Here is a 141,592-nt window from a genome sequence, read left to right on the forward strand (position 1 = left end):
ACAAAAGTGGAAGAGGATGGAACAGAGCAGGCAGCCCTAATTTCTAATGGACTTCCCTCATGATAGGTTACAGGTTAATGATATGTAAATAAAACATACATTAAATGTAAATGTAAAATGATATCCTGAATTTGGGTGGGATTCCATAGTGTGCCATAAGTTTCCAAAGCATCTCTCGGTCTATACTGTGAAACGCCTTTTCAAAAATCAATCAAATTGACCTAGACAGGAGAGTTCCATTCTATGGATTAGGGTTTTTCATCCACCACTTCTTGGAGTCTCTCTAATCACCTTAGTAGTTGCTAATGAATGTAAACACACAGTACACTTCTGATCCTAAGTTGATCAAATGTTTGACCTTTCATCAAAATAAAACGAATTCCAACTGTAACTGTGTGCTAGGCAGTATGTGTTATACAATCCATTTTCCCTCAACAAAGTACTGAACATTTTCAGGGAAAGGCATCAAATCTGTTCTTATCTGTGTCCCTGGCTCTCCGTCTCAGTGAAGTAATCCCTGACGGTCAGAGTTGTTCGGGTTCACTTCCTTCTCATAGCTGCAGGACCACACGCACAGGGGTGTGACAAAGCCCCCAGATTGAGGGGACACTTATCAGGACTTCCAAACGCAGGGGACAACTCAAGGTCACTCTAAATTGGCTCACGAGAGATCTGCCCACCACCTCAAGGCAATCCTAGTCCTGCTGCTCCCTTCAATGATGTGTAACTCCCCTGGCCACTCTGTGGCGCAGAGAAGGCAGACCGCTGTCTTGCAAATGTGGCAAGAGCTAGGAGAATGGAGTGATTCTCCTCTGTGTCCTTGGAGAAGAGACTGACAAAGAGCTCAAAGTCAGGGAGCGTTTAACACCACCATACTGTTATGTTATATCAAGTTTGATGGTAGGTTTGGCCTTCATATTGACAGTCACTGTCACTGTTTCAAAGTCAAGTGCATGCAAAGGCTCTGCTGCACAAACGTCAAGCTAATTGCCTCCCAGTATCAGGGGGTTCCCTCCCTCCCTCTCAGAGCAGCGAGAAAAAGCAGAGCCGTGGGCTGTGGTGGTTACTGGGGTGCCATGCCTCCTCAGTGGAGCTCTGGGACAGTCCTGTTGTGCACAGCAGAGGGGAGCAAATGCCGATTTTCTCTTTCTCAGTTCCCTGTAGAGGAGTCATACTATTCTATAGACCTGGTCCTCTCAGAATGTTGATCCTTGTGGCATATTAGTCTACATAGTAAATATGGATTACACTCCCCTTCCCCCACTGCAACTCTGCCTAATTCTAGCTCCTGCTGTTGATATCTATATTTGAACATTTGTTAAATATGAAAAGGCATGGAGTAATTTACCCTTGCCTTGAACATACATGGATTGAATCATCCTCTTAATTTTGACCCTGCACACATACAATAATGATAACCAAAATTCCATCTTCATTGATGCTTGAAAAACTTTGCTTTCATTCAAATGCATTTTTAATCAATAACATCAGTAATTTGAGGCCAAACTGGGTTGTTTTGCAATTATGTGCTTGAGTGTTGCTTCAAGGTGGACGAGTGAGGTACATTTGCCTCCAGATTCAAGGAAAGAGAATATTAATGAATTAGCCAATATTAATGACAAAATGTTTGTGGAGGAAAGTTTGTTAAGGTTATTGGAGTTAGCTGAAAGGATTCATTAATGAGCACATGGCTCACAGAGAGTAAAAGCAGCCCCCCTGCTCTTCCCCCAGGACATTGTCCAATGGTTGTTATGCTAATCACTTAATTAATACCATGCATATCATTAGTGGAAAATGAAGATTCAAATGCCAGCAGACATTAATTACCGCTGAAGAATTTGTTGAGCATTTCTGCCATGAATGCTAACAATCTGCCAAGAGTCATTTATGAACATTCGTTTCATCTCTGTCATCTAGCAGACACAATGAGGTGCAGTGTTAAGATGCTTCGTATCACTAAACCACCTGTTATTCTGCGCTGACCTTACATGCTATGTATGTCTGAGAGCAGAGATTAATACAACTGTTGTTGAATATGTTACACAGTTACACATGTATTATACTGTGGTAATGTAGATACAGTGATGACTTCATAATGATCAAGCCAAAATAGGGACTCTAAATTGAGAAGGGACTAGCCTAATTATATTTTTCACTCATTAAAATCATCTTGCAAGAATAATAAGCCTACAGTGTTTCATTGGATCGTTCATTGCAGAAGCTTGGCAATGAACACATTTTTCTGTTGGGGAGGTTGAATATATAGGTGTTTTAAATTATAAATTGATCTCAATAACCTCCGTAACTCTGTGAACACAGAGTGACCTCTGTGTTCACTTAAGAACTGTTTAGCCAGGTAATTAATTTGCTAATATGTGCAGTTCACCGTTAAAACTAGCCCGAGACTCAGTACCAAACCTTCATTACATTTTAAAATATATATAAAGAAGAGGATGATGGCTATTGGGTCTGTGCCAACCTATAAACACCTTCTTAATTAAATTCCCTACACACATAATTAATTGATTTCCAATGGCCACGTTGAGCACCTCTTACAACAGTTACCTGCTGGGCAAGTTAATCGTCAGGTTAGATGCTTAGCCTGAGGTGGCTTTGTGCTGTGAATTATAATGATAGCTAGTCGTTTCAATTCCGTCAGAGTGAGCTGATAACAGTTTTCCCAATCATATTAATACCCATAATGCCACAACGTGGGCACTTCTTAATTTACAGTATGCCTACATATTACATATATTTCAATTATATCATTCATAACATAAGTGATCACTTAACATCCTTAAAGGCGGTGCTAAACCAGCTGATATTTGTTTAGTTTCATTACATCATGATATTTTCGTGTATTGAGTGATTTACAAGGACATTAAATGATTCAGGAATCCATCTTTAGAGAAGCAACCTTGTCCTCAATAAGCTGAAAGTCATTGTCCACTTCAGGCTAAAGAACAGGCACTGATGGACTCAATATTTTTATTTTGTTATAGCATTACCCAAGAGCGAGGGAGATTGGGCAGTGCATGACCATCTTAGCAAAAAGTGTGACCTAACCTTTTACATCACTCCTCAGAACTCTTAATTTGGGCTTAAATGAAACCTCATAAAGCATCCTAAAAAGTGTGAGAATGAACTGTCATTTACATTTTTATGGTAATCACCATACACAACAGATATGGAGAAACAGGCAATAACTGGCTAAAATACACCTTGAACCTAATGATGGACACATGCCAGAGTATTTTGAAAGACAGATAACATTGTCAGGATCAATATACTGTAGATTCTACTGGTCTCGTCTCTCTCCAGCTGGTTTTTACCTATGTTTACCGGTAAGTAGTGTATTACACTTCAGCATGGTTCTTAGCTCGCTCTCTGGACTGGAAACGCCATCCAAATAGAACAAGTACCTGCTTCAGTCCTGGCATAATAAGCTTGGTTTCACACCTGCCTCTTCAAAACTGTACCGTGGCACAAAGCATCTACCCAGGGCTGTCCCTGCCAAAAAAAGTCAAGAACAATCCAGTGCCAACATTACTAATGAGCCATGCTTTCAAAATGCTGGGAACCTATTTGTGGAATTTTGGCACAAACCGGATTCTTGTCATAGTTCCTTCTGTTTTTCAAGTTTAAAGATTACTTCCAAAAACACAAGTGAATGTTTTTAGTGTCTCTATTATCCCTCTCAACCAAATCTGGAATGATTCAAATTAAACACATTAGTTCATCAGTGAGGTCTGCGTTAATGTGTTGTCCTATAGTAGATTAGAGAAGGCAGGGGGATTTAAATGACGCTGGAACATTCTAATTAGAACTCAGTGGGAGCTGCCTGTTTAAATGGATGGAGTAATGAGATAAGTCATTCTCTCAGTGGTAACTTAATCACCATGCTCTGTTTTACCCTATAAAGGCCAGGCATTCACCTGAACCAGGGCTCATTGAAATGGATTAAATCATCTGTATCACTAAAACTGTGATTGCACTTTCTTCTCAGTCTTCTTTATGGAGTCTAATCGACCACTATAGCCTGAAGTTTGATACATCAAGACTGCCATCCTGAGGACAATGATGGAACTACAGATAAGATGACTCATGAATTGTCATAGGTCTTGAACGCAAGGATCAAACATTTATATATTCGATTGGTGAAGTGTACTATCACCCAATACGTACAAGAGTCAACTGCTTGGTCCTGTGTGCACCAAGTCAGTCAGTTCCAATTCCAAAATCATGTTACTAAAGTTAACATGAGGCAGATTTGGGAAAATACCCTACAGTAAGGACCTATTGAAGTACAAATTACACCAGCCATTCAAACAAGTATAAAAGTCATAAATCCACATACTCAAGTGAATGTATGGAGAAAAAAAACAAGGAGAATGGCACAAAGCACAGTGTCATTCAATATGGCAATTAACATAGTTAAGTTAATCATTCTACAAGTAATTGTGTTGTTTTATTTGAATGCCAGTATATTTTCTTGTGTTATATTCCCATAGTCCTTTGGTTAATCTCCTCTAACTGCTGTTGTTTAGTGATTATGCAGTTAACACTAATCCCCTGCTTGCCTATGAGGGTGCAATCTTTTGTAAACTACTTCATTTCTTTGTCCTATTCAACCGACTCCTCTTGCTGTTTGATCCCGTGTAAGATGTATGCCCTCTGTAGTGCCTGTTGGTGGAGTGTACATTAAAGACAAGTACAGTGTAACTTTCACCACACAATTTCTAATTACAATTCAAATGTCGATGTCTGGACTCTTTGCGATAGCCTGAAAGCCACCATATACAGCAAATGGTGGGGGAAGATTATGAGGCTATTTCCCGCGGAACTGTTCCTCATTAATCCAAAGAAGATGGATAACGGATTCTTAAAATGCTAATGTGCTATAAAAATGTCCCAAATGACATTTTACAGAGGAAGTTCATAAGGTGTAGAGGTAGTGTTTGCCATCATCTGTCTGTGGAATACGTTTTTTTTAAGCATTTCTCCCCATGCACTAAGAGAGGCCTCAGCTGCACTGACATTCAGAGGGCAACAGTGGAGGCTCCTCAAAGGAGGAAGGGGTTGACCATCCTCCTCAGTGAATTTCATAAAAATGTAAATTGTAAAACATCTAAAAAAGTTATCATTTTTAGATAAAACTATATTAAATATAATCACGTCACCAAATAACTGATTAAAACACATTATTTAGAAAGGTCTACATGGAAAAATGGCACCGGAAGAAATGGCAGCAGTTTTACAGGCGCCCAACCAAGTGCTATTATGTGGGGGTTTTTCGCGTTATTTGTAACTTATTTTGTACATAATATTTCTGCAACCATATCTTACGGCAAAAAAAGACATTCTGGATATCAGGACAGCGATCACTCACCTCGGATTAGACAAAGATTTTTTCTTCAACAAGCAAGATGCACAGGACATTCTGCAAACACCCAACAGCGCCAACATCCCCGTTATTTGCAAGAGGAAGAAATGCAGGTACAGGGGACACCGAGCGGGATGACTTGTGAGGACCCGCAGAAGGTGAGTGGGAAAGCTGCCGTTACCGTCAATATTACTCGCCAACGTGCCATCATTGGACAATAAATTAGACGAGGTACGATCACAAATTATCCCAGAAACCCTAGACCCACTCCAATTTGCATACCGCCCAAACAGATCCACAGATGAAGCAATCTCTATTGCACTCCACACTGCCCTTTCTCACCTGGACAAAAGGAACACTTATGTGAGGATGCTATTCATTGACTACAGCTAATGCTCATCACTAAGCTAAGGGTCCTGGGACTAAACACCTCAATCTGTAACTGGATCCTGGACCTCCTGACGGGCTGCCCCCAGGTGGTGAGGGTAGGTAGCAACACATCTGCCACGCTGATCCTCAACACTGGAGCCCCCCAGGGGTGCATGCTCAGTCCCCTCCTGTACTCCCTTTTCACCCACGATTGCATGGACAGGCACAACTCCAACACCATCATTAAATTTGCAGATGACACAACAGCCTGATCACCGACAATGATGAGACAGCCTATAGGGAGGAGGTCAGAGACCAGGCCTGGTGGTGCCAGAATAACAACCTATCCCTCAACGTAACCAAGACTAAGGAGATGATTGTGGACTACAGGAAAAAGAGGACCGAGTACGCCCCCATTCTCATCGACGGGGCTGTAGTGGAGCAGGTTGAGAGCTTCAAGTTCATTGGTGTCCACATCACCAACAAACTAGAATGGTCCAAACACACCAAGACAGTTGTGAAGAGGGCACGACAAAGCCTATTCCCCCTCAGGAAACTAAAAATATTTCGCATGGGTCCTGAGATCCTCAAAAGATTCTACAGTTGCAGCATTGAGAACATCCTGACTGGTTGCATCACTGCCTGGTACGGCAATTGCTCGGCCTCCGAAGCAAGGCACTACAGAGGGTAGTGCGTACGGCCCAGTACATCACTGGGGCTAAGCTGCAAGCCATCCAGGACCTCTACACAAGGCGGTGTCAGAGGAAGGCCCTAAAAACTGTCAAAGACCCCAGCCACCCCAGTCAGTGACTGTTCTTTCTACTACCGCATGGCAAGCTGTACCGGAGTGCCAAGTCTAGGACAAAAAGGCTTCTCAACAGTTTTCACCCCTAAGCCATAAGACTCCTGAACAGGTAATCAAATGGCTACCCGGACTATTTGCATCGTGCCCCCCCCCCCCCCCCCCCCCCTTTTACGCTGCTGCTACTCTCTGTTTATCATATATGCACAGTCACTTTAACTATACATTCATATACATATGTACATACTACCTCAATTGGCCTGACTAACCGGTGTCTGTATGTAGCCTCGCTACTTTTAGAGCCTCACTACTGTATATAGCCTCGCTACTGTTTTTCACTGTCTTTTTACTGTTGTTTTTTTTCTTTAATTACCTATTGTTCACCTAATACCTTTTTTGCACGATTGGTTAAAGCCTGTAAGTAAGCATTTCACTGTAAGGTCTAAACCTGTTGTATACTTTGATTTGACAGCCTCAACAGCACTCTGTAGGGTAGCACCATGGTGTAGCCGTAGGACAGCTAGCTTCCGTCTGGGTACACTGACTTCAATACACAACCTAGGAGACTCATGGTTCTCACCCCTTTCCATAGACTTACACAGTAATTATGACAACTTCCAGAGGATGTCCTCCAGCTTATCAAAGCTTTTGCAGCATGAACTGACATGTTGTCCACCCAATCAAAGACGCTGAGAATTAATATAGTACTGAAAGCATAAGATACAGCTAGCTAGCACTGCAGTGTATACAATGAGGTGAGTAGTTGACTGAAACGGAGAGAAAGACAGTAGTTGAACAGTTTTGAACAAATTAATTTCTTCCAAAATGATGGAGAAGCAAGAGATTTCGTAATTTATTTTCGCTTTCAGTTTCACTTACTTAGCTAGCAAATGCAGCTAGATAGTTTAGCCTACTGAAAGACCCTGCTCAAACAGAGGGACACTATGTTAGCTAGCTGGCTATGACTTTCCAATACAACACTGGAACTCTTCCAAGTCAAGGTCAGCTTTTGGTTTTCACTCATTTATTGCCACGGGGCCCGCCAGTGTAACTGCTTAATGACTGTACACTGTAACGTAACTGCATAATTATAGCGGGTTTACTAAGGCATTTGTTGTATTAGCTATGCTGACTATGATGTTACTTTAGCTAATACGGTGACAACGATGTCGGCTGTGTGTAGCGTTTATGGTTTCGCCTGGTCACATACAGCTGTTTGAAGTACACAAACGAAGGAAAGAGAAGGAATACAACGTGGCTGTTATGAGAGCGTACTCTGTTTACGCATGATCAGGGCTGAATTCTTTCTGCCGATTCTGTTGAAAAACATTTCTTAACCGGACGCAAACGGAATAAAACGAGGATAAACATTCCTGAATTTGACCAATAGAAACTCAGCTAGATGCAGGCAAGAGTGTACAATGCTGTATTGAATGTCACTGTCTGTCACCTCAAATCTGTCTCTCGACCTGTGTGCACCTACGTTGTAAACTTGAATTCATAGGCTAAGTTGTTGCAACCTCATGATGGGTATAGGGACAATTTGAGTATCATGTGGTTGTCTAAACATATCGCTGTTACATTGAACTGGGTGAATGGAATATGAATCAGAGTCATCCAATATGCTGTAATAGAAATAAGGCCAGGTTCATGAAAAAATAATTGTCCTTCCTCATCTTAAACGGGACTGACCGCCACTGCTGAGATTTGTCTCTATAGTGCCTTCAGAAAGTATTCACACAGCCTTTTCCACATTTGGTTGTGTTACAGCCCGAACAAAACATTTCTGAAATGTAGATTTTGTTGTCGCCTGGCCTACACACAATACCCCATAATGTCAAAGTGGAATAATGTTTTTAGACATTTTTACAAATGAATAAAAAATGTAAAGCTGAAATGTCTTGAGTCTATAAGTATTCAACCCCTTTGTTATGTTGCCCGGAGAGGAAGGAAACCGCTCAGGGATTTCACCATGAGGTCAATGGTGACTTTAAAACATTTACGGAGTTTAATGGCTGTGATAGAAGAAAACTGAGGATGTATCAACAACATTGTAGTTACTCCACAATATTAACCTAAATGACAGAGGGAAAAGAAGGAAGCCTGTACAGAATAAAAATATTTCCAAGCATCCTGTTTGCAGTAAGGCACTAAAGTAAAACTGCCAATAATATTGGCAAAGAAATTAACTTTATGTCCTGAATACAAAGCGTTATGTTTCAGGCAAATCCAACACAACACATCACTGATTACCACTCTTCATATGTTCAAGCATGGTGGTGGCTGCATCATGTTATTGGCATACTTGCCATTTGCAAGGACAAGGGAGTAATTAAAAAAAAAAAGAAAACTGGATAAAGCTAAGCACAGGCAAAACCCAAGAGGAACACCTGGTTCCGTCAGCTTTCCAACAGACACTGGAGATGCTTACCAAGATGACATTGAATGTTCTTATGTGCCCTAGTATAGTGTTGACTTAAATCGGCTTGAAAATCTATGTCAAGACTTAAATGACTGTCTTGCAATGATGAACATCCAACTTGACAGAGCTTGATTAATTTTCAAAAGACGGATGTGCAAATATTGTGTTATCCAAGTATGCGAAACTCTTATTTGAGATTTAGGGACAATTCGGGCTTAATCCAAAGATGTGGCCGGAGGCGCAGTATGGCTTGTGTGACACAATTGCGGAGGCAAAATCAATACTGAGGGCTCCGTTTAGCTCTGCATTTACATGATTGGTTGACAGTAGGTGAGGGCAGGAGGTCCTGTATAAACACAAACTCACTTCCTTGACAACAGCTCAGAGCTGCTCGGTGAAGCACAAGTATGAAATCCCTGATTCTGCAGAGTCCACATCACCATAAATTCTGCACGGCCAATGCAGATTGAACATGCAGCGTCTTTCACCCAGAAAGACTCACAGCTGTCATCGCTGGCAAAGGTCATTCTAATATGTATTGACTCAAAGGGTTAATAAATACATATGTAATATTTTATTTTTCATATTTTTACACATTTTAATCCTACTTTGTAACACAACAAAATGTGGAAAAAGTCAAAGGGTGTGTATACGTTCAGAAGGCACTGGATATGAAGGTCTTGAGAAGTAAACATCACTTGTCCAACTTGTTCAAGAAATGATTTGCTCATCTGATGGATGAAGGAATGATGCTAACATGGACTAATGCATGCTTTCATACCGTCTTCAGGGAATACTGTGTCTGTTTAATGTAAATTGGGTATTAACTGAGCACTTTGTAGAATTCGTTTTTGAAACGTCTTTGTCAATTCATAAATGCTAATGCAATAATAATCAAGGCTCAATATCATATTATTCATAATAATCAAATATTTATTTCAACTTAGTCAGTACAGTACAATAAAATCTTTTTACAGTGAACTCCCAGTTCAGTTACATGGCAGAGTAGAGGGGTGGACAGTCCCCCTTGGAAATCTGTCCCCACCTTTCAGTCTTGAAATAAGTTTTACAGGCATCATATTCCCTACATAAACACCAAACTTTGGAACCTCTAAAAGGATGACAAAAATAATATTTGGGCCACATTTATCAATGTCCAAAAGGAAACCTCTCCATCATATTCTTTAGTTATAGCATTAGAGTCCACAAAAGTGTGCCATAAAAACATATAATTTATTATATAATTTGATTTATTTAAATGACAGAGATAAAGACCTCTGAATATTTCCCTTCAGGAGGTAATTTCATACCATTTTTGACACAGTCATTCTGCTGAGGGCAGTGGTAGGTTGCCCAGCTTTCTGCAAGGATCCTCACAATAGCACCCATGGAAATTAAATTAAAATTCATTTGTGCATGTAATAACACATTAAAGGTTTGCGTAATACCGATCTCGGTTCTCAAAATCTCTGTAGGCAAAATTGGCATCCTTCTTGTCATGTGGGATGCGGCCAAAGGGGGCGTGGTCATTGAAGCAGGTATCGAATACCTCGTCCACCACTTTCTCTGCCTCCTCTCGGCTCACCTTCCTAACAGCAAGGATGGAGCGCAAGGCACGTCCCCGAACACATTCCTGATAGGTAGTAGTGTATGGGTTAGATAGGGAGTTCTTCATGTGAATATTGGCCATCATAAACACTTCTTGTTAATCGCTAAGCACTGAAAAAGGCAGTGCTATACTTGCCATTACATTCAACTACAGTTTCAACTAAACCAGTTGTCAATTAAGACATACCAATTCACACGATGGGAAAATCATGATATGCTATGCCATGAAGGATACTAGTTGACTGAAATACATACAAGAATGTAATTGTGTTTGCAGTGAATTCACATTATCTCCAGATATTACCTGATGGTGCTTCTTGAGGCCAAAGTTGAACCTGGATACTTCATTGTGGAAGGAGCAATCCCCACTGAGATTGGCTGCTCGAATCTGAAAAATAAGAGCCAAAACAATGAACATATCTTCCTTTAAAACACAATTAAAACTGAGCACAAACACAATGCCCATAACATGCACGTTTATCTCTTGGTCTCACCTCTGAGCAGGCCAAGTGCTTGAAGTTGTTAAACCAATCCACATGCGCCCGGCAGTGGTCAAAGGCATGGATGAGCTCATGTGTAACCACTCGGTTCATGTGGGACTGCTGGTGAATATTATTCTGACACAAAACAATCTAGAATTGAGAGTGGGGGGGGAAGAGAATGGTATCTTACAGATGTGATACAAAGTACACAGTGTAGCATGTGAACCTGTACACAAAGGTAACGGTTCTAGCTGTCTTACTTGTGATGATGTTGCATCAAAACCACCACTGACAGTCCCATCACAGTCTTCACAGGAGAAATGTCTATCTTTGTACACTGCACTGAAGAGACAGGATAATACTTCAAAGTGGTGGCATAATGTCAAATGTACATTAGCATGAAAAAAAAAAACTAACATTATAACGGCATGATATAGCTATTACATCACATGTCAAACTCATTCCACGGAGGGCCGAGTGTCTGTGGATTCCACTCAACCCCTGTACTTGACTGATGAATTAAGGTCAGTAATTAGTAAGGAACTCTCCTCACCTGATTGTCTAGATTTTAAATGAAAGGAAAAAAAACAGACACTCGGCACTCCATAGAATGAGTTTGACACCCGTGTTACATAGTGAGTACACAAAATATTAGGAACACCTGCTCTTTCCATTACAAATTGACCAAGTGAAAGCTATGATCCTTTTTTGATGTCACTTAAATCCACATCAGTGTAGATCAGTGGTATTCAAAGTTGGGGTCGCGACCCCACTAGGGAACTACAGTGTGGTCGCCAATTAAAAATGAATAAATAAATAATGAATACAAATATTAAGAGGACAGATTATTGTATGGGACAATTTACAAACATTTTGGAGAAAGATCATTTGAAAGATACAATTTTAGGTAAATGTATTTGTTGGTTTATTTTCATTTTGATAAGAGATGAAAATGCAATGAATTTAAGGTTATTTGTTCATCTGAATTTTCTTGGGGGGAAGAAATGGGGTCCTCAAAAATTCTGCCGAAAGAAATGCAGTCTCCATTGAAAACGTTTGAATACCACTGGTGTAAATGAATGGGAGGAGACAAGGATTGTGTACACAGGTGCACCTTGTGCTGGGGACAATGAAGGGCCACTAAAATGTGCAGTTTTGTCACACAACACAATGCAAGAGATGTCTTAAGTTGAGGCAGCGTGCAATTGGCGGTGTTGACCGCAGGAATGTCAACCAGTGCTGTTGCCAGAGAATAAAATGTTAATTTCTCCACCATAAACTGTCTTTTCAGAGAATTTGGCATTACGTCCAACTGGCCTCACAACCGCAGACCATGTGTAACCACGTTAGCCCAGGACCTCCACATCCGGCATCTTCACCTGCGGGAACGTCAGAGACCAGCCACCTGAACAGCTGACAAAACTGGGGTTTTGCACAACCAAAGAATTTCTGCACAAACTGTCAGAAACCATCTCAGGGAAACTCATCTGCCTGCAGATGGCAGACAGCGTGTATAGCGCCGTGTGGGCGAGCGGTTTGCTGATGTCAACGTTGTAAACAGAGTGCCCCATGGTGGTGATGGGGTTATGGTATGGGCAGAGAAACTACAGACAACGAACACAATTGCATTTTATCGATGGCAATTTGAATGCACAGAGATACCGTGACAAGATCCTGACACCCAATGTTATGCCATTTATCCGCTGCCATCACCTCATGTTTAAGCATGATAATGCATGGCCCCATGTCGCAAGGATCTATACACAATTCCTGGAAGCTGAAAATGTCCCAGTTCTTCCATGGCCTGTATACTCACCAAACATGACGCCCATTGAGCATGTTTGGATGCTCTGGATTGACGTGCACAACAGAGTGCTCCAGTTCTCGCAAATACCCAGCAACTTCGCACAGCCATTGAAGAGGAGTGGGACAACATTCCACAATCTGATCAACTCTATGCAAAGGAGATGTCGCGCTGCATGAGGAAAATGGTGGTCACACCAGATACTGACTAGTTTTTTGATCCACGCCCCTACTTTTTTAAAAATGTATTTTTAATGTATCTGTGACCAACAGATGCATGCATATCTGTATTCCCAGTCATGTGAAATTTATAGATTAGGGCCTAATGAATGCATTGACTGTGTTCCTTAAATGAACTGTAACTCAGTAAAATCGTTACATGTTGTGTTTATACACCGCTCAAAAAAATAAAGGGAACACTAAAATTGTTATTTTGTTTGTTTATTTCACCTTTATTTAACCAGGTAGGCAAGTTGAGAACAAGTTCTCATTTACAATTGTGACCTGGCCAAGATAAAGCAAAGCAGTTCGACAGATACAACGACACAGAGCTACACATGGAGTAAAACAAACATACAGTCAATAATACAGTATAAACAAGTCTATATACAATGTGAGCAAATGAGGTGAGAAGGGAGGTAAAGGCAAAAAAAGGCCATGGTGGCAAAGTAAATACAATATAGCAAGTAAAACACTGGAATGGTAGTTTTGCAATGGAAGAATGTGCAAAGTAGAAATAAAAATAAATGGGGTGCAAAGGAGCAAAATAAATAAATTAATTAAATACAGTTGGGAAAGAGGTAGTTGTTTGGGCTAAATTATAGGTGGGTTATGTACAGGTGCAGTAATCTGTGAGCTGCTCTGACAGTTGGTGCTTAAAGCTAGTGAGGGAGATAAGTGTTTCCAGTTCCAGAGATTTTTGTAGTTCGTTCCAGTCATTGGCAGCAGAGAACTGGAAGGAGAGGCGGCCAAAGAAAGAATTGGTTTTGGGGGTGACTAGAGAGATATACCTGCTGGAGCGTGTGCTACAGGTGGGAGATGCTATGGTGACCAGCGAGCTGAGATAAGGGGGGACTTTACCTAGCAGGGTCTTGTAGATGACATGGAGCCAGTGGGTTTGGCGACGAGTATGAAGCGAGGGCCAGCCAACGAGAGCGTACAGGTCGCAATGGTGGGTAGTATATGGGGCTTTGGTGACAAAACGGATTGCACTGTGATAGACTGCATCCAATTTGTTGAGTAGGGTATTTGAGGCTATTTTGTAAATGACATCGCCAAAGTCGAGGATTGGTAGGATGGTCAGTTTTACAAGGGTATGTTTGGCAGCATGAGTGAAGGATGCTTTGTTTGCGAAATAGGAAGCCAATTCTAGATTTAACTAAAATAACACATCCTAGATCTGAATTAATGAAATATTCTTATTAAATACTTTTTTCTTTACACAGTTGAATGTGCTGACAACAAAATCACACAAAAATTATCAATGGAAATCATAATGATCAACTCATGGAGTCTGTTTCTGACCGTTTGAGTTGACACATGCACATTTGTGGCCTGCTGGAGGTCATTTTGCAGGGCTCTGGCAGTGCTCCTCCTTGCACAAAGGCGGAGGTAGCGGTCCTGCTGCTGGGTTGTTGCCCTCCTACGGCCTCCTCCACGTCTCCTGATGTACTGGCCTGTCTCCTGGTAGCGCCTCCATGCTCTGGACACTACGCTGACAGACACAGCAAACCTTCTTGCCACAGCTCGCATTGATGTCCCATCCTGGATGAGCTGCACTACCTGAGCCACTTGTGTGGGTTGTAGACTCCGTCTCATGCTACCACTAGAGTGAAAGCACCGCCAGCATTCAAAAGTGACCAAAACATCAGCCAGGAAGCATAGGAACTGAGAAGTGGTCTGTGGTCTCCACCTGCAGAACCACTCCTTTATTGGGGGTGTCTTGCTAAATGCCTATAATTTCCACCTGTTGTCTATTCCATTTGCACAACAGCATGTGAAATGTATTGTCAATCAGTGTTGATTCCTAAGTGGACAGTTTGATTTCACAGAAGTGTGATTGACTTGGAGTTACATTGTGTTGTTTAAGTGTTCCCTTTATTTTTTTGAGCAGTGTATTTTTGTTCAGTGTACAATAAATCAGTGTCATGGCAGCTATCGAAGCATTATGGCAGTTACACCCGAACAATGTGTTTTTTACATTTTTACAATGAATGACCTGCGCCGGGTGATACAAGGAGGACACACAGCCCCAGGAATGGACGGGCTATGCTACGAGCAACTTAAACACCTGGATGATTTGGTACTGGAGGAGGTACTGGCATTAATGAATACAGTATGGGAAGAGGGGGCCTTAGCAGCAGTGTGGAAACATGCCATAGTGGTGCCAATTGTAAAACCGGGAAAAGAAGCATCACACCCGGGTTCATACAGACCCATAGCATTGACCTCTGTACTGTGTTAACTAAAGGAAAGAATGGTCACAGACAGATTAGTACATATGTTTGAGAGTACATTTATGTTTTCCTCATACCAGAGCAGATTTAGGTTAGGACAGTGTGCTATGGACTCAGTGCTAGCACTGGACTGTGATATAAAGAAGGTGCTGGCCAACAAGGAGGGAGAGGTGGCGGTGTTTCTGGACATTGAAAAGGCATACAACATGCTCTGGTAAGTGGGACTCCATGCAAATTATTTACCAAGCAATGATCCGCTCAGTGCTGGACTATGGGAGCATGGAATTTGGTTTGGCGGCAGCTACAACACTGCAGATGTTGGATGTGGTACAGGCAATTGCGCTGTGGTTGTGCTGTAGGGCATTTCAAACTACCTCTATCCCGGCATTGTTGATTGAAATGGGGGAGGTTGCAACAAGCTAAGCTGGCCATGTGCTATAGGATGAAAGTGCAGGGGCATGTATCATCTCACCCTGCAAGGTGTCTGTTAGGAGAGGCATGGGAACGGGGAGGAGATGGAACTGGAGTGAGAAGAGGTAGGCCAAGCTATGTGACCCAAGTGCAGGAATTGGGGGTGGAGTCGGGAATGGGAGGTCTGGAAGTGGGGGTCCCTGTCTGCTGGCAGTGTGTTCCTCTGTGGCTGTTGCCAGAGCCTGATGTTGACGTGACCATTCTTGATGTAATTAGGGATAAGGACTGTAGAGAGCCTTCTCTGGTGGTTGAGGCCCATCTGCCATTGGCCTGGGGTCCCTACTTGCACATCTTCACAGATGGATCAAAGGATCCAGGCAGTGGGAGAGCAGAGTTTGGGATACATGTTCCCCGGTTTCGGATACATCAGGGGAGGCGGCTGTCTGATGGAGTTTGTCTTCTCTGCTGAAATGCCTACACTAGTGCTAGCATTTCAGCAGAGATGGGTGGAAGAAGTGGGGTATAAACTGTAATTTTGTGTTCAGACTCTGCAGCTAGCCTGGTTGCACTGAGAGAAGGGAATTCAAAAGGCACGCCCAGAAATTATAATAGAGCTGATGATGGCACTTTATAAGGTGGGACAGAAAGGGTAGGTTTTCTGTGGGTCCCAACTCATGTTGTGGTAGGAGGAAATGAGGCAGCCAATATGGTGGCAAAGGCCGCTTTGAGGAGGGAGATGTGGTGGTCCCATTAGGGGGGATGGAATGTAGGAGCATCATGAGTGGGAGAGGAGAGGAGCAGGGTAGGCAGTTTTTCTCTATCCAGAATTATGTGAGGAAAGGCAGTAGGTATCTGGGGAGGGAAAGGAGGGATAGGGTTCTGTTGACGAGGCGGAGGTTGGGGCATTGTGGATTGGGAAGTGGGTTATTGTTAGTGGAGAAACACCAGATGGCAAGTGTGAGGAATGTGGGGAGGTAGAGACTGTACTACTGTGAAGCATGTTCTGTTATAGCAGACAGTATGCTGAGGATAGGGTGATATTTTTCTGTGAGCTGACTGAGTTAGGTGGAACCACATTTTCGCTTGTAATTATTTTGGCCTCAAATGACAGGCAGAGCAAAATAGCTGTTGTGGTTTCTTTATTCCACTGGCTTGTACCTAGGGTATTTAGATCATTGTGTTTTTCACACTCCAGCCTGAGAAAGGCAGCAATATGCATTACAGTGTCTATTCTGCCAAAACTGATAGGAGGAAGAAGAATTATGGCAGCTGACAGCTGTGTTGAGTTGTGATTGATGATGATTGTGGCTGGCTGACACTTACCATCCTGAGCTTTTCATGGCTCCAAGGAGAAGCTTTGCATATGGACCTGAAAGGGAGATCGAATGAGATTAGGCCTAATCGGTCCTGCACCATGACAGCAATCAGGTCATTCAACAGTTAGCGTATAGCTAACTAACTTACTCATGACAGTCTACTGTTCAACGATAGCTAGCTAAGCTTGCTAGAAACATGGCTATGACGTATATGACAAATGTAAACACGGCATCAATGGTTACACGGCAATCTAGCTAACTATTGCCATGCGATATATTTTGGAGGATGACAGACATATCAGCTTACTAGCCTGTTAGCTTACTTGTTTCCATTGCGAATTGTAGCATGACCTGACATTTGTGATTGAAAGTGAACAAGCTTTCTGCTATCGATCCCTTTTGGAACTTTCCCGAATTCCTCTCCGGGAATAGGTTATATCCATAGTCCTCTTCTTGCGGTTTATTTTGATCCATTGCATGGAAAGTGTTTCTAAAATAACCACTTTTGCTTCTAGGAACAAGCACAGCCTAGCTACGAGAGGTCATTCTTTGTTTTTCAAATCACGTGGTAAACCAGGTCGAGCTCAAATTAGTTTAATATTGGATATTCGTACTTCAATAGCTCTTACACAGTGTGCCATGACTATGATAATGATATACTGTATTTAAAAAAAAGCATATATATATATATATATATATATATATGGAGAAAAACCCACACCTTTTTTTATATCCACCCATGCCGATTCAGAATATACCATTTTCATAGTCACGGCATGCTTGATCAATAGCTATTGACAAGAGAAAACAGAATATCCAGTATAAAACTAATTTGACCTTGTAAGCCAGAGGTGAACGATTCAATTAATGTCTGCAACAACATTGCTGCTAGCTTCGCTTTTTGTAATATAATTACAAGGTTTATTGATGCACATTACTCCATGCATTGGCAAGTGACATTGAGTGTGTGCACGTTCGGTATAGAAGAAAACGCAATGGCTGCGGGGAGATGTTGTCAAAGGGGGAGTCGGATGAAGGGAGACTGTCGATGGTGTTTGGAAAAGCGCGCTCATTTGAAATGGAAAAGCGCCGCGGTAGCTTTTGATAAAGAAGAACATCAAGATGAAGCAGCTGCTTTATAAGATGAGCGCTACATCCCGAGGAGTTCGTGCTGATTGTATGGAGTTGTGACATTCGGTTAAATGGCTTCCTTTGTGAAGGCAAAAACAATATTGTAATGAAACAGACAGGGAGCAGGTCTCGAACCCTCGATCTTCGAGGCCGAAGTCCATCGTGCTATCGACTGTGCCGCAAAAACATACTCGAGTGGCAGAGTCGATAACTCGCTTAAAAACCAAGGGTCGTTACAATATGTACAGTGCCTTGCGAAAGTATTCGGCCCCCTTGAACTTTGCGACCTTTTGCCACATTTCAGGCTTCAAACATAAAGATATAAAACTGTATTTTTTTGTGAAGAATCAACAACAAGTGGGACACAATCATGAAGTGGAACGACATTTATTGGATATTTCAAACTTTTTTAACAAATCAAAAACTGAAAAAAATGGGTGTGCAAAATTATTCAGCCCCCTTAAGTTAATACTTTGTAGCGCCACCTTTTGCTGCGATTACAGCTGTAAGTTTGGGGTATGTCTCTATCAGTTTTGCACATCGAGAGACTGAAATTTTTTCCCATTCCTCGCAAAACAGCTCGAGCTCAGTGAGGTTGGATGGAGAGCATTTGTGAACAGCAGTTTTCAGTTCTTTCCACAGATTCTCGATTGGATTCAGGTCTGGACTTTGACTTGGCCATTCTAACACCTGGATATGTTTATTTTAGAACCATTCCATTTGCTTTATGTTTTGGATCATTGTCTTGTTGGAAGACAAATCTCTGTCCCAGTCTCAGGTCTTTTGCAGACTCCATCAGGTTTTCTTCCAGAATGGTCCTGTATTTGGCTCCATCCATCTTCCCATCAATTTTAACCATCTTCCCTGTCCCTGCTGAAGAAAAGCAGGCCCAAACCATGATGCTGCCACCACCATGTTTGACAGTGGGGATGGTGTGTTCAGGGTGATGAGCTGTGTTGCTTTTACGCCAAACATAACGTTTTGCATTGTTGCCAAAAAGTTCAATTTTGGGTTCATCTGACCAGAGCACCTTCTTCCACATGTTTGGTGTGTCTCCCAGGTGGCTTGTGGCAAACTTTAAACAACACTTTTTATGGATATCTTTAAGAAATGGCTTTCTTCTTGCCACTCTTCCATAAAGGCCAGATTTGTGCAATATACGACTGATTGTTGTCCTATGGACAGAGTCTCCCACCTCAGCTGTAGATCTCTGCAGTTCATCCAGAGTGATCATGGGCCTCTTGGCTGCATCTCTGATCAGTCTTCTCCTTGTATGAGCTGAAAGTTTAGAGGGACGGCCAGGTCTTGGTAGATTTGCAGTGGTCTGATACTCCTTCCATTTCAATATTATCGCTTGCACAGTGCTTCTTGGGATGTTTAAAGCTTGGGAAATCTTTTTGTATCCAAATCCGGCTTTAAACTTCTTCACAACAGTATCTCGGACCTGCCTGGTGTGTTCCTTGTTCTTCATGATGCTCTCTGCGCTTTTAACGGACCTCTGAGACTATCACAGTGCAGGTGCATTTATACGGAGACTTGATTACACACAGGTGGATTGTATTTATCATCATTAGTCATTTAGGTCAACATTGGATCATTCAGAGATCCTCACTGAACTTCTGGAGAGAGTTTGCTGCACTGAAAGTAAAGGGGCTGAATAATTTTGCACACGCAATTTTTCAGTTTTTGATTTGTTAAAAAAAGTTTGAAATATCCAATAAATGTCGTTCCACTTCATGATTGTGTCCCACTTGTTGATTCTTCACAAAAAAATACAGTTTTATATCTTTATGTTTGAAGCCTGAAATGTGGCAAAAGGTCGCAAAGTTCAAGGGGGCCGAATACTTTCGCAAGGCACTGTATGTCAGGAGAAGTGTAGTATAAGGAGATGTATACTTAGAGAAAGCTTGAGTCTGTTAAAAATGGTGGGGAAAAGGGAGATGGTTTGTTAAAGAAGAATGGTAGAAAGCGTAAGTTGAGGAGAAATGGAAGTGAATGACGTTGAAGTATTGGATGTGTTAGGTGTGGGGAAGTTCTCGGAGCCGAGGCTTAAAGATGAGTCTGACAGTAGGAGTGAAGTATTTGGCTGATCCATTTGTTATTTCAGGGTGGATGAAAACAGAGTTGGGTGCTGTGGAATCGGTGAAGGTAACCAGAAGTGGTCTTGTGATAATTGTTTGTTTCTGCTGGTATGAGGTTTCTGTGTTATGCACTATAGCCCGTTACCATATGTGATTGAATATTATCTGCTGTTGGCTTGTGTGGATGTATGTATGTGTTATGCAACATAGCTGACTTGAAACATTGTTAAAAGTGTCAGGGCCATGGGACTTTCTCATGATGGAAAAATACAGAATAACATAAAAACGGACACATACAGAACGTAGTGTAGCAAACCACAGACTGTTTTTGTTAAACTCAAACTTAACAATAACAGAAACCAGATATGTGATAACGGTATCTAGGGAATGAGCGCATAGATACTCGACACAGCAAGTTACATCTATCAACTGGAGCGCCCGGGGGCTGGTACCAGCTCATACGACAACAAATCAACGATAGGCTGGGTGAGTTTAAACCACGCTCAGTCTCTACTCTGACAGGCCGCTCGGAAGCAGGAACTACTACTGTCATCTGGGTATATTATAATATCTTTGTCAGGAACAAGTCAGTTCTCTGTTTTGCCCTGCGAGGTGGGACAGAGAGCCCGTATGTACGAAAATTGCATTTACCACTTATTGCTTAGCTAATAAAGAAAAAAATAGTATACAAATCGGTGACTCATTGTCATATTTATCCCGATACCAGATTCGAATTTACGAAACTCTAACACTGGTCAGAGGGAGAAGGCGCTCCGCTTTAAAACGAATTGGGGCAAGAAATGTAAATTGTTTTGCTCTCAAGAAAAGGGTGCCATTGAAAGGAGTGATTACTGGGGTAGCAGTAAATGTAAAAGTTGACCAACTGAAGTGGAAGATTCCCGGTGTTTGTGATGCTCGTCGTTTGGTGTGACGCATACAGGGCGGCGTGAGTGGTGAAACGGAGGAGTCATTGTCTGTTTTTTAAATTTTTGATGTTGAGTCTTTGCCCGACAAAGTGATGTTAGGATATATACAGTGGGGCAAAAAAGGTATTTAGTCAGCCACCAATTGTGCAAGTTCTCCCACTTAAAAAGATGAGAGGCCTGTAATTTATCATAGGTACACTTCAACTAGGACAGACAAAATTAGAAAAAAAAACAGAAAATCACATTGTAGGATATTTAATGAATTTATTTGCAAATGATGGTGGAAAATAAGTATTTGGTCAATAACAAAAGTTGATCTCAATACTTTGTTCTATACCCTTTGTTGGCAATGACAGAGGTCAAACGTTTTCTGTAAGTCTTCACACGGTTTTCACACACTGTTGCTGGTATTTTGGCCCATTCCTCCATCCAGATCTCCTCTAGAGCAGTGATGTTTTGGGGCTGTTGCTGGGCAACACGGACTTTCAACTCCCTCCAAAGATTTTCTATGGGGTTGAGATCTGGAGACTGGCTAGGCCACTCCAGGACCTTGAAATGCTTCTTACGAAGCCACTCCTTCGTTGCCCGGGCGGTGTGTTTGGGATCATTGTCATGCTGAAAGACCCAGCCACGTTTCATCTTCAATGCCCTTGCTGAGGGAAGGAGGTTTTCACTCAAAATCTCACGATACATGGCCCCATTCATTCTTTCCTTTACACGGATCAGTCGTCCTGGTCCCTTTGCAGAAAAACAGCCCCAAAGCATGATGTTTCCACCCCCCATGCTTCACAGTAGGTATGGTGTTCTTTGGATGCAACTCAGCATTCTTTGTCCTCCAAACACAACGAGTTGAGATTTTACCAAAAAGTTATATTTTGGTTTCATCTGACATTCTCCCAATCTTCTTCTGGATCATCCAAATGCTCTCTAGCAAACTTCAGACGGGCCTGGACATGTACTGGCTTAAGCAGGGGGACACGTCTGGCACTGCAGGATTTGAGTCCCTGGCGGCATAGTGTGTTACTGATGGTAGACTTTGTTACTTTGCTCCCAGCTCTCTGCAGGTCATTCACTAGGTCCCCCCGTGTGGTTCTGGGATTTTTGCTCACCGTTCTTGTGATCCTTTTGACCACACTGGGTGAGATCTTGCGTAGAGCCCCAGATCGAGGGAGATTATCAGTGGTCTTGTATGTCTTCCATTTCCTAATACCGTAATTTCTGGACTATTAAGCGCACCTGAATATAAACCGCACCCACTGAATTTTTTTAAAATATGTATTTTGTACATAAATAAGCCACACATGTCTATAAGCCGCAGGGGTCTACCGGTACATTGAAACAAATGAACTTTACACAGCCTTTAAACGAAACACGGCTTGTAAAAAATAAATGAAAAAATAGCAGTAAACAGTAGCCTACCAAGAAAGTCATTGGTCACTATCTTCCTCCTCCTGTGCACTGAAACCACTGAAGTCATCTCCTTCGGTGTCGGAGTTGAATAGCCTCAGAATTGCTTCATCCGATGTTGGATCGCTTCCCTCTTCAACACGCAGCAGTCCAGCCTTTCGAAACCCATTGATGATAGTGGATTTTTTTGACAATGCTCCACGCTGTCAGCAGCTCTATTTCCTTTTCCAACAGCCAGATCGATCGCCTTCAACTTGAAAGCTGCATCATATGCATTTCTCCGTGTCTTTGCCATGATGAGGGTGACAAAATGACTACCGTAATCAGAATGATGGGAAGTTTGAGCGTGCTCGATTTATGTCACATTATGTGACGGTGCTCAGTTTCTTTGGCGGCATGAATCTTATGAAAGCGGGAAAAATCCATAAATTAGCCGCGTCATTGTATAAACCGCGAGGTTCAAAGTGTGGGAAAAAATTAGCGGCTTATAGTCCGGATATTACGGTAATTGCTCCCACAGTTGATTTCTTCAAACCAAGCTGCTTACCTATTGTAGATTCAGTCTTCCCAGCCTGGTGCAGGTCTACAATTTTGTTTCTGGTGTCCTTTGACAGCTCTTTGGTCTTGGCCATAGTGGAGTTTGGAGTGTGACTGTTTGAGGTTGTGGACAGGTGTCTTTTATATTGATAACAAGTTCAAACAGGTGCCATTAATACAGGTAACGAGTGGAGGACAGAGGAGCCTCTTAAAGAAGAAGTTACAGGTCTGTGAGAGCCAGAAATCTTGCTTGTTTGTTATTGACCAAATACTTATTTTCCACCATAATTTGCAAATAAATTCATTAAAATTCCTACAATGTGATTTTCTGGATTGTTTTTTCTCATTTTATCTGTCATAGTTGAAGTTTACCTATGATGAAAATTAAAGGCCTCTCTCATCTTTTTAAGTGGGAGAACTTGCACAATTGGTGGCTGACTAAATACTTTTTTGCCCCACTGTAAGTTATCCTGTACTAGCTTCTGTGCCAAATACATTACGTTGTTACAGGTGTCAAGCTTATGGGCATGTTGCAGCAGTGTGTAGGAGGGAGGTTCCTATGTGTGAGAAGTGTGCAGAAGGGCATGAGACAAAGGAATGTGTAGCATTGGGAAAAGTAGTGGTATGTGTTAATTGTAAGGGTGCCCATGGGGCTGGGGATTAGAAATGTCCCTTGCGAGAAAGACAGGTTTAGGTTTACAGATTTAGGGTAGTGGAAAAGTTGTCATATGCTGAGGCAGTAAAGGGGGACAGATCCTGAGAGGAGTGATTTGAGTAGTAGATCTGTACCAGTACAGATGGATAGGCCAACAGGTGATATATTTTTCAGTAAGATTAGATTTTTTGCATATATAGCAATGGTTATCAACTGTACTGCAGGGATGGAATGTAAATTGCAGAAAATGGAGGTTGTGGTGGCAGCTGCAGAGAGGTATTTGGGTGTGCGAGACATCAGAAGAGTTACAGGGTGTGTTAAGTGGTGGTGTCCAATCCTTTCAGGTTTTTGACCTGAGGAAGGACTAAATATGTGTAAATAGTGGAGTAGTGTGGTTTTATTTTTTGTGAGTGTAGTGTTTTTGTTTATATATTTTTTTAAGGACAGTATGAGTACTCCAGTCTAGTACGTGGCAGTAATGTAACATTTATTGGATGCCAACCGCAGTTAAACCTCATCGACGAAGAAGTAGAAGACACGCTGTCATGGCACCGAACACAAACAGAAAACGACAGCATGGTGATAGTTTGTAGCTAATATTAAATGCTAGTAAGCCTCGTTTAAAATTCAACGGATAAATTACAATCAACTTGGGACGCAAGGGACAGGTACTCAAATATTATAATGTCATTAGCTCTTATTGGCAGGTCGAAACTCGTTAAACGCGTTGCGTTAGTTTAGGCCGCTAGCTAGTTAGCATTTATAAATGGCTGCTTTTGCGAGATAGCCGTGACTCGCTAACTAGCACATTTCTCAACTGTAGCCAGCTACTTGGTGTTATAGTAGTTAGTCAACAGTAGCGTAACGTTACTAGCGCCACCGTTTTTGAGTAACGTCAAATAACTGACTGTTAGTTAACTAAGTTAGTGTTTCTATTGAATATCTGTCCCCGTTGACTAGATAGTCAGCTAGCTATCTAACATCTTAAATTAAAGTGATCCTATCTCTTGTTTTGTCAACCTAGTCTATTCAATGTATTTGACAGGTAGGCATGTCTGAAAACAAAGCCATTGAACTCCAACTGCAAATGCGACAAAATGCAGAGGACCTGCATAACTTCATGAAAGATCTTAACAGCTGGGAAACTGACATAAAGAAGAAGGATGAACAACTAAGAAGTGGGAGTGTTGGCGAGTCTCAAGTATGTAACACTTGAAAATGTGTATGTTTTATGTTTAGCTATAGAGTTGAGATTTGCAATGTTAGAAAGATCCTGACCTATGTATTCCTGCCTTAGAAAAGCCTCCCACCAGTGCGAAACAAGGACTACAAAAAGAAGAGGGAGAAAAAGAAGGCATCAGACAACAATGCAAAGACTGAAACAAAACAAGCACCCAGGATAAAGTCTTATGACTATCAGTCATGGGACAAATTTGATGTGGTAATGGATTAGGTGGATCTTGCCTGTTTCTCCTTTGATTTCAATAGTGAGTTTAAACTAAGTCTATGGTTTTAAGCTGAATGGCAGCAGTGCACCCTGTTAAACAGTATGTACTGCTTGCTGTTACACTAAACATTTTTGGGATGTTTTTGTCTTCTGGTAGGACAAGGTTTTGGAGTCCATGGATAAAGAGGATAGCGCTGCTGAGTCCAATGACTCTGAATCTGAGGATTCTGGGGTTCCTGCTACTGACCAAGACACAGCTCTTGCTGAGAAGGAGAAAGTATGGCTTCACACTTATAGTATTGAAGTCAGACTCAGCGACATCAAACCTGACAGACATGCAGAAATATGAATTTGCACGTAAATGTTGTCATTTTAAAATATTACATATTATTATTATGATGACACAATGACCACCATTGAAGGGCATTTGTTTGCAGTATGCTGTGATTTCGATCCTAGACAATTACCCAAACAATATACCACCATCGGGGCCTCGTTAGCAACTATCACCAGTCATTGGTGGTAGTAGTTAATAATACTCTTGTCAGTAGTCACCTGTAGTCAGTAGATGTTACTACTTTCTTGTATGTATATATTGCTAAATCTTATATTTGCTGTACTGAATTTGACAATTGTTTTTCAGGGTAATCAGCTGTTTAAAGAAGGGAAGTATGATGATGCCATTGAGTGTTACACCAGAGGCATGGGCGCAGACCCTTATAACCCCGTTCTGCCTACAAACCGAGCTGCCTGCTTCTTCAGACTCAAAAAGTAAGCAACATGTAAGGAAATAAGCAACATATGTAACATTTTAATTGACAACATTAATGTGTGAACCTATGTCTGTGTCAGGTTTGCTGTTGCAGAGTCTGACTGCAACTTGTCCATCGCTCTGGACAGTAACTACTTCAAAGCATTTGCACGAAGAGGAGCGGCTCGATTCGCCCTGCAACATTATGAATCTGCCCTAGAAGGTGAGGAATAATAGTAACACAACAAAACACGTTTTCAAATGGGTAGAATGCCAGCAGAGTTAGTTTTTATATGCTGTATTATCTTAGAATAATTGGTCACTTAAAACAATTTCTGCTTCCTTCCTCTACATAACTAGATTATGTAATGGTGCTCAAGCTGGATCCTGGGAACCTGGAGGCACAGAATGAAGTGATGAAATGCAAAGAGGTGAGACATTATCTGGTGTTGGATCTATTACTGTACCTCTGTATCCCCTAACCTCTCCTCTATCGGTAGGTCATTGCTAAACTGGGTGGAAAGGCAGAAAGCCCAGAGGCTGCAGTGGTGACGCCACTTGTGGTGGACGTCAAGCAACAGCAGCTCATGGAGGAACAGCAGAGGAGACAGGAGGCGGTGGTGCAGAAAGACAGGGTAGAGCCACCAGCTACACTTATCTTTCGATGTTAGTATAGGCCCCTTACATATCGGGTACCAGTTTCCCAGTGACTCTTGAGACACTGCAGCGCTGAAGACCTACCACAGGTGTACTACAGCATGCTATTTGCCTGTGTTTAAGTGCATTGCTTTCTAAATGGTTACCATTGCACTAAACCTTGACTCTTTCAGGGGAACGCATACTTCAAAGAAGGGAAGTATGAGGCTGCAGTAGAGTACTACACCAAGGGCATGGAAGCAGACAGCACCAATGTCCTCCTGCCTGCCAACCGGGCCATGGCTTACTTAAAGCTGCAGAGGTAAGCAGCAGGGAAGGCAGGATAAGCGAGTATTGGATAAGTATAAATTCTTTCAAAGCTGTGCATTGATTAAGCTTGATTCTCTCCCTAGATATAAAGAGGCTGAGGAGGACTGCAGTAAAGCTATAGCCCTGGATGGCACCTACTCAAAGGCCTTTGCCCGCAGAGGGACAGCTAGGGCTGCTCTGGGACTGCTAAAACAAGCTATAGAAGGTACAGTAGGCAGGCATCCAAGAGGCTATATCTTATTAGTAGGTCACATGTCATTAGCAACCATTTTGTGTAGGCTAGGCATGTTTCTATGTAACTACCTTGAGCAGGTTGAAGTCTTTATGTGAATGGTAGCAGTAGTCATGGAACTATTTATTATGTCATGTTTTTTTTTTAAAGATTTTGAGGAGGTCCTGAAGCTAGAACCAGGAAACAAGCAGGCATTTCATGAGATGAAGAAGATTGCAATTGTACGTATGTGGTTCCGTGCTCACTAAGGTTTTTGTGTTAATGTTCTTAAACCTGTTGTCTTTGTTGACAAATCCTAGACATAGCATCTCTCTGCTCTTGTGTAGGACATGGGCACCAGTGGTCTGCTGGCAACAGAGGAGCATGCACAGCGGAGAACAGTACTGCCAGTTAACAAACCACCTCACCTGCAGTCAACCGTGAGTCTCTCAGATAAAAACAGGAAAAATACTCTCGGTAGGTTGTTTCTGAACTTTGCTTGAAAGATTCACACAACAATGTTCCTATTGGATTTCTTTGTATCTCAGAAACCATTGAGGAGAGTGGACATTGAGGAGGTTGGTGGAAAGATCCTTGTCCAGAAGGAGCCCTCTGCTGTGTTCACTTCAACCACAGCCCCCTGTTTTAGGCCCCAGAAGACCACCTCCATCGCAGACACTGTGAGAGAGGGTCAGGGTGAGGCCTCACCTCCCTCTACCTCCCCCAGTGCTAAGATCCTGAAGATTGAAGAAATATCAAACATCCCCTCACATTCCCCTGTCAAGTAAGAGATATTGTTTAATTGCTTAATCTCAAGCCGAACGGCTGGAGGATTTTGATACATGTTTTGAATATAACTTTTGTCAACAGTTAGGCTTTTGACAATAGCACCACTGAGGCTGTTTTCTTATTTCAGATGGCCTGGGGGGGGTGCTGTGAGAGCACAGACACAGAAGCACAGGGAGGCAACTGTCAGTGAACCAACAGAACTGCCTGCTACACCCTCAACTGAGGTCGTACCTCCTGCCCCCACCAACAGCTTCCAGCTAGAGGCAGACCTAAGGAAGATTGGAAATGGCCCTGAAGTTATCTACAAGTATTTGAAGGTGGGTGTGGAATTAAAATATGATGAAAAAATGCAATATTACACATCCAAAAGAATAAAGACATTTCAAATGTCATATTATCTGCAAATGAAGTACAAAGGGGAAAATAAGCAATATGGGTTGTGTTACTGTCTTTTTTTTTATGTAACCTTTTATTCATAGCCTATACAAAATGGGTGCTAATGACATGTGACCTACTAATAAGATATAGCCTATATTGGATGCCTGTCTTGTTGTGATCATCTATTCTTTAACAGAGACCTGATCTCTTGTTTGGGGTTCTATTTGTACACAAACAAATCACCATACAATGAGATTTGTCTTTTCTGCTGAGAAAAACATGTAGATGCCACCAAGGACGGATGTTTATTTGTTGTGTGTCTGTGTTCTGTTTTAGCAAATCCAGCCTCAGGCGTACGCAAAGATCTTCCAGAGCTCTCTTGAGCCAGACATACTCAATCAGATTTTGAGGACGTTACAAAGCTTCTACATCAAGTAAGTACTGTGAAAATACCATGCTATTACGAATGTTATAGCTCATACAAGAAATGTGACTGTTGTCACATTGTCCTTATCAAAATGAAGGAAGGAAGAGCCACCTGTCATACTGGAGATCCTCAGGAATCTGGCCGGTGTGAGGCGGTTCGACATGGCTGTCATGTTCATGTCCATCCCCGAGAAGAAAGGTACCGATTTGGTTGTTGATCTGGCACAGTTTGTGATACATTATTTAACCCCAATGCAAAATGATTAACAGATATTGATAACTGCAAACGTTTTTGTTGTAGTTCTACAAGAATTGTTTGACTTTCTTCGTCAAGCTGGACTTGAGGACGTTTCAGTAGGAGCCCTGCAGAAGAAGTATGGCGTGTGACGTGAGTGCAGAACCCTAAAAAATGGACATCGCCACGGAGAGCAAAATTGCTTTTTACTTCAGCAAGCAGTCGATTGAAGGAGTTTTTCAATGCTCTAGTACATGTTGCTAATCCAAACATTGCTATATGTACGCAACAAGGATTCACTTAACTTTGGCTGCCATATTGGAAGGTCTGTAACATTTGATGTAATGCTATACTGTTTTTTTTCTATAGCTCAAAACATGTATAAGTTTCATCCTCGTATGAGAACAGTAGTTACTATGCATGGCCAAAACAAGAATGTTCTATCTGACTGCGGCCCACAGAACCATAGGGTTAATAGTTCAAATATGCATCTGGCGCTCTCAGAAAGCCAATACATTTGTTATTTTCAATTATTCTGTCCAGGACTGTACATCTCATGTTCAATATGTTAATTGCAGTGAATGAGTGAATACCTAATAAATTGACAATCTTTATTGATGATCACTGAAAGTGCAGATACGGAGACGATACTTTTCAGCAAATAGCATTTTCACACGTTAACTGTCAAATATAGGTTTTGGTGTCCTCTACACATGGACTAAGGTTGGCACCAAAGTATAGACAATATGTGGAAAGTAAACCAATTACAGGAAGTCTGTCAAACTGCATTAACAAAGCACACATTTTCCAGACAGCAGCACAAGATAATAAAGAAACTGTTAGATTGCATGGTTGTCCCACCGCCATTGAATGGAATTCTTCTCTTGACTTTTCTCAACATCCACACCAGTGAGAATCTTTGGGAAAAAGGGAAGAAATGTTAATAGCTGGCTGAACTTTGTGGCATGTCTACTACACATTATGTAGGGCTGGCACAATAATTGTATTAGCGTTTAACTAACAATAATGGAGAATTACCGTGAACAAAAAAAAAAAGTGTCATAATTGTCTTAATACCTAGATTTTAGCATGGCTGGGATTCAACATTTTTCTGAAGGAATAGTTTACCCAATGGCAGTTTTTTATTTTTACATGAAGTGGGTGAAGGTTTACGGCTAGAACGGCACGGTGGGGAGAAGCTTCATTTCCAAAAGTTCCAAGGAGTCAACTATTAGTTATTGAGATGTGGGTTTCACCAAAGCTGTGTTGTATTCATTAGGTTTGTTGTAGCTCATTTTCAAACATGCATTATGATACATTACAAGCTCAACATTTTTCTACTAAAATAACAATTATGGCTGTAACTGGCCAGCTGCATGACAATTGTTACCCCAGATGCTGTCCCCAGTTGAACAGAGTAGTAGAAAGTGTTATAAGACCAACAATTAAATTGATGGATCAGAGTAGTTTGACCATACCTGTGACACTGAGTGTCTCATTGGCTGTTGCTGTCTTCCCGGTGATCGTGTTGTGTGCCTCGCAGCTGAAAGACTCAGTGGCCACGTAACGATTGACGGTTATATCAACCACACTGCCGTGCATGGTCCGACCATACACACTCCAGGTGTAGCTGCAAGAGGGAGAGCACTGGGCAATACACTTGAAGCTGGCCTTGACCCCTACCTCTAGGGCACCTGGTCCTGAGATGGTCACGTTAGATGGTCCATCTGAAAGAAAGGTCAACATTAGACCTAAACTCAGCAGATAACGAAACGTCCTCTCACTGTCCTAAACTGCGTTTATTTTAATCAAACTTAGCGTGTAAATATTTGTATGAACATAAGAATCAACAACTGAGACAAACTGAACATGAACTGACTAACAGACATGGAATAATGTGTCCCTGAACAAAGGGGGTCAAAATCAAAAGTAACAGCCAGTATCTGGTGTGGCAACCAGTTGCATTAAGTACTGTAGTGCATCTCCTCATGGACTGCACCAGATTTGCCCGTTCTTGCTGTGAGATGTTACCCCACTCTTCCACCAAGGCACCTGCAAGTTCCCTGACATTTCTGGGGGGAATGGCCAAAGCTCAGTCAGATGATGCTGTGACACCACAGACCATGACGGACCCTCCACCTCCAAATCGATCCCGCTCCAGAGTACAGGCCTCGATGTAACGCTCATCCCTTCGACGATAAACGTGAATCCGACCATCACCCCTGGTGAGACAAAACCGCAACTTGTCAGTGAAGAGCACTTTTTGCCAGTCCTGTCTGATCCAGCGATGGTGGGTTTGTGCCCATAGGTGACGTTGTTGCCGGTGATGTCTGGTGAGGACCTGCCTTACAACATGCCTACAAACCATCAGTCCAGCCTCAGCCTATTGCGGACAGTCTGAGCACCGATGGAGGGATTGTGCGTTCCTGGTATAACTCGGGCAGTTGTTGTTGCCATCCTGTACCTGTCCTGCAGATGTGAGGTTCAGATGTACCGATCCTGTGCAGGTGTTGTTACATGTGGTCTGCCACTGTGAGGACGATCAGCTGTCCGTCCTGTCTCCCTGTAGAGCTGTCTTAGGCGTCTCACAGTACGGACTATGCAATTTATTCCCCTGGCCACATCTGCAGTCCTCATGCCTCCTTGCAGCATGCCTAAGGCACGTTCACACAGATGAGCAGGGACCCTGGGCGTCTTTCTTTTGGTGTTTTTCAGAGACAGTAGAAATGTCTCTTTAGTGTCCTAAGCTTACATAACTAGCCTTAATTGCCTTACCGTCCGTAAGCTGTTAGTGTCTTAATGACCATTCCACAGGTGCACGTTCATTAATTGTTTATGGTTCATTGAACAAGCATGGGAAACAGTGTTTAAACCCTTTACAATTAAGATCTGTGAAGTAATTTGGATTTTTCCGAATTATCTTTGAAAGACAGGGTCCTGAAAACGGGGCTTTTTTTGCTGAGTTTAGAATGGCTCATTTGTTCTGCACTACCTCTTTTCATGCTTCATACAACAGTGACAAGACCACTCATTTTCAAGGTCTGAACAGAAATATTTTTTTGATAATACAATCTAACTGCTTCTCACCAATTAACACAACTGAGGTATTGGCAGTGCTGTTGTCATTGGTCACTGAGTTGTAAGCCACACAGCAGAGGGGTCCTCCGTCCATGTTGGTCTCAGGTGTGAGGGAGAAGGAGGCATTCATCTCTGCCAGCCTCCCCTTGTATATCCAGGTGTAGGTACAGGTGGGGTAGCACAGGGCCGAACACTGAAGGGCTGTCTTTGATCCAGGCAGGAGATACAAGACTTTACCTACTGGGCCTTTGCCAGATTGGATGATAACAGCTTGAAGTGGTCCATCTGGAAAATGTCATGAAATATCTTTATGATTAGCTTGTAAGCACACACACACACACACACACATATATATATATATATATATACACACACTGCTCAAAAAAATAAAGGGAACACTAAAATAATACATCCTAGATCTGAATTAATGAAATATTCTTATTAAATACTTTTTTCTTTACATAGTTGAATGTGCTGACAAAAAAAATTACGCAAAAATTATCAATGGAAATCAAATTTATCAACCCATGGAGGTCTGGATTTGGAGTCACACTCAAAATTAAAGTGGAAAACCACACTACAGGCTGATCCAACTTTGATGTAATGTCCTTAAAACAAGTAAAAATGAGGCTAAGTAGTGTGTGTGGCCTCCACGTGCCTGTATGACCTCCCTACAACGCCTGGGCATGCTCCTGATGAGGTGGCGGATGGTCTCCTGAGGGATCTCCTCCCAGACCTGGACTAAAGCATCCGCCAACTCCTGGACAGTCTGCGGTGCAACGTGGCGTTGGTGGATGGAGCGAGACATGATGTCCCAGATGTGCTCAATTGGATTCAGGTCTGGGGAACGGGCGGTCCATAGCATCAATGCCTTCCTCTTGCAGGAACTGCTGACACACTCCAGCCACATGAGGTCTAGCATTGTCTTGCATTAGGAGGAACCCAGGGCCAACCGCACCAGCATATGGTCTCACAAGGGTTCTGAGGATCTCATCTCGGTACCTAATGGCAGTCAGGCTACCTCTGGCGAGCACATGGAGGGCTGTGCGGCCCCCCCAAAGAAATGCCACCCCACACCATGACTGACCCACCGCCAAACCGGTCATGCTGGAGGATGTTGCTGGCAGCAGAACGTTCTCCACGGCGTCTCCAGACTCTGTCACGTGCTCAGTGTGAACCTGCTTTCATCTGTGAAGAGCACAGGGTGCCAGTGGCGAATTTGATTTGATCTGACACAGCAAACCTTCTTGCCACATCTCGCATTGATGTGCCATCCTGGATGAGCTGCACTACCTGAGCCACTTGTGTGGGTTGTAGACTCCGTCTCATGCTACCACTAGAGTGAAAGCACAGCCAACATTCAAAAGTGACCAAAACATCAGCCAAGAAGCATAGGAACTGAGAAGTGGTCTGTGGTTACCACCTGCAGAACCACTCCTTTATTGGGGGTGTCTTGCTAAATGCCTATAATTTCCACCTGTTGTCTATTCCATTTGCACAACAGCATGTGACATTTATTGTCAATCAGTGTTGCTTCCTAAGTGGATAGTTTGATTTCACAGAAGTGTGATTGACTTGGAGTTACATTGTGTTGTTTAAGTGTTTCCTTTATTTTTTTGAGCAGTGTATACACACACACACACACACACACACACACACACACACACACACACACACACACACACACACACACACACACACATAGGGGTGGCAGGTAGCCTAGGGGTTAACAATTATGTTGTGCCCTTGAGCAAAGCACTTAACCCCTAATTGCTCCTGTAAACAGTTACTGGATCTCTTTTATGATCTTTCTTGAAATACTGGTGTATGGTGAGCAAAAATGGCTGTATAAATATAATGTATCTCTGCATACTCATACTCACAATTTACATTCAGTTGGTACCCAACCCCTTTGATGGCTGCTCCCCCCTGAGAAACGATGCATTGGTACAGCCCACCATCCGACTGGAGCAGAGGACTAAAATACATAGTGATGTTGTTGGGGGAGAGACTGACCCTGCCGGACACAGCTATAGGGAGGCCATTTTTTAACCACAAAATGGAGGCTGGATTCTGAGAGCCCACACACTGCAGTGAGAAGGGCTGGTGTGCCAAGGGCTTGTCCTGGGACACCGGCTGTACAGAGATAGGATCTGGAAGACAGGGGAGTGGAAAAGAGGTGAAGAGGACAGAAGTTAAACAGAGAGATACCAAGTTAAATACTTTTGAGTTGGCTTTTACAAAATGGTGGGTTTCACCTTCAAACATCTGATTGTAAATATTGACTTGTGACAATTCTTTTGTCACAAAAACTCTGACTTACCAGTGACACTCAGGATCTTGGTGCTAACAGCAGTGACCCCTGAGGCAACATTCTCGGCCTCACATGTCAGTGCCTCATTGTGCCTGTACTCATCAACAGTAACCACCAGTTTACTGCTAACCACAGGCTTATGGCCCTTATGGAAGATGGGCAACTGGATCTCGTCGCCATTGAAGATCTTTCCATTGAATGTCCAGGTAAAGTTACAGGAGGGGGTGCAGTCAACAAAGCACACAAAGTTGTAAGTGTCTCCTAATGTCACCGAGCTGGCACCCGTGATGAAAATATCCACCGGTCCGCCTGGGAAGAGGTAGAAGTAAACACTTGATTGTGTATTTAATTGTAAACTCTTAGAACCTTCTAAAAATACAGTTTACACAGAATATATGACTAACATAATAAAGTAATAATTATCCAATGTGACTTCAATGGACCACTCCAAAGTTGAAAAGAATGACAAATTCCACTCACGGGCCACATAAGGTGTAACATAGGTTGAGATGTAGAGGAGTGAGACAGTGTCCTGAGCCTCACAGATCAATTCCTCTGCAATCTCCCAGGAGTCAGGTGTGACAGAGATGGTTTGACCGTATTTGGTGGTCACTGTGCTTTGTGCTTCAGAACTAATTATCCAGGTGTAGGAGCAGGACGGGTAGCAATCAGCAGAGCAGGAAAAGTTGGACGTCACTCCACTGGACAGTATATCAGGACCTGTGATCTTTATATTGGATGGTCCAGCTAGAAAATAAATCATTGTCGTGGGTTGAATTAGGTTGGAGAGTGTAGAACAGAGCTCCGCAAACTTTGCATGTGCAGTACAGAGGCTCAAAAGCATAACATCTGTTGGCATATTATGATTTCTAAATATTCGTTTAGATTGATAAAAACGGATTATAAGTAGCCTACCTGTCACATTGACTGTTTTGCTGACCGTCACTGACTTCCCAGTGGTGGGGTTTATAGCCATACAGATCAGGACCTGTGGAGGAACCTGCTCCTTCAGCTGGAGGTTGAGCTCTGGGCCCTGGGTAGTGAGCCCTCCTCTGGTCCAGGTGAAGGTGCAGGCTGGAAAGCAATTGGCTGAGCACTGGAAGCCATAGGGAACCTCCACCGTCACTGTGTTCACCCCACTGATCTCCACAGAGGACGGCCCATCTGACAGAATGGAAAACAAGCCCCTGGGTCATACACATAATGTGAAAAAAATTAAGACGAAGTGGATTTGAATGTTTTATTGTTGTTATAATGTTAGCGTAAGGATAAACAATGGGTGATGAATGCATATAGATTTTTGGCATACATTTATTTTGTATACTTCGGAATTATGCCAGAAAACTAATGTATCTTACATGGTGTGGTTTCCTCCGATGTCCTGCCCTGCTCTCTCTCACTGGCAAGTGTTCCTACAGAAACACAGAAAGAAAAAGAATCCCATGCCATCACAATGGTTCACTATACATGAACTATCTTAAAAAGCATTAGTAACACATTTAAATGGCCTAGACCCTAGATACACATTACATGCAGCCACTTCTCTGTTTAAAACATTTTGATTTTCATTACAAAACAATTTCTTATTGACTACTTTGACAATTCAGAAAAAAAATCTGAATTTGTTTTACAATAGAAATTGCATGAGCAAATGTCATTCCTGACTTGAAGAAGATTTGACCTCAACACTAACAGGTTCAGTTGAATGTGGTATCTTACCTGCCAGGCAGGTGAGCAGCAGAGGCAGACGAAATGTGCAGAGGAGAACCATGGTTCTGCTGCCGAGATCCTGGTGACTAAGTGGCTGAAATGTCCACACAACAGCTGTTCTACCCTTATACCTCAGGGAAAAAAAGTCTGACAATCTTATCAGGAACCAATTCAAAAACAAGACATTGTCCAACAGTGCCAGGAAAGCGCTTTCCAAACGCTAGCGTTTGGACCTTTATGTGGGTAATCAGCTCCACGGTATTGTGTTCTGGTTAGGGCGTGCGTGCTAGTTCCTTGTGTTCGTAGGCGTTGATCTACTGCGACGGAGCCTTTTGATAAGTGACATGTCTCTGAGCGAGGGAGCGTTCACTTTGTTTGCTTCTCGTCCATTCAGACAGGTGAAGGTTACAGACAAAAGAAAGTGTGCAAATATGTTTTAATCTGTTCATCCTATTATGTCGAATAGCTCTGATGTAGATGCAGAGGTTGTTGGTGTAATAATTATATTGATAAAGGATACTTGTTTTTCCATTTAAAATGCGTTCATTAACTTAACCAATTGAACTATAATTCAAGATGATAAAAGGGTTATGCATTAGAAAAGCTTGAAAAGATAGAGAGGGTGTGTGTGTAGGTGATACCATTGCCTCTCTGGAACATTGATTGTTCTTATGTACCATAAAAGAAACTCCTGATATATAATCAGTGATAATCAAAAGCGGACTAATCGCACTCCGTGATCAAGTGTGTTTTAATATTTACTCGTGTTGATTACATTCAAGAGCAAAATGTAGATGTAGATGCAGGGTGGGTCCCTCATCTGTTGTGAAGTTAATGCTACTCATCAGTCAGACCACATGTGAACATAGCACTTCAACTAACAATACGGAACTATTTCACATTTCAAATATTGAATTCACTATGATGGTAATTGATTTAAAGTACTTGTTTCAGAACTTATTTGAGAGAAAATACTAAGATTTTCAAAAACAGTTTGTCATGTAGTTTATTGCAGTAATGCAGTTTGTAGACAAATACTAGGAGTGTAAATTGTTTGGGCAAACAAGATCTACATAAATGTTTTATTTTTTTCCAAAGGCACAGACTTTGAAGTAATGTATTTTAAAGGGCGTGTTGAGCTGGACCTGCCCTGCCTTGAGCCTGTCCACCTCAACACGCCATTTAAAATACATCACTTCAAAGTCTGTGCTTTCCATGAAGATGGCATGCTTGCAGGTTTCAACTCCATCTCAAGTATGGAAACAGTTACACATTGCAAAAAAGACATGTTACTAAATTAATGTATATGCGTCTTTATTAAATATTTAATCCAAATAGGCTATACACGTGATGATACTTGCACAGACACACGTAGTGCTTTGATAGTGAAAGATTCAGCCAAGCCTTTCCACTTCACTTATCATCAGCAAATATCGTTAACATCCTGATATGAGAGGCACTGTTTGTTCTTTGTTCTTTACCAATAAACCACATGTTCCATCACTGTCTGTAATAATGATGACATGTTTTCAAATGATTCAGATATGCATGTGGAGAACAGATCACTTCCTTGTATAAAACCACCTTTTCCTGGATTATGTTGATATTACGGTGTAGAGTGAGAGTGTGAATGTGAACAGAAGCAGGTCTATAGTCTGTTCAGCCTGTGTGGCCATGGATTTTCCACCATCTGTAACACACACAAAAAAATACATTACAAAAGGAACACCAAAAAGCCAACTGACATTTACTCCTGAGGTGCTGTCCTGCTACACCCTCTACGACCACTGTGATTATTAACTTGCTGGTGATCTATGAACAAACATCTTGAAGAACAATCTAGCCTTAATGGCCATGTACTCTTATAATCTCCACCCGGCACAGCCAGAAGAGGACTGGCCGCCCCTCAGAGCCTGGTTCTTCCCTAGGTTTCTTCCTAGGTTCCTGCCTTTCGAGGGAGTTTTTCCTAGCCACTGTGCTTCTACATCTGCATTGCTTGTTGTTTGGGGTTTAAGGTTGGGTTTCTGTATAAACACTTTGTGACACTAATCCAGTAATCCAGACATAATGTCCATAAAAGGCATTGAATTATCACTCCATTCCAAATATCATAAAGACCATGCACCACTAACTTCAGGTTAAGTGTCATAAAAACAAACCAACAAACCCCCCACCCACCTAAAACCTGCAGTATCTTTGTTACTGTAGAGGACCTCCCAGAGTCATCATTCCTTGCGGTGCATGTGAGGTTTAGGGACTCTTCCCATTGGCGAGCTGTGAAGAACAGCTCGTTGCCTTGTCCAATCTGCCCGTCGATACTCATTCTGTAGCTACAGGAAGGAGAGCACTGAGCGGCACAGTCAAAACTGCATGGCACGCCCACAGTCACAAAGTCAGGTCCCACAATGGTTAGTTCCAAGGGACCATCTGAAAAATACAGTGCATAATCAGCTAATGTCGGCCTACCGGAATAATGCAGGGGCTTACCTGGGCCGAAGCCCCTGGGCCCAAGCCTCTATGGGGTTCGAGAGGATCCCCCCAAAAATCCTACCAGGGGCCTATTATAAACAAAGCCCCAGGGCCTATGATTTCTTAATCCGGCCCTGGATGTGGAGATGGACAACTGCATTACACTAACAACAAGAGGGAAACTACAATTGTTAGAGGAAGCTCTAAATCTCCCCAAAACCTACATGTCACAGGTATTGTCCTTGTTGCCATGTCATAGAGCCCAGACACACTGTTGATGGCCTTGCAGTTCAGGGTAACAGAGGTGGCCAATTCTTCGGGAGTTACGGTAATCTCGTTCCCCTGTCCCCCGAGCCATCGGCCATTTATCCCCCAGGTGTAGTTGCAGGACTGACGGCAGTCGGCGTGACACTGGAAGCTTTGTGGGGCCCCTGGGGTCATCAAGTCAGGGCCTGTGATCGATACGTTGGTTGGTCCAGCTAATTGGAGGAACACATACACATTTAGATAATAGTCTAGACCCTACGACCAATGTGAAAAACATGAGCAAAATAATTTAATCTAGCACTAATCCAGTACTCCAAACATCATGTCCGTAAATTATAAGGCATTGAATTATCACTCCATTCCAAAAACCACAAAGACCATGCACCACTAACTTCAGGTTAAGTGTCATAAAAACAAACCAACAAACCCCCCACCCACCTAAAACCTGCAGTATCTTAGATACTGTAGAGGACCTCCCAGAGTCATCATTCCTTGCGGTGCATGTAAGGTTTAGGGACTCCTCCCATTGGCGAGCTGTGAAGAACAGCTCGTTGCCTTGTCCAATCTGCCCATTGATACTCATTCTGTAGCTACAGGAAGGAGAGCACTGGGCGGCACAGTCAAAACTGCATGGCACGCCCACAGTCACAAAGTCAGGTCCCACAATGGTTAGTTCCAAGGGACCATCTGAAAATTACAGTGCACAATCAGGTAATGTAGGCCTACCGGATTTTCGGCACACAGGGTGTAAATTTACTTGTAATAGGGATAAATTACTACAAATAAAAAGTTATGGCATTTCAAATTGACCCCTCATTTCTGTACAGTAGTTAGCTGCTAGCTGCTAGCACCACCGCCCTACCACAGGTACAATCCAGAGGACCCAACATTCCAGATAATGATGTTGCCATACTGTAATGCGTTGACTAGTATGTGTCTGTGGTTTACTTACCGGTACTGTCCTTCCCTCCATCAGTGGTCACAGCTGATCCTGGAAGTTCATTAAAACAGCCGCACAGTCTATCATCAAGACGTTATAATGTATATGTAACACTAAAATTATCATTATGCTTAGACCCAAATATGTTAGCCCATTGTCCGAACAAAAGCTTAACCTCAGCAGACGCTGAACATATACACAGTTATAGAGCTTAACAGGCAATGTCAAGAACATGTAGACCTACTGACTGATGTCAAACCCGAGTTTGGCATCCTCAAAAATACATGATCTCAAAACAATGTTGTTTGTTCACATCATATTACCTGCTAGGTACACTAGCAGCAGAAGCAGATTGAGCAGGGTGTGTGTATCCTTCATTGTCTCGCAGCGATGGAGTGAATGGAATGGACACCAGGAAATATGGGACTGTTACAGAGTCAAGTGGTAGAGTGAGAAGGTAAACAAACACATCTTATCAGAGAGAACAGACTGAGAGCAAACCTGCCCTGCCTTGAGCCTGTCCACTTCAACACGCCATTTAAAATACATTATTTCTGTAGTGACCATTAAATAGGGCGCAACAGAACTGGCAGCTTTTACTGTGAACAAACATGTAGAGGGCAATGTACCGATTTATAAAATAAGTGGTCTCCAACTCTCCTTCCCTGATCCTTGGGAGCTGAGGTCAATTCATTCACTATTTGTAATAGACAGAACCAATTGGAGGAAAGATTAGAGACCATATGTGTAATACATGAGTGTATGACGAATATAGGAGTGTCGAGAACTTGGTTTCAGGGCGTGGCTTGTACCAGAATCTGTTAGTGAAAGTCAAATACAGTGCCATGATGTCATACTTTTGGTTCTTTTAATGTAATTGCACTTAACCTCACACAGTTGTGTATATAATAGACTTTGACTTGGTTGTGTCAACAGTGTCAGAAACTCTGATTTGAACCTAATTTCGCATAAACATTTCACATAACCATTTCTTGCAGTTGTATTCCATCATCCATGTCATGCTTTTCACATTGTAGAGCCCATCACAAGTTATACTAGTTGTCTAGTTGGAATTGGACTCTGGATATAAATAACCCTGAATCCTTGGAGCTCCACAGTATTCAAAAAAGGTAAATGTCAACGTGTCTTCATGCATCTACACTCGATGTCAACATATTTAATCACTAGACTCCTTTATTTTGTGTGTTTAAAACCATTGTATATGTTTACAAAAATGTCATTTTAATCCCAGTGCTAATGTTTTTGGGGTATCTGTACTTTACTTTACTATTTATATTTTGGACAACTTTTACTTTTAGTCCACTACATTTCCAAGTAAAATGATGTACTTTTTACTCCATTCATTTTCTCTGACACCCCGAAGTACTCGTTACATTTTGAATGCTAAGCCAGACAGGGAACTGGTCCAATTCATGCACTTATCAAGAGAAAATCCCTGGTCATCCCTAAAACAAGAAAATCGTGCAGCCTGGTTTGCTTAATGTAAGGAATTTGAAGTTATTTATACTTTTACTTTTGATACTAAAGGATATTTTAGCAAATACATTTACTTTCGATGCTTAAGCATATTAAAACCAGATGTTTAAGTAGTATTTTCCTGGGATACTTTCACTTTTTCTTGAGTCTTTTTCTATTAACGTAACTTTACTTTTCCTCAAGTATGAAAATGGAGTACTTTTTCCACCACTGTCCTTGAGGGAAATTTGTTCAGCGTAAGGAAAGACGCCTACATACAAAGTTTCAAGTCTCTAAGTCAAACGGCTGGTGGATATGAGGGTTTAAGTGGGACCACTTTTAACAACACCACCTATAGGCCAACATAGCTCCTGTGTGTCAAATTAGAAAAAAAGTTACCAATCTATGCTTGAGATATTTGAAAAAAATCTAGGAATAAAAATAGGTAGCTTGACTGTGAACCCCTAATAAGGAAACTATTAAGAATTGGGTGTGTGACATCACTCTGAGCTCTTACCAAAATACAGGACATAATAGTTTCTGTTACACTGGATTTGAACCAGTAGTAACCACTTACTTCAATTACATTTACCTCAGAATTAAAAGACTAATCCAACATTGCCGCATCCCAATAACATTGTTGCTGAGCAGGTCTTGCTAGCTAGCTACAGTGTCTGGGGGAATCATCTAACCCAAGGTCTTCAACCTTTTCATGCCCAGGGACCAGGCAAACCGGCGACCAAGGGAACCCCATCATCTGTTAGCAAAAATATGTTTTATTGTAAACCAGCTCAACTAGCTAGAAAATGCTAATTGCTAAATGCTAATTTGCGACACTAGCTCATTAGCTAGACTGCTTCTCGACTCGGGAACTCATGGGGGCTTCAGAAGCCAGCGGGTTAGATCAGGGGTATTCATCCTGGGTTGCTGCATCGGTGTCTGCGAAAATAGAAAAATATGTTATTATTTCAATGTTTTTATGAATATCGATAGAATAAACTAATTTGGATTCACATACCTACAGTAGAAAAGAGGAGAATATCTTATTTCTAATGATTTTTATTTTACTTTATTTCTGAACAAATTACACTAATTGGAGCTAATTAAACTCACTGGAGTATAGTGTATATTTACAAAAATATATATTTATGGGGGATTGGAAAGGATGCAGACATACATTTACATTTACAGACAATTACATTGATGGAAGCTTTCATATTTTACTAAACAATTTTTTGTTCTGTAATTTGTCTTTCAGCAGAAAGACCAGAGTGAACACTTTGTGAGAGATTTCTGGCGTGATGAAGGACAGCACTGTGACAGGGGTAGACCAATGAATTATATATACAGTCAATTCCATTCATTCCTATGGAGGACTGCTCCTACTGGGGAGTGCCAATATGGCCGACCGATGTCTTCATAGCCTCTCAATGGTCAATACATAGCATCAGCAATCCAGGGTTTATAGAAATCATTGGGGTCAACATCCCACAGCTGGTTGGACCGGAGGATGGTACAGTGAGGTACAATGCTGGTGGAAAGCAGTGGTGTAAAGTAGTTAAGTAAAAATACTTCAAAGTACTACTTCAAAGTAGTTTTGGGGGGTATCTGTACTTTACTTTACTATTCATATTTTGACAACTTTTACTTTTATTTTACTACATTCCTAATGAAAATGATGCTCTTTTAACTCCATACATTTTCCCTGACACCCAAAATCCCTCGTTACATTTTCAATGCTTAGCAAGACAGAAAATGGTCAAATTCGCACCCTTATCAAGAGAACATCCTTGGTCATCCCTACTGCCTCTGATCTGGCTGACTCACTAAACACAAATGCTTTGTTTTTAAATTATGTCTGAGTGTTGGAGTGTGACCCTGGCTATCCAATAAAAAAAATGAAAATTGTGCCGTTTGGTTTGCTTAATTATTCGTACTTTTACTTTTGATGCTTAAGTAGATTTGATCAACTACATTTACTTTTGATACTGAAGTATATTTAAACTTTTAGTCAAGTAGTATTTTACTGGGTGACTTTCACTTTTACTTGAGTCATTTTCTATTAAGGTTGTAAAGGTTTTCCTCCTCTTCCTCTGAAGAGGAGAGGCGAGAAGGATCGGAGGACCAATATGCGGCGTGGTAAGTGTCCATGGTTCTTTTAATAAGAAATCCTCAACATGAACACAACTGATACAAAAACAATAAATGTGAAACGAACAAAAACCAAAACAGTACCGTGTGGTGAAAAACACAGACACAGAAACAAACACCCACAAACATACAGTGAAACCCAGGCTACCTAAGTATGATTCTCAATCAGAGACAATTAATGACACCTGCCTCTGATTGAGAACCATACTAGGCCGAAACATAGAAAATCAAACATAGACTGCCCACCCCAACTCACCCCAGTAAATCTCTAAGAGCTTTCCACACCTTGACTGTGCAACAAAATTCTTCAAGCTCTGTCAAATTTGTTGTTGATCATTGCTAGACAACCCTTTTTAGGTCTTGCCATAGATTTTCAAGCAGATTTAACTCAGGAATATTCCATGTCTTCTTAGTAAGCAACGCTTGTTTAGATTTGTTTTAGGTTATTGTCGTGCTGAAAGGTGAATTCATCTCCCAGTGTCTGGTGGAAAGCAGACTGAACCAGGTTTTCCTCTAGGATTTTGCCTGTGTTTAGCTCCATTCCATGACTTTATTTAGCTGCAAAAACTCCACAGTCCTTGACGATTACATGCATACCCATAACATGATGCAGCCACCACTATGTTTGAAAATATGGAGAGTGGTACTCAGTAATGTGCTGTATTGGATTTGACCTGACGCAGATCCGTTTCGGATCGAAACGTTGTCAATAAAGCTATGAATTGGGAGCTTCAACAGTGTGTGGGCTGCCTTATTCATTACTTGTATTGGATTTTTCCCAACATAAGACGTTGTATTCAGGACAAAAAAAGTGAATTGCAGTATTACTGTAGTATTCCAGTATTCCTGTTTCAAACAGGATGCATGTTTTGGAATATTTTTTATTTTGTACAGGCATCCTTCTTTTCACTCTTTCAATTAGGTTAGTTTTGTTAATTACAATGTTGTTGATCCATCCTCAGTTTTTTCCTGTCACAGACATTCAACTCTGTAACTGTTTTAACGTCCCCATTGGCCTCATGGTGAAATCCCTGAGTGGTTTCCCTCCTCTCCATCAACTGAGTTAGAAAGGTCACATGTATCTTTGTAGTGACTGGGTGTATTGATACACCATCCAAAGTGTAATTAATAACTTCACCATGCTCAAAAGGGATATTCAATGCCTGCTTTTTTATTCATTTATACCCATCTACCAATAGGTGCCCTTCTTTGCAAGGCGTTGGAAAACCTTTGTGGTCTTTGTGGTTGAATCTTTGTTTGAAATGCTCTCCTGAGGGACCTTACAGATAATTGTATTTGTGAGGTAGTCATTCTAAAAGTCATGTTGTGACTTGTTACGCACATGTTTACTCCTGAACTTATTTAGGCTTGCCATAACAAAGGGTTTGAATACTTATTGACTCAATACTTCTAATATTTTCATTTTTAAATAATTAGTTAAAAGAAAAATACAAATAACCATAATTCCACATTGACATTATTGGGTAGTGTGTAGGCCAGTGACAAAACAATGTAAATGTATCAAATTTAAAATTCTGACTAACACAACAAAATGTGGAAAAGGTCAAGGGGTGTGAATACTTTCTGAAGGCACTGTAGCGGGTATGCAAGGTTATAATGTCTTGTCTATTTTCAGTCTGTTTTCCTGTTTTACAGCTTTAATGCTTTGGAGCCTGGTGTTGTTGTCAGCAAGGAGTGTTCGTACTCAATCGAGACCCGGTTTCAGCTGCTGTCCAATGCTGACGCTTCCTCCCAGAGATGGTCTGCTTGTACAAACACAACCTGGACACAGCTTGACAAGCATATTGTTTTGAGAGGATCATTTTTTTTGTCATTGTCTGTCACACGCACAAAAAAACATTCCAAAAGGAACACAAAAAACCATGATATTAGGTCAAATAATGTTTATGACAGCATCATAAAGACCATATACATCAGTTAAAGATATAGTCTCCTAAAATTAAGGTAGTGGCTAAAATGTATGATCATGAGATTTCTGTTGTACCTTCCACCCGTACGGTCTTGGTGACCACCTCAAAATGAGTTGAGATCGTATTCTGAGCGTGGCACATAATCTTCTCTGGCTTCACATGTTGCTCGACCGTCATCTCCATCTCACTGCCATAGACAGTGTGACCATCAATGGTCCAGCGGTAGTCACAAGCGGGAGTGCATTTGGCAATGCACTGAAACATGGACTTGAAGCCGACTGCAACAGATTCTGGGCCTATGATGTGGACCTCTGATGGACCAGCTGGTAGGAGACAACAATTAAAGGAAGAAACTGGTTCAAATATCACTTCCACCAAAGCACCAACATCACTCTTGAATCATCAAATATACACTGTATACTTTGTAAGGGAACGTGTGTATATTGATAGATGAAGCTATTGATGTGGAGATGGACAATTGCATTACACTAACAACAAGAGGGAAACTACAATTGTTAGAGGAAGCTCTAAATTAAATCTCCCAACAACCTACATGTCACAGGTATTTTCCTGGTTGCCATGGCATAGAACCCAGACACACTGTTGATGGCCTTGCAGTTCAGGATAACAGAGGTGGCCAACTCTTCGGGAGTTACGGTAATCTCGCTCCCCTGCCCCCCGAGCCATCGGCCCTTTATCTTCCAGGTGTAGTTGCAGGAGGGACGGCAGTCGGCGTTACACTGGAAGCTTTGAGGGGCCCCTGGGGTCATCAGGGCAGGGCCTGTGATCAATACGTTGGTTGGTCCAGCTAAAAGGAGGAACACATACACATTTAGATAATAGTCTAGATCCTACAACCAATGTGAATAGCGTGAGCAAAATAATTTAATCTAGTACTAATCATGTAATCCAGACATCTTGTCAGTAAATTACAACACATTGAATTATCGATCCATTCCTAATATCAGGTGAAGTGGCATAAAAACCAACAAACCACCTACCCACCTAAAACCTGGAGTATCTTAGATACTGTAGAGGACCTCCCAGAGTCATCATTCCTTGCAGTGCATGTAAGGTTTAGGGACTCTTCCCATTGGCGAGCTGTGAACAACAGCTTGTTGCCCTGCCAAATCTGTCCGTAGATACTCATTCTGTAGCTGCAGGAGGGAGAGCACTGGGCGGCACAGTCAAAGCTGCGTGGCACGCCCACTTTAACAAAGTCAGGTCCCACTATGGTTAGTTCCAAGGGACCATCTGAAAATGACAGTGCACAATCAGGTAATGTAGGCCTACCGGTTTTAGAATGAATGATTTCTTTGAAACAGGGAGTAAATGTATTCTTGTAACAGTTATAAATTACTTAAACGATAATCCAACAAAAGGCCTTCACTTCTGTAGTTAGCTGATAGGTGATAGTGCTACCCTACTACCACAGTCATTATTCAAAGTACCCAACATTCCCATCAATGCAGCGATGTGTTCCATCCTGTAATAATTTGTCTTGGCTATTATGTGATGTGGTTTACTTACTGATACTGCCACTCCCTCCATCAGTGGTCAAAGCTGATCCTGGAAGTTCATCAAAACAGCCACAGTCTATCATCAACATATTATAATGTTTTTCACTATTTTCACCCAAACAAAAGCTGGACCTCTGTAGACATTGAAGGTATATATAGTTACAAAGCTTAACAGGCAGTGTCCAAACCTACTGGCTAATATCAAAACGACTTTTGCATCCTCAAAAAGAAATGTTCACAAAATATTATCATAAACAAATGTTGTTATATATATTTTAAATCATATTACCTGCTAGGTACACTAGCAGCAGAAGCAGATTGAGCAGGGTGTGTGTATCCTTCATTGTCTCGCAGCGATGGAGTGAATGGAATGGACACCAGGAAATATGGGACTGTTACAGAGTCAAGTGGCAGAGTGAGAAGGTAAACAAACACATCTTATCAGAGAGAACAGACTGAGAGCAAACCTGCCCTGCCTTGAGCCTGTCCACTTCAACACGCCATTTAAAATACATTATTTCTGTAGTGACCATTAAATAGGGCGCAACAGAACTGGCAGCTTTTACTGTGAACAAACATGTAGAGGGCAATGTACCGATTTATAAAATAAGTGGTCTCCAACTCTCCTTCCCTGGTCCTTGGGAGCTGAGGTCAATTCATTCACTATTTGTAATAGACAGAACCAATTGGAGGAAAGATTAGAGACCATATGTGTAGTACATGAGTGTGACAAATATAGGAGTGTCATGAACTTGGTTTCAGGGCATGTCTTTTACCAGAATCTCTTATCGAAAGTCAAATAGAGTGCAATGATGTCATACCTTTTGTTATTTTAATGTAATTACATTTGACCCCAAAAAGTTGTGTGTGAAACAGTATTTTACTTTAGCTTTAGGAAGCAGACTGAAACACTAGGATTTTCCTCTTGGATTTTGCCTGTGCTTGGGTCAATTCCGTTCCTTTTTCATCCGTAACGATTACAAGCATACCTATAACATGATGCAGCCACCAGTGGTACTCTGTAATTGTATTGGATTTGCCCCAACCATAACACTTTGTATTCAGGACCAAAAGTTAATTGCTATGCCACATTTATTGCAGTTTTGGAATATTTGTATTCTGTACAGGCTTTCTTCTTTTCACTCTATCAATTAGGTTAGTTTTGTGGAGTGACTAATGTTGTTGATCCATCCTTAGTTTTCTCCTATCACAGCCACTAAACTCTATAACTGTTTTAAAGTCACCATTGGGCTCATGGTGAAATCCCTGAGCGGTTTCCTTCCTCTCCAGCAACTAGGTTAGGAAGGGTATATTCAAATCTACTAAGGGATGTGAATACTTATGTAAATGAGATATTTCTTTTTTTCCTTTTTTTATAGATTTTTGTTATTTTTTAAACATAATTCCACTATGGGATATTGTGTGTAGTTTGGTGAGAAAAAATATATATGAATACATTTTGAAGTCTGTAACACAGTCTGTAACACAACAAAATGTGGAATAATGAGACCGTTGGTGTTATGGATTCCCCCAGTACTGCTGCTCATTCTGTTCACCAGCTCCGGAGGTCTACGTCACTGGCCTTCTAGGTGTCACTGAACTGGATCATCACCACCAACCCCGGACTGTCTTGTCTCATTACGCACACCTGGTTCTCATTCCCTCTGATTAGTATGTGCATATATGTGCCCTCTGTTACCTATTTTCCTTGTCGATCATTGTCCTATTGTCACGTTCGTCATACGAATGAGACCAAGGCACAGCGTAAGCGTGCATTCTTCTATATTATCAGAACAAACACTGAACAAAGAAACAAAATAACAAAACGAACCGTGAAGCTAATATGAGTAGTGCAGACAGGCAACTAAACATAGAATAAGAACCCACAAACACAAAAGGGAAAATGGCTACCTAAATATGATCCCCAATCAGAGACAAAAATAAACAGCTGCCTTTGATTGGGAACCATATCAGGCCACCATAGACATACAAATACCTAGACCTACTAAACCCGTAGACATACAAAAACCCTAGACGATACAAAACTATCATACCCACCCTCGTCACACCCTGACCTAACCAAAATATTTAAAAAAAAACAGAGATATTAAAGGTCAGAGCGTGACAGTACCACCCCCCCCCCCAAAGGTGCGGACTCACGGCCGCAAACCTGAACCTATAGGGGAGGGTCTGGGTGGGCATCTACCCTAGGTGGCTGCTCTGGTTCTGGACACCGCTCTGATTCTACACTTACCCCTCCGCCTTTGTCGAACCGGACCATGGATCATCGCCGGAGGCTCTGTTCTGCAGATCATCGCCGGAGGCCCCGGACTGGGGACCGTTGCTGGAGGCTCCGGGACTGGGGATCGTTGCTGGAGGCTCCGGACTGTGGCCTGTCGCTGGAGGCATCGGACTGTGGCCTGTCGCTGGAGGCATCGGACTGTGGCCTGTCGCTGGAGGCATCGGACTGTGGCCTGTCGCTGGAGGCATCGGGCTGTGGCCCGTCGCTGGAGGCATCGGACTGTGGCCCGTCGCTGAAGGTTCTGGACTGTGGCCCGTCGTTGGAAGTTCTGGACTGTGGCCCGTCGTTGGAGGTTCCGGACTGTGGCCCGTCGCTGGAGGCATCGGACTATGGCCGTCGCTGGAGGTTCTGGACTGTGGCCCGTTGTTGGAGGTTCCGGACTGTGGCCCGTCGTTGGAGGTTCCGGACTGTGAAATGTCGCCGGAAGCTCTGGACTGGGTACTGTCGCCGGAAGCTCTGGACTGGGTACTGTCGCTGGAAGCTCTGGACTGCAGAGGCGCACTGGATACCTGGTGTGTGGTGCCGGCACTGGTGGTACTGGGCTGAAGACACGCACCTCAGGGCGAGTGCGAGGAGGAGGCACAGGACGTACTGGACTCTGGAGGTGCACTGGAGGCCTGGTGCGTGGTGCCGGCACTGGTGGTACCGGGCTGGAGACACACACCTCAGGGCGAGTGCGGGGAGGAGGAACAGGACGTACTGGACTGTGGAGGCGCACTGGAGGCTTGGTGCGTGGTGCTGGCACTGGTGGTACCGGGCTGGGGACACGCACCTCAGGGCGAGTGCAGGGAGCAGGCACAGGACATACTGGACTGTGGTGGCGCACTGGAGATCTGGAGCGTAGAGCTGGCACAATGCGTCCTGGGTGGATGCTCACTTGAGCCCGGCAAGTGCGGAGCGCTAGCACAGGACGCACTGGGCTGTGCAGACGCACCGGAGACACAGTACGCAGATCCGGCGCAGCATATCCTGGTCCAAGGAGGTGTACTGGAGACCAGGAGCGCTGAGCCGGCACCATCCGTCCTGGCTGGATGCCCATTCTAGCCCGGCAAATGCGACGAGCTGGAATAGAGCACACCGGGCTATGAATGCGAACTGGAGACACCGTGCGCATCTCTGCATAACACGGTGCCTGACCAGTCACACGCTCCCCACGGTAAGCACGAGGAGTTGGCTCAGGTCTCCAACCTGACTCAGCCAATCTTCTCGTGTGACCCCCCTAAAACATTTCTTGGGGCTGCCTCTCATGCTTGCCTCGTTTGTATTTCTCCTCGTAATATCACCGTTCCGCTTTCGCTGCCTCTATTTCTTCCTTCGGACGGCGATACTCCCCCGCCTGCATCCAGGGTCCTGCTCCATCCAGGATCTCTTCCCATGTCCATTCCTCCTGAACACGCTGCTTGGTCCTTTTGTAGTGGGTTCTTCTGTCACGTTCGTCATACGAATGAGACCAAGGCGTAGCGTGGTAAGCGTACATACTTCTCTATTATCAGAACGAACACTGAACAAACGAACAAAATAACAAAACGAACCGTGAAGCTAATATGAGTAGTGCAGACAGGCAACTAAACATAGAATAAGAACCCACAAACACAAAAGGGAAATGGCTACCTAAATATGATCCCCAATCAGAGACAACGATAATCAGCTGCCTCTGATTGGGAGCCATATCAGGCCACCATAGACATACAAATACCTAGACCTACTAAACCCCTAGACATACAAAAATCCTAGACATACAAAAATCCTAGACAATATAAAACTAGCATACCCACCCTCGTCACACCCTGACCTAACCAAAATATAAAGAAAACAGAGATATTAAAGGTCAGAGCGTGACACCTACAGTATGTCCGCTGGTCTTGTGAGTACATGTGCTCTGTTTTATTCAGTTTTTGGTGCTACGTATATTTTTGTGCACTTGTTATTTTTTTAACCTTTATTTAACTAGGCAAGTCAGTTAAGAACAAATTCTTATTTACAATGATGACCTACCCCGGCCAAACCCAGACGACGCTGGGCCAATTGTGCGCCACCCTATGGGACTCCCAATCACATCATCGGATGTGATGCAGCCTGGATTTCAAGCAGGGACGGCTGTGACACCTCTCGCACTGAGATGCAGTGCCTTAGACCACTACGCCACTCAGGTTTCATCCCGTTAATTATATTAGAGGTTTACACCTCTCTCTTCTGATTTGGGTCAAGAATTTAAAAACCCTACTACATATTCCTGCGCCTGTCTCCCATCCTTATGCAACGTGACACTTGGCACCGGTGGCTTTGTAGATTAATGCCTCCACCCAGTAGTGTACTTCAGTTGACCCAGGGTGTAACATGGAAGTCAAAGGTACAAATCCTAAGAACACCACAGCAGTAAAAACTCCATCTGAAAAGGGACATAAAATATATCCATATTAATGTTGATTAATTGACTATTTTATCCCTTCATTCAAAATCTATTTTGGCAGTTAAGTACTGGAGAGTGGCAAAATCTGTCTTTGCAGTAACATGAGGGCACTGATCTTGTTGGTAGTTGATCAGGATTGTCAGACATTTGTAACTGAGGATAATAGTGAAAATGAGTAAAGAAGGTAATGTTTCTTAGGCCTCATCTGACTTATTACAATGTAAATTGTTCCTCAGCCTTGCTCAAATTGAAATTTGTGTTCCTAAGAAATTCACTAAATGCCTGAATCTGAATGTGATTATTTTAAATACTGAAAAAAGAAGAGGCCTACCTCCTGTCCTCGTGGTGGTTACTGATGGTATAAGTCAGCAAACATCACTATGAAACAAAAGATATGGCCGATACTGATACTGCACAACAGTTACAATTGGGGCAAAATAATGTTTTCCATAACACATGAAAAACACATATTTCCTACCAGTCACCCCTTTTACCTTAACAACTACATAGATTGGGAAGGACATAAACAGTGCATCAAAGTCATTATCCCACCATGCAACTCTATATCCTGCTGAGAAAGACCAATTTGTTTGCACCAGAGCTCTGTTCCAAAATTCACACCATCACACTACTTAGAATGCACGTCAAATGAATTTGTTCCTTCTAAGTGGTTTGCTAGTATGGACATTGGAACATAACCATTGGGAATGTTATCCATACACTACAGTAAATGGATCGAGATGACTGCTCTTACCTGTCATAAGGATGAGAAGCAGAGAGATGTGAAGCCTGATGAAGGGATTCTCTATGTTTGGCCCTCTGCAAGGAATGTTGTCTCCTCAGACAAGTGATGGTATTTTCTACCCTTACACTAGGTAATAATCACATATGTGATTAAATCTACTTACCCAATCATCTGAGAGATCAGATATCTCTGGTAAAAGGCAAGAAGGCATTGCTACATACCTGTGACATTTTGAAGAATGCGAAGTAGCATCTGTTGCATAATAAACATTGCATGAGCCATCTTATCAAGCCAGTAATTTACCACACAAAGTGGCACACTTTTTTTTCTGAAGCCATTCTACATGACTATAATAAACATGATATGTACAATGATAAAATAATATACCCAGTGCACATACAGTATCTTTATTGTCAATTGAAAATATGAACTATGAAATCAAATGTTTTCTGTCACCTCAAAAACAATAGAACAATATTTCAGGGTGCATTCTATATGATCTGCATATTCAAATAGCACTTAATGTAAGATAATACAGTTGAAGTCGGAAGTTTACATACACTTAGGTTGGAGTCATTAAAACTCGTTTTTCAACCACTCCACAAATTTCTTGTTAGCAAACTATAGTTCTTGGCAAGTCGGTTAGGACATCTACTATATGCATGACACAAGTAATTTTTCCAACAATTGTTTACAGAAACATTATTTCACTGTATCACAATTCCAGTCTATCAGAAGGTCACATACACTAAGTTGACTGTGCCTTTAAACAGCTTGGAAATTTCCAGAAAATGATGTCATGGCTTTAAAAGCTTCTGTTAGGCTAATTGATATAATTGACATAATTTGAGTCGATTGGAGGTGTACCTTTGGATGTATTTCAAGGCCTACCTTCAAACTCAGTGCCTCTTTGCTTGACATCATGGGGAAATCAAAAGAAATCAGCTAAGACCTCAGAAAACAATTGTAGACCTCCACAAGTCTGGTTCATCCTTGGGAGCAATTTCCAAACGCCTGAAGGTACCACATTGATCTGTACAAACAATAGTACGCAAGTATAAACACTATGGGACCACGCAGCTGTCATACCACTCAGGAGGAGACGCGTTCTGACTCCTAGAGATGAACGTACTTTGGTGCGAAAAGTGCAAATCAATCGCAGAACAACAGCAAAGGACCCTGTGAAGATGCTGGAGGTAACAGGTATAAAAGTATCTATATCAACAGTAAAACGAGTCCTATATCGACATAACCTAAAAGGCCGCTCAGCAAGGAAGAAGCCACTGCTCCAAAACCACCACAAAAAAGACAGACTACGGTTTGCAACTGCACATGGGGACAAAGATCATACTTTTTTGAGAAATGTCCTCTGGTCTGATGAAACAAAAATACAACTGTTTGGCCATAATGACCATCATTATATTTGGAGGGAAAAGGAGACTTGCAAGCCGAAGAACACCATCCCAACCGTGAAGTATGGGGGAGGCAGCATCATGTTGTGTGAGTGCTTTCCCGCAGGAGGGACTGGTGCACTTCACAAAATAGATGGCATCACGAGGGAGGAAAGTTCAGTGGATATATTGAAGCAACATCTCAAGACATCAGTCAGGAAGTTAAAGCTTGGTCGCAAATGGTTCTTCCAAATGGACAATGACCCCAAGCATACTTCCAAAGTTGTGGCAAAATGGCTTCAGGACAACAAAGTCAAGGTATTGGAGTTGCCATCACAAAGCCCTGACCTCAATCCTATAGAAAATGTGTGGGCAGCACTGAAAACCTGTGTGCGAGCAAGGAGGCCTACAAACCTGACTCAGTTACACCAGCTCTGTCAGGAGGAATGGGCCAAAATTCACCCAACTTATTGTGGGAAGCTTGTGGAAGGCTACCCAAAACGTTTGACCCAAGTTAAACCATTTAAAGGCAATGCTACCAAATACTAATTAAGTGTATGTAAACTTCTGACCCACTGGGAATGTGATGAAAAAAAGAACATCTGAAATAAATCATTATCTCTACTATTATTCTGACATTTCACATTCTTCAAATAAAGTGGTGATCCTAACTGACCTAAAACAGGGAATTTTTACTAGGATTAAATGTTAGGAATTGTGAAAAACTGTGTTTAAATGTCTTTGGCTAAGGTGTATGTAAACTTCCGACATCAACTGTATATTTAGTGGTCAATGAATTACATTCCTTAAGATAAACATTATTTGTTAAATATCACAGAGCTATATTGTTTGTGTCTTAACAAACCAATCATTCCAGTTTGGATTAAAACGGCTGTTTAGCATACTGATCGGCTGGCTTTAGTATCATGCGGAGAATCGCTCAGATAGAAGCTGCTAGAATGTGCCCTTGAGCGATATTCCAGGGTGCGTTCCCAGAACATGCGCAGATCAGCTCGCAGGCATATTCACAGTCATTTTCAACCTCTCCTTGTCCCAATCTGTAATCCTTAAAATGACTACCATCATTCCTGTTCCCAAGAAATCTAAGGCTTCATGCCACAATGACTACCGCCCTGTAGCACTCACATCTGTAATCATGAAGCGCTTTGAAACGTTGAATATGGCACACATCAACTCCATCATCCCACATACCCTAGACCCACTCTAATTTGCATACCGCCCCAATAGGTCCATAGACAACGCAATGTCAATTGAACTCCACACAGCCCTCACCCATCTAGATAAGAGGAATAGCTATGCGAGAATGCTGTTCATTGACTACATCTCAGCGTTCAACACCATTGTCCCATCCAAACTCACTAAGCTTAGGACCCTGGGACTGAACACCTCCCTCTGCAGCTGGATCCTCAACTTCGTGATGGGCTGACCCCAGTTGGTGAGGGTAGGCAATGTCACCGCTGCCATGCTGACCTTCAACACAGGGACCCCGCAGGGGTGCGTGCTTATTCCCCTCCTGTGCTCCCTGTTCACTCGCGACTGCGTTGCCACGCACGTCTCCAACACCATCATTAAGTTTGCTGACAACACAACAACGGTTGTAGGCCTGATCACCGGCAACAACGAGACAGACTACACGGAGAAGGTCAGAAACCTGGCAGTGTGGTGCCGGGACAACAACCTCTCCCTCAACGTCAGTAAGCCTAAGTACTGTTGGACTTGCAGTTGATAGTCTGTTGATGGTTTGTGCCGCTATAGATCCTCTATAGGCGACTATCCAAATAAAGTGTGACCCAATGTTTTTGTAATTATTGTCTGAGAACCATTTGCCCTCCATTACAGTACTGTATAGAGTTTATATCTTGACCAGAAACAAGCATAATCAGTCATTTAAACGTTAGTGCAGTGAAATGAAACACAATAATTAGATGCAAGTATCTTTAATCATGAATTTCTTTCAAGATTATCAAAAGGCAACAACGGATAAAATAATCTGATTGTAGGTAGAATCAGTTATAGATTCAGCATGACCTTTTGGTCCAGTATTGGTATTTCCAGCGAAGATCTCTGAAAGTACACAAGACAAACTGACATTTTGTTCTTGTTAGTTTCGTTATCAATTCATCCTTTGCCGATATACTTGGAATCTGCTACATTAGCCTACAATACCAAATTAATAATCATACTCAGTCATGCTTGTTTTCATGGAAGCTTTCAACTGCAATGAGGTAGGAATTTGGTGGGACATTAAAAGTGAAGGCCTCATCAAACCAGTTTACGTAGTTGGTCCACTGGCAGGAATCAGTACAGAAGTTGCTGGCTCCTCAGCAGGTGAACTTCCATCTGTACAATGGTGAAAATTAGGTTTCAATTATGATAGATGTTTTGTATTGACCTTGCAATTCACATTATATTAGGGTTGTTCCACAAAAACAGTTCCTCCGTCAACCCTGGGTCCCTTCTGTGTCATTTCATACCATTTAATCCCTGAATGTCTCCAAGTGTCAACATCATTGTAAAGCCCTGGTTATTTTTGTTTGATTTGACAAAGTCATTTCCTGAAGATTACTATTTATTTCATGTGATTAGTGATTGATTTACATCTGTGCCTCATTTTAAGGTCAACCCTGTTACGTGAACTGAACTTTTATTTTTCAAAAGAAACATTGAACATCTAATAGTCAAATCATGGAGTAAAAGCAGGTGAGCTGGTTCTACTCTTTTTGGCCCTTTTCTGGTGTTTTGTAGTGGAAAACTGAGTGGGTCGAGAATAGCACATCAACCCTGTTACCTAAAGATAGACAGGCTAGAATGTTTTAACAATTCATATTTTCTTGTGAAGCCTGCATTCAAATTTCACTCCCTGTTGCAAACTAAAAGCTTCCATTCCCCCTGTCACAAGGGGATTTATGGCTGATTTAAGAAGAAATGATCAGCCCTGTTACTTTATTTGGCATTTAACAAGCCCTTACTTTAGTCATTTTTAAAAATGGAACCTCTTGGAATGGGAAAACTAGTTTTTTATGAAGTTGAACACGTGCTCTTCATGACAGTATGTACAAATTAAGTGAAATCAAATGTTTATTACACTTCTCAAAAGGCACTGAATTGGTGGAACGAACCAGTAGCAACATCTTGAAGCTACTCCGTCCATATTGTGCATAGCCAAAACAGAAAAGGAATACCCCCAAACCCCCAAAATATCCTAATCTGGATGTTTAGTGATGCTGACATGGATGAACAACATATGAAGATATTTAATGATCTGTTCTCTTTTTAATCATGTTTATGTTCTGCATTACAATTTAAATTTTTTCAATTACATTTTTTTGTATTGCAAACCGCTAAAGTGCACCATTAAGGCACATGTAGGTGTTTGTGTACATAAAAAAACAAACATCTATGATGAGGTCATACATTTCAATATACAAATCAAATCACATGTTGAGTTATGAACACTGTTTCAACCAACCCATGTAATAACACCAACCCATGTAATAACACCAACCCAGGACTCTCCTACAGCTCAGCTGCCATTGACAGAAAAAGGGAATGTAACCTTCAAAAGCAATGGCTTTATCTCACCTTCTGTTCTCATGCTTGTTCTCATGATAGCTGTTCATCCCTGTGATGACCTGGTGGCTTGGGCATTGGTACTGTAGATAAAAGGTTTGTCGAAGTCATTTAGGTGGGAAGATGTGAAGCAGTTCGTTGCTGAGTCCAACGTGGCTTTGCACCCAAAGTCCCAGAGACGGTCTTCATGTTTGTTGTGATGCTCACTAAAACTGAATAAATACAATACAATGCACAAATGAATAGTTAAATTCATATGAAAATAAACATGTATGCAGGTTGAAGGTTTTATTGCCGCCCAACAAATTTAGTCCGGAATTCAATTGCAATGACCTAAATCCAAAATACAGACTTAAACCAGAGTTTAATTTCTTAAAATGTGAATCAACTGCTGATATTCAACAGCTTGACAGGGTTTGGGTGAGGGTTAACTCAGCACTGCAGCAGCAGAAAACACACTTTGATTTGTAAATCTGTGCTTGTGAGTCAGTGCAGACTTCAGATGTAAAAAGAGTAGGTTTTGCAGAAGATTGGTTGTAAGGACTGCAAGGAATCACCTCACTATGCGAGAGATGGATTGTCCTAAGGGGCAATTAGCTGTTCTGCCAGCAGAGGTCTGCAACACACAAACAATAAAACAATAAAAACTGCATTGATTACTGGAGTAATCAGCACCTCCTTTTTAAATATTAAGTCCACATTTTGAGTTACTCTGCTACATATATGCTCAGTCTTTAATCCTCAACCTCACACGTCACATAAAGCATACCTTTTCCGTTGACCAACACACCAGCAAGAAGCAGGATAAAGACGTTGACTCTCTTTATGGCTTCTCAGAGGCTTGTGAGGGGCCCAAACGAAAATCAGCAAGGTTGATGCTCCATTTATAGACAGACAAGATCTCTGTCCTTGCTGGTGCTTAGGCCACATTCATGGATAATCTCAGGGTTTGAGCAGGTGTATTGCAGTCTAAAAATATTGCAGTCAATTTATGTTATACTGAACAAACGTATAAACGCAACATGCAACAATTTCAACATTTTTACTGAGTTACAATTCATATAAGGAAATCAGCCAATTGAAATGAATCCATTAGGACCTAATCTATGAATTTCACATCATTGGGCGGGGGCGAAGCGAATCAGAATTGGTTTTTCCGCACAAAAGGGCTTTATTACAGACAGAAATACTCCGCAGTTTCATCAGCTGTCTGGTCTCAGACTATCTGGCAGGTGAAGAAGCCGGATGTGGAGGTCCAGGGCTGGCGTGCTTACATGTGGTCTGCGGTTGTGAGGCCGGTTGGACGTACTGCTAAATTCTCTAAAACGACGTTGGAGGTGGCTTATGGTAGAGAAATTACCATAATCTGGCAGACATTCCTGCAGTCAGCATGCCAATTGCACTCTCCCTCAAAACTTGAAACATCTGTGGCATTGTGTTGTGTGACAAAACTGCACATTTTAAAATGGCCTTTTATTGTCCTAAGCACAAGGTCCATTTGTGTAATGATCATGCTGTTTCATCATTTATAGCCAGCAGCATACCACCCTGCATACCACTGCTTGCTTGCTTCTGAAACTAAGCAGGGTTGGTCCTGGTCACTCCCTGGATGGGTGACCAGATGCAGCTGGAAGTGGTGTTGGAGGGCCAGTAGGAGGCTGTTACAGTAGTTCCACAATTACACAAGATTGACAATATCTTTGAAAATCTTTATTTGGCAGAAAATCTTTTTATAATCAATAAACTACATTCTGTACATTGCATTCGCATTACATCTGTACAATACAATAATCATTGACAGGTATGGGTGTACTCTCAGAGTGATGTCTCTTTGGGGTCCTTGGTCTCTGTTGCTGCAGGCCTGAAGGACAGGATCTCTGTGAATGTGTGACCTGTAGGAGATATTATCACAAGAAATTACTAATTAGTTACTCTGTAGACTCTATAGCTTTTTCTTCCTCTTTCTTTCTTTCAAGCTAAATGTGTTATCACACATCCATCTCCCTCATCTCTTCCTTGTCATCTTTCTCTCCCTTTATCATGTGGAATGAGAAAAGGAATGCTTTCCCTTAAATCTTCTTTCTAGGCAAAGGGATACCTAGTCAGTTGCACAACTGAATGCATTCAACCGAAATGAGTCTTCTCCATTTAACCCAACCCGTCTTAATTAGAGCGTTGCAGGGGGCTGCCTTAATCGACTTCCATGTCATTGGCACCCAGGGAGCAGTTGTTGCCTTGCACAAGGGCAGAATTGCATAATTTCCTAACTAGCCAGCTTGGGGATTCAAACCAGCAACCTTTCAGTTACATGCCCAACGGTCTTAACGTCTAGGCTACCTGCCACACCATCCTCCATCTCTGCCCCTTTTTCCTCTGCCCGTATCTCTCTCTCTCCCTTCCTGCTCCCAAGCTCCCCCTACACCCCCCCCCCCTTCTCTTCCTCCTCCCTCCCTGTGCTCTCCATCTCTTTCTTCAGCTTCCCTCCATCCATCCATCTCTCACGTTTCCACTGTTCCAGGGGCAGGTCTGTGTTGTCCATGGAGTGATCGTAGGACTGGGCCTCAGTCTCCTCCTCTGGTTCTCTGAACTCACTGAAAAAGGGCATGGCCAGTGCCTCCGACGCACTCACCCGCCTCTCAGGGTCCAGCAACAGCATGCGCTCCAGCACACACACCGCTGCCACACACAGAGGAACACATTGTCTTTAGTGGTGTTATGGTCAGAAGGACACTCCTGACAATAGTTAGAAACAGTAGCTGTTTTGTAAACCCCTGTTTATGATCCTTTAGTAATAGACTGTCAGCTCACCGTCTGAGCTAGCTTTGGAAAAAATTAAGTGCAAATCTTTCTTTGGTACTTTGGGAAGGCTCCGTATGTAGTTTTTGGCCTGTTGGAAGAGGAGCAGATTTACATGGGAGTGTATATGGTATTCTGTTGGTATGTACGCCAGTAGGCTGTGTTTGCTTTGAATGTGTACCATCTGAATGTACAGTTGAAGTCGGCCGTTTATATACACTTAGGTTGGAGTCATTAAAACTCATTTTTAAACCACTTCACAAATTTCTTGTTAACAAACTATAGTTTTGGCAAGTCGTTTAGGACATCTACTTTGTTTATGACACAAGTCATTTTTCCAACAATTGTTTCCAGACAGATTATTTCACTGTATCACAATTCCAGTGGGTCAGAAGTTTATATACACTAAGTTGACTGTGCCTTTAAACAAATCAAATGTATTTATTTATATAGCCCTTCGTACATCAGATGATATCTCAAAGTGCTGTACAGAAACCCAGCCTAAAACCCCAAACAGCAAGCAATGCAGGTGTAGAAGCACGGTGGCTAGGAAAAACTCCCTAGAAAGGCCAAAACCTAGGAAGAAACCTAAAGAGGAACTAGGCTATGAGGGGTGGCCAGTCCTCTTCTGGCTGTGCCGGGTGGAGATTATAACAGAACATGGCCAAGATGTTCAAATGTTCATAAATGACCAGCATGATCGAATAATAATAAGGCAGAACAGTTGAAACTGGAGCAGCAGCACGGTCAGGTGGAAAATTCCAGAAAATGATGTTATGGCTTTAGAAGCGAAGTGATCGGCTAATTGACATCATTTCAGTCAATTGGAGGTGCACCTGTGGATGTATTTCAAGGCCTACCTTCAAACTCAGTGCCTCTTTGCTTGACATCATAGATGGCATCATGAGGGTGGAAAATTATGTGGAGATATTGAAGTAACATCTCAAGACATCAGTCAGGAAGTTAAAGCTTGGTCGCAAATGGGTCTTCCAAATGGACAATAACCCCAAGTATACTTCCAAAGTTGTGGCAAAATGGCTTAAGGAAAACAAAGTCAAGATATTGGAGTGGTCATCACAAAGCCCCGAACCTCAATCCCATAGAAAATTTGTGGGCAGAACTGAAAAGGCGTGTGCTAGCAAAGAGGCCTACAAACCTGACTCAGTTACACCAGCTGTCAGGAGGAATGGGCCAAAATTCACCCAACTTATTGTGGGACGCTTGTGGAAGGCTACCTGAAACGTTCGACCCAAGATAAACAATTTAAGGCAATGCTACCAAATACTAATTGAGTGTATATATAAACTTCTGACACACTGGAAATGTGATGAAAGAAATGAAATCTGAAATAAATAATTATCTCTACTATTATACTGACATTTCATATTCTTAAAATAAAGTGGTATTCCCAACTGACATAAGACAGGGTATTTTTTACTAGGATTAAATGTCAGGAATTGTGAAAAACTGAGTGTAAATGTATTTGGCTAAGGTGTATGTAAACTTCCGACTTCAACTGTATTTTGAGTGCCCACATGACTTACATCTTGGCTTTGTAGCTTCGTAACAAAGTCTGCAGTGGGTGTACCAGTAATCTTCATGATCTCTTTCAGTTGGTCCAGGTCTGTGCTCACCCAGGGGTCAAGTGTCATAGCTCATGTGGTACAGGAAGTCACATTCACATGGCTGCTCATACTATATACGCTTAGCCATAATAAGCTTACAGAACTAGTCTGACTAGTCGATAATTATGACTAATGCACCCGCTGACTTGCCTGGCAGGATCATTATAAGTACAAAGACTAGTGTCTCTCTCTCTGCAGTAGGTGTGTGGGGTGAAGACAGAGAGTAGTAAACACTGAAAAAAGGATACGGTCATTTCCTTTGAACAGCGGCTTCCCCAGCAGCATCTCCGCCATGATGCAGCCCACCGACCAGATATCCACTGATGATCGAGGAGGACAGACATATATAGGATTGAATGGTCTTTCAGTAACACGTTGCTACCAAACTGCTACCATACCAGTGAGTTCAGTTACAAAGATATTGTACACAAATTGTACAAAGAGATAGATCTCCATAGGAGCTCATACTTTAGGATATTTTCTGTATACAATAGCATGATTAATCATGGCAACAACACTGTTGACATTAGAAAGTACTGCCATCACGTGGACAAAGAAGGCAGCCACGAATAAGTGTATGAGAGAGACTCACCAGTCTGGGTATAGTGCATCCAATTGAGGATTACCTCGGGGGCTCTGTACCAGCGAGTGACGACGTACCCAGTCATCTCTGTGTCCGTCTGCCGAGCCAGCCCGAAGTCAAGGATCTGAGACAGACAGAGAGAGAATTGGTTTGGCTACATTGGATTGTCCCTTTCATGACAATAAAGCACAGGTTGGCGGCACCTTAATTTGGGATGACGGGCTCGTGGTAAGGCATGAGCAGAATACTAGAATGGTATCAAATCCATGGTTTCCAGGTGTGTTTGCCATTCTATTTGCTCCGTTCCAGCCATTAGTATGAGCTGTCTCCCCCTCAGCAGCCTCCATTGCAATAAAGTGATTTTCAGTTAAATCGAGAGAGAGTGAGACTGAACAGGGAGAGCACAGTGCTTATCACAGGTCTGGTAGCAATACGTATATGTAGTACCTTCAGCTCACAGTCTTCGTTGACAGACAAATTTCCAGGTTTGAGATCCTGTTGGTATTTAGAAAAATTACATTATCATGCTGCCAGATTGACGCAAACACACGCAAGCATACACACAAAGAGCTTATGAGATGGAAAATGGCATGAATAGCACTGGGCGTGAAAAAAAGCAAGGGCCCCAACCCCAATGCACATAGTTGAAAGGTCAAGGGTTACACACCCTGTGGATGATCCCTGCAGAGTGGATATACTGTGGGGAGACACGAAAGTCCAGGAAAAGAGAAAGTCATAAAATTAGAAAAAGAGGTTGGTATTCAAGTATATTCTGGGAAACATTTAAACCTTCTGTATAAACTGCCTTAACTTTGTATCATATTTGAATGTTGGCGATAAAATTAGCATTTCTAAGTATATATTTTTTGTGTGTGCATGTGTATGTATGCAACTCTAACCTTGAGTCCTTTCAGGATTTGATAGACAAGGAATTGCACCCTGTCCTGTGACAATCTCTCCATCTTCATCAGTTTCCCCAGATCAGTACCCATGAATGGCATTACCAGGTAACTGAGAATGACAGGGGGAAAGGGATAAAAATACTTTATTATGAACAAAAACATTCAATATATGAACAGGAAGGGTATTGGACAAAGAGGTACTTACAAGTCATGAAACCTGTCCAATGAGATCTCAGAAGTGAACACATCCAGCAGTCCAATCACCTAATCCAAGCCAATCCAAGAATAACAGAAAATAAATAGAATAGCTCAATTGTAGATTAACTGGAGAATTTTTTGTGCGCATCATGTAACTCAATTACATTATCAGGAAATGATTACCACTTGAAGTTACACACACACTTGTGATATGGGGTGTCTCTCTGTCATTCTAGTGTGAGCCACTGACTAAAGTAGATGTTTGCTATGAGACAATTTTTCCACAACATGGATTGGCTTCCTTCTCAGACTTTCCTTGTGTACCCTTATTAATCTCGACCTCCTCCCTGTATACCCAGTAGACCGCTGAAAGCAGTGGTCACCAAGTACAACCCTGGCCCAGGAGAGCTACAACGTGTATGTGTTTAAAAAATATATCTATTTTTATTTAACTAAGCAAGTCAGTTAAGAACAAATTATTATTTACGACTCAGAACCTGTGCCTGCTTCAAACGAACAGCTCTATAATCGTGATATGATGCGTTTCGGTTTCGTATTATGGGTTGTGATGTGACAATTACAATGTGATATTTCTGACTACCCTGCTACTGACTAATTGCCAATCATAAGGAACAGCTGTGTTTGTCTCACTGTGTGCAAAAAAAATAAACTGTCACTGCCCTTTGCACGCAGCCTAGGCCATAAGGATTTTAACAGTTTGCTGTGGTTAAAAGTACATTTTAAATGCAGTACTGTAAAGTTGTGCCATTTCATTTTTAGACGCAGCGTGAAACAGACACATTTTCTATTTATGTTCATTAACCACGAGGTGCGTATTCGAGGAAAGGCCCTCACATTTTCGTGCTTCATGTGCTTGAGGAGCCGGAGCTCTCTGTAGGCCCTCTTGGCGAAGAGCTTTGACTGGAAGGGTCTGTGGAGCTTCTTGATGGCCACCCTCACCCCAGTCCTGCGGTCCTGGGCGGAGCTGCAGCAAGACAGGTAGGTACAGGGAAGAAGACATTTTAGCAATGTAGGCCATTGGTGGTAGCCTAGTGAAGAAGGACCAAACTCTTATGTTTTATTAAATGCTTGATTAATTATTTCTTTAAAATAATTCACTTCCAAATATCACGTTTTATAATCGAGTGGTTAGGCCTACTACGACACTCTTGGGTATTTCTGGAATTCAAGTAGAAACATTTGGTAGGCATATCCCAAGAAACATTGCGCAAATACCCAGAACAGATGTAGCCTTGTAGGCCGATGCACATCTAAATCTTCTCTTGCTCACTAAAATCCAACAGACAATGAGGCCAATGGGGGTTCTTTGTTATGCTTTTCCCGACTTCACAAAACCCAAAAGTCCCTGCCGTTTAAGCTATGCTTGGGAATTAAACATAAACCGCATAATATAACAGTTAAGTCTTCACTATTCATCAAATAGCACCGATGTTTGTTGATTACTTAATTCGGACACAATCGAGCGCGTCACTGCACAAAACTTCCTTTTGATATAACCACATGAAGAATGAATGAGATGAACAGTTCCTAAAAAAAAAGCGATGCTTATTTTAGGAACGAGTCACGTCTAGTTGTGGCTTGGTTTGTATTGCCAAACTCCAAATTCGACATTTACGAAGAGTAGCCTACCCATGTTTGATGATTGATGAAACTCGTATAAAACTCACCATACTGTCCCATAGGCGCCAGTCCCCACCTGCTTTAGCTCGCGGTATCGCTCTGGAACCTCCCATGCCGTTTTGTTTACCTCCTGACGGTAAAATCCTGTCCGCGTGCGAACCGACATATCCAATTCGATATGGGGGTCAATGTATCCCCAGCTAAATCTTAATTCAGGGATAATGACCCGTTGTTGTGCACGAGACACTTCGTTCACTTGCTCTCGTGTAGCCGCCACCACCTACACACTCTCTATCACTCAGCAAATGCGCAATGCGTTCTGTTGCCCGACAGTGGTCTCCAGTGACACGACTAAATAACCGTAACCAGTGACTGGTCTCACTCGTTTTTTATACCTCAATGGTATCGCTGGTGAACGCTGGTGGCATGACCTCTCTGGCTTTTGTCGGGAAAAAGGTAAACACTAGAGTCGCTCTGTGCTATTATTGGGTGTGTCTTTGTCCAGACTCATTTTTACATTTGAGTAATTTAGCAGATGCTCTTCATCCAGATTAAGGTTAAGAGCCTTGCTCCATTGCACATTGGCATATTTTTTCACCTAGTCGACTCAGAGATTCGAACCAGCAACACTCTTAACAGCTAGGCAACCTGCCGCCCTGGCTCCTTATTGTCTTACAATCAAGTCACAAGGAATGTTGCCAAAATGCTGTCTGTTGTCATGAGATAGCAAAGAGAGCTAGCCTAGCCTAAAAATAGGGATGAAAGTTATTTGAGTATTTTCCTGGCCTCACTTGGTTACACTTCCTTTCTGCTTTGATGCTGTTTTTATGCAGTCTCAAAAGTACAAATGTACATATAGGCCACACACACACAATTATTATATGAGTCTATGACACACACAGTAAGATAACTGGTGATGAATTGAGCTTTTATTGATGACAAGAGGAAGAAGAGGATACATGCATCGTCATGATGATCAGAAGGGTGGTCTCTCATAATACTGTTTCTGTTCTTTGGCTGAGAGATTATGACATAGTTTGATGCCCGCAGGCATGTTTGTTGGAAACATGCAAGAATGGAACTTGAAGGCAAATTGACACACACACACAAACAAAATGCCATGTATACTTAGACTTGCAACCCATAAAGCACTGGAAAGCTACTGTGTGTGTGTGGGCTGGGAGTATTGATGGAACTTTGGCCATGTGGAGGAGGAATGAGTAGGCCGTAACTCTGGAGTAAAGTGGTCTTTCATAATGCCACAACATGCTATGCCCATGACAGATTCTCACCACTGACATAGTGCTGCATACCGGCTGATAGGCTGCTGCGTGATACTTGGAAACATTAAGGAGTTTGTCCATACAACAATAGACTTCATCATTTTTGGGAGAAAACAAGACTGGATTGATTACATTTACATTACATTTAAGTCATTTAGCAGACGCTCTTATCCAGAGCGACTTACAAATTGATGCACGCATTCATGACGTTACCAAGACAGGGAATAGATCGATTTGATTTATTCTGAATATGTGTAACCAAATGTTTACTTGTTCATGCTGCATAATGGTGTTATAACTGTTGTAATAGAGTTGAGTTGGTTGACATCAACTGTCATGAGTTGTCATGGCATTATGACACAGAGTTGACATTCGGTTATTGATTGGAAATGCATATGGCAGAAATTGTACAGTTCAAATTCATGCCACCATAGAATGAAAAGACACTTTTTCTTTTTTAACATACAGTTTTGTATACATTCATCTTTTTTGCAGTTCTATTTAAATCCAACAAGTTTCCAATATCAACAATTGTACATGACACATACAGGACCGTAAATAGTCAAACATCAACCGAGAAAGAGTATTTCACATTATCTCTACTGTAATTGAGGCATTGTGTATATGATTGTTGTTGTAGTTCTTGGGCTAGTATATGTTGCAATTCCAGGAAAATTGAATTATTTTATTCCCCTGTAATTCGTTCACCTCCGTACGCCCCTTTAAAACATGCAGAATATTAGACCTCTGAAACTACAACATTCAGACCTGTAAATCCAATTTAAACTGCATGCATCTGGGAGTCACTGTGGGTAATGGTATCTGTGGGAGTCACTGTGGGTAATGGTATCTGCTGAATGTTCAGATGTAAACTTCAGCTATAGGTTTGGGTTTCTCTACAGAGCCAGGGACTAGTAAAACCTGTTGGACTAGAGCCAGTGGAATCTGAAATGGGTGATACCAGCAACAAATGCATAGCCTACATACAGGTAACTGCCAAAATAATGGAAAGTCTTGAGTTAATAAGAGATACAAATCTTATTGAAAGCAGGTTCTTCCACACAGGTGTGGTTTCTGAGTTAATTCATTAAAATCCCAACATGTTGAGTGTCACGCCCTGACCTTAGAGATCCTTTTTATTCTCTATTTTGGTTAGGTCAGGGTGTGACTAGGGTGGGCAATCTATGTGTTCTATTTCTTTGTTGGTCGGGTATGGTTCCCAATCAGAGGCAGCTGTCTATCGTTGTCTCTGATTGGGGATCATACTTAGGCAGCCTGTTTTCCACCTGAGTTTGTGGGATCTTGTTTTTGTACTATTGCTTTCCAGCCCTACAGAACTGTGCGTTTCGTTTTTGTATTTGCTGTTTTTTCAGTGTCATCAATTAAAGAAAGATTTACGCCTACCACGCTGCACCTTGGTCTAATCCATCTCTAAACGAACGTGACATTTAGGGTCATGTATAAAAATTCTGGGCTGGCCATTATTTTGGCCACCATGGCTATGCCCCCATAGGATAACAATGCCCCCATCGACAGGGCACAAATGGTCACTGAATGGTTTGATGTGTATGAAAACGATGTAAACCATATGCCATGGCCGTCTCAGTCACCAGATCTAAACCCAACTGAACACTTACGGGAGATTCTGGAGCGGCGCCTGAGACAGCGAAATGCGTGAAAGTCTTGACAACAATTCACTAGAACCCTCTGTCATTACCATGACATAACAGGTGTTATAAGCAGACTTAAACTGACATCCATTATGAGTGCTTATAAAATGTCTATGACAAAGATTTCCAGTGACCTGTAGCCAATGCCTATTTATCAGTTGGACCCTTGGGTAGGTTTGAAAACCCTAGTGCTACTTTCTCTCTCTGCCTCTCTCTCCTACCTCTTTTCAACAGACTGTAAACATATACCTATCAAAACATGCTCCCTGTAATCGTCGTAATGTGCGTATTCTCATCCCTATCAGTTCAACCAGACCTCCCCTCTCCCTGCTCCCCTTTTACAAAACTCATGACAGGCAGTCAAATAGCCAGTCACAGTGAGCAAGGGGAGGGGTGTCATGCCTCTAGGGGACACAGCGTTGTCTCTGATTGGCCCACAGTCTCTCTTTCTTTCGGATCCTCCCGCCTCCCCAATGCCGGCAGACAGACGGAGACAAGACGGCGGTCCTTCCTCAGCTGACGGGACAGACCGAGCAGAAGGAGGCAGGGTTTGTCTTTCACTGTTCCACCTGTAGACTGCTCGTTTCGCTGACAGGCGCTTTGATTCCATTCATCTCCTCGAACACCAGCTCTGTATAGGGGAGAGAGAGAGAGAGAGAAAGAAGATGAGGTGAAGAAAGAGGGATGAACAAAAGGTGAGGAGCAAGAGAGAACGTTTAGTTCTGGTCAAGAACATAGCAGAAAATAAATGTTGAATCTTTAAAAAAGAGAATCCCTCTTAACCTCCTCCACTCCAGCCACCCTCCATTTCTCTCTCTGACCTTTCCACTCCTCTAGCGTGCGGTCCTTGCTCTCCAGCGTCTGGTCGTAGGGCAGGGCCTCTGGTTCGTCGTCCGGGTCGTGGTACTGGGAGAAATAAGGGTGGGAGAGAGCCTCACTGGCCGAGACACGCCCGTCACAGTCCAGAACCAGCATGCGCTTCAGTAGATCCACAGCTGAGGGAGGGAGAGAGAAGAATGGAGTTGCAGAGAGAAAGATGGAGACCGAGATTAAGATGTAGGCGCAAAGTGAAAAATACTAACAAAGCTGCATTATGTAATCCATAGCCTTGGGTGACTATAGTCTTAGGTTAAAATTAGCCTCCAGCAAATTCAGTTATCCGGTATGACTCAGTCTCACCCATTGGGTTGGCTCCTCTGAATATCTTCTCTAAGTCCTGCTGGGGCATGAAGGGTAGAGACTGGATATATTTCTGAGCCTATGAATAGGAAGCAATGTACACACACGTGACAATGTGTACAGTACATTGCAGGGCCAATTGAGAAATCAATCATGCTACAAGCAAAATATCGAATAATCGATCATCAAATTAGTCAATCAATTACACCTATCAATGGATGTCAGGGGATAATCAGTATCATTAAAGCAATTTGCATTGATATAGCGAATGATCCATTCAACTTTCCCATCTCTCCCTCTATTTCTCCATCTTCTCACATGTTCAGAGGAGATCTTCTGTAGAAGGTCAGGGGTCGGGGTGCCCACCACCTCCATAATCCTCTTTAGCTGGTCGATATCTTAGATCAGGAGGGGTTAATTAAGGGCCATCATGACCGTGAAAAAGTAATTTGGTTGGCAGGACCAACTCTTTAGGTAGAACAACTGACTGAGGGTAGGCATACTTGACTTTGCTAGAACAGTGTTCTAGTGTTCGTTTTATGCAGACAGCATACTCCAACATTTGAGGACCCAATACATACACACAAAGCAGTAAATCACATTCCTATTTGTTTCAGTCTTTGACAGTCAATACAATTCAGTCCATTGTGAACTTCCTTTCCTTTCAGTCACTCTCAATACACCTCCCCTTCAGGCAGAAAGGCTATATCTCTAGATGGGATTGTAATGCAAATCTGGGAGGAGCTGATATGTGTCCACAGAGCAGTATGGGCGGTAACAGCGCTGGAGAACGGTTGGGGAGTGTAGTGCACTCTGTATCAAGTCATGTCTGTGTTAGTGAAGGATACAGTCGTTGCCGGGAAACAGGACCTTCCCCTTCAGCAGCTCTCCCATGATGCATCCCACTGACCAGATATCCACTGTAACAGAGGCGTTAACATTCAGTCGTCATAACAACAGGATTTTATGATTAGCCATAACGTCACAGATATAGCTAGATACTTTTTCTTTCTGGAAAGAACTGTTTGATGATAGAGTATGTGTTTGGTTGTAATATTAGGTGTCTGGTAATATGTGATGTGAAATGAGGATCTTGGGTTTATGATCATTCTTGGGTTGTGTGAGTGTGGATCTGTACCTGTCTGATTGTAGTGCATCCAGTTAAGCATGATCTCTGGCGCTCGATACCAGCGAGTCGCCACGTACCCCGTCATCTCATCATCCGTCTGTCTGGCCAATCCAAAGTCAAGGATCTGGGGGAGAGCGAGAGAGACACAGGTTGTCATGGTGATAGCCATTTCCGAGTTGGGGAAGGTTGTGTTGTGATAGTCTGAGGCGTTGAGGAGTTGGGCGGCTGGGTCACTGGTCTTACCCTCAGCTCGCAGTCCTCGTTCACTGCCACGTTACTTGGTTTCAGGTCCTGTGAGACAGACACATGAAAAGACAGACCGGTCAACACAAAGACTGTCTGAAGGACAGGGGAAAAGAAAGGGAGAAAGCCATGAACACAGACAGACCGAAAGGCAGATGGATAGATAGACAGACAGACAGGTTGAAACATATACTGGGTTTTACAAGCTGGGTGTTAGGCCTACAGGCACATGCAACAAGAAGCTCTCAGCACACAATGTCTCTCTAACACACTCACACAATATGATATTATCTACTTACACACATACTGGTACATTCTAAATACAGAATTGCCTTTAAAGACAACAAAGCACTCAGGAGAGGCAATTGCTCTCCAGAAGACTGCCTTTATGAAAAGAGGGGATGAGGAAAAATGAAAAGAGTGGGCAAGAAGAGAAGAAAAGAGGAAAGCCACCACTCACTCTGTGGATCAGTCCTGCTGAATGGATGTACTGTTCAGGGGGAGACGGGGAAAGGGACATGGCAGCGGGATGGGGGGAGGAGTGGGAGGAGCAAGGAAAGAATGGAGTGCGAGAGAGAGAGAGAGAGGTCAACAGTGTATTCTAACATTGGCCCCTGTCTAAAAGGGTCTACATTTTTTGTTCATTCCTTGGTAACTAGGTTTGCTAGCTACTAGGCTGGCTGGTCAGTCCCCTCTGAACTGTGTTGCCTAGTGAGGCAGGCATAATGTAGATTTCAAACTTAGCAGTATACCCAAGTTTGTAATCAAATGTGAAGGTACAGTATATATACCATTTCAGAGGATGTTAAGGGATATTCTAGTAAATTATAGCCAGTAATTTTATAGTATAAAAAGGATCATGATGATGGTGTTTGAGGTTTAATTGTGGCATCTTGAAATACGTAACAGTTGTCTTTGTGAGTAAAAACAATTATAATCAGGGAAGGTTGCTTTGTACTGTGAGTGTATGGGATAGTATGTAAAAAAATATGTCTAAACATGATGCGTTGGGGGGTTAACTACCTTGAGGCCCCTGAGCAGCTGGTAAATAAGAAACTGCACATGCTCATCAGAGAGACGCTGGAATTTGACTATGTTGTTCAGGTCTGCCCCCATCAAGTTGGTTACCAGGTAGCTGGAAAGAGGAGGAGGGAGGAGGAGGGAACTTTTAGAACAGTGCATGGAGATGTTCCAATTCAGTTAGACAGTACATGCCTTGAATCCTGGTGAAAAGCTCTATTTAAATGCAATATGTCATCATCTGAATAATCATGACAGTATAATTACTGTATGGGGTATGTTGGACATCCTGGTGCTCGTTCAGTAGTCACTCACACTTCATGGAAGTCCTCTAGCGATGCAGCAGGGGAGAATACATCCAGTAGTCCTATTACCTGTTCAGGGAGAAGGTTGATGCCAAAGAGTTACAACTCTATTGTGCATTATCAAGGCAATGTAGGTCAACTAGCCAACACGGGAGGTCTTCAACCACTCCTTACTCACGTTCTCATGTTTCATGTGCTTGAGTAGCCGGAGCTCGCGGTACGAGCGCCTACTGTGGATAAGGGACTGGAAAGGCCGAGACAGCTTCTTCACCGCCACCTTCTGTCGTAGCCGCACGTCATATGCTGAGCTGTGGGGAGCAAAGGAGAGAGAGAGGAGAGAGAGCAGCTTACAAAATGAAATGCATTGCTTCTAAACATGTTTTGCTCGTTAAATGATTAGATTCCTTGTTAGTGCAAATGGATGTCTGTGTAGTGTACTGGTGTTGCACTGCCGTCTTCGTTGTGACAGTGTTATTTCTACTTAGGCAGCATTTGGAGCAACATCTTACTCAATTCCGATGTTGCAAAGAGAGAAGGAGTGTTAGGGGAAATGAAAAAGATTCTAGGCAATAACATTATAGAGGAATGAAGAGACAAAGGAGTGTAGAAAGAGTAGAGGTCAGAGAGAGATTGAGGGAGAGCAAGAGATGAGGGAGGGGACAGGAAGTACCAGACAGGAAATAAGTGTTTGAGAAATCAAAAGATACTAGACTGAAGGAAAGAAGAAGCAGTAAAGGAGATGATAAAGAGGAAGTGTGAAGAACAGAGGAAGGAGAGGCAGCACAGAGCCACAACTCCACGAGAAGCTAAAACAGCATTCATGTAAATCACTGTCATTATCAACCTGACCGCTAACCCCTTTAACCAGCCTGTGAGGAGCGCTACACCATTACTATGTCCTTACCTGGGGCCTGCCATGTGTACAACACAAGGCCATGTGCACCCCATAATCAGACCGCATCGCCTTCAGACAACGCCAAGTGCATTCATTTCATTCACAGCCACAGAAGCACCTGCTGCTAGATGCCCGTTATATGTTTGCCAAACAGGCAGCTAGCACACCATCATCTTTCCATGACACAAGCCAGACATCTCCGTCTCTCTCTCACACACACACAGACACACCAGTCCTCTGCCATCTCATCTTCCATACATGGCTGTCTACCTCACTGCCAACAACTCCACAAGCAGTCTATGCATCGATTTCTGCAACTGACTCTGTCTTCCATCTCAGAATGTTTGATCAGCTGTTACATTAATGCACCTCAAGTTTCAAAAACAGAAAGAGTGGGTGAGGGGGAAGGGTGGCGTCAAAGGCAACGCAATATCTGATGCAAAGTCATTTGGTTTTCTCTCTCTCTCTCTCCATCTAGCTATCTATATTGACTTTAGTCTTATGCATATACAATCATTCAAAGGAAATAGTGGGGCAAACATGAAAGCATCTGCCAGAGCATCTTGTTTGCACATAGAATTCAAAATGAAGGTTGCTTTGCTTTTATTCTCCAGCATCTTGCTCCCCACAGCAGCTTGCATGTTAATCCCGATAGACAGTTCATGTACTTGAGATTCTATTTCATGTGTGCTTTCATCCGAGAGCTTTGGCGGCCATCGCTTGTCCTCTCACGTTGTAAACAAACTCTGCACAACAGCGTCGGCTAAATGGTACCGAAGTGACATGATAATAGCACTTTAAGCCCCTACAAACAAAAGCATATGGATATGCCATCTACAAAGTTACACAATGTGCTGACAAATACCACACACTCACAGTAGCCATGATTTGCATAGTGTTGCTGCAACAGTTGAAATAGGCACGTGGAAATGAGTTCGTTGACTAAATGAAACATTCATGGTGCAAGCGCAAACATTTGCACAACGCTATATTACTGTTACATAACGTTACACCAACAAAGAGTTCCCCAGTTCCATTGTGAAGAATATGTTTGGTATCATGGACAAGTTCTAAACCCATCAGTCAGAACGAATTAGAGTTATATTACTGGCCAAGACGTTCCAACTTCCTTTCAGGAGACCGATGGAAGGAAAAGTAACCATTGAAATTGAATTAGGGGTTTGCAGTCTGCATGCTGAGCGGGAAATGAGAAATGATACGACTTGGGAAAGCGAAGGGAAGTGGCAGTACGATGTCTCAAGAATGACAACTATTGTCATTACGCGTGACTGGTGTTTTGCAGTCTATGAAAAGCTTTCCAGTTATTGGAATAAAGTCTATTTGAAGTAGCAACCACATTTGTGAAAATCTCAGACATTCCAGTGCATTTTAAATGTGCACATTCATATATGATTTTTGATGTCTGCTGGTGTAATTATGGAAAACTAATACATGTGTCTATGTGATGTTCTGCATGGTATACAGTGAATGTGTGATATGAGTCTGCTTTAGTGCAGGTACGATAATACCTCTGTCTGATGGCTACGCCATTGAGAGCAGCTTGGCTGGCTGCATCACCGCTTGGTATGGCAGCTGCTTGGTATCCGACCATAAGGTGCTACAGATGGTAGTGTGTATGGCCCAGTACATCACTGGGGCCAAGCTCACTGCCATCCAGAACCTCTATACCAGCTGGTATAGTAGGAAGGCCCTAAAAGTTGCCAAAGACTCCAGCCACCCAAGTTATAGACTGTTCTCTCTGCTACCGGAGGGCAAGCGGTACCGGAGCACCAAGGGCTCCTGAACAGCTTCTACCCCCAAGCCATAAGATTGCTGAACAGTTAATCAAATGGCTACACTGACTATTTGCCAGTGGTGTAAAATACTTTAAAGTACTACTTAAGTAATTTTTTGGGGTATCTGTACTTTACTTTACTATTTATATGTTTGACAACTTTTACTTTTACTTCACTACATTCCTAAAGAAAAGTATGTACTTTTTACTTTTTACATACATTTTCCCTGATTTTGAATGCTTAGCAGGACAGAAAATTGACCAATTCACACACTTATCAAGAGAACATCCCTGGTCATCCCTACTGCCTCTGATCTGGTGGACTCACTAAACACAAATGCTTTATTTGTAAATTATGTCTGTTGGAGTGTGACCCTGGCTATCCGTAAATTTAAAAAAAGAAAATAGTGTCATCTGGTTTGCTTAATATAATGAATTTTAAATTATTTATACATCTAATTTTGATACTTAAGTATTATTTAGCAAATACATTTACTTTTGATACTGAAGTATATTTAAAACCAAATACGTTTTAGTATTTTGCTCAAGTAGTATTTTACTTCAGTCATTTTCTATTAAGGTATCGTTACTTTTACTCAAACAATTGGGTACTTTTTCCACCACTGCTGCTACTCTGTTTATTACATTTTACATTTAAGTCATTTAGCAGACGCTCTTATCCAGAGCGACTTACAAATTGGTGCGTTCACCTTAAGACATCCAGTGGAACAGCCACTTTACAATAGTGCATCTAAATATTTTAAGGGGGGTGAGAAGGATTACTTTATCCTATCCTAGGTATTCCTGAAAGAGGTGGGGTTTCAGGTGTCTCCGGAAGGTGGTGATTGACTCCGCTGTCCTGGCGTCGTGAGGGAGTTTGTTCCACCATTGGGGGGCCAGAGCAGCGAACAGTTTTGACTGGGCTGCGCGGGAACTGTACTTCCTCAGTGGTAGGGAGGCGAGCAGGCCAGAGGTGGATGAACGCAGTGCCCTTGTATGGGTGTAGGGCCTGATCAGAGCCTGGAGGTACTGAGGTGCCGTTCCCCTCACAGCTCCGTAGGCAAGCACCATGGTCTTGTAGCGGATGCGAGCTTCAACTGGAAGCCAGTGGAGAGAGCGGAGGAGCGGGGTGACGTGAGAGAACTTGGGAAGGTTGAACACCAGACGGGCTGCGGCGTTCTGGATGAGTTGTAGGGGTTTAATGGCACAGGCAGGGAGCCCAGCCAACAGCGAGTTGCAGTAATCCAGACGGGAGATGACAAGTGCCTGGATTAGGACCTGTGCTGCTTCCTGTGTGAGGCAGGGTCGTACTCTGCGGATGTTGTACAGCATGAACCTACAAGAACGGGCCACCGCCTTGATGTTAGTTGAGAACGACAGGGTGTTGTCCAGGATCACGCCAAGGTTCTTAGCGCTCTGGGAGGAGGACACAATGGAGTTGTCAACCGTGATGGCGAGATCATGGAATGGGCAGTCCTTCCCGGGAGGAAGAGCAGCTCCGTCTTGCCGAGGTTCAGCTTGAGGTGGTGATCCGTCATCCACACTGATATGTCTGCCAGACATGCAGAGATGCGATTCGCCACCTGGTCATCAGAAGGGGGAAAGGAGAAGATTAATTGTGTGTCGTCTGCATAGCAATGATAGGAGAGACCATGTGAGGTTATGACAGAGCCAAGTGACTTGGTGTATAGCGAGAATAGGAGAGGGCCTAGAACAGAGCCCTGGGGACGCCAGTGGTGAGAGCGCGTGGTGAGGAGACAGATTCTCGCCACGCCACCTGGTAGGAGCGACCTGTCAGGTAGGACGCAATCCAAGCGTGGGCCTGGCCGGAGATGCCCAACTCGGAGAGGGTGGAGAGGAGGATCTGATGGTTCACAGTATCGAAGGCAGCCGATAGGTCTAGAAGGATGAGAGCAGAGGAGAGAGAGTTAGCTTTAGCAGTGCGGAGGGCCTCCGTGATACAGAGAAGAGCAGTCTCAGTTGAATGACTAGTCTTGAAACCTGACTGATTTGGCTCAAGAAGGTCATTCTGAGAGAGATAGCGGGAGAGCTGGCCAAGGACGGCACGTTCAAGAGTTTTGGAGAGAAAAGAAAGAAGGGATACTGGTCTGTAGTTGTTGACATCGGAGGGATCGAGTGTAGGTTTTTTCAGAAGGGGTGCAACTCTCGCTCTCTTGAAGACAGAAGGGACGTAGCCAGCGGTCAGGGATGAGTTGATGAGCGAGGTGAGGTAAGGGAGAAGGTCTCCGGAAATGGTCTGGAGAAGAGAGGAGGGAATAGGGTCAAGCGGGCAGGTTGTTGGGCGGCCGGCCGTCACAAGACGCGAGATTTCATCTGGAGAGAGAGGGGAGAAAGAGGTCAGAGCACAGGGTAGGGCAGTGTGAGCAGAACCAGCGGTGTCGTTTGACTTAGCAAACGAGGATCGGATGTCGTCGACCTTCTTTTCAAAATGGTTGACGAAGTCATCTGCAGAGAGGGAGGAGGGGGGGGGGGGGGAGGAGGATTCAGGAGGGAGGAGAAGGTGGCAAAGAGCTTCCTAGGGTTAGAGGCAGATGCTTGGAATTTAGAGTGGTAGAAAGTGGCTTTAGCAGCAGAGACAGAAGAGGAAAATGTAGAGAGGAGGGAGTGAATCTTATCTTGGTTCATCATCTATCATGATTGCCTAGTCGCCTTTACCCCTACCTACATCTACATACTGTATTACCTCAACTACCTTGTACCCCTGCTCAATGACTCAGTACCGGTGCTCCTTGTATATATTTTTCTTACTTTTTAACTCTGCATTGTTGGGAAAGGGCTCGTAAGTAAGCATTTCTCAGTAAAGTCTACATCTGTATTAGGCACCTGTGACATTTTTTATTTGATCTGATATTCATTATATGAGCCTTTCTGATCAGATCATTGACCTCGGGCAAACAATCTCAGGAGGCTTTGCAGGGAAATTGAGGAGCACCAAGGATCAATATAACGACTCCAATTCTCCTCTGTATCCTCAGAAATAATGTCCATGGACTCCCAAGGCTCTCCCAGTCCCAACCCCCTATAAAATACCTCCCCAATTCCCAAACCCCCACCCCTCTGCTAATCAATCAGCTCTGCCATGGAGAAGATGGTGACAATGGGTGGAGCTCAGCCTGAACAATGCAGGGCTCAGAGAGAGAGAGAGGGAGAGAAAAAAAGTTAAAGAGAGATGGGAGATTGTGTGCAAGAATGTGAGTGTCCTTGCTGGCTAGACTGGTACTATGAGCAGTGGTGCCATTTTGTAGGGGTAGAAGATCACATGACTGCATTGCTCTGCATCTTGGTTGATGGTGTATTAGATGTGTATGTGAATCCACATAAATAATGAGTTTTGTTTTTAACTGTTCGAGAATTGTATTCGTCAAAAGAAGCAGACACAGGGATGGTCTTTTGTTTGAATTGTTGCTAGAGCAATGCTACCATGTCTATCTACTCAGCTTCCAAGGTCTTCATCAAATCAAACAGACATAACTGTGCCGATTTCACCATGATTTCTCAGTGGAGTAGTAAAACACTGCAGTTCTTCCCATCAATCAGCTAGGCTAAACTTCCATTAAATCTAATGGACCAATAAAGGCTTAGATATTGCTTGAGCTAACATGTAGTTTCTGTCCCTTCCTTCTCTTCCATGTCTGCTGCATCACAGATGTCTGTTGTCTGTCTCCCTGGGCTGATCCTCAGAAGATCACATCCTCACATCCCTCTGTCCTAGGAGATGAAAAAGCATTGGATTGACAGGCCATGGTTGGCTGTTTTACCAGCATATAAACAACAAAGAGAGCTCTGCCCACAATGTCAATCTAATCTATCTACCAGTGCTGTTACAGTAAAAGCACTTCATTTCCCTTCCCATGCATGGATCAATATGGATTGCATGTATGACACTCAAGTCGAGGTGTACACATCACCATGACACCTCGCCATGGCAACAGTGTCTATTCTCCCGCAACAGACAAAGAGTGATCCAAAATTAAAACAAGGAAATATTGCCCAACCCACTTGTGAGAAAAGAGGAACTCGTTCATGTGGAAATGTAGCCTATAAGAAGCACCTCAATGGGCTAGACAGGTGTGTGTGTGTGTGTGTGTGTGTGTGTGAGAAAGAAAGAGAGAGCTTGTATTTACTGTATGGGGAGGAGATCAGGTTGTGAAATTGATGTCTGTTGTTAGGTCAACAGACTGGTGGTCATGAATACAATGTTGAGATTTCTTCCCTGGGACCCTCTTCACTATCTGAAGTGAACATACACATATCAAAGATAAAAGTCCATAACAGCACAAATGTCTGAAAAAATACAAAAATACAAGATTTTTGCAGTCAGCAACACTGAGGTAGCCCCTACACATACCCATGGCTATACAGATGTGTTATGCATCCTTAGGTTGTTCAGTGCAGATCCCGCCGAAGTGCTGTCCCTGTTATCAGTAGCCCAAAAAGCCTTAGAAATCCTATTGAGAACTGTCACGATTCAGAGGATCTTCCGTAGCGCGTGGTTGCACGCGATAACTCCTTGTTGTTTCCGTTCGGTGCTGGAATCCTATGGGGCAGACTGAATCAGCTAATGTACATGCGAAGCTTAAGGTGTTTAAAGCCGCACCGAGAGGCAACAACTGTAGACAGTCTGCCGTTGGACTGATGACGCCCAGTATTTGGGAATGGTGTCAACGACAGATAAACCAATACAATTGGAAACGTAGCCTATATGACAGCATCATATTGATACCAATATAGTAGTCTAGTAAATCGACATTTAATAACAAACATGAAAATAACATTGAGGATTTTCTCGTGCATAACAACTAAAATAACTAGGCTACATGAACATGGATTATATTTGAATTTAAATAGGCCAAATAACTGCCTAATAACAATAAAAACATCCTCAGTAATGATAATAGCCTGGTAATTGCACAATAATAATGAGAATAGGCTATAAATAGGCTTGTTGTTTTTCCAATATTATCCAATAATGTATATTCATAATACAAACCACAAGGCTAAATGATGTTTTTCATCTGCATTGTATTGTGTGTATGGACAGCCTCGCCCCTCCCTCTTTCATATAGCCTACTCACCATACCGAACCGTAGGCCCCAGAGCCCACGGGAGTCAGGTTCTGGTACCGCTCGGGAACTTCCCATACAGTCTTGTTCAGCTCCTGCCGATAGTAGCCTGATCTGGCCGACATTTTTACAGTGAATAAGTTTTTTAGGACTGGACTGACAGCTCTGTCTGCACAATCCGCGGTAACTGGTGCACAGAGGGGAGCTGCTGGCCGTCTCGCTCTCTCTCTCTTGTTCTCTCTCTCTCTCTATCTCTCTCGATATTTCTGAGAAGGGGGTAGTGTAAGTAGAGAGATAGAGCTGGTAATAGACGATGTCTCAGATATGGGGCTTGCGGCGCGGAAGGGGGGGGGGGTGAGATAGGGGAGCGATTCCTCTCATTAATCTATTAGGATAGGCTCCTGCAAATAATATTGTTACACATAGCCTATGTAAACCTTATCATTTCCCTTTTTTATGTCTCCAAAATGCATGTTTTTGCACAGCTTAGGGTTTATGGCACATTGTTGCATCAATATAGCAGCGGTGTCAATTTCACAGAAGTCACAGTTGTCGCATGAAATGCATACATCTTTTAACACAATACTAAGTGTAATTATTTATTTTAATTAGACCTTTTATTTAACTAGGCAAGTCAGTTAATTAAGAACATATTCCTATTTTCAATGACGGCCTAGAAACAGTGGGTTAACTGCCTTGTTCAGGGGCAGAGCAACAGATTGTTACCTTCCAGCCCGTCCAACGCTCTAACCACTAGGCTAACTAGCCATCTTCTACAGTAGGCTACAGTGATCACACAAAAGTGAAATACTACATTTTAATTTTAATAACATTCTTTACTTTTTATCAACTCTATTTTTAAACAATCAAATTAGTACAGTTAATAACAGTCAAATAGCAATGGTTATAAATGAACATACAGTATCATTAAGTAATATAATGTAATAGTGAAAATTATAAATAAAAGTAATAAAAAGTTGTAATAATAGTAATATAAATAATAATAACAGTAATAATATGAAAAGTAGTAATAGTAGTGTAACAATATAATGAATTGAAATGCAGGTTCCTTCCAGACCTTGAGTGTGGTAGTCTCTCTAGTAGATTAGATCAACTATGCTGTTACATAGTGTCTGTCTGCAGACTGTCCAGGCTGCCATGGAGAGCCCTCTGGTGGAGATCTGTTGAAACATCATGGACAGTATGAGTGGACATGGAGGAGAGGTCATCAATGTATCTTATATTGCCAGGCCTTGCATTTGGTTTTAGATAATTAAGCTACAGTATACCACCGAGTGTAGTGAGTATAGACTCTGAGCCCCTCAGAGCAATTCAGATAGTAGCCAACTGTAGAGAGGGGGTGGCTGGGATGTAGATTGAGCCTTTTTCAATAGGGAGGTATGATCAGAGCATTGCATTAAGTAATACATTCCATAGAGCTGACATGACAGTCAAGACAGTAAATCTCTATTCCGCAGTAAACCATGACACTTCTATGTAATATTTGTCAATCTGCAACGTTCTGAATGTTCCACCCCTCTGAACAAGCCCCATAATAGAAGATCAAAAGAAAATCAACACACCTTGACAGATGAAGGTTAATTCCTGATGACAGGAAGCATCCAGCCACTTCAGTTCTCCGTTACCATCCCGGACCATCTTACCACAGTGGTAATTGATTGGGTTGAGAGGGAAGCAGCTGTGCCACTCTCTGTACTTCACCACCTTATCAACATCCCCACTGGTCCACAGCCAGGGGGCGCTCCACTCAAAGATGGACCGCTCCAGACCAATCCACACCCCCCCACATGGCAGCTCCACATTGGCCAGGAGCTGGGTCACGTCAGCCTGTACGGTCTGGTTGGTGATGTGCACCAGGTTGGACTTGGAGCCACGACTTTTACAGAACTCCAGGGCATTGATCCAGCTCTTGGACTCGTTGATGTAGTGCAGGTAATCTGCATGGACAAGACACAAACATAAAATTGCACACATGTAAATGCAAGTTCATGAACACAAAACCACAAAGAAAAAGCCCAACAATTGTCACTTGTACACCTTTGTACAGATTGGTACAGAATGTAGCTCCATGTCTCACCAGGATGGAGTGGAGAAGTTGCACTACTGGGTGAGGATGTAGGATTCCAGTCTGGGGAGGTGGGACACGATGAGGTCAGTTGTCCACTGGAAGTTGATGTTGGTGGTGTTGTCGACTCTCCATTAGTAGTGGTAGTTGGTGAGATGGTGGACTGTCCATTAGTCGTGGTAGGTGGTGAGGTGGTGGACTGTCCATTAGTAGTGGTAGTTGGTGAGGTGGTGGACTGTCCATTAGTAGTGGTAGGTGGTGAGGTGGTGGACTGTCCATTAGTCGTGGTAGGTGGTGAGGTGGTGGACTGTCCATTAGTAGTGGTAGTTGGTGAGATGGTGGACTGTCCATTAGTCGTGGTAGGTGGTGAGGTGGTGGACTGTCCATTAGTAGTGGTAGTTGGTGAGGTGGTGGACTGTCCATTAGTCGTGGTAGGTGGTGAGGTGGTGGACTGTCCATTAGTGGTTGTAGGTAGTAAAGTGGTAGGTGTTGTGGTGGAAATAGGGCTGGTGGTTTCAGAGGTAACAGGAATGGTCAAATCCCCTGTGGTGTTAAATGGGTGTTCATCTGTCAGAATGAAGTAGAATACATATACATTTAGGCACATTTTTATAATTGATAGAAAAACAAAGTAGGCCTACTCTATATAAAATGTTATCATATTAAAACTAGGATTTTCTTGGTGTAGATTCTGTACAATTTAGTCATTGATTGACTGACTAAAACACTTCAGTTTGATAACACTCTCACGTGGTTCAACTTACCTCCATAGCAAAGGAAAATACATTGACTAGAGCAATCTTTTGGTGTCCATTTTCTGTTTGAGTTCAGCTGTACACAGTTTCCACCGCCCATGGTATGTTCCCATTGCTGAAATGGTTCTTCATTTGACCAATTCCATAGTTTGTTCTTCTGCTGAAGTCCAATCCAGGTTTCCCCTGTAGTCACCTCATCAAAGGCTTCCTGTTCTTTCTGGTTACAGATGCTCGCCAGTTCTATGCCTTTTATTTTCCTGCAGTCTGTCACAGCATCCTGTTGCGTCTTTGGCTCCTGCATCAGCTCATACACCTTCTCTGTTGTTCCATTACCATGACGAACTTACAGGAGGGAAGGTGAAAAGTGACACATCAGATTTCATGAGGCAGTTAATGACTAAACAGAATAAGAAATAAACTTGGAAGTTACAGATGATAACCAAATTAATAAAGTGTTCGAGATCTGATTAGATGAAGAATACAGTATTAGGGTAGGGGTTGTTAAATCAATTAGTCAATCCCATTTGTTAAATGACAAGTTTGATTTTCCATTTATAGAAAGAGACAGTGAGTGAGTTAGTCAGTCCTTACCTCGTTGACACATATACTGTCTTTGAGCTGCACAAGTCACTGGTTTCCAATGAGATGAAATAGACAAGACACAGTCGTAATCTTTAGTGTGGACACCAAAACCTTTTTCCCAGTTAAAGAACATGAAGTCCTGTCCATCAGACCACTTCCACTTTTCAGTTGGACCAGACCTATGGAGCCCAATCCACACATCACCACTGAAATCACCCAAAGAGGATTGAATTGCCTTCCAATCCTCTTCTGTGTGTATGATGGACAGGTTTGTGTAGTGTTGTCTACAGTATTCTTGTGCTTCGGTCCAGTTTTTCTTCTCAGGGACGAGGCTGTACTTTTTGGCTGAGTAGGTGACTGTTTGAAACACAGAGGAAATGCTTATCAGATTGCTTGTTGTGTTGATTGGAAAACCTTATCATCTTTAGCTTCCATTATCTATTCTAAATTAAGGCAACACATAATGTTTTATAGCAGAGTAATATAGACATGACAGAGGCACATTCAGAAATTGGCAGACTCATTCAATCCTCCAACCAATTTGTTTTATGAATATGGACGTGTCCTGTGCATCAATGACTAAAAGTGAACACATAGTAATGATAATATTCTATAGAGTTTACACATCATTGGTCTGAAACGGCTCTCTTCAAAGAGCTCTGATGCTGGATTGATGACGTTCAATAAGTTACACCTTCAACAGAGATGATGGAATCAACAGAAACACAACATGACAGAGTTTGATATCCATGTCAATGTTATCCTGTTGAAGAGGGCCTATTAACAAAGTTTACCTCTGTGATTATTAGATATTGGCTAGATATTCAATGGCCAAAACAAATGATGAATCAAGTCATGTCATTGTATGTACTCACCTTTACCACTGCAGTTTCTCAGAGAGTAGCCTGAGGTTGCATGTTGGAGGTGCTGTATTGTAATTTCAGGCATATGACCAGTTGAGGCCTTCAGGAAACATTTGTTTCTGTGGGATAAATATCACAAAAAATGTGGTAGTAGTTATCAGAATGGTGCTGATTCAAAAATGATTTTGCTGCCTTTATTTGCCCAAGCATAAAAAAATATATAATTTTTGAGCATGTACCTGTGGACTATTATTCCTGCGTTTTCATCAACAAATGTGAAGTACTGGCATGTGTCATTTTTGGTGCATTCCTGCCTGCACTGACTTGCATTTTTGGTTGTAAATGGCTGATTCGCAATATTGTTCCCCAGAAAATGGACTTCTTCCAGTAGGTCCCTCACACAACCTGTAACCAAGACATACTGTATTTCACCACACAGACCATCAGAAATAAACACAGGATAAAGATAAACTAGGCAGCAAAAGGATATTACCAGTAGTGCAGACTTTGTTAGCGAGAGAACAAACTGATACACAATAGTGATGCACTAATACAACATTCATACATGGAGATGAAGACTTTAAACCTTCATGTTCCTTCCTACTGTAAGGTGACATCGGCACTGAGCAAAACCCATTGTTAACCCATAGTCTGAAGTGAGCAACACTTACCTTTGACTACCTTCAGGCTGTAGAATTGTTTAAGATCATTGAACCATCCAGGGACATAGACTCTGCAGCAGTATCTCCCACGGTCTGTCGGCTGTAGCTTTAAAATGGTGAGATTCACTGTTCCAACTTCAGCGTTAATTTTATATTTGGATTTATCTTCCATTATGGGATCAGTACACTGAAAAGTTCCACAACTTCTGCCCCAGCATGTCTCAATCTTTTTATCCCCTAGGTATGTGCAGACAAGGGTAACAGAGGTTCCCTTTAGTACTGACACCTCAGTCCCAAACACTGGTGAGGACATGGCTGCTGTGGGGATAAATGTCACATCAGAAAGATGTTATTTTTGGGATGGTCAATCTCTTTCTCTGTTTAGATTGTGACACCGACATCAACATTAGGGCTAGCATTTCAACTTCATAATCACTGTACTAAAATGTGAATGTGTCAACTCAAGGAGAGAATTCTGTAGATGTCATCTAAAATGTTGTTTAAACTGAAGCTCATTGTACATAAATAGATGTTGACAGGTTCTGAACCACTACCCAACTACTTTGAATACATGGTCAACTAGATAAGTCATAGCAGGTTGGTCTATAATACCAAAAGAGGAATATTCATCCCATCTGAACTCTTACCCAGTAGCAGGAGTAGAAGTACTGGCTGTATCATGACCACTGTGAAAAGATTGTGGTTTAATGCTCCCAACCCTTATATTGCAACTCAAGAGAAGCGTTGTTGTTGTGAACAAATGTTAAAACACAATCATTTGTCAATCCAGACCTGTTTGAAAGATTTCACGTAGAACAAAATATTTAAGAAGGAATTGTCTCTTTGTTCGATTTGAAGTCTGAACTAATGTGCACAATTTCCTTCTGAGAGTTAACAGGCAGTGTTGTACCTTTCCAGTTAAACAAAATGACAAAGTGATGTTAAGGTGATTTGACTACCAAAGTAGCATTGCAGGTACTCTATGGAAACATTACATGGAATAAACTTTAATTAACCAAACATGCACTTTGAAAGAAGTAAAAAATATAGTCTAATTTCAGGTAAATGTGATGAGATTTAAAAGTGTCTCAAGTCTCTCTAAATCTACTGATTTCCACAATTTCTTTGATATGCATAAGATATGTTTTGACTCACACTGTTATCAAACAATTGTTATCAAATTAGATTTGACTTCGACCTGAAAGGGTTCTTTGACTGTTCCCATAGGAGAACCCTTTGAATAAGCCATATGGGTTCCATGTGGAACCATTTCACAGAGGAAAATATTATTCTATGAACAAAAACGGTTATTCAAAAGGTTCTCCTATGAGGACAGCTGCAGAACCCTTTTGGAACCCTTTTTTTCTAAGAGTGCAGGAGCGGACAGGGACCAGTATTCATTTCTAAAACACTGACCCATTTTTTTTCTTTGTGCTGACCCAACACTGGCCCATTTGTTTCTACCTTGATGCCCAGATTATTAGCCAGATTATTAGCCAGATAGTGATAAAAAAAAAACAAGGTAGAATGGCTCACTTGGCTAAAAGTGGACCAGCCCATCTGGCTTTTTCGGCAGTTTACGCCACTTTACGAGTGTAGTCAGTCTCAACTTCATCAAAGTACACAGATTACTAAGCAAACATATCCTAATGATTACCTCTTCATAGAAAAGCACAATGTTTCAGTTTATCAGGATAATAATGTATAATGCAGCTTGAAATGATGGCACACCTACCCAGTTAGCTGTCCTCTTTCCCTCCCCAGAGCTTGGTTGTGAGATGGGGAGACCGGGGAAAGAGAGGTGAGTTTATAGAGTTTCTCTCCTCCCTCTCTGCTGACCAGGTGAACACACCCAGGAGATGCTGAAACTTCAGCTCCAACCCCTCCCTCCACATAAACAAACACTGACCAATAGACCCAATGTATTTTCTCTGTTATTACAGTGGACTTTATACATTGTTAGAAATAAAGTCATCTACGTTGCTTGATCAAATATACATTTCTGTTAGTGTATCAAATTCACATTTGTGACAATAATTTGCAGTACATTTGGTAAATAGGAATCAATCCATTTATTACTCTGATTAATGAGACATGAAGATATGTGGTTAAAGTAACAAAGAAAACACCAAATATATCATTGTAACCTGTGTCAGTGAGTTCTCCCAGTTCCAGGCAAAGCAGGTCACCTTCCGACATCCCAATGCATTGTAAATAAAGTCCTGTTTTCTATGTGGTACCTGAAGAGTTTTGGCAGCCTAATCCCCAATTGTGTAAACAAAGTTCAATGTGTTTCTGTATGTACAAAAGCCCATAGTTCCTGGTATGAACATGTCGTAGTCCATACGGGTAATTTTGTTGGATTTCAGTGCTACTGTACAAGTAGATACATTAGGATGTAGTTTTACTTCCTTGTCTCTATGTTGATGTGGATAATCATGTTTGCTAGGCCTACATGATGACTTTGTTATTACATTTACATTTAAGTCATTTAGCAGACGCTCTTATCCAGAGCGACTTACAAATTGGTGCGTTCACCTTAAGACATCCAGTGGAACAGCCACTTTACAATAGTGCATCTAAATCTTTTAAGGGGGGTGAGAAGGATTACTTTATCCTATCCTAGGTATTCCTGAAAGAGGTGGGGTTTCAGGTGTCTCCGGAAGGTGGTGATTGACTCCGCTGTCCTGGCATCGTGAGGGAGTTTGTTCCACCATTGGGGGGCCAGAGCAGCGAACAGTTTTGACTGGGCTGCGCGGGAACTGTACTTCCTCAGTGGTAGGGAGGCGAGCAGGCCAGAGGTGGATGAACGCAGTGCCCTTGTTTGGGTGTAGGGCCTGATCAGAGCCTGGAGGTACTGAGGTGCCGTTCCCCTCACAGCTCCGTAGGCAAGCACCATGGTCTTGTAGCGGATGCGAGCTTCAACTGGAAGCCAGTGGAGAGAGCGGAGGAGCGGGGTGACGTGAGAGAACTTGGGAAGGTTGAACACCAGACGGGCTGCGGCGTTCTGGATGAGTTGTAGGGGTTTAATGGCACAGGCAGGGAGCCCAGCCAACAGCGAGTTGCAGTAATCCAGACGGGAGATGACAAGTGCCTGGATTAGGACCTGCGCTGCTTCCTGTGTGAGGCAGGGTCGTACTCTGCGGATGTTGTAGAGCATGAACCTACAAGAACGGGCCACCGCCTTGATGTTAGTTGAGAACGACAGGGTGTTGTCCAGGATCACACCAAGGTTCTTAGCGCTCTGGGAGGAGGACACAATGGAGTTGTCAACCGTGATGGCGAGATCATGGAATGGGCAGTCCTTCCCCGGGAGGAAGAGCAGCTCCGTCTTGCCGAGGTTCAGCTTGAGGTGGTGATCCGTCATCCACACTGATATGTCTGCCAGACATGCAGAGATGCGTTTCGCCACCTGGTCATCAGAAGGGGAAAGGAGAAGATTAATTGTGTGTCGTCTGCATAGCAATGATAGGAGAGACCATGTGAGGTTATGACAGAGCCAAGTGACTTGGTGTATAGCGAGAATAGGAGAGGGCCTAGAACAGAGCCCTGGGGACGCCAGTGGTGAGAGCGCGTGGTGAGGAGACAGATTCTCGCCACGCCACCTGGTAGGAGCGACCTGTCAGGTAGGACGCAATCAAGCGTGGGCCGCGCCGGAGATTCCCAACTCGGAGAGGGTGGAGAGGAGGATCTGATGGTTCACAGTATCGAAGGCAGCCGATAGGTCTAGAAGGATGAGAGCAGAGGAGAGAGAGTTAGCTTTAGCAGTGCGGAGGGCCTCCGTGATACAGAGAAGAGCAGTCTCAGTTGAATGACTAGTCTTGAAACCTGACTGATTTGGATCAAGAAGGTCATTCTGAGAGAGATAGCGGGAGAGCTGGCCAAGGACGGCACGTTCAAGAGTTTTGGAGAGAAAAGAAAGAAGGGATACTGGTCTGTAGTTGTTGACATCGGAGGGATCGAGTGTAGGTTTTTTCAGAAGGGGTGCAACTCTCGCTCTCTTGAAGACAGAAGGGAAGTAGCCAGCGGTCAGGGATGAGTTGATGAGCGAGGTGAGGTAAGGGAGAAGGTCTCCGGAAATGGTCTGGAGAAGAGAGGAGGGAATAGGGTCAAGCGGGCAGGTTGTTGGGCGGCCGGCCGTCACAAGACGCGAGATTTCATCTCATGAAGTTGATTCATGTATAACAGCCATCAACAACATGAATAAGGACAAGAACCCCACACCTCTCCCCTGCTATCAATGAGCCCGTGTTTATGACTGAAATAGCTGCCCCAACACATCATGACACCAGTGAAAATTCAAATGACATCCAAATGTTGTTTAGGTTCATAACATGGATAGTGTCATACTGTCACACCCACAACTGTCCGTCTGTCTGTCTCGATACTGTCAGTTCCATGAAGGCTGCCACTTGGATGTGGGCACATAATTCTACATTGTTGTGATTTCAAATCAAACTTTATTTGTCACATGCGCCGAATATAACATGCTTACTTACAAGCCCTTAACCAACAGTGCAGTTCAAGAAAGAATTAAGAAAATATTTACCAAATGAAGTAAAAAATAATAAAAAGTAACACAATAATATAACAATAACGAGGCTATAGACAGGGGGTACCAGTACCGAGTCAATGTGCGGGGATACAGGTTAGTCAAGGTCATTTGTACATGACTTGCCTAGTTAAATAAAACAAATAAAAAGGTAGGGGTGAAGTGACTATGCATAGATAATAAACAGCATAGCAGCAGCGTAGCAGCACCGTAAAAATGTCTATCTAAATAAATGGGTGGCCATTTGGTTAATTGTTCAGCAATCTTATGCCTTGGGGGTAGAAGCTGTTAAGGAGCCTTTTGGTCCTAGACTTGGCGCTCTGGTACAGCTTGCTGTGCGGTAGCAGAGAAAACAGTCTATGACTTGGGTGACTGGGGTCTTTGACAATTTTTTGGACTTTCCTCTGACACCGCCTAGTATAATGGTTCTGGATAGCAGGAAGCTTGGCCCCAGTGATGTACTGGGCCATACGCATTACCCTCTAGTGTCTTATGGTCAGATGCCGAGCATTTGCCATACCAGGCGGTGATGCAACTGGTCTGGATGCTCTCAATGGTGCAGCTGTAGAACCTTTTGAGGATCTGGGGACCCATGCAAAATATTTTCAGTCTCCTGGGGGGGGGGGGGGGGGAAAGGTGTTGTCGTGCCCTCTTCACGACTGTCTTGGTGTGTTTGGACCATGATAGTTTGTTGGTGATGTAGACACCAAGGAACTTGAAACTCTCGACCCGCTCCACTACAGCCCTGTCGATGGTAGTGGGGGCCTGTTCGGTCCGCCTTTTCCTGTAGTCCACGATCTGCTCCTTGGTCTTGCTCACATTGAGAGAGCGGTTGTTGTCCTGGTACCACATTGCCAGGTCTCTGACCTCACTATAGACTGTCTCATTGTTGTGGGTGATCAGGCCTACCACTGTTTGGTTGTCAGCAAACTTAATGATGGTGTTGGAGTCGTGTTTGGCCATGCAGCCGTTGGTGAACAGGGAATACAGGAGGGGACTAAGAACACACTACTAAGGGGCCCAGGTGTTGAGGATCAGCGTGGCATATTTCCTACTCTTATCACCTAGGGTGGCGTGTCAGGAAGTCCAGGATCCAGTTACAGAGGGAGATGTTAGTCCCATGGTCCATAGCTTAGTGATAAACTTTGTGGGCACTATGGTGTTGAATGCTGAGCTATTGTCAATGAACAGAATTATCACATAGGTGTTCCTTTTGTCCAGGTGAGAAAAGGCAGTGTGGAATGCAATTGAGATTGCTTCCACTGTGGATCTGTTGGGGTAATATGCAAATTGGAGTGGGTCTAGGGCAGGGGTCCCCAAACTTTTTCCTGTGAGGGCCACATAACTTTTCCCTTCTCTGATGGGGGGCCGGTGTCAGTTTGTAACAGAAAAAGTGTGACGATCGTAGGGGAGCTTAAAAAATTTATTGTTTTCCAGAAAGCCACACATAACCAAATAACCCTTTCCAGGTTCTTTACAGAAAAAAAAGTCAGGAAACAAATAATAACACTATTAATGAAATAAATAATAACTAAATAACCCTCTCTGAGTTCTTCACAGAAAAAAACAGGAAATAAATAATAACTAAATAACTCTCTCTGGGTTCTTCATAGAAAAAAAAGCCATGGAACATTAACTTTCTGTCGTGCCATGCACAATCTTAACAGATAAAAGTTCAGCTCAGTTGTCAGAGCAGAATCTCTCTGACACATATGAGCAGTCTCTTAAAGTTCTTGTGTTCCTTCCTTATAATCCTTTTGTAGGTTCCAGTAGGCTTGTAGACACCGCTGTTTGCAGCTCTCTCTCATCAACTTCCCTGTGAAAACCACAAAAGAAGCAGGTTGAGAAACTGAACTAAGTGATACAGCACCTACACAGCACAATACATTTCACTACCAGTATGGTTGTAAAGATGGATTTTATCCCAGTAGATTTTATTATGATTATATTTGTTTATGCTCAGAATGACTCATTCAAGTCAGAAAAGTGAGCTTACCTATGTATGTTCATCAGTGTGAACTGTGGGCCTGCATCTGGCTGGTGAGAAGTTGAATATCAGGTTCCATTCTAGTTACAGCCAGTCTCAAGCACTGATGCAAATGTTCATCTGTCAATCTTGATCTCATCGGGGTTTTCAGCAGTTTCATGCGAGAAAAGGTTTTCTCGCAGATATACGTGCTGCCAAAAACTGTGGACATTTTCATTGCCTATTTTTTGATGTTTGGATATGTGTCGTTTGGGAGGGCGGCATAGAAGTCAATGAGACTGTTGGGCTTGAATGCGTCTTTCAGAACTCACTTTTCAGCTGGGAACGGGACCGCTGGGTTCTCTGTCGACAGGTTTTGGGTAGCAGGAAGATGGACGAAGTTGCGCTTTTTCACTTGTTCCAAAAGCAGCGCTAATTTCACCTCAAATGCTTTTATGTGTGAATACATGTCGCAAATGAGTTTCCCCTCGCCTTGTAGCTGCAAGTTAAGGCTGTTAAGTATTTCTGTCACATCTGTTAAAAATGCGAGGTGCCATTTCCATTCTGGGTCGATCAGCTCTGGGACCGTTTTGTCTTTTAAATGAAGAAATGCGTTAATTTCGGGTAGCAGCTCGTAAAAACGCCTCAAAACTCTGCCCCGGCTCAGCCATCGGACCTCTGTGTAGTACAGCACATCTCCGTGCGTAGACTCCAGTTCAGACAGGAATTCTTGGAACTACCTGTGTTTAAGTCCCTTTGCTCTGATGAAGTTTATGCACGACACCACAACCTTCATTACAGAATCCCACTTCAACACTTTGCAGCACAGTGCTTGCTGGTGAATTAGGCAGTGGACTCGTAGCGGGGCGGTGAGACCCCTTTTTTCCAACTCCCGGTTCATGCGTCCTATTAGACCGCGAGTTTCGCCCACCATGCTAGGAGCCCTGTCAGTCGTGATGCTAGCTAGCTTTGACCAGTCCAGGTCCAACTTCTCCATGGTTTGGCACACTTTGTCAAAAATATCCTCTCCCGTTGTAGTCCCTTTGAGACTTTGGAGGGCTGCCAGCTCCTCGCATATCTCAAAGTTTGCGCTAACTCCACGAATAAAAATGAGCAGTTGCGCTGTGTCTTGCACGTCCGTGCTCTCATCCAGTGCTAATGAAAAAAGTCAAATTCTTTCGTCTTCTGCTGCAGCTGGGCATATACATTACTCCCGATTTCTTCAACGCGTCTGGTGATTGTACTCGCCGACAGACTTACGGCATTAAATGCATCTTTCTTCTCGGGACACACCTCCTCCGCGACAGCATCCATACATTTCTTAACAAACTCTCCGTCAGTGAAAGGCTTACCGCTTCTTGCTATCAGTTTAGCAACCCGAAAGCTGGCCCGAACGGATGCCTGGTTCAGCTGAGCTTGGCGTACAAATGTATTCTGCTGAGATAGTAGTCCACTTTTTAGCTTTGAGAGTTTGTCTGCTCGTATTTGGCCTTGCAAGCTATCGTACTTGTCTTTGTGACGGGATTCATAGTGTCGGCGAAGATTGTATTCTTTGAATACCGCCACCGTCTCTTGACAGATGAGACAAACAGCCTTTTCTTTGCATTGAACAAAAAAAAAATTGTTTGTCCACTGCAGGTTAAATACCCTGCATTCTGAATCAATTTTTCTCTTACCTAACCTTTTCGCCATTATTCCGTTCTCTCTTTGACAGGGCCGGGCCTAGGATTTTTTTTCTGGAGGCCAAATAGGAAAAAAATTTGATAGCGTCTCTGGTATTGTTCAGAGGGCCGGGCCAAATGTGCTGACGGGCCGTATCCGGCCCGCGGGCCGTAGTTTGGTGACCACTGGTCTAGGGTATCCAGGAGGATGCTGTTGATGTGAGCCATATATATATTTGTAAATATTTTACCCCTTTTTCTCCCCAATTTCATGGTATCCAATTGTTTTTTAGTAGCTACTATCTTGTCTCATCGCTACAACTCCCGTACGGGCTCGGGAGAGACGAAGGTTGAAAGTCGTGCGTCCTCCGATACACAACCCAACCAAGCCGCACTGCTTCTTAACACAGCGCGCATCCAACATGGAAGCCAGCCGCACCAATGTGTCAGAGAAAACACTGTGCACTTGGCAACCTTGGTTAGCGCGCACAGTGCCCGGCCCACCACAGGAGTCGCTGGTGCTCAATGAGACAAGGATATCCCAACCGACCAAGCCCTCCCTAACCCGGACAGCGCTAGGCCAATTGTGCGTCGCCCCACGGACCCCCCGGTCGCGGCCGGTTGCGACAGAGCCTGGGTGCGAACCCAGAGTCTCTGGTGGCACAGCTGGCGCTGCAGTACAGCGCCCTTAACCACTGGGCCACCCGGGAGGACAAGCCTTTCAAAGCACTTCATGGCTACCGACATGAGTGCCCTGGGAAGGTAATCATTTAGGCAGATTACCTTCACTTCCTTGGGCACAGGAACTATGGTGGTCTGCTTGAAACACGTAGGTATTACAGACAGTCAGGAAGAGGTTGAAAATGGCAGAGAACACACTTGCCAGTTGGTCCGCGCATGCTTTGAGTACAGGACCTGGTAAACTGTCTGGCCCGGCGGCTTTGTGAATGTTGACCTGCTTAAAGGTCTTGCTCACATCGGCTACCGAGAGCATTGTCACACAGTCATCCAAAACAGCGGGTGCTCTCATGTATGCTTCAGAGTTGCTTGCCTCGAAGCGAGCATAAAAGGCATTTAGCTCGGCTGGTAGGCTCGCGTCACTGGGAAGCTCGCGTCTGAGTTTCCATTTGTAGTCTATTATTATTTTCAAGCCCTGCCACATCCGACAAGCGTCAGAGCCGGCGTAGTAGGATTCAACCTTAATCCTGTATTTACGTTTTGCTTGTTTGATGGTTCGTCTGAGGGCATAGCGGGACTTCTTATAAGCGTTTCTTATTAGTTTCCCACTCCTTGAATGCGGCAGCTCTTGCCTTTTAGCACGATGCGGATGTTCCCTGTAATCCATGTCTTCTGGTTGGGATATGAATGTACGGGCACTGTGGGGACGACGTCATCGATGCGCTTATTGATGAAGCCGATGACTGAGGTTTGTGCCCCCATGGTAGTACTGTTGTCACTAAAACATATTTTATTTAAGAATGTCAACAGTTACATCCATAAGTGAGTGTGTAACATCATTATGAAGAATTATACAATGCAAATTTCCATTTTATTCCTCTTCTCTTCACTTATCTTATTTCCCTTATGGACAACAAACATTATTATTACACAACATTCATACACCTACAAAAAAATGTGATTATAATTTGATATTGCAATAGTAAATCATTGGAACGTTTAAATCTATCATAATATAAATTTGCTTCATATTTTACTTTCATAAGACAAATCAAACTATCATAACTTTAATAATATTAACTAAAATAATATTTTATTATGTATTATAAGATATATAATATGTCATGTGATTTTCTTGGCCTCTCCTGCTGCATCATCATGGCTGGTCCTCTTCATCCAGACCCACACTGACCTTAGAAAACAAACACAACACTACAAAGACTCCCAATGGAATTAGTCCATGAACACCTTACTTCATTTCCATAGTTTCAACGGGATGCAAAACCTAACAGCACACTGTACAAGGGACTCTGAACAACAGACTAAACATAAGGATGTTCATTTTGGATGAAGTTAGCAAACTCCTTTCTGATCTATGAGATATGATCAAACCAGATAAAGCCAGCAGTACTCATCGTTTTTATCAAGCATCAGAGTTTATTAATATGGGAATAGAATTGATTTATTTTACCTTTATTTAACCAGGCAAGTCAGTTAAGAACAAATTCTTATTTTCAATGACGGCCTAGGAACAGTGGGTTAACTGCCTGTTCAGGGGCCTGTTCAGGGGCAGAACGACAGATTTGTACCTTGTCAGCTCGGGGGTTTGAACTTGCAACCTTCCGGTTACAAGTCCAATGCTCTAACCACTAGGCTACCCTGCCGCCCCGAAACTTGAGATCATGTGAGAATAGTGAAATGAGTGAGGATGACATTGATTTCTGATGTGGGAGATGTAGGACTACTGTACCTGCTCCAACATCTGTTCCTTTACCACTGGGTCATTGAGGTCAGCTCCTGTGTTAGATTTCAGAGACATCCTTACAATGGTCTGCTTGATTCTCTTTTCTAGAGGGACATAGAAATGGTTACATTAGACAGCCACTCAAATGAGGTTCACCTTATTTACAATAAATAATTATTTTTTTCTTCCAATGTCCTTTAAAGGCTGTAAATGACTTTGGAACTGTGTAGTAGCAACCCTCTGTGTTCTATGTTTACCAGTATGGAACTATTATCTCATAACTGAAACCACATGATCACATATATATCTGAAAGGTGGGGAGAGAGAGGTGGCTGGAGTAGGCTACATGTAGCATCTCTGTGTCTGACATGTCACAGTGTTTGCTGCAGTGGGACTCTATTGGGGCTAAAATGCCATCCTTGTTCCTGTCTTACGACCCATAGTAACCCCAATAAGATGGCAGTCTTGTGGCCTGGCTGGTCTAGCGGTAATGCCACAGGCTCTGGCACACGTGTCTATAGGTTTGTCAGAATCAGTTAGAATCCTGCCTTTTCCTCTCTCTGTGTTCATTAAAAGATGTCAGTCTTACTTCCAGTGCAAAGGAACGGTCTCTTCAGAGAGCAGTCTGTCTTCTCCAGGGTGACGGTTTCAGTCTGCCAATGGCCCTTATGGGTCAGGGAGCAGCAGTTACTAGCACCCAGTTGAGGCTCAGACACACAGTATGGAAAGGGGTCCCCATTGGACCACTCCCACATTCTGGTAGAAGTCTTCCAGTAGAGTCTGATCCACATTTCAAACTGCCGTGTCTCTGTTATGCTTTGGAATGCTGTGTAATCCTCTTGGGTGAGGATGCTCGCTAAGTCATCTCCATTGGCTCGGCAAGCCGTCTGTGCCTCCTCCCACGTCAATGAACCTTGACCCATGTAGTATTTAAGCTCTGAGTTTAATTGTGTGCCTAAGGACAGAAAATACAATTGTCTTAAAAAAGCCCTAAAAGACATGGACATAGATGTTAAATAAATGCACCTAGACGATTGTCAAAGGATACAGTAACCCTTAAAGGTGATGTTATTTGAAATGTACTATGTACTTTACCAATATGTTAAGAATGACTACCCCCCTTCAAGTAAAGTGTTTTCATTACTTTGGAGTGGTAGGGAGAAGGGATGCAAAATAAACATACTTTTCTGGCACACAAAGTGACATGAACTTGTGCATTCTCTCAAAACCCATAGTTTTTTTTACAAGTCCATGAACAACACACTTTGCATTTGGTGTATTCCAATAGCCCAGTTTGGGCCAAAAGGCATGGTATTGGGAGTGGACCCAGACTGCGTCAGTGAGGCTCTGTGCTGACACTGCTCTCAGAGCTGCTGTCTGGTCCTCAGCATTGAAGATGGTGGCCAGTTCCTCATAGTACTCCCTGCAGAACTTCTGGGTTCCAGCCATGCTCCACCCCTCACTAACCAGAGTAAACACTGGTAGCTCTACTGCTGGGCCTGTGTGGACAGACAAAGCACTGGGGTGACTCCTCATGAAACTATAACCAAAGAAGTTCAGAACTCTTTGGGATTTTCACTAAATATATTCCATAGAATGGTCCATTGGAGGAAGGACTTCTGAAATACTCTGAATGTACAAAACATTAGGAACTTTATGTCATTACATAGAAAGATCAGGTGAATCCAGGTGAAGGCTATGGTCCCTTACTGATGTCACCTGTTTAATCCACATCCATCAGTGTAGATGAAGGAGAGGAGACGGGTTAAATAATGATTTTTAAGCCTTGAGACAATTGAGACATGGATTGTGTGTATGTGTGACGTTTAGAGGGTGAATGGGCAAGACAAAATATTGAAGTGCCTTTTGAACGGTGGTGCCAGGCACATTTGTTTGTATGTGTCTTGAGCTGTAACACTGCTGGGCTTTTTAAGATCAACAGTTTCCTGTGTGTTTCAGGAATGATCCATCACCCAAAGGACATCCAGACCATTTGACACAACTGTGGGAAGCGTTGGAGTCAACATGGGCCAGCATCCCTGTGGAACGCTATTGACACCTTGTAGATTCCATACCCCAACAAATTGAGGGTGTTTGAAGTGCCAAAGGGGGTTCAACTCATATAACTTACTCCAATACCTAAGTTCCAGACTGTGATCTCTGCTACTTTTAGAGTTATAGGATTAAAAAATCATGTTAAACAATAGTATTTCCCAAAGAGTCCATGCAACTTATGTGACTTGTTAAGGACCTTTTTACTGCTGAACTTATTTAGGTTTGCCATGACAAAGTGTTTGAATACTTATTGACTCAAGACATCTCAGCTTTTCATTTTTAATTAGTTTGTGAAAATTCCTGGAAACATTATTCCACTTTGACATGATGGGGTATAGTGTAAAGGCCGGTGACAAAGCAATCTAAATTCAATCAATTTTATATTCAGGCTGTAAAAGAACAACATTTTGAAAAAGTCAAGTAGTGTGAATACTTTCTGAAGCATCTGTTTTCTACATCCATATTAGATTTCCAGAGTGGAATCTCTACTAGTATTAGTTTTATGGGATGAATTGAAGGGATCATATATTGAAAAATGTGCCAGATCTAAACAAAAGTTTTTTTTTTAAATATTCATGGTCATATTTTTCAATATGCATAAATGTATGTAAGAAATTTGATATTGAAATCAAAATACTACTCATATTACATAGCATGCGGTAAAGCTTCATATGACACCAACTTTTACTTTGTATCACCCACAGATGAAAGTATAGAGTCCTAAAGGAGCCCTGGGTGAGGCCAAATTGTCACAAATATTCCAACTTCAGTTGCTGAAGTAAGCTTTAAGGTAGAAATGTCAAATATATGTCAACAATCCTTCCTCCAAAGGACTCTGCTATGGATGACATTTCTTGTTCTAGTTTTGTGAGCAATCACCCATGGACTGAGTGATCCACCCCTTTTTTTCAATGTTCGCCTAAAATGACATACCCAAATCTAACTGCCTGTAGCAAGGATATGCATATTCTTGATACCATTTCAAAGGAAAAACTTTGATGTTTGTGGAAATGTGAAATGAATGTAGGAGAATATAACACATTAGAACTGGTAGAAGATAATACAAAGTAAAAAACATACGTCTTTTCATATTTTTTTGTACCATCATCTTTGATCTCCCCTGTTGAACCTGTGTGGACAAATAAAGGACCTGGGGTGATTCCTCATGAAAGTAGAACCAAAAAAGTTCCGAACTTTTGGGGATTTTCGCTGCATATAATCCATAGAATGGTCCTTTTGCAGGAAGGATTGTTGACATTAAATGAGTGAACAAAACATGCTCTTTCCATAACGTAGACTGACCAGGTTAAAGCTATGATCTCTTATTGATATCACATGTTAAATCCACTTCAACCAGTGTAGATGAAGGAGAGGAGACGGGTTAAAGAAGGATTTTTAAGCCTTCAGGCAATTGAAACATGGCTTGTTTATGTGTGCCATTTAGATGGTGAAAGAGGTAATATGGTAGTAGGTGCCAGGCACACCTGTTTGAGTATGTCAATAACTGCAAAGCTGCTGGGTTTTTCAAACTCAACAGTTTCTGTGTGTATCAACAATGTGTATCACCCAACGGACATCCAGCCAACTTTACACAACTGTGGGAAGCATTGGAGTCAACATGAGCCAGCATCCTTGTGGAACGCTTTGACACCTTGTAGAGTCCCTGACCAATCGCCCTGACGAATTTAGGCTGTTCTGAGGGCAAAAGGGGGTGCGACTCATAATATACTTTACGTCCATATCAAAGTTCCAGACAGTGATCTCTGCTACTTTTAGCGTGGGATTACATTTTTATATGATATGATTGCGTAACGTGTGAGTCCATGCAACTTATTATGTAACTTGTTAATGCCATTTTTGCTCCTGAACTTATTTAGGCTTGCCAAAACAAAGTGTTTGAATATTTATTGACTCAAGACATAAACGTTTTATATTTTTTATTAATTTGTTTTAAATGAATTGATCAACATAATTCCACTTGGAGTCTTAAAGGAATCCTGAGTTAAGGCCAAAATATTTCAACTTTAGTTAGATATTTCTCAATTAAGCTTTAAGGTATAAATGTCAACTACTGTTTATTTCAACAATCCTTCCTCCAAAGGACTCTTCTATGGATGAAATTTCATTAAAAAATATATATTTTTGTCTTAGTTCTGGTAGAAATCCCCTATGAACTGATATCCATGGTTTATATTAAACTACATTGGCTTTATTTTTTTTAACCTTTATTTTACTAGGCAAGTCAGTTAAGAACAAATTCTTATTTTCAATGACAGCCCAGGAACAGTGGGTTAATTGCCTGTTCAGGGGCAGAATGACAGATTTGTACCTTGTCAGCTCGGGGATTCGAACTTGCAACCTTTCGGTTACTAGTCCAACGCTCTAACCACTAGGCTAACTGAAGTCATTTGAAGCACATGCTAATGTTGTTGGGCTAGATCACTCCGTCATCTCAATTTAGAGAACATATTAGAACATATTTATTAACAGTTGTAAGTACTATTCGTACAATAGGTTAGATTATCCTATACCTTTACTGCAGCCCTTCCTAGAGTAACCAGATATGACTCCTGGATAGATTATAATAGTTGGTTTACCATCTGAATACTTTTGATAGCAGCGGAATCTGTTTTGAAAGTTAAAGACAATACTGATGCTGTAAGGTATGCCTTTGACTTTGAATGGCCCCACAAACCGCGGCCCAGCTTCCGGCAGGGCAGGTGGAGGGGCAGGTTTCGGGTCGAGAGCCAGAGGAGGGGCCTCACTGCGGTGGCGATCGGCGCTCGCCTTCTGACACTTCACGGCCCGTTGCAGGTGCACATGAGCGGCGTCCCAGGTCTCCTCCGAGCGCTTAAACCATTCGTCCACCTCAGGAGCCTCGATCTGGCTCTGATAACAAGGTGCGAGGACCGGCTGATATCCCAGTACGCACTGGAAGGGGGAGAGGTTATTGGAGGATTAGTGGCATACCCGAGCTTTAGTGGCATACCCGAGCGCTGAGAGAGCACGGCTCCTATCCCAGCCTCAGACACTCTTGAGGGATCCGGATGAGCCAGCACGGTAGCCGAGGTAAGCAGAGCCTTCAGGTGACCAAAAGCTCTGTCCGCCTCAGCCGACCACTGCAGTCGCACTGGTCCCCCCTTCAGCAGTGAGGTAATGGGAGCCGCTACCTCCGGATAAACCTCCGGTAGTAGTTGGCAAACCCTAGAAACCACTGCAACTCCTTTACCGTGGTGGGAGTCGGCCAATTACACACGGCTGACATGCGGTCACTCTACATCTCCACCCCTGAAGTGGAAATGCGGTACCCTAGCCTTGACATACAGGTCATGCTCCAACAGTCGACCAAGCACCCTGCGCACCAGGGACACATGCTCGGCGCGTGTAGCAGAGTATATCAGAATGTCATCGATATACACCCTGCCTGTGCAGGTCCCGTAAAATCTTGTCTACAAATGCCTGGAAGACTGATGGAGCATTCTTCAACCCGTACAACATGACGAGGTACTCATAGTGCTCTGAGGTGGTACTAAATGCCGTCTTCCACTCTTCCCCCTCCCGGATACGCACCAAGTTGTAAGCGCTCCTGAGATCCAATTTTGTGAAGAAGTGCGTCGTGTGCATTGACTCTATCGCACTGGCTATGAGAGGCAGCGGGTAGCTGTACCTCACAGTGATTTGGTTGATACCTCGATAGTCAATGCACGGGCGCAGACCTCCATCCTTCTTCTTCACAAAAAATAAACTCGAGGAGGCAGGTGAAGCGGAGGGCCGAATGTATCCCTGCCCCAGGGATTCGGAGACATATGTTTCCATAGCTGCCGTCTCCTCCTGTGACAGGGGATACACGTGACTCCTGGGAAGTGCTGCATCTACCAGTAGATTCATTGCAAAATCCCTCCGTCGATGAGGTGGTTATTGAGTCGACTTCTTGTTACAGAAGGCGAGAGCCAAATCGGCATATTCAGAGGGGAAGCGCACGGTGACACCTCCCCGAGCACTTTCGTGACCACCCCTTGAGAGCCCTCTGTTGCCACGAAAATAGTGGGGTCATGACAGGCCAACCATGGTAGGCCCAGCACCACGGGAAACGCAGGAGAATCAATAAGGAAAATACTAATTCTCTCCTTGTGACCCTCCTGCGTAACCATGCCCAGTAGAGCGGTGGCCTCCCTAATTAGCCCTGACCCTAATGGTTGACTATCTAGGGCGTGCACAGGGAAGGGCATATCCACAGGAACAATGGGGATCCCTAAACTATGGGCAAATGATCTGTCAATAAAATTCCCAGCTGCGCCTGAATCTACGAGCGCCTTGTGCTGGGAATGCGGGGAAAACTCAGGAAAATGTATAAACAAAAATATGTGAGCAACAGGGGGCTCTGAGTGAGCCTGGTGCCGACTCACCTGGGGTGACACGAGAGTGCCCTGCCTGCCGTCTCGACTCCCAAAAGAACCTCCCCAGCACCGACCAGCAGTGTGCCCTCTGAGGCCACAGGTGGTACAGGGAACGGCCCCTCTTCCGGTCGCCCTAAGTGCAGCACCTCCCAGCTCCATGGGCATCGGGGCAGTGGTTCTGGGGGATGGAACTGACAGGCCCCGATCCGGACGTCCGCGGGGAGCCAGCAGGTTATCCAGCCGGATGGACAGGTCCACCAGCTGGTCAAACGTAAGAGTGGTGTCCCTGCAGGCCAACTCCCGTCGGACGTCCTCGCACAGACTGCACCGGTAGTGATCGATCAGGGCCCTGTCGTTGCATCCGACGCTGGCGGCCAGGGTCCGGAAGTCCAAGCCGAACTCCTGTGCCCTCCTCGTTCCCTGCCTCAAGTGGAACAGACGTTCACCCCCCGCTCTACCCTCAGGAGGGTGGTCGAAAACTGCCCGAAAGCGGCTGGTGAACTCAGCGTAATTATCCAACACCGCTTCTCCTTCCCCACCACAAGGCGTTGGCCCACTCCAAGGCTTTCCCTGAGAGACAGGAGACGAGGGAGGACATGCTCTCACGTCCCGAAGGAGCCGGGTGGATGGTCGCCAGGTAGAGTTCCAGCTGGAGTAGGAACCCCTGGCATCCGGCAGCCGTCCCATCATACTCCCTTGTGAGCGTGAGCCGAATCCCACTGGGACCGGGTGAAGGAGGGGTGAACTGTGGTGCCTGTTGTAGTGGTGGAGGCGCTGGCAGAATTCCTCCTCTCTCCCATCGGTCATTCGTCTGTAGCACGCAATCCATAGCAGTGCTGAGACGTGCTCCTCGACCTCCAAAGGGGTGTTGTCTGCTCTTGCTGACTCCATTTTCGGGTGAGTGATACTGTAAAGTTCTGGGTGTAGCTGGTGCAGAGGAGTAAGGCGCAGGAAGGCAGAGATGAGTAACACAATGAACTTTACTCAAAATTTCCAAATACATGAAGAAATACCAAGCCCACAAACAACGGACCGAACTTACAATAAAACAATCACTCACAAAAATCATGGGGAAAACATAGGGTTAAATAATTAACATGTAGTTGGGAATTGAAACCAGGTGTGTAAACCAAAGACAAAACAAATGGAAAATTAAAACTGGATCGGCGATGGCTAGAAGGTCGGTGACGTCACCCGCCGAACGCCGCCCAAACAAGAAGAGGGACCGACTTCGGCGGAAGTCATGACAGATGCACTTCCTATGTCATTTCTGTTTAACATTAAAATAAATGTAATCAATGTAATTGTTAACAAATACTGCGTATCATTTTGATCTCATGCATAGTCAGTGCATGAATCCATAGCTCTGCATTTGAGAGGGGTGACATTTCTCTAACCCCATTCTTCAACTAATTAACAAAAGAAGTAGTGTGAACTCTACTCAAACAGACAACCCAGATACTCAAATAGGTTATACTCTTTAACCACGTAACTGAAGTAGGGTTAGGGGTAGTGCAGGCAAGCTGGCAATGATGTAGGTCCCGTTCATATACCATCAGAATGTTGTTCATGTAAAAGTCTTTGTCAACCATGAATCCCTTTGAGCAGTGAGCTGTTGAATAAGGGCAAATGTGGTTTTCAATTCAATTACAAGTAAATTATTAAAATATAAACTACCACAAAAGTGACAAATGGTCCACGCTTTATATTACAATATTCGATTGATTTACACTAAACCATGAAGGATATGTCTTATATAACATACAAACATATACACTCACATGGTTCGACTTCTCGGGTGTCACTGAAGGACTCATCCAAGGACTGCTGGCTGAAGAAGAGGTCAGGTGCTGCACCTGGGCAAAGAAAACAGTCTAAACATTCCCATACTGTAAATTGAACGAGAAAGATCACAAAAAAAGCAATGTGTATGTTGTATCTGTTACACATGCATAACTACATAGATAGTGAGATATAAAAACATGCATATGTGTAACAGTAGGGCAAGGTAACTTCATCAACATACTGTGGTTCGTGTTCAAGGTCTAAATGATGTGATGTTTTTAGTTTAAAGATGTTGGGGAAAAGGGAATACAATTCTTACCCAGGAACAGTACCACCGCTGTTGGGAGCCACATTGCCACTGAAAAGATGTAAAAGGGTAAAGAAGGTGTTTGTCTGTATAAGAAAACCTTTTACGGAGATGTATAAGAAACAGGATTTTGTGATAGAAAAAATAGATATTTAATCCAAACTGTTATGGGAAAGAAGTCTCTCGTGACAGCCTTAACATTGAGTAGCTGATTTGGTTCTGGGTGCCGAGATTAATGTAAAAGCTATGTAAAATAGCCAGTGGATTTAACTAGGCAAATACAGTATGATATTCTGGCTCATTTGACAAAGACAGAGTGACTAAAGCAGCTTGATTCAACCTTTCTCCTCCCCCTTCTGTCCTCCAAAAAGTATATGAAGTTTGTAGTGTTGGGAAACTTATTTTTTGCTCAAATTCTTCCTCTGAATCCTCTGGAACGAGTATTCTGTAATGAGGCATCAATCTATTAATGCCAATATTTGACAAAGTGATACATCATTTTGTGTGTCATTGTAGTGGGTTTAGCTGCAGACCGTGTGAAAAAAAAGTTATTTAGGACCCAGGCCTGATCACTGATTTATGAGTTCAATTCCACCTAAGCTGGCTAAGGATCAGAAATGAATGCTCTGTTGACTATTTAAGTAAAACAACATATTTTACAGGGAGAATCCCTTCTTTTTTTTACTTGACTCATATTGATTAGAAACAGTACTGTATGTCATTGATCAAGTGCTGAGTGATATGATAAAATGATAGCTGGTATGCTATTGCAGTACTTTATGTCAGTACATAATCACCTTACAACAAAACACATTTTCTGACATATTTTCTGCTTGAGAAATATCCCATTATGAGAGTCACTAGGCATATTTACTAGATAACAACATTAAAATAATGCTTTTTGACACCAAAATATCAGTCATGATGTAAGATGTTATACAGTAATAAAGTGCTTGTAATATCTCATCAGTAAAATGAAACGTACCTCTTTGAATCCTTCTCTCTCCCTCTCCAAGGCTTGTTTGGCTTTGATGAGCAGACCGGAGGAGAAGTACTGTAGCTGGAGTGTTTAGAAAGAGGATCTGATCTCCTCCTTCTTTGAACACACCCTTGTGTCAGTCAACCTCATCAAGCCTCCTCTCTGTTGTCTTGCTGAAAGATCCTTCTAGAAAGAGTGGACCCACCAAGACTGTGTTTATGTTCCTATATTGTAAATCAAGCAACCTGAAAGGGACACTCCACTTATGCACATTGAGTAAATTATATTTAATAAGTATATTGTAGCATAGTATGTAATAATATTCTTGATTTATTGTTCATCTTTAAATATGTTTTAAGATCTGGTAGGAGCCAACACATTTGAAAAATTCCAACATTTCCTAAATACTTTACATAAAGATAACAATTTATGGTCGACATCATCAAATTACAAACTCATTTTTTTGGTTGGCATATGACCAAGACTAGAGATCAAGTCACCATGGTGATATACACTGAGTTTACAAAACAGTAAGGACACCTGATCTTTCCATGACATAGACACCAACTGAATCCAGGTGAAAGCTATGATCCCTTATTAATGTCACTTGTAAATCCACTTCAATCAGTGTAGATAAAGGTGAGACAGTTTAAAGAATGATTTTTACATGGATTGTATGTGTGTGCCATTCAGAAGGTGAATGGGCAAGACAAAAGATTTAAGTGAGTTTGAACGGGGTATAGTAGTGGGTGCCAGGCACTCCGGTTTGAGTGTGTCAAGAACTGCAACTCAATATTAGGATGCGGTTCCTAATGTTTTGTCCTCTCACTTTAGACAACCTGATATGTCCTGCTCTTCATGTGGTAAATCAAGAATTTGCGCTCTGGGAAATGATAGGTGAATTTCAGTTGAAAATGTTCATGTCAGTTCTCCCCCTATCATGGTATTAACCCTAAATCTGTCTTTCTGGGAGAGGTATAGTTTTTGTGGGCCCTCTAAACTAGGTTTCCTTTGGTGACTCTGTTATATTGTCATTTGCCTTTTAAGGCCATGGACACACATATTAAACAATATGAACCACATATTACATTACAATCATAACTCAAACCTCAGTGTTACGAGCATCTAGGTGAGGAGAAGCATACTGTAGGGACCCCAGCAAGACCAATCAATCAGTCTGAAAAATATTTACCCATTTTTTAAATTCTCCACTAGAGGGAGTTCAACATCTGAGGTCAGATGATCAAGATCTTTCAAAATTAGCCAGCAGAACTAGCCTGTACATGCTACAATAAGAGCATACTGCAGTATATTTACAACTAACCCCTGCATATGCCTTTTGGCTAGATTGAATATATGAGTATCACAGACCTTCCAGTGATTGTAAATAAAGTACTGTTTTATATGTGGTACCTACAGGGCTATGCCAGCCTAATCTTTAGTTGTGTTAACAAAGTGCAGAGTAATTCTGGATGTACAAAAGCTGTGGTTTTTACTTCCCTTTCTTTTTGTCGATTTGGATAAATGCTAAATAACGACATGATTCATGGTGTTTGGTTTATCACAGAAAGACTTAGTAGAGACTGAAGCTACCGTCTCATCGTGGAGGTATTTGACAGCCTCGAGGTTAGCCTAGCATTGTGCGAGACCTGGAGAGAATTGCTTGTGGAAGATTAACGAGTTCATGTTTCCGTGGGATATCTGTTGCTGCTAAGGAGTACTGTCTGTATTGATAACTGTGCTTGCTGTGGATCTCGTGAGGACACCTGCACGAAACTGCTATACTTCGCTGAGGAGATATCTATGAGTAGTGAGTAACTACAACGATGGGGTGCTTCGGGACTTTGTCGTAATTTTGTTTTTAGCTCCAACGTGCGCCAACGGGTTTAAGCAAGCTTGCAAGTCATTTGGACATGGGTTGTGCACGACTCATTTGGATTTATTATTTTTTTTTATTTTGATGTGGTACATTGAAGATGTGATGATACAGATCTTGAACCTTGTGTCTGTTGCATTGGAGTGATTTACTGTTTCAGTTTCATTTAATGCATAGAAAAGCATATCCTTATATAATAACACATCTATAATCATTCAATCTGAAGTTAGTTAATACCCTAGTTGTCATCACCCTAGCGAGTTTACAATAAGGATTCTTATTGGAGATGTCCTTCTCACCTAACATCCCACGCTGTTCAGATATTCTAAGTAAGGTAATATTGTGAGAGTCAAATTCGAGCCTGGTGAGAGGGTTACACTAAGAAAACAAAACACAACACTTCAAAGACGCTCACTGGAATTAGTTAATGAACACCTGACTTCATTTCCATCCTGTCAACGGGATGCAAAACCTAACAACACACTGAACAAGGGACTCTGAGCAACAGACTAAACAGAAGGAAGGACATTTTCATAACTGTGACACAAAAACATTTTACCTCCTTCAGGGCTTCCAAGACTTCCAACTGTCTGTTCCAAAGTGTCTCCGTTCGGCAGCTCTCTCCAGCGTAGGCCTTGGATGGAGTTCCTGTTCTTGGCTAACTCCTTTCTGGTCTATGAGATATGATCAAACTAGATAAAGCCAGAAACACGCATTTTAATTGAGCATCATAAATGTAATACTATGTGATGTCAGGTTTCTATTCCTGAACCTGAGAAGAGTGAAATTAGTGACCTTGACATTGATTGCTGATGTGGGAGATGTAGGACTACGGTACCTGCTCCTACATCTGTTCCTTTACCACTGGGTCATTGAGGTCAGCTCCTGAGTTACATTTCAGAGACATCCTTACAATAGTCTGCTTGATTCTCTTTTCTAGATTGACATAGGAATGGTAACAGACACCCAAATGAGATTCAGCTTATTTACAATAAATATAACTTTCTTTCAATATCCTTTGAAGACTGTACATTTTTTTATTTTTTTTATTTCACCTTTATTTAACCAGGTAAGCTAATTGAGAACAAGTTCTCATTTGCAACTGCGACCTGGCCAAGATAAAGCATAGCAGTTTGACAGATACAACAACACAGAGTTACACATGGAATGAACAAAACATACAGTCAATAATACAGTAGAAAAAAAGAAAACAATGTCTATATACAGTGAGTGCAAATAAGGTCAAATAAGGCTTTTGCAGTACTTCCGGGTTGGAGCGAGCGGTCGCATCTGCACTCGGTCCGCAGGTAGTATTACATTTATTACATTTCATTACATTTCATTATAGTACAACGGTTTGATTTGTCTAATCTTATCAATTTCTTCTTAGCTAGCTACACAGCCGTCTTTGTATCATAGATAATTGCGTAATTATCGTATTTCGTCGTCCTAACGCAGTCTACACTGCCCTGCAGCTAGCCAGCTAGCTAACGTCCACCGTTAGCTAGTCCACCGTCTACCGATTAGCAGCACAACTATTACACTCAACTGAACGACTTCATTAGTGTAGTGTTAGCTAGCTACATAGTTGTCTTTGCTGTCTTCGTACCCAAGATAATTGTGTAGTTTAGAGTGTGTAGTTTTATGTCGTCCTTAACATAGGAGACTCTGCTAGCTAGCCAACAGCTAGCCAACGTCTACCGAACAGAACTTCTGCACTCAACAATCCGGTCGCATTTCGCTTCGCTCCACAGGTAGTATCACATTTTTCATTTCATTTCATTACAGTACAACGGCTTGATTTGTTTGATCGTAGCTAGCTACATAGCTAGCTACATAGCCGTCTTTGTATCAAAGATAATTGTGTAGTCTAGAGCGATTTCCTAGGTTAGTTAGCCAGCTATTGTCGTTCTTTTACGCAACGTAACGTAATCAACACTGCTAGCTAGCCAGCTAGCCCCGAATAGCAGCACAGTAGAAACTATTACACTCAACGGAACGACTTGATTAGTGTAGTGTCAACAACGCAGCCAATGCCAACTAGCCTACTTAGTCAACAACGCAGCCTCTGCCAGCTAGCCTACTTCAGCAGTACTGTATCATTTTAATCATTTTAGTCAATAAGATTCTTGCTACGTAAGCTTAACTCTCTGAACACTCGTGACGTGTAGTCCACTTGTCATTCCAATCTCCTTTGCATTAGCGTAGCCTCTTGTGTAGCCTGTCAACTATGTGTCTGTCTATCCCTGTTCTCTCCTCTCTGCACAGACCATACAAACGCTCCACACCGCGTGGCCGCGGCCACCTAATCTGGTGGTCCCAGCGCGCACGACCCACGTGGAGTTCCAGGTCTCCGGTAGCCTCTGGAACTGCCGATCTGCGGCCAACAAGGCAGAGTTCATCTCCGCCTATGTCTCCCTCCAGTCCCTCGACTTCTTGGCACTGACGGAAACATGGATCACCACAGACAACACTGCTACTCCTACTGCTCTCTCTTCGTCTGCCCACGTGTTCTCGCACACCCCGAGAGCTTCTGGTCAGCGGGGTGGTGGCACCGGGATCCTCATCTCTCCCAAGTGGTCATTCTCTCTTTCTCCCCTTACCCATCTGTCTATCGCCTCCTTTGAATTCCATGCTGTCACAGTTACCAGCCCTTTCAAGCTTAACATCCTTATCATTTATCGCCCTCCAGGTTCCCTCGGAGAGTTCATCAATGAGCTTGATGCCTTGATAAGCTCCTTTCCTGAGGACGGCTCACCTCTCACAGTTCTGGGCGACTTTAACCTCCCCACGCCTACCTTTGACTCATTCCTCTCTGCCTCCTTCTTTCCACTCCTCTCCTCTTTTGACCTCACCCTCTCACCTTCCCCCTACTCACAAGGCAGGAAATACGCTCGACCTCATCTTTACTAGATGCTGTTCTTCCACTAACCTCGTTGCAACTCCCCTCCAAGTCTCCGACCACTACCTTGTATCCTTTTCCCTCTCGCTCTCATCCAACACTTCCCACACTGCCCCTACTCGGATGGTATCGCGCCGTCCCAACCTTCGCTCTCTCTCCCCGCTACTCTCTCCTCTTCCATCCTATCATCTCTTCCCTCTGCTCAAACCTTCTCCAACCTATCTCCTGATTCTGCCTCCTCAACCCTCCTCTCCTCCCTTTCTGCATCCTTTGACTCTCTATGTCCCCTATCCTCCAGGCCGGCTCGGTCCTCCCCTCCCGCTCCGTGGCTCGACGACTCATTGCGAGCTCACAGAACAGGGCTCCGGGCAGCCGAGCGGAAATGGAGGAAAACTCGCCTCCCTGCGGACCTGACATCCTTTCACTCCCTCCTCTCTACATTTTCCTCTTCTCTCTCTGCTGCTAAAGCCACTTTCTACCACTCTAAATTCCAAGCATCTGCCTCTAACCCTAGGAAGCTCTTTGCAACCTTCTCCTCCCTCCTGAATCCTCCTCCCCCTCCCCCCTCCTCCCTCTCTGCAGATGACTTCGTCAACCATTTTGAAAAGAAGGTCGACGACATCCGATCCTCGTTTGCTAAGTCAAACGACACCGCTGGTTCTGCTCACACTGCCCTACCCTGTGCTCTGACCTCTTTCTCCCTCTCTCTCCAGATGAAATCTCGCGTCTTGTGACGGCCGGCCGCCCTACAACCTGCCCGCTTGACCCTATCCCCTCCTCTCTTCTCCAGACCATTTCTGGAGACCTCCTCCTTACCTCACCTCGCTCATCAACTCATCCCTGACCGCTGGCTACGTCCCTTCCGTCTTCAAGAGAGCGAGAGTTGCACCCCTTCTGAAAAAACCTACACTCGATCCCTCCGATGTCAACAACTACAGACCAGTATCCCTTCTTTCTTTTCTCTCCAAAACTCTTGAACGTGCCGTCCTTGGCCAGCTCTCCCGCTATCTCTCTCAGAATGACCTTCTTGATCCAAATCAGTCAGGTTTCAAGACTAGTCATTCAACTGAGACTGCTCTTCTCTGTATCACGGAGGCGCTCCGCACTGCTAAAGCTAACTCTCTCTCCTCTGCTCTCATCCTTCTAGACCTATCGGCTGCCTTCGATACTGTGAACCATCAGATCCTCCTCTCCACCCTCTCCGAGTTGGGCATCTCCGGCGCGGCCCACGCTTGGATTGCGTCCTACCTGACAGGTCGCTCCTACCAGGTGGCGTGGCGAGAATCCGTCTCCACACCACGTGCTCTCACCACTGGTGTCCCCCAGGGCTCTGTTCTAGGCCCTCTCCTATTCTCGCTATACACCAAGTCACTTGGCTCTGTCATAACCTCACATGGTCTCTCCTATCATTGCTATGCAGACGACACACAATTAATCTTCTCCTTTCCCCCTTCTGATGACCAGGTGGCGAATCGCATCTCTGCATGTCTGGCAGACATATCCGTGTGGATGACGGATCACCACCTCAAGCTGAACCTCGGCAAGACGGAGCTGCTCTTCCTCCCGGGAAGGACTGCCCATTCCATGATCTCGCCATCACGGTTGACAACTCCATTGTGTCCTCCTCCCAGAGCGCTAAGAACCTTGGCGTGATCCTGGACAACACCCTGTCGTTCTCAACTAACATCAAGGCGGTGGCCCGTTCCTGTAGGTTCATGCTCTACAACATCCGCAGAGTACGACCCTGCCTCACACAGGAAGCGGCGCAGGTCCTAATCCAGGCACTTGTCATCTCCCGTCTGGATTACTGCAACTCGCTGTTGGCTGGGCTCCCTGCCTGTGCCATTAAACCCTACAACTCATCCAGAACGCCGCAGCCCGTCTGGTGTTCAACCTTCCCAAGTTCTCTCACGTCACCCCGCTCCTCCGCTCCCTCCACTGGCTTCCAGTTGAAGCTCGCATCCGCTACAAGACCATGGTGCTTGCCTACGGAGCTGTGAGGGGAACGGCACCTCAGTACCTCCAGGCTCTGATCAGGCCCTACACCCAAATAAGGGCACTGCGTTCATCCACCTCTGGCCTGCTCGCCTCCCTACCACTGAGGAAGTACAGTTCCCGCTCAGCCCAGTCAAAACTGTTCGCTGCTCTGGCCCCCCAATGGTGGAACAAACTCCCTCACGACGCCAGGACAGCGGAGTCAATCACCACCTTCCGGAGACACCTGAAACCCCACCTCTTTAAGGAATACCTAGGATAGGATAAAGTAATCCCTCTCACCCCCCCTCCCCCTGAAAAGATTTAGATGCACTACTGTTCCACTGGAGGTCATAAGGTGAATGCACCAATTTGTAAGTCGCTCTGGATAAGAGCGTCTGCTAAATGACTTTTAAAAAAAAATGTAAGGGAGTTAAGGCAATAAATAGGCCATGGTGGCGAAGTAATTACAATATGGCAATTAAACACTGGAATGGTAGATGTGCAAAAGATGGATGTGCAAGTAGAGATAATGTGGTGCAAAAGGAGCAAAATAAATAGGAGCAAAATAAATAAATACAGTATGAGGATGAGGTAGATAGATGGGCTGTATACAGATGGGCTATGAACAGGTGTAGTGATCTGTGAGCTGCTCTGACAGACAGTTCTTAAAGCTAGTGAGGGAGATGGGGAATCTCCAGCTTCAGTGATTTTTGCAGTTCCTTCCAGTCAGTGGCAGCAGAGAACTGGAAGGAAAGGCGAGGAATTGGCTTTGGGGGTGACCAGTGAGATAAACCTGCTGGAGCGCGTGCTACTAGTGAGTGCTGCTATGGTGACCAGCGAGCTGAAATAGGGCGGGGCTTTACCTAGCAGAGACTTGTAGATAACCTTTAGCCAGTGGGTTTAGCGACGAGTATGAAGCGAGGGCCAGCCAACGAGAGCGTATAGGTCGCAGTGGTGAGTAGTGTATGGGGCTTTGGTGGCAAAACAGATGGCACTGTGATAGACAACATCCAGTTTGCTGAGTAGAGTGTTGGAGGCTATTTTATAGATGACATCGCCGAAGTCAAGGATTGGTAGGATGGTCATTTTTACAAGGGTATGTTGGCAGCATGAGTGAAGGAAGCTTTGTTGCGAAATAGGAAGCCGATTCTAGATTTAATTTTTGATTGGAGATGCTTAATGTGAGTCTGGAAGGAGAGTTTACAGTCTAGCCAGACACCTAGGTATTTGTAGTTATCCACGTATTCTAAGTCAGAGCTGTCCAGAGTAGTGATGCTGGATGGGCGGGCAGGTGCGGGCAATGATCGTTTGAATAGCATGCATTGTTTTATTTGCGTTTAAGAGCAGTTGGAGGCCACAAAAGGAGAGTTGTATGGCATTGAAGCTCGTCTGGAGGTTAGTTAACACAGTGTCCAAAGAAGGGCCAGAAGTCTACAGAATGGTGTCGTCTGCGTAGAGGTGGATCAGAGAATCACCAGCAGCAAGAGCGACATCATTGATGTATACAGAGAAGAGAGTCGGCCCGACGAGAACTGAACCCTGTGTCACCCCCATAGAGACTGGCAGAGGTCCGGACAACAGGCCCTCCCGATTTGGCGAGGCAATCATTTGAGAAACCAAGGCTGTTGAGTCTGCCAATAAGAATGTGGTGATTGACAGAGCCGAAAGCCTTGGCCAGGTCGATGAATACAGCTGCAAATTACTGTGGAACAGTGTAGTAGCAAGCCTCTGTATTCTATGTTACCCAGAATGGAACTATTATATCATATTAGAAACCACATGAACACATATTTGCATTAATCCCTAGTGAGAGTGGGGAGAGAGAGGTGGCATTTTAGAGTGGATTAGGCTACATTACTGTGCGGCATCTGACAGTGCTTGTTAAAGTGGAACCCTATTGGGTCTAAAATGCCACCCCTTCAGGTGTCTTACAGATATTAACACCAATAAGATAGCAGTCTCGTTGACTGCTCCATCTAGTGGTAATGCTACAGCCTCTGACACACATCTATGGTGTCAGTGTATATTTGAATCTGGCATAGTGCCCCTTAGATGCAAGCTCTGTTTCTCTTTCCATACTGTCCTCCTCTCTTTCTGTTTAAAACATATATATACGTCAAAGAGAAAAATATGATAGTCTTACTTCCAGTGCAAAGGAACAATCTCTTCAGAGAGCAGTCTCTATTGTCCAGGGAGGAGTGTTCAGTCTCTATTGTTCAGAGAGGAGTGTTAAGTCTCTATTGTCCAGGGAGGAGTGTTCAGTCTCTATTGTCCAGAGAGGAGTGTTCAGTCTCTATTGTCCAGAGAGGAGTGTTCCGTCTCTATTGTCCAGAGAGGAGTGTTCAGTCTCTATTATCCAGAGAAGAGTGTTCAGTCTCTATTGTCCAGAGAGGAGTGTTCAGTCTCTATTGTCCAGAGAGGAGTGTTCAGTCTCTATTGTCCAGAGAGGAGTGTTCAGTCTCTATTGTCCAGAGAGGAGTGTTCAGTCTCTATTGTCCAGAGAGGAGTGTTCAGTCTCTATTGTCCAGAGAGGAGTGTTCAGTCTCTATTGTCCACAGAGGAGTGTTCAGTCTCTATTGTCCAGAGAGGAGTGTTCAGTCTCTATTGTCCAGAGAAGAGTGGTCAGTCTCTATTGTCCACAGAGGAGTGTTCAGTCTCTATTGTCCACAGAGGAGTGTTCAGTCTCTATTGTCCAGAGAGGAGTGTTCAATCTCTATTGTCCAGAGAGGAGTGTTAAGTCTCTATTGTCCAGGGAGGAGTGTTCAGTCTCTATTGTCCAGAGAGGAGTGTTAAGTCTCTATTGTCCAGAGAGGAGTGTTCAGTCTCTATTGTCCAGAGAGGAGTGTTCAGTCTCTATTGTCCAGAGAGGAGTGTTCAGTCTCTATTGTCCAGAGAGGAGTGTTCAGTCTCTATTGTCCAGAGAGGAGTGTTCAGTCTCTATTGTCCAGAGATGAGTGTTCAGTCTCTATTGTCCAGAGAGGAGTGTTCAGTCTCTATTGTCCACAGAGGAGTGTTCAGTCTCTATTGTCCAGAGAGGAGTGTTCAGTCTCTTGTCCACAGAGGAGTGTTCAGTCTCTTGTCCACAGAGGAGTGTTCAGTCTCTATTGTCCACAGAGGAGTGTTCAGTCTCTATTGTCCAGAGAGGAGTGTTAAGTCTCTATTGTCCAGAGAGGAGTGTTCTGTCTCTATTGTCCAGAGAGGAGTGTTAAGTCTGTCAATGGCACTTACAGGTCAGATGGAGGCAGTTACTACCACCCAGTTGAGGCCGAAATCCTGTGCTCAGTATTACAATATTAGATTGATTTACACGAAAGCATTAAGGATATAGTATATAAGCATTAACACCCATATGGGTCGACTGCTCAGGTGTCACTGAAGGACTCATCCCTTTTGCTGGCTAAAGAAGAGGTCAGGGGCTGCATCTGGGAAAAATAGATTTGAGCTTATGGTTTACAGAGCAGTGTTGCATAAACACAGCCCATCAGTGCAATAGTGTGTCAACATTACAGATGTCACAGACATCTCACCCCAATGAAAAGTTGTTTTCTGAGATACCAGGTTCATTGTTGCTGACAGTTGAGATGGACTCCTTCAGTCCTGCTGAAAATATTGATAACATGGATTTAGACTAGACACCACTTAATACCTCTCAAATAATAAGGATACATTATGACCATTTTAATAGCCTTTGATTCATCACTCAATGCACTTTCTACGAAGAATAAAATTCCACACTGATCAAATGCTAAATGGATGTTTATGCAGAAAGTACAAAAATAACAATTACATTCTAACTAAATCACGTTCTCAAACAGTACAGTACACGTTCTCAAACAGTACAGTACACGTTCTCAAACAGTACAGTACACGTTCTCAAACAGTACAGTACACGTTCTCAAACAGTACAGTACACGTTCTCAAACAGTACAGTACACGTTCTCAAACAGTACAGTACACGTTCTCAAACAGTACAGATCACGTTCTCAAACAGTACAGTACACGTTCTCAAACAGTACAGTACACGTTCTCAAACAGTACAGATCACGTTCTCAAACAGTACAGTACACGTTCTCAAACAGTACAGTACACGTTCTCAAACAGTACAGATCACGTTCTCAAACAGTACAGTACACGTTCTCAAACAGTACAGTACACGTTCTCAAACAGTACAGTACACGTTCTCAAACAGTACAGATCACGTTCTCAAACAGTACAGATCACGTTCTCAAACAGTACAGTACACGTTCTCAAACAGTACAGTACACGTTCTCAAACAGTACAGATCACACAGGAGTTATACTATATTTTCAGTTAATAACTTTAACTTTACCTTTCTTTACTCTGTTTTTAAATAGTTAAAGTATTACAGTACATTACAGTCAAATAACAATGCTTATAAGTTTGTATATGTAAGTAGAGTATCATTAAGCAATATCATGTAATAGAGATTATAATAATAAGTTAATAGTAGTAATAATATTAATAATCGTAGTGTAATAATATAATGAATTGAAATACAGGTTCCTTCCAGACCATGAGTGTGGTAGTCTCTCTGGCAGATCAGTGTGGTCTGTCTGCAGACGGTCCATAATGACATGGAGAGCCCTCTAGTGGAGATCTGTTGAAACATCACACACAGGATTAGAGGACATCAATGTACAGTATCTTATATGACCAGGCCTTGCCATTATGTTTTGGCTCATTCTAAAGACTTACTAGTAGAGTGAGTCTAGACTGTAGAAGGAGAGAGTTAAAGGGAGTAAAGAGCAATTCAGATAGTAGCCAGCTGTGGAGAGGTTGTGTCTGGGATGTATGTTGAGCCTCAATAGGGAGGTATAATCAGAGCATTGCATAACGTAATTCAATGCATAAATCTGACATGAGAGTCGAGACAGTAAATCTCTATTCTGCAGTAAACCATGACTCTTCTAAGTAATAATTGTCTATATGCAAAGTTCTGAATGTTCCACCCCACTGAAAAAGTCCCAAAATAGGAGTTCCAAAGTTGAGCAACCCACCTTGACAGATGAAGGGTAATTCCTGATGACAGGAAGCATCCAGCCACTTCAGTTCTCTGTTACCATCCCGGACCATCTTACCACAGTGGTAATTGATGGGGTTGAGGGGGAAGCAGCTGTGCCACTCTCTGTACTTCACCACCTTATCAACATCACCACTGGTCCACAGCCAGGGGGCGCTCCACTCAAAGATGGACCGCTCCAGACCAATCCACACCCCCCCACATGGCAGCTCCACATTGGCCAGGAGCTGGGTCAAGTCAGTCTGCACAGTCTGGTTGGTGATGTGCACCAGGTTGGAGCGACGACTTTTACAGAACTCCAGGGCATTGATCCAGCTCTTGGACTCGTTGAAGTAGTGCAGGTAATCTGCATGGACAAGAAACAAACATGAAATTGCACAAATGTTAATGGAAGTGCACTAACACAAAACCACAAATTCTCTCAAGGACTTGTCTGTCATTAAAAGCCTAACAACTGTCACTTGTACACATTTGTGCAGATTGGTACAGAATGTAGCTCCATGTCTGACACTCACCAGGATGGAGTGGAGAAGTTGTACTACTGGGGGAGGATGTGGGCTTCCTGTCTGGGGAGGTGGGACCTAATGAGGTCAGTTGTCCACTGGAAGTTGAGGTGGTGGACTGTCCAATAGTAGTGGTAGTTGGTGTTGTGGTGGACTGTCCAATAGTAGTGGTAGTTGGTGAGGTGGTGGACTGTCCATTAGTGGTGGTAGTTGGTGAGGTGGTGGACTGTCCATTAGTGGTTGTAGTTGGTGAGGTGGTGGACTGTCCATTAGTGGTGGTAGTTGGTGTGGTGGTGGACTGTCCATTAGTAGTAGTAGGTAGTAAAGTGGTAGTTGTTGTGGTGGACGTCTTGATAGAGGGAGGTCCAGTTAAAGTAGGGCTGGTGGTTTCAGGGGTAACAGGAGTGGTCGAATCCCCAGTGGTGTTAAGTGGATGTTCGTCTGTCACAATGAAGTAGAATACATATACATTTAAGTACATTTGAAGTTTCCTGTCATTTTTATCATTGATACAAAAACAATGTACTTCTAGTAAACTAGGATTTTCTTTGTGGAGATTATATACAATTTAGTCATATCACTGACTGTTTGAAAAGTTTGAAAACGCTCTTACAATGTTGAACTCACCTCCATAGCAAAAGAAAGCACTTTGATTAGAGCAATCTTTTGGAGTACATTTTCTGTCTGAGTTCAGCTGTTGACAGTTTCCACCTACCGAGGTAGGTTCACTTTCCTGAAATGGTTCTCTGTTTGACCATTCCCATTGTTTATTGTTGTGCTTAAGTCCAATCCAGGTTTCCCCTGTAGTCAACTCATCAAAGGCTTCCTGTTCTTTCTGGTTACAGATACTCGCCAGTTCTCTGCCTTTTATTGTCTTGCAGTCTGTCACAGCATCCTGCCACATCGTTGCCCCAGGCATCAGCTCATACACCTTCTCTGTTGTTCCATTACCATGACGAACTTACAGGAGGAAAGGTGAAAAGTGACACATCTGATTTCATGAGGCAGTTAATGACTAAACACAATAAGAAATAAACTTGGAAGTTACAGATGATTAATTAATAAAGTGTTGAGATCTGATTAGATGAAGAATACAGTATTAGGGTAGGGGTTGTTAAATCAATCAGTCAATCCCATTTGTTAAATGACAAGTTGGATTTTCCATTGAAAGAAAGAGACAGTGAGTGAGTTAGTCAGTCCTTACCTCGTTGACACATATACTGCATTTGAGATACACAAGTCACTGGTTGCCAATGAGATGAAGTAGACAAGACACAGTCATGACCCTCAGTGTGCACACCAAAACCTTTTTCCCAGTTAAAGAACATGAAGTCCTGTCCATCAGACCACTTCCACTTTTCAGTTGGACCAGACCTATGGAGCCCAATCCACACATCACCACTGAAATCACCCAAAGAGGATTTAATTGCATTCCAATCCTCTTCTGTGTGTATGATGGACAGGTTTGTGTAGTGTTGTCTGCAGTATTCTTGTGCTTCGGTCCAGTTTTTCTTCTCAGGGACGAGGCTGTACTTCTTGACTGAGTAGGTGACTGTTTGAAATACAGAGGAAATGTTTATCAGACTGCTTGTTGTGTTGATTGGAAAACATGACCATCTTCAGCTTCCACTATTTATAATAAAATATAGGAAACACATACTGTTTTATAGCAGAGTAAAAAAGACATGACAGAGGCAAATTCATACATTTGCAAAACTCATTCAATCCTCCAACCAATTTGTTTTATGAATATGGACGTGTCCTGTGCATCAATGACTAAAAGTGAACACATAGTAGTGATAGTATTCTATCTAAGATATCCCTCTAGTGGTGTGGGGGCTGTGCTTTGGCAAAGTGGGTGGGGTTATATCCTTCCTGTTTGGCCCTGTCCGGGGGTGTCCTCGGATGGGGCCACAGTGTCTCCTGACCCCTCCTGTCTCAGCCTCCAGTATTTATGCTGCATTAGTTTATGTGTCGGGGGGCTAGGGTCAGTTTGTTATATCTGGAGTACTTCTCCTGTCCTATTCGATGTCCTGTGTGAATCTAAGTGTGCGTTCTCTAATTCTCTCCTTCTCTCTTTCTTTCTCTCTCTCGGAGGACCTGAGCCCTAGGACCATGCCCCAGGACTACCTGACATGATGACTCCTTGCTGTCCCCAGTCCACCTGGCCATGCTGCTGCTCCAGTTTCAACTGGCCTGGGCCCTAGGACCATGTCCCAGGACTACCTGACATGATGACTCCTTGCTGTCCCCAGTCCACCTGGCCATGCTGCTGCTCCAGTTTCAACTGTTCTGCCTTACTATTATTCAACCATGCTGGTCATTTATGAACATTTGAACATCTTGGCCACGTTCTGTTATAATCTCCACCCGGCACAGCCAGAAGAGGACTGGCCACCCCACATATGCTCTCTCTAATTCTCTCTTTCTTTCTCTCTCTCGGAGGACCTGAGCCCTAGGACCGTGCCCCAGGACTACCTGACATGATGACTCCTTGCTGTCCCCAGTCCACCTGACTGTGCTGCTGCTCCAGTTTCAACTGTTCTGCCTTATTATTATTCGACCATGCTGGTCATTTATGAACATTTGAACATCTTGGTCATGTTCTGTTATAATCTCTACCCGGCACAGCCAGAAGAGGACTGGCCACCCCACATAGCCTGGTTCCTCTCTAGGTTTCTTCCTAGGTTTTGGCCTTTCTAGGGAGTTTTTCCTAGCCACCGTGCTTTTACACCTGCATTGTTTGCTGTTTGGGGTTTTAGGCTGGGTTTCTGTACAGCACTTTGAGATATCAGCTGATGTACGAAGGGCTATATAAATAAATTTGATTTGATTTGATTTGATATAGAGTTTACACATCATTGGTCTGAAACGGCTCTCTTCAAAGAGCTCTGATGCTGGATTGATGACGTTCAATAAGTTACACCTTCAACAGAGATGATGGAATCAACAGAAACACAACATGACAGAGTTTGATATCCATGTCAATGTTACCCTGTTTAAGAGGGCCTATTAACAAAGTCTACCTCTGTGATTATTAGATATTGGCTAGATATTCAATGGCCAAAACAAATGATGAATCAAGTCATGTCATTGTATGTACTCACCTTTACCACTGCAGTTTCTCAGAGAGTAGCCTGAGGTTGCATGTTGGAGGTGCTGTATTGTAATTTCAGGCGTATGACCAGTTGAGGCCTTCAGGAAACATTTGTTTCTGTGGGATAAATATCACAAAAAATGTGGTAGTAGTTATCAGAATGGTGCTGATTCAAAAATGATATTGCTGCCTTTATTTGCCCAAGCATAAAAAAATATAATTTTTGAGCATTTACCTGTGGACTATTATTCCTGTGTTTTCATCAACAAATGTGAAGTACTGGCATGTGTCATTTTTGGTGCATTCCTGCCTGCACTGACTTGCATTTTCGATTGTAAATGGCTGATTCGCAATATTGTTCCCCAGAAAATGGACTTCGTCCAGTAGGTCCCTCACACAACCTGTAACCAAGACATACTGTATTTCACCACACAGACCATCAGAAAGGGACACAGGATAAAGATAAACTAGGCAGCAAAAGGATATTACCAGTAGTGCAGACTTTGTTCGTGTTAAGGGATTTTTTAAAATCAATAATGACTAATTATGTATACATTTCAATCAGGACTGACTAATCAGAATACTATTATGTTACTGTATAGATGTATGAATTTTCTTTTAATCCTAGTACTGAATATAATGTGTGTAATTATAATCAAGAATTAGAACAATGACTGTATGTTCCTTGGTAGAAACGAATGAACTTATCGTCAGACTGGCTAGAATGCTTATCTACACAGGAAGACCTTGGCTCGGTCATAAATGATCTAAATTGGTGGGAGACGATGTAGGAAAGCTTGAGAACTATACTGCCATTGTACCGGAGTGGAGGAGAGATGGGACAGTTTGAAACCTAATGACGTCATTTTCAGTTTATAACTTGTTGTAAATTGTATCATGTTCAGTACTCTCGAGAATAAACGCTGGTGCTTGATTTTGAGACTGGTCTCCGCCCATTTTATGCAAATAAGTTTCTTACAAATCCTTAGAAATGGGCTGAGTGTATTAATTTAATTGGGTATTAAACATATAGGAATTTAATTCCTCTAACAGTTAGCGAGAGAACAAACTGATACACAATAGTGATGCACTAATACAACATTCATACATGGAGATGAAGACTTTAAACCTTCCTGTTCCTTCCTACTGTATGGTGACATCGGCACTGAGCAAAACCCATTGTTAAACCATAGTCTGAAGTGAGCAACACTTACCTTTGACTACCCTCAGACTGTAGAATTGTTTAAGATCATTGAACCATCCAGATCCAGGGACATAGACTTTGCAGCAGTAGCTCCCACGGTCTGTCGGCTGTAGTTTTAAAATGGTGAGATTCACTGTTCCAACTTCAGCGTTAATGTTATATTTGGATTGATCTTCCATTATGGGATCAGTACACTGAAAAGTTCCACAAGTTCTGTCCCAGCATGTCTCAAGCTTTTTATCCCCTAGGTATGTGCAGACAAGGGTAACATAGTTTCCCTCTAGTACCGATACCTCAGTCCCAAACACTGGTGAGGACATGGCTGCTGTGGGGATAAATGTCACATCAGAAAGATGTTATTTTTAGGATGGTCAATCTCTTTCTCTGTTTAGATTGTGACACCGACATCAACATTAGGGCTAGAATTTCAACTTCATAATCACTGTACTAAAATGTGAATGTGTCAACTCAAGGAGAGAGATCTGTAGATGTCATCTTAAATGTTGGTTAAACTGAAGCTCATTGTACATAAATAGATGTTGACAGGTTCTGAATCACTACCCAACTACTTTGAAACCATGGTCAACTAGATAAGTCATAGCAGGTTGGTCTATAATACCAAAAGAGGAATATTCATCCCATCTGAACTCTTACCCAGTAGCAGGAGTAGAAGTACTGGCTGTATCATGACCACTGTGAAAAGATTGTGGTTTAATGCTCCCAACCCTTATATTGCAACTCAAGAGAAGCATTGTTGATGTGAACACATGTTAATTAAAACACAATCATTTATCAATCCAGACCTGTTTGAAAGATGTAATGTAGAAGAAAATAATTAAGAAAGAATTGTCAGTCTTCGTTCATTCGTGTTGAAGTCTGAACTAATGTGCACAACTTCCTTCTGAGAGTTAACAGGCAGGCAGTGTTGTACCTTTCCAGTTAAACAAAATGACAAAATGATGATAAGGTGATTTGACTACCAAAGTGCATTGCAGTTACTCTACGGAAACATTACATGGAATAAACTTTGATTAACCAAACATGCACTTTGAAAGAAGTAAAAAATATAGTCTAATTTGAGGTAAATGTGTTGAGATTTAAAAGTGTCTCAAGTCTCTCTAAATCTACTGATTTCCACAATTTCTTTGATATGCATAAGATATGTTTTGACTCACACTGTTATCAAACATTAGATTTGACTTCTACACTTAGAAAAAAGTTATCTAGAATCTGAAAGGGTTCTTTGACTGTTCCCATAGGAGAACCCTTTGAAAAGGCCTTATGGGTTCCATGTGGAACCATTTCACAGAGGAAAATATTATTCTATGATCAAAAACGGTTATTCAAAAGGTTCTCCTATGAGGACAGCTGCAGAACCCTTTTGGAACCTTTTTTTCTAAGAGTGCAGGAGCGGACAGGGACCAGTATTCATTTCTAAAACACTGGCCCATTTTTTTCTTTATGGCACAAAACTGGCCCAATATTTTTACCTTGAGGGCCCCATTATTAGACAGACAGTGATCATTTTCCACAACATAAAAATAAAAACAAGTTAGACGGGCTGGTCCACTTTTAGCCAAGTGGGCCTATCTGGCATTTTGGGCAAATGTCTGACACTTTAAGAGTGTAGTCAGTCTCAACTTCATAAAAATACACAGAATACTAAGCAATGGGCACCATTCAAATAATTTCAAACAGTAAGTTATAAAAGGTGCCAAACACATCTGAATTATTACCTCTTAAATTGAAACACTGTGCTTTTCTTTGATCAGGATAAAAATGTTTAATGCAGCTTGAAATGATGGCACACCTACCCAGTTAGCTGTCCTCTTCCCTCCCCAGAGTTTGGTTGTGAGATGGGGAGACCGGGGAAAGAGAGGTGAGTTTATAGAGTTTCTCTCCTCCCTCTCTGCTGACCAGGTGAACACACCCAGGAGATGCTGAAACTTCAGCTCCAACCCCTCCCTCCACATAAACAAATAAACAAATAGACCCAATGTATTTTCTCTGTTATTACAGTGGACTTTATACAGTGTTAGAAATACAGTACATCTACGTTGCTTGATCAAATATACATTTCTGTTAGTGTATCAAGTTCACATTTGTGACAATAATTTGCAGTACATTTGGTAAATAGGAATCAACTCATGATTATTGGCGCTGGACAATGGCTTCACTAAAGTGCATGGTTCAGTACAATATCCACTGACCTCTGATTGATGAGACATGAAGATATGTGGTTAAAGAAACAAAGAAAACACCAAATATATCATTGTAACCTGTGTCAGTGAGTTCTCCCAGTTCCAGGCAAAGCAGGTCACCTTCCGACATCCCAATGCATTGTAAATAAAGTCCTGTTTTCTATGTGGTACCTGAAGGGTTATGGCAGCCTAATCCCCAATTGTGTAAACAAAGTTCAATGTGTTTCTGTATGTACAAAAGCCCATAGTTCCTGGTATGAACATGTTGTAGTCCATACGGGTAATTTTTGGGGATTTCAGTGCTACAGTACAAGTAGATACATTAGGATGTGGTTTTACTTCCTTGTCTCTATGTTGATGTGGATAATCATGTTTGCTAGGCCTGATTCATGTATAACAGCCATCAACAACATGAATAAGGACAAGAACCCCACACCCCTCCCCTGCTATCCATGAGCTTGTGTTTATGACTGTAATAGCTGCCACAGTCAACACACCATGATACCAGGGAAAATTATAATATCCAAATGTTTCTTAGGTTTATAACATGGATACTGTCATACTGTCACACCCACAACGGTCTCTGTCTGTCTCGATACTTACAGTTCCCTGAAGGCTGCCACTTGGATGTGGGCACATAATTCTACATTGATGTGATTTCAAATCAAATCAAACTTTATTTGTCACATGCGCCAACTACAACATGTTTAGACCTTACCGTGAAATGCTTACTTACAAGCCCTTAACCAACAGTACAGTTCAAGAAAGAGTTAAAAAAAATATTTACCATATAAACAAGTAACACAATAAAATAACAATAACGAGGCTATATACAGGGGGTACCGGTACCGAGTCAATGTGCGGGGATACAGGTTAGTTGAGGTAATTTGTACATGACTTGCCTAGTTAAATAAAAAAATAAAAAGCTTGGGGGGAAGTGACTATGCATAGATAATAAACAGCGTAGCAGCAGTGTAAAAATGTCAATCTAAATAGTTTGGTCGCCATTTGATTAATTGTTCAGTAGTCTTATGCCTTGGGGGTAGAAGCTGTTAAGGAGCCTTTTGGTCCTAGACTTGGCGCTCGGGTACCACTTGCCGTGCGGTAGCAGAGAAAACAGTCTATGACTTGGGTGACTCGGGTCTTTGACAATTTTTTAATCTTTCCTCTGACACCGCCTAGTATATAGGTCCTGGATGGCAGGAAGCTTGGTCCCAGTGATGTACTGAGCCGCACGCACTACCCTCTGTAGCGCCTTGTGGTCAGATGCCGAGCAGTTGCCATACCAGGCGGTGATGCAACTGGTCTGGATGCTCTCGATGGTGCAGCTGTATAACTTTTTGAGGATCTGGGGACCCATGCCAAATCTTTTCAGTCTCCTGGGGGGGAAAAGGTGTTGTCGTGCCCTCTTCACGACTGTCTTGGTGTGTTTGGACCATGATAGTTTGCTGGTGATGTGGACACCAAGGAACTTGAAACTCTCGACCCGCTCCACTACAGCCCCGTCGATGGTAGTGGGGGCCTGTCCGCTCCGCCTTTTCCTGTAGTCCACGATCAGCTCCTTTGTCTTTGAGGGAGAGGTTGCTGTCCTGCTACCACAGTGCCAGGTCTCTGACTAACTCCCTATAGGCTGTCTCATTGTTGTGGGTGATCAGGCCTACCACTGTTGTGTTGTCAGCAAACTTAATGATGGTGTTGGAGTTGTGTTTGGCCACGCTCCTGTACAGGGAGTACAGGAGGGGACTAAGCACACACCCCTGAGGGGCCCCAGTGTTGAGGATCAGCGTGGCAGATGTGTTGTTGCCTACCCTTACCACATGTGGTGGACTGTCAGGAAGTCCAAGATCCAGTTGCAGAGGGAGGTGTTTAGTCTCAGGATCCTTAGCTTAGTGATAAACTTTGTGGGCACTATGATGTTGAATGCTGAGCTGTAGTCAATGAACAGCATTCTCACGTAGGTGTTCCTTTTGTCCAGGTGAGAAAGGGCAGTGTGGAGTGCGATTGAGATTACGCCAGCTGTGGATCTGTTGGGGCGGAATGTAAATCGGAGTGGGTCTAGGGTATCAGGGAGGATGCTGTTGATGTGATCCATGACCAGCCTTTCAAAGCACTTCATGGCTACCGACGTGATTGCCCTGGGGCGGTAATCATTTAGTCAGATTACCTTCACTTCCTTGGGCACAGGGACTATGGTGGTCTGCTTGAAACATGTAGGTATTACAGACTCGGGGAGAGGTTTAAAATGGCAGTGAAGACAATTGCCAGTTGGTCCGCGCATGCTTTGAGTACACGTCCTGGTAATCTGTCTGGCCCTGCGGCTTTGTGAATGATGACCTGTTTAAAACCTCTTAGAACTACCCATCCTGGATCCGGTATATTTGTCAGGTCTTAGTCACATCGGCTACGGAGAGCGTTATATCACAGTCGTCCAAAACAGCTGGTGCTCTCATGCATGCTTCAGAGTTGCTTGCCTGGAAGCGAGCATAAAAGGCAATTAGCTCGTCTGGAAGGCTCGCGTCACTGGGAAGCTCGTGTTTGGGTTTCCCTTTGTAGTCCGTATTAGTTTTCAAGCCCTGCCACATCCGACAGGCGTCAAAGCCTGTATAGTAGGATTCAATCTTAATCCTGTATTGATGCTTTGCTTGTTTGGTGGTTTGTCTCAGGGCATAGCGGGATTTCTTATACGCGTTTCTTATTAGCATCCCACTCCTTGAAAGCGGCAGCTCTAGCCTTTAGCTCTATGAGGATTTTGCCTGTAATCCATGGTTTCTGGTTTGGATATGTTCGCACGGGAACTGTGGGGATGACGTCGTAGGTGCACTTATTGATGAAGCCAATGACTGAGGTTTGTGCCCCCATCTCACCATTCTTGCTGGAGGGTGAAAATAATGGTAATACTGTTGTCACTAAAACATATTTTATTTGAGAATGTCAAGTCACATCCATATGAAGAATTATACATTGCAAATTCCTCACTGAAATGTCCATTTTATTCCTCTTCACTTCACTAATCTAATTTCCCTTATGTACAACAAACATTATTATTACACTACATTCATACACCTACAAAACATTTAGATTATAATTTGATATGACAATAGTAAATCATTGGAACGTTTAAATCTATCCTCATATAAATTTGCTTTATGTTTTACTTTCTTCAGACAAATCAAACTATTATAACTTACTTGAATAACATTAAGTAAAATAACATGATATTATGTATTATAAGGTATATAACATGTCATGTGATTTTTTTGGACTTTCCATCCCTCTCCTGCTGCATCATCATGGCTGGTCCTCTTCATCCAGACCCACACTGACCTTGGAAAACAAACACAACACTACAAAGACTCTCACTGGAATTAGTTCATGAACACCTTACTTCATTTCCATAGTTTCAACGGGATGCAAAACGTAACACACTGAACAAAGGACTCTGAACAACAGACTAAACAGAAGGAGGGTCATTTTGGATGAAGTTCCCATTCTTAGCAAACTCCTTTCTGATCTATGAGATATGATCAAACCAGATAAAGCCTGCAGCACTCATCGTTTTTATCAAGCATCAGAGTTTATTAATATGGTCAGTTGGAATATAAACTTGTGATCATAAGAGAACAGTGAAATAAGTGAGGATGACATTGATTTCTGATGTGGGAGATGTAGGACTACTGTACCTGCTCCAACATCTGTTCCTTTACCACTGGGTCATTGAGGTCAGCTCCTGTGTTAGATTTCAGAGACATCCTTACAATGGTCTGCTTGATTCTCTTTTCTAGAGGGACAATAAATAAGTCACTTTTCCTTCAATGTCCTTTTGTAGGCTGTAAATTACTTTGGAACTATGTAATAACAAGACTCTGTTTAACAGTATGGAAATATTATCTCATAAGATAAACCACATGAACACACACTTGCATTAGTCCTTAGTGAGAGTGTTGGGAGAGAGGTGGCATCTGACAGTGGTGTAGTCTACATGAATCCATCTGACAGTGGTGTAGTCTACATGAATCAATCTGACAGTGGTGTAGTCTACATGAATCCATCTGATAGTGGTGTAGTCTACATGAATCCATCTGACAGTGGTGTAGTCTACATGAATCCATCTGATAGTGGTGTAGTCTACATGAATGCCTCTCTGTGTCCTGCATCTGACAGTGCTTGTTAAAGTAGAACCCTATTGGTGCTAAAATGCCATCCCTACACCTGTCCTACAGATATAAACCCCAATAACCCCAATAAGATACCAGTCTTGGGGACTATCTGGTCTAGCGGTAATGCCACAGTCTCTGGAACACGCCTTTGGTGTCGTAGGTTTGAATCTGGCCTAGTGCACTTTGATGCAACCTCTGTGTAACTTTCCCTACTGTCATACTATATTTCTATTTGTTTATTGAAAATATATACTTAAAATAAAAATAATATGAATAAATAAATAAATAGAGATGATAGTCTTACTTCCAATGCAAAGGAACAATCTCTTCAGAGGGCAGTCTCTATTGTCCAGGGAGGAGTGTTCAGTCTCTCCATGGCCCTTACGGGTCAGAGAGTCGCAGTTACTACCACCCAGTTGAGACTGATTGTCTGTCCTCAATTTTACAATATTAGATTGATTTCCACTAAACCATTAAGGATACAGTATATAAGCATAAACACTCACATGGGTCGACCACTCAGGTGTCACCGAAGGACTCATCCAAGGACTGCTGGCTAAAGAAGAGGTCAGGGGCTGCATCTGGGAAAAATAGATTTGAGCTTATGGTTTAGAGAGCAGTGTTGCATAAACACAGCCCATCAGTGCAATAGTGTGTCAACATTACAGATGTCACAGACATCTCACCCCAATGAAAAGTTGTTTTCTGAGATACCAGGTTCATTGTTGCTGACAGTTGAGATGGACTCCTTCAGTCCTGCTGAAAATATTGATAACATGGATTTAGACTAGACACCACTTAATACCTCTCAAATAATAAGGATACATTATGACCATTTTAATAGCCTTTGATTCATCACTCAATGCACTTTCTACAAAGAATAAAATTCCACACTGATCAAACTCTAAATGGTTGTTTATTCAGAACAGAGATGAAAGGAAAATCAAAATAACAATAACTACATTCTAACTTAGTGTTCTCAAACAGTACCTATCACTATATTTTCAATGAATAACTTTTACTTTACCTTTCTTTACAATTGAAGCATTAAAGTAAATTATAGGTCAAATAACAACGTTTATGTGTCAGTATGTGTAAGTACAGTCTCATTCAGTAATATCATGTAACTGAGATGATAATAAGTAAATGTAGTAATACTATTAATAATAGTGGTTTAAAATTATAATTATTTGAAATGCATGTTCCTTCCAGACCATGAGTGTGGTAGTCTCTCTGGCAGATCAGTGTGGTGTCTGTCTGCAGACTGTCCAGGCTGCCATAGAGAGCCCTCTAGTCGAGATCTGTTGGATGAGAGGACATCAATGTACAGTATCTTATATGACCAGGCCTTGTCATTATGTTTTGGCTCATTCTAAGGACTATTACTAGTAGAGTGAGTCTAGACTGTGTAAAAGGGAGGGAGTTAAATGGAGAAAAGAGCCATTCAGATAGTAGCCAGCTGTAGAGAGGGGGTGTCTGGGATGTATGTTGAGCCTTTTTCAATGGGGAGGTAAAATCAGAGCATTACATAAAATCATACATTGCATAGAGCAGACATGAGAGTCAAGACAGTAAATCTCTATTCCGCATTCAACCATGACACTTCTGTGTAATATTTGTCTATCTGTAACGTTCTGAATGTTCCACCCCACTGAACAAGCCCCATAATAGGAGCTCCAAAGTTGAGCAATGCACCTTGACAGATGAAGGTTAATTCCTGATGACAGGAAGCATCCAGCCACTTCAGTTCTCCGTTACCAACCCAGACCATCTTACCACAGTGGTAATTGATGGGATTGAGGGGGAAGCAGCTGTGCCACTCTCTGTACTTCACCACCTTATCAACATCCCCACTGGTCCACAGCCAGGGGGCGCTCCACTCAAAGATGGACCGCTCCAGACCAATCCACACCCCCCCCCCACATGGCAGCTCCACATTGGCCAGGAGCTGGGTCAAGTCAGTCTGCACGGTCTGGTTGGTGATGTGCACCAGGTTGGACTCTGAGCCACAACTTTTACAGAACTTCAGGGCATTTATCCAGCTCTTGGACTCGTTGAAGTAGTGCAGGTAATCTGCATGGACAAGACACAAACACACATGAAAATAGCACCCATGTTAATGCAAATTCATAAACACAAAACGACAAATACACACAGTGGTATAAAGTACCTAAATAAAAACTACTTGAAAGTAGTACTTTTGTTGGGTATCTGTACATTACTTACTATTTACTTCACCACATTCCTAAAGAAAAGTACATTTCACTCCCTACATTCTCCCTGACACCTATAAGTACTTGTTACATTTTGAATGCTTTGCAGGACAGGAAAATTGTCAAATTATCAACAGAACATCTATGGTCATCCCTACTGGTTCTGATCTGGCAGACTCACTAAACACGCATGCTTCATTTGTAAATGAGTGTTGGAGTGTGCCCCTGACTATCCGTAATTTAAAAAGACATGAAAATATAAGGAATTTGAAATTATTCATACTTTTACATTTTATACTTAAGTGTATTTTAACAATAACATTTACTTTTGATACTTAAGTATATTTAGAACCAAATACTTTTAGACTTTTACTCAAGTAGTATATTACTGTGTGACTTTCACTTTAACTTGAGTCATTTTCTTTTAAGGTATCTTTACTCTTACTCAAGTATGACAATTGGGTACTTTTTCCACCACTGAATACGCTCAAGGTCTTATCTTCCATTAAATGTCCAACAACTGTCATTTGTACACCTTTGTGCAGAATGTAGTTCCATGTTTGACACTCACCGGGATGGAGTGGAGAAGTTGTAATACTGGGGGAGGATGTGGGCTTCCTGTCTGGGGAGGTGGGACCTAATGAGGTCAGTTGTCCACTGGACGTTGAGGTTGGTGGTGTGGTGGACTGTCCAATAGTAGTGGTAGGTGGTGAGGTGGTGGACTGTCCATTAGTAGTGGCAGGTGGTGAGGTGGTGGACTGTCCATTAGTAGTGGTAGGTGGTGGACTGTCCATTAGTAGTGGTAGGTGGTGAGGTGGTGGACTGTCCATTAGTAGTGGCAGGTGGTGAGGTGGTGGACTGTCCATTAGTAGTGGTTGGTGGTGAGGTGGTGGACTGTCCATTAGCAGTGGTAGGTGGTGAGGTGGACATCTTGGCAGAGGGAGATCCAGTTGAAGTAGAGGTGGTGGTATCAGGAGTAGCAGGATTGGCCACATCCCCAGTGGTGTTACTTAGACGTTCACCTGTCAAAATCAAAAAGAACACATGCAAATAAGTGCCTGTTTCCTGTCATGTTGATCAATGTTATTAAAGCAATGTACTCTATATAAAACATTTACATGTGTATTATTTGGGAGGATCTATACAAACTAATCATAAATTATGATTGACTGTCAACACGAGTTTGTTAACACTCTCACCAGGTTCAATTTACCCCCATAGCACAGAGAATGACTTAGAACAATTTTCTGCTGTCTATTTTCTGTAATAGTTCAGCTTTACACAGTTTCCGTCTCCCAAACACATTGGATTGTCCCATTTCTGAAATGGTTCCCCACTGGACCAATTCCATGTGTTGTTCTCACTCTTTAGTCCAATCCAGGTGATCCCTTTAGTCACCTGATCAAAGGCATCCTGCTCTTTCTGGTTACAGATACTGGCTGGTTCTCCTTGTTGATAGTTGCAGTCTTTCACAGCCTCCGTCTAGTTCTTTGGTTCGGTTATCAGCTTATACACCTTCTCTGTTGTTCCATTGTCATGACAAACTTATGGGAAGAAAGGTGAAAAGTGATTTATCAGAATTCATGAGACAGTTAATAAGAATAATATACAGGAAGTCAATAATAGGGGATATTTTGAGGTCGACATCCAGTGATTTGAAGTGGAAACAATAGTGGTTTTAGAGATAGAAAGAGAGAGGCCATACCGTATTGACACATGTAGGGTAATGAGGTGTCACACAACTGTTGTTGAAAACAAGAACAAACTGAAACGGCACAGTGAATGTTGGGATGGCTGCCAAAGACACCTTCCCAGTTTAAGAACATCAACTCCTCCCCATCAGACCACCTCCACTTTTCATCTGGATCAGGTTTATCTCTATGGAGCCCAATCCACACATCACCATTTTAAATTACTCAGAGTGGATTGAATTGCCTTCCAATCCTGTTCTGTGTGTATGATGGACAGATTTGTGTAGTGTTGTCTGCAGTACTCGTGTGCCTCGGTCCAGTTTTTCTTCTCAGGGACAAGGCTGTACTTCTAGGGGACTTCTAGGGGAGTAGGTGACTGTTTAAAATACAGAGGAAAATGCTTATCAGACTGCTTGTTGTGTTGACTGGCAAACAGGACCATCTTCATCTTCCACTATTTATTATAAAATATAGGCAACACATACGGTTTGATAGCAGAGTAATATAGAGATGTATATTTAATTGATGAAAGCAACAGAGCACGTGTCAAGGCCATGGAGAAATTAACACAACCTCCTTCCAAATTTCTCTCTCATTCCAGTTAAATTTAAAGTACTGGCACTTGTCATTATTGGTGCATTCCTGCCTGCACCGACTTGCATTTTGGGTTGCAATTGGCTGATTCTCAATATTGTTCCCCAGATAATGGAAGTATTTCACCACACAGACCGTCAGAAGGGACACAGGATAAAGCATCACTAGTCACTAGTCAAATCACTAGTCAAAACAACATTACCAACAGTACAGACTTTGTTAGGGAAAGAACACAATAGTGATGTATAAATGTAACTTTCATACATTGAGATCAAGACACAAATGGTTGACTTTGGCCTTTTTGATGGAAGTGGTAGGTGTGCTCAAACATTCAATACATACACTAAATGTTAGGATTCAGGAACAGACAGCATTGACCATGAAAAGAGTTTTGGCTTGTTCACCTCACAATACACACAAACCGATCAACCCTTCATGTTCCTTCCTACTGTATGGTGGCATCTGCACTGAACAAAATCCATTGACAACCAGTAGTATGAAGTGCAACACATACCTTTCACTACCCCCAGACTGTAGAATTCTAAAGGACTATTTAACCCTCTAGAGATCTCTGCTCTGCAGCAGTAGCTCCCACTGTCTGCAGGCTGAAGGTTTAGAGATCTCTGCTCTGCAGCAGTAGCTCCCACTGTCTGCAGGCTGAAGGTTTAGAGATCTCTGCTCTGCAGCAGTAGCTCCCACTGTCTGCAGGCTGAAGGTTTAGAGATCTCTGCTCTGCAGCAGTAGCTCCCACTGTCTGCAGGCTGAAGGTTTAGAGATCTCTGCTCTGCAGCAGTAGCTCCCACTGTCTGCAGGCTGAAGGTTTAGAGATCTCTGCTCTGCAGCAGTAGCTCCCACTGTCTGCAGGCTGAAGGTTTAGAGATCTCTGCTCTGCAGCAGTAGCTCCCACTGTCTGCAGGCTGAAGGTCTAAAATGGTGAAGTTCACCATCACGACTCCACTTATACATCTGCATTTGTTTTCTTGTGTGATTGTTATTGTTGTGTCAGCTATGTGATTACAACAGGACCACCATTTGCAAGTACTGCTTGCTGTTTGGGGTTTTTTGGCTGCGTTTCTGTACAGCACTTTGTGACATCGGCGGATAAGTACAGACTTTATAAATATATTTGAATGATTGATTGACATGGTATACACTTCGATTAACCGAACACATACTTTGAAAGTAGCAAATACATTTAGAATCCAAGTCGAGGTAAAAGATGTGATGGAGCTTTAATTTCAACATATTTTCATCTCTAAATCTATTGATTCCCACATTGTCTATGATATGCATAATATACACATATATATATATATATATATATATATATATATATATATATATATATATATATATATATATAAAAACTTTGATTTAATATTAGATTTTACCTCTAGTCAGAATATTAAACAAAGAGCAAAGAGCTCCATTCAAATAATTTAAAGGAGATACGAAAAAGTTACAAAAGGTTATGTGAGTATCTCTTAAAAGAAAAGGACAGAGTGCAAAATCATTTGATGTTTTCAATTGATCCAAGATGTTTAATGCAGCTTGAAATGATGTCACACCTACCCAGTTAGCTGTCCTCTTCCCTCCCCAGAGTTTGGTTGTGAGATGGGGAGACCGGGGAAAGAGAGGTGAGTTTATAGAGTTTCTCTCCTCCCTCTCTGCTGACCAGGTGAACACACCCAGGAGATGCTGAAACTTCAGCTCCAACCCCTCCCTCCACATAAACAAACACTGACCAATAGACCCAATGTATTTTCTCTGTTATTACAGTGGACTTTATACAGTGTTAGAAATGCAGTACATCTGCGTTGCTTGATCAAATGTACATTTCTGTTAGTGTATCAAGTTCACATTTGTGACAATAATTTGCAGTATATTTGGTAAATAGGAATCAATTCATTATTTCCACTGGACTTGGGCTAAAGAGCATGGAGAGCAATATCTACTGACCTCTGTTTAATGAGACATGAAGATATGTGGTTAAAGAAAACACCAAATATACCATTGTACGGTCCGTATTTGATGCGTGCGACTAACAAAATGTGATTTGATTTGTAACCTGTGAGTTCTCTCAGTGCCAGACAAAGCAGGCCATCTTCCTACAGCCCAATGCATTGTAATTAAGGTTTGTTTTCATGTGGCCAAAAGGAGAAGGAATGCTTGTTGTGCACGATAAGAGCAGATGGATGTCTTAAGGTGAACGCACCAATTTGTAAGTCGCTCTGGATAAGAGCGTCTGCTAAATGACTTAAATGTAAATGTAATGTGGTACCTGCAGGGTTATGGCAGCCTAATCCCCAATTGTGTAAACAAAGTGCAATGTAATTCTGGATGTACAAGAGCCCATAGTTCCTGGTATGAACACGGTGTAGCTTATTTGGTTGGAGTTTAGTGCTACGGTTGAAGTAGTTCGGATGTGGTTTTAATTCCTGGTCTATGTCAATTTGGATAAAACCATTTGCTAAATAACTAGGCCTACATGACTTAGTTTATCAAGTTGATTAATGTATAACAGCCATCAACCACATGAATAAGGGCAAGACCCCCACACCCCTCCCCTGTTATCCATGAGCCTGTGTTCAACTGTAATAGCTGCCACAACACACCATGACACCAGGGAAAACTCTAATGATATACAAATGTTGATTAGCTTCATAACATGGATACTGCCATTCTGTCACACCCACAACAGTCTGTCTGTCTGTGTGTGTCTCTGTATGTACTCTTCCCTGAAGGTTGCTGCTTGCATGTTGGCACATAATACTACATAACTCTGTTGTGATTACTGCCTCCATCTCACCATTCTTGCTGGAGAGTGAAAATAATGGTAATACTGATGTCACTAATCAAACATCTTTTATTGAAGAATGTCAACAGTCGCATCCATAATTGAGTGTGTAACATAATTTTTCTCATTACAATGCAAGTCCCTGACTGAAATGTCCTTAACAACAGACTTGAAAAACCACAAATGTCCTTTTAATTCCTCTTCTCTTCACTAACCAAATTGCCCTGATGTACAACAAACATTATTACATTACATTCATACACCAACAAATATCTTAGATTATAATTTGGTGTTATATTAGTCAAACATTGTAAAGTCTAAATTAATCCTAATGTAAATTGACTTCATAATTTTACCTTCATACGACAAATCGAACTATCATAACTTGAATGACATTAACAAGAATAATATTGTATTACGTATTATAAGGTATATAATATATAATGTGGTTTCCTTGGACCTTCCATGCCTCTCCTTCTGCATCGCCTTTACTGGTCCTCTTCATCCAGACCCACACTGACCTAAGAAAACAAACACAACAGTACAAAGACTCACTGGAAATAGTTCATGAACACCTGACTTCATTTCCAAACTGTCAATGGGATGCAAAACCTAACAACACACTGTACAAGGGACTCTGCACAAGACTAAACAAAAGTAGGGTCATTTTTATACCTGTAGCACCAAAAAGTGCTTACCTTCATCAGGGCTTCCAAGTTCAACTGTTTTGCGAAAAACATCTCCATTCGGCAGTTCTCTCCAGCGTAGGCCTTGGATGAAGTTACCATTCTTCACAAACTCCTTTCTTATCTATGAGATATGATCAAACTAGATGAAGTCAGCAACACCAACTTTTAATTGAGCATCATAAATGTAATACTATGTGATGTCAGGTTTCTATTCCTAATCCTGAAAACAGTGAAATGAGTGAGGATGACATTGATTTCTGATGTGGGAGATGTAGGACTACTGTACCTGCTCCAACATCTGTTCCTTTACCACTGGGTCATTGAGGTCAGCTCCTGTGTTAGATTTCAGAGACATCCTTACAATGGTCTGCTTGATTCTCTTTTCTAGAGGGACATATGAATGGTAACAGACACTCAAATGAGGTTCACCTTATTTACAATAAATAATTATTTTTTTCTTCCAATGTCCTTTAAAGGCTGTAAATGACTTTGTAACTGTGTAGTAGCAACCCTCTGTGTTCTATGTTTACCAGTATGGAACTATTATCTCATAACTGAAACCACATGATCACATATACAGTATATCTGAAAGGTGGGGAGAGAGAGGTGGATGGCATCTCTGTGCCTGACATGTGACAGTGTTTGCTGCATTGGGACCCTATTGGGGCTAAATTGCCATCCCTGCCCCTGTCTTACGAACCATAGTAACACCAATAAGATGACAGTCTAGTGGCCTGGCAGGTCTCGCGGAAATGCCACAGACTCCGGCACACATGTTCTGGGTTTGAATCCTGCCTTTTCCTCTCTCTAAGTGTTCAATAAAAGATGTCAGTCTTACTTCCAGTGCAAAGGAACTGTCTCTTCAGAGAGCAGTCTGTCTTCTCCAGGGTGACGTTTTCAGTCTGCCAATGGCCCTTATGGGTCAGGGAGCAGCAGTTACTAGCACCTAGTTGAGGCTCAGACACACAGTATGGAAAGGGGTCCCCATTGGACCACTCCCACATTCTGGTAGAAGTCTTCCAGTAGAGTCCAATCCACATTTCAAACTGCTGTGTCTCTGTTATGCTTTGGAATGCTGTGTAATCTTCTTGGGTGAGGATGCTCGCTAAGTCATCTCCATTGGCTCGGCAAGCCGTCTGTGCCTCCTCCCACGTCAATGAACCTTGACCCATGTAGTATTTAAGCTCTGAGTTTAATTGTGTGCCTAAGGACAGAAAATACAATTGTCTTAAAAAAGATCTAAAAGACATGGACATTGATGTTAAATAAATGCACCTAGACGATTGTCAAAGGATACATACAGTAACTCATAAAGGTGACATTATTTGAAATGTACTATGTACTTTACCAATATGTTAAGAATGACTACCCCCCTTCAAGTAAAGTGTTTTCATTACTTGGGAGTAGTAGGGAGAAGGGATGCAAAATAAACATACTTTTCTGGCACACAAAGTGACATGAACTTGTGCATTCTCTCAAAACCCATAGTTTTGTTACAAGTTCATGAACAACACACTTTGCATTTGGTGTATTCCAATGGCCCAGTTTGGGCCAAAAGGCATGGTAATGGGAGTGGACCCAGACTGCGTCAGTGAGGCTCTGTGCTGACACTGCTCTCAGAGCTGCTGTCTGGTCCTCAGCATTGAAGATGGTGGCCTGTTCATTGTAGTACTCCCTGCAGAACTTCTGGGCTTCATCCATGTTCCTCCCCTCGCTAACCAAAGTAAACACTGGTATCTCTACTGGTGGGCCTGTGTGGACAGACAAAGCACTGGGGTGATTCCTCATGAAACTATAACCAAAGAAGTTCATAACTCTTTGGGATTTTCACTAAATATATTCCATAGAATGGTCCATTGGAGGAAGGACTTCTGAAATACTCTGAATGTACAAAACATTAGGAACTTTATGTCATTACATAGAAAGATCAGGTGAATCCAGGTGAAGGCTATGGTCCCTTACTGATGTCACCTGTTTAATCCACATCCATCAGTGTAGATGAAGGAGAGGAGACGGGTTAAATAATGATTTTTAAGCCTTGAGACAATTGAGACATGGATTGTGTGTATGTGTGACGTTTAGAGGGTGAATGGGCAAGACAAAATATTGAAGTGCCTTTGAACAGGGTATCGTAGGCGGTGCCAGGCACATTTGTTTGTGTGTGTCAAGAGCTACAACCCTGCTGGGTTTTTCAAGCCCAACAGTTTACTCTGTGTTTCAAGAATGATCCATCACCCAAAGGACATCCAGATCATTTGACACAACTGTGGGAAGCGTTGGAGTCAACATGGGCCAGCATCCCTGTGGAACGCTATTGACATCTTGTAGATTCCATACCCCAACAAATTGAGGGTGTTCGAAGTGCCAAAGGGGGTTCAACTCATAATATAACTTACTCCAATACCTAAGTTCCAGACTGTGATCTCTGCTACTTTTAGAGTTATAGGATTCAAAAATCATGTTAAACAATAGTATTTCCCAAAGAGTCCATGCAACTTACGTGACTTGTTAAGGACCTTTTTACTGCTGAACTTCTTTAGGTTTGCCATGACAAAGTGTTTGAATACTTATTGACTCAAGACATCTCATCTTTTCATTTTTAATTCGTTTGTGAAAATTCCTGGAAACATTATTCCACTTTGACATTATGGGGTATAGTGTATAGGCCGGTGACCAAAATGTATGCTGTTTTTAATCCATTTTAAAATCAGGCTGTAAAACAACAACAAAAAATATAAAGTCAAGTAGTGTGAATACTTTCTGAAGCATCTGTATTTCCAGAGTGGAATCTCTACTAGTATTAGTTTTATGGGGTGAATGAAGGGATCATATATTTAAAAATGTGCATAATCTAAAATAATATATTTTTAATATTCATGGTCATATTTTTCAATATGCATAAATATATGTAAGAAATGTACTATTGAAATCAAAATACTACTCATATTACATAGCAAGCGGTAAAGCTTCATTTGACTCCAATTTTTACTTTGTAGCACCCACAGATGAAAGTATGGAGTCCTAAAGGAGCCCTGGGTGAGGCCAAAATATCACAAATATTCCAACTTCAGTTTCTCAAGTATGCTCTAAGGCACAAATGTCAAATATATGTCAACAATCCAAAGGACCCTTCTATGTATTACAATTTTTTAAATGTCACTGTTTTTTATGTCCTCATTTCGTGGGTAATCACAGACAGACAGCAATGGTTAATATACAGTGCATTCAAAACGTTTTCAGACCCCTTCACTTTTTTCCACATTCTGTTACGTTACAGCCTTATTCTTAAAGGGATTAAATAGTTTTTTCCCCTCATCAATCTACACACAATACTCCATAGTGACAAAAGAAAAACAGGGTTTTAGACATTTTTGCAAATTTATTAGAAATATAAAAACTTAAATAACACATTTACATAAGTATTCAGACACTTTACTCAATATTTATGGTAGCGATTACAGCCTCGAGTCTTCTTGGGTATGATGCTACAAGCTTGGAACACCTTTATTTGGAGAGTTTCTCCCAATTTTCTCTGCAGATCCTCTCAATCTCTGTCAGGTTTGATGGGGAGCGTCCCTGCACAGCTATTCTCAGGTCTCTCCAGAGATGTTTGATCGGGTTCACTCAATGACATTCAAAGACTTGTCCCGAAGCCACTCCTGTTCTGTCTTGGCTGTGTGCTTAGGGTCATTGTCCTGTTGGAAGGTGAACGGTCGCCCCAGTCTGAGGTCCTAAGAGCTTTGGAGCAGGCTTTCATCAAGGATCTCTCCATACTCCATACATTGCTCTGTTCATCTTTCCCTCTATCCTGACTAGTCTCCCAGTCCCTGCCAAATAAAAAATTCCGCACAGCATGATTCTGCCACCAACATGCTTCACCGTAGGGATGGTATTGGCCAGGTCATGGGGGATGCCTGGTTTCCTCCAGACGTGACACTTGGCATTCAGGCCAAAGAGTTCACTCTTGGTTTCATCAGACCAGAGAGTCTTGTTTCTCATGGTCTGAGAGCCCATTAGGTGCCTTTTAGCAAACTCCAAGCAGGCTGTCATGTGCCTTTTACTGAGGAGTGGCTTCCATCTGGCCACTCTACCATAAAGGCCTGATTGGTGGAGTGCTGCAGAGATGGTTGTCCTTCTGGAAGGTTCTCCCATCTCCACAGAGGAAATCTGGAGCTCTGTCAGAGTAACCATCGAGTAATTGGTCTCCTCCCTGACCAAGGCCCTTCTCCCCCGATTTCTCAGGGCGGCCAGCTCTAGGAAGAGTCTTGGTGGTTCCAAACTTCTTCAATTTAAGAATGATTGAGTCCATAGAGTTCTTGGTACCCTTACCCAGATCTGTGCCTCGACACAATCCTGTCTCGGAGCTCTACGGACAATTCCTTTTAATACATTTGCTAACATTTCTGAAAACCTGTTTCCACATTGTCATTATAGATTAATAGAGATTAATGAGTGTTTTTTTATATTTCTATTTTATAATAAGGCTCTAACGTAACAAAATGTGTAAAAAGTGAAGGGGTCTGGATACTTTTCGAATGCACTGTAAAACTACATTGGATGTTTTCTGTAATGGCTCAGGTAGAGATGGCTGCCATTTTATGGGCTCCTAACCAATTGTGCTATTTTGTGTGTTTTTTGCATTATTTGTAGCTTATTTTGTACAGGGAAGATGTGCGACACCTGGAGGATGGTGGAGACAATCACAAAGACAGGTGTAACAGATCAGGGCGTGACAGTGGCCCAGGCCTTACTCTACATCTCCCGGAGGTCCTGGTACTCTGCGATGCAGGCGGGGAGGTCCGGGGCAATTTCCAAGCCCTCGGGAATATGTCCCGGGGCAGGCAGAGCTGACTTCTTGGAGCCAAGAGAACCCCAATACCACGGAAACCTGCGGAGACTCAACCAGCAGGAATCGGATCGTCTCGCTGTGGTTCCCTGATACTCATAGGTTGACGGGAATGGTCTGGTGGGTGACCCGGTATATAGAGTGCCCGTCCAGTGCTCTAACACCCATGGGAATGGAGAGGAGTTGAGTGGGGATGCCCAGCTTGGACGCCAGGGTAACGTACATGAGACTCACATCAGCCCCCGAGTCGATGAGTACCTGGAGAGACTTGGACTAGTCGCCCAACAGCAGGGTGGCATGGAGAGGGAGAAGAACAATTATCTTTAAGACCCACCAGAGTACTCACTCCAACGGATGAGCTGGGTCTTTTGAAGGGACAGATAGACACATAATGACCGACAGTACTGGAATACAGACAGCTATGGGTGTTCAGTCTGCGTACGCGTTCGGCTGGAGGCAGCCTAGCCAGGCCGAGCTGCATCAGCTCGGGAAGAAGCAAGTCGGCAGTCTTAGGAGGCTCTTGGAGGAATTTGGGTAAGCCCGGATCCTCTCGGGGACTTCCGGAGTTCATCAGATGCAAGGTGGAATCCTCGAGTGAGCAATTGTGACCGCAATCAGACCTCTTCTCCCTCTTATGTTCCCATAACCGTCCATCGATCTGGATGGTTAAGCCGATGAGTGAGTAGAGATCCGTCGGTAGTTCCCGGGCTGCAAGCTCGTCCTTTACCCCCACCAGTAATCCGTGCAGGAACGTGTCAAACAACGCTTCTGGGTTCCAGGTACCCTTTCTGCCAGCGTGCGGAACTCCATCTCATAGTCTGCCAAACTGAGGGAGCCCTGCCGAAACTGGAGTAACTTCCGGGCAGCTTCTCTCCGGGACACCGGAGCCTCAAAAACAAGGGAGCAATGGGAGAGAAAGGCCTGGCAGGTTCTGGAATCTCCATTGTAGCGCTCTGGTGGAGGTAAGCAGGGTTCCCAGGAATCAAGGGCGACGGCGCTGCTACCAGCTGGGTTACTGAGGGGCTGGGAGGTTACCGTCGTGGTAGGCTGCCTAGTAGGCAACCCACGGAAGCCATGGGTTACAGGCAGCATCCGCA

At 42.8% G+C, this 141,592-nt stretch overlaps 9 protein-coding genes, 1 long non-coding RNA gene and 1 pseudogene across 17 annotated transcripts; 1 reads left to right on the plus strand and 10 right to left on the minus strand.

The window, feature by feature from the left end:
• Window positions 1-9,886: 9,886 nt before the first annotated feature.
• On the minus strand, window positions 9,887-17,634 carry LOC115107046 (mitochondrial inner membrane protease ATP23 homolog). Its single transcript, XM_029630408.2, has 6 exons — window positions 17,376-17,634; window positions 17,060-17,105; window positions 11,327-11,408; window positions 11,079-11,216; window positions 10,889-10,972; window positions 9,887-10,609 (listed from the first exon to the last, which is right to left on the minus strand). Exons 1-6 carry the CDS (start codon window positions 17,524-17,526, stop codon window positions 10,406-10,408), a joined length of 705 nt encoding a protein of 234 aa, XP_029486268.1. The 5' UTR covers window positions 17,527-17,634; the 3' UTR covers window positions 9,887-10,405.
• Window positions 17,635-24,252: 6,618 nt separating this feature from the next.
• LOC115107043 (RNA polymerase II-associated protein 3) lies at window positions 24,253-29,616 on the plus strand. Of its 2 annotated transcripts, XM_029630398.2 has the most exons (17): window positions 24,253-24,457; window positions 24,835-24,990; window positions 25,087-25,230; window positions 25,394-25,513; window positions 25,880-26,007; window positions 26,089-26,210; window positions 26,348-26,418; window positions 26,488-26,622; window positions 26,818-26,945; window positions 27,037-27,158; window positions 27,336-27,406; window positions 27,512-27,604; window positions 27,713-27,948; window positions 28,081-28,270; window positions 28,668-28,765; window positions 28,856-28,956; window positions 29,059-29,616. In XM_029630398.2, the coding sequence occupies exons 2-17, from the start codon at window positions 24,841-24,843 to the stop codon at window positions 29,142-29,144; spliced, it is 1,995 nt and encodes a 664-aa protein (XP_029486258.2). In that variant the 5' UTR covers window positions 24,253-24,457; window positions 24,835-24,840; the 3' UTR covers window positions 29,145-29,616. The 2 variants fall into 2 exon arrangements, with proteins under 2 accessions (XP_029486258.2, XP_029486262.2); XM_029630402.2 differs by lacking the exons at window positions 24,253-24,457; window positions 24,835-24,990 and having other exon boundaries at window positions 25,138-25,276.
• On the minus strand, window positions 29,590-36,381 carry LOC135572902 (hemicentin-1-like). Its single transcript, XM_065021605.1, has 9 exons — window positions 36,104-36,381; window positions 35,743-35,796; window positions 35,300-35,548; window positions 34,865-35,131; window positions 34,394-34,693; window positions 33,954-34,223; window positions 32,080-32,355; window positions 30,471-30,719; window positions 29,590-29,909 (listed from the first exon to the last, which is right to left on the minus strand). The coding sequence occupies exons 1-9, from the start codon at window positions 36,153-36,155 to the stop codon at window positions 29,887-29,889; spliced, it is 1,740 nt and encodes a 579-aa protein (XP_064877677.1). The 5' UTR covers window positions 36,156-36,381; the 3' UTR covers window positions 29,590-29,886.
• A 701-nt stretch (window positions 36,382-37,082) lies between these two features.
• Window positions 37,083-47,254, minus strand: LOC115133061 (uncharacterized). 2 transcript variants are annotated; one of them, XM_065021606.1, is made up of 10 exons: window positions 47,138-47,254; window positions 46,859-46,897; window positions 46,334-46,582; window positions 45,882-46,136; window positions 40,094-45,651; window positions 39,783-39,821; window positions 39,269-39,517; window positions 38,788-39,042; window positions 38,273-38,521; window positions 37,083-37,784 (listed from the first exon to the last, which is right to left on the minus strand). In XM_065021606.1, exons 1-5 carry the CDS (start codon window positions 47,190-47,192, stop codon window positions 45,383-45,385), a joined length of 867 nt encoding a protein of 288 aa, XP_064877678.1. In that variant the 5' UTR covers window positions 47,193-47,254; the 3' UTR covers window positions 37,083-37,784; window positions 38,273-38,521; window positions 38,788-39,042; window positions 39,269-39,517; window positions 39,783-39,821; window positions 40,094-45,382. The 2 variants fall into 2 exon arrangements, with proteins under 2 accessions (XP_064877678.1, XP_029521759.1); XM_029665899.2 differs by lacking the exons at window positions 45,882-46,136; window positions 46,334-46,582; window positions 46,859-46,897; window positions 47,138-47,254 and having other exon boundaries at window positions 40,094-40,297.
• Window positions 47,255-55,735: 8,481 nt separating this feature from the next.
• On the minus strand, window positions 55,736-59,057 carry LOC135572695 (hemagglutinin/amebocyte aggregation factor-like; annotated as a pseudogene).
• LOC115133058 (mitogen-activated protein kinase 12-like) lies at window positions 58,976-65,439 on the minus strand. 2 transcript variants are annotated; one of them, XM_029665890.2, is made up of 12 exons: window positions 65,080-65,423; window positions 64,247-64,376; window positions 63,399-63,457; window positions 63,191-63,302; window positions 62,959-62,988; window positions 62,739-62,786; window positions 62,301-62,415; window positions 61,957-62,028; window positions 61,628-61,707; window positions 60,096-60,174; window positions 59,790-59,963; window positions 58,976-59,179 (listed from the first exon to the last, which is right to left on the minus strand). In XM_029665890.2, the coding sequence occupies exons 1-12, from the start codon at window positions 65,196-65,198 to the stop codon at window positions 59,103-59,105; spliced, it is 1,095 nt and encodes a 364-aa protein (XP_029521750.1). In that variant the 5' UTR covers window positions 65,199-65,423; the 3' UTR covers window positions 58,976-59,102. The 2 variants fall into 2 exon arrangements, with proteins under 2 accessions (XP_029521750.1, XP_064877681.1); XM_065021609.1 differs by lacking the exon at window positions 58,976-59,179 and adding an exon at window positions 61,240-61,318 and having other exon boundaries at window positions 59,875-59,963; window positions 65,080-65,439.
• Window positions 65,440-65,943: 504 nt separating this feature from the next.
• On the minus strand, window positions 65,944-79,872 carry LOC115133059 (mitogen-activated protein kinase 11-like). 4 transcript variants are annotated; one of them, XM_029665893.2, is made up of 13 exons: window positions 78,921-79,104; window positions 78,697-78,804; window positions 72,040-72,169; window positions 71,872-71,930; window positions 71,560-71,671; window positions 70,997-71,026; window positions 70,537-70,584; window positions 70,303-70,417; window positions 70,013-70,084; window positions 69,483-69,562; window positions 69,165-69,243; window positions 68,807-68,980; window positions 65,944-68,616 (listed from the first exon to the last, which is right to left on the minus strand). In XM_029665893.2, exons 3-13 carry the CDS (start codon window positions 72,052-72,054, stop codon window positions 68,543-68,545), a joined length of 858 nt encoding a protein of 285 aa, XP_029521753.1. In that variant the 5' UTR covers window positions 72,055-72,169; window positions 78,697-78,804; window positions 78,921-79,104; the 3' UTR covers window positions 65,944-68,542. The 4 variants fall into 4 exon arrangements, with proteins under 4 accessions (XP_029521753.1, XP_029521754.1, XP_064877682.1 ...); XM_029665894.2 differs by lacking the exons at window positions 78,697-78,804; window positions 78,921-79,104 and adding an exon at window positions 79,648-79,872; XM_065021610.1 differs by lacking the exon at window positions 78,697-78,804 and having other exon boundaries at window positions 78,921-79,101.
• A 268-nt stretch (window positions 79,873-80,140) lies between these two features.
• LOC115133808 (uncharacterized) lies at window positions 80,141-86,359 on the minus strand. Of its 2 annotated transcripts, none has more exons than XM_065021607.1 (10): window positions 86,319-86,359; window positions 85,231-85,375; window positions 84,593-84,901; window positions 84,161-84,326; window positions 83,934-84,040; window positions 83,068-83,415; window positions 82,486-82,818; window positions 81,734-82,288; window positions 81,219-81,593; window positions 80,141-80,816 (listed from the first exon to the last, which is right to left on the minus strand). In XM_065021607.1, exons 2-10 carry the CDS (start codon window positions 85,262-85,264, stop codon window positions 80,758-80,760), a joined length of 2,286 nt encoding a protein of 761 aa, XP_064877679.1. In that variant the 5' UTR covers window positions 85,265-85,375; window positions 86,319-86,359; the 3' UTR covers window positions 80,141-80,757. The 2 variants fall into 2 exon arrangements, with proteins under 2 accessions (XP_064877679.1, XP_064877680.1); XM_065021608.1 differs by lacking the exon at window positions 80,141-80,816 and adding an exon at window positions 80,825-81,017.
• Window positions 86,360-115,202: 28,843 nt separating this feature from the next.
• Window positions 115,203-123,174, minus strand: LOC115133062 (uncharacterized). Its single transcript, XM_029665900.2, has 10 exons — window positions 123,122-123,174; window positions 121,962-122,000; window positions 121,318-121,632; window positions 120,339-120,504; window positions 120,114-120,220; window positions 118,211-118,558; window positions 117,634-117,966; window positions 117,019-117,447; window positions 116,481-116,849; window positions 115,203-116,080 (listed from the first exon to the last, which is right to left on the minus strand). The coding sequence occupies exons 2-10, from the start codon at window positions 121,993-121,995 to the stop codon at window positions 116,070-116,072; spliced, it is 2,112 nt and encodes a 703-aa protein (XP_029521760.1). The 5' UTR covers window positions 121,996-122,000; window positions 123,122-123,174; the 3' UTR covers window positions 115,203-116,069.
• A 3,622-nt stretch (window positions 123,175-126,796) lies between these two features.
• LOC135572696 (uncharacterized) lies at window positions 126,797-133,110 on the minus strand. The gene is made up of 6 exons (XM_065021126.1): window positions 133,019-133,110; window positions 130,450-130,535; window positions 129,361-129,738; window positions 128,196-128,246; window positions 127,189-127,286; window positions 126,797-126,832 (listed from the first exon to the last, which is right to left on the minus strand). Exons 1-6 carry the CDS (start codon window positions 133,108-133,110, stop codon window positions 126,797-126,799), a joined length of 741 nt encoding a protein of 246 aa, XP_064877198.1.
• Window positions 133,111-135,049: 1,939 nt separating this feature from the next.
• Window positions 135,050-136,028, minus strand: LOC115133716 (uncharacterized). Its single transcript, XR_003864239.2, has 3 exons — window positions 135,936-136,028; window positions 135,659-135,770; window positions 135,050-135,481 (listed from the first exon to the last, which is right to left on the minus strand). It is a non-coding gene; the product is annotated as an uncharacterized LOC115133716 (long non-coding RNA).
• Window positions 136,029-141,592: the final 5,564 nt, after the last annotated feature.

This window comes from Oncorhynchus nerka, linkage group LG8 (assembly GCF_034236695.1).
Source record: "Oncorhynchus nerka isolate Pitt River linkage group LG8, Oner_Uvic_2.0, whole genome shotgun sequence".
Taxonomy (NCBI): domain Eukaryota; kingdom Metazoa; phylum Chordata; class Actinopteri; order Salmoniformes; family Salmonidae; genus Oncorhynchus; species Oncorhynchus nerka.

Excerpts from the sequence above, each read along its gene's own strand:
- LOC115133058 (XM_029665890.2), bottom strand. The coding sequence starts at position 65,198 with ATGTCGGTTCGCACGCGGACAGGATTTTACCGTCAGGAGGTAAACAAA. Across the intron at positions 63,303-63,398 it reads TTGGACAGGTTTCATGACTT|TTACCTGGTAATGCCATTCA; the intron begins GTAAGTACCTCT and ends TGTCATTCTCAG. Across the intron at positions 61,708-61,956 it reads GCTGTTCAAAGGAAATGACC|ACCTGGACCAACTGAAAGAG; the intron begins GTATCCTTTTTT and ends GGGTGAGCACAG.
- LOC115107043 (XM_029630398.2), top strand. The coding sequence starts at position 24,841 with ATGTCTGAAAACAAAGCCATTGAACTCCAACTGCAAATGCGACAAAAT. Across the intron at positions 26,008-26,088 it reads TGCTTCTTCAGACTCAAAAA|GTTTGCTGTTGCAGAGTCTG; the intron begins GTAAGCAACATG and ends TGTCTGTGTCAG. Across the intron at positions 26,946-27,036 it reads GCTTACTTAAAGCTGCAGAG|ATATAAAGAGGCTGAGGAGG; the intron begins GTAAGCAGCAGG and ends TTCTCTCCCTAG.
- LOC115133062 (XM_029665900.2), bottom strand. The coding sequence starts at position 121,995 with ATGATACAGCCAGTACTTCTACTCCTGCTACTGG. Across the intron at positions 121,633-121,961 it reads ACTTCTACTCCTGCTACTGG|CAGCCATGTCCTCACCAGTG; the intron begins GTAAGAGTTCAG and ends TTATCCCCACAG. Across the intron at positions 118,559-120,113 it reads GAGAAACTGCAGTGGTAAAG|TCACCTACTCAGTCAAGAAG; the intron begins GTGAGTACATAC and ends TATTTCAAACAG.
- LOC115133808 (XM_065021607.1), bottom strand. The coding sequence starts at position 85,264 with ATGATACAGCCAGTACTTCTACTCCTGCTACTGG. Across the intron at positions 82,289-82,485 it reads TATTTTCCTTTGCTATGGAG|ATGAACACCCATTTAACACC; the intron begins GTAAGTTGAACC and ends TCATTCTGACAG. Across the intron at positions 81,594-81,733 it reads AACTTCTCCACTCCATCCTG|ATTACCTGCACTACATCAAC; the intron begins GTGAGACATGGA and ends TTGTCCATGCAG.
- LOC115133061 (XM_029665899.2), bottom strand. The coding sequence starts at position 40,148 with ATGAAGGATACACACACCCTGCTCAATCTGCTTCTGCTGCTAGTGTAC. Across the intron at positions 39,518-39,782 it reads TGGAGGGAAGGACAGTACCG|ATGGTCCCTTGGAACTAACC; the intron begins GTAAGTAAACCA and ends TGTAATTTTCAG. Across the intron at positions 37,785-38,272 it reads AAAGATACTGCAGGTTTTAG|ATGGTGGAAAATCCATGGCC; the intron begins GTGGGTGGGGGG and ends TGTGTGTTACAG.
- LOC135572696 (XM_065021126.1), bottom strand. The coding sequence starts at position 133,110 with ATGGTGAACTTCACCATTTTAGACCTTCAGCCTGCAGACAGTGGGAGC. Across the intron at positions 129,739-130,449 it reads AACTTCTCCACTCCATCCCG|ATTACCTGCACTACTTCAAC; the intron begins GTGAGTGTCAAA and ends TTGTCCATGCAG. Across the intron at positions 126,833-127,188 it reads AGGAACAGATGTTGGAGCAG|GTCAGTGTGGGTCTGGATGA; the intron begins GTACAGTAGTCC and ends TTGTTTTCCAAG.
- LOC115107046 (XM_029630408.2), bottom strand. The coding sequence starts at position 17,526 with ATGGATCAAAATAAACCGCAAGAAGAGGACTATGGATATAACCTATTC. Across the intron at positions 11,409-17,059 it reads GCCATGAAAAGCTCAGGATG|TGCAGTGTACAAAGATAGAC; the intron begins GTAAGTGTCAGC and ends CTGTCTCTTCAG. Across the intron at positions 10,973-11,078 it reads AGCACTTGGCCTGCTCAGAG|ATTCGAGCAGCCAATCTCAG; the intron begins GTGAGACCAAGA and ends CTTATTTTTCAG.
- LOC115133059 (XM_029665894.2), bottom strand. The coding sequence starts at position 79,760 with ATGTCGGCCAGATCAGGCTACTATCGGCAGGAGCTGAACAAGACTGTA. Across the intron at positions 71,027-71,559 it reads AGCTGCTCAGGGGCCTCAAG|TACATCCATTCAGCAGGACT; the intron begins GTAGTTAACCCC and ends CCCCCTGAACAG. Across the intron at positions 69,563-70,012 it reads CCTGTTTCCCGGCAACGACT|ATATCGACCAGCTAAAGAGG; the intron begins GTATCCTTCACT and ends TCCTGATCTAAG.
- LOC135572902 (XM_065021605.1), bottom strand. The coding sequence starts at position 36,155 with ATGGTTCTCCTCTGCACATTTCGTCTGCCTCTGCTGCTCACCTGCCTG. Across the intron at positions 35,549-35,742 it reads ATCGGAGGAAACCACACCAT|ATGGGCCGTCCTCTGTGGAG; the intron begins GTAAGATACATT and ends CCATTCTGTCAG. Across the intron at positions 30,720-32,079 it reads TACCTCAGTTGTGTTAATTG|ATGGACCATCTAACGTGACC; the intron begins GTGAGAAGCAGT and ends CCTTTCTTTCAG.